General features: G+C 31.5%; 10 protein-coding genes and 1 long non-coding RNA gene across 17 annotated transcripts; 6 read left to right on the top strand and 5 right to left on the bottom strand.

The window, feature by feature from the left end:
- Positions 1 to 4,401: 4,401 nt before the first annotated feature.
- On the top strand, positions 4,402 to 5,149 carry LOC116772986 (protein UXT homolog). Its single transcript, XM_032665328.2, has one exon. The coding sequence runs from the start codon at positions 4,603 to 4,605 to the stop codon at positions 5,050 to 5,052; it is 450 nt and encodes a 149-aa protein (XP_032521219.2). The 5' UTR covers positions 4,402 to 4,602; the 3' UTR covers positions 5,053 to 5,149.
- A 1,727-nt stretch (positions 5,150 to 6,876) lies between these two features.
- LOC116773217 (kelch-like protein 25) lies at positions 6,877 to 9,965 on the top strand. Its single transcript, XM_032665637.2, has 4 exons — positions 6,877 to 7,559; positions 7,636 to 8,648; positions 8,745 to 9,091; positions 9,163 to 9,965. Exons 1-4 carry the CDS (start codon positions 7,422 to 7,424, stop codon positions 9,402 to 9,404), a joined length of 1,740 nt encoding a protein of 579 aa, XP_032521528.2. The 5' UTR covers positions 6,877 to 7,421; the 3' UTR covers positions 9,405 to 9,965.
- Positions 9,475 to 35,059, bottom strand: LOC116773329 (unc-112-related protein-like). Of its 4 annotated transcripts, none has more exons than XM_032665765.2 (12): positions 34,780 to 35,059; positions 15,326 to 15,561; positions 15,006 to 15,241; positions 14,423 to 14,646; positions 14,025 to 14,238; positions 13,389 to 13,582; positions 13,138 to 13,167; positions 12,301 to 12,439; positions 12,123 to 12,221; positions 11,198 to 11,422; positions 10,729 to 10,965; positions 9,475 to 10,563 (listed from the first exon to the last, which is right to left on the bottom strand). In XM_032665765.2, the coding sequence occupies exons 1-12, from the start codon at positions 34,923 to 34,925 to the stop codon at positions 10,363 to 10,365; spliced, it is 2,181 nt and encodes a 726-aa protein (XP_032521656.1). In that variant the 5' UTR covers positions 34,926 to 35,059; the 3' UTR covers positions 9,475 to 10,362. The 4 variants fall into 4 exon arrangements, with proteins under 4 accessions (XP_032521656.1, XP_061384404.1, XP_032521657.1 ...); XM_061528420.1 differs by having other exon boundaries at positions 15,326 to 15,559; positions 34,784 to 35,059; XM_032665766.2 differs by lacking the exon at positions 13,138 to 13,167 and having other exon boundaries at positions 34,780 to 35,058.
- Positions 35,060 to 35,363: 304 nt separating this feature from the next.
- Positions 35,364 to 37,521, top strand: LOC116773183 (uncharacterized). The gene is made up of 3 exons (XM_032665588.2): positions 35,364 to 35,581; positions 35,695 to 36,681; positions 37,042 to 37,521. The coding sequence occupies exons 1-3, from the start codon at positions 35,521 to 35,523 to the stop codon at positions 37,365 to 37,367; spliced, it is 1,374 nt and encodes a 457-aa protein (XP_032521479.2). The 5' UTR covers positions 35,364 to 35,520; the 3' UTR covers positions 37,368 to 37,521.
- Positions 37,522 to 38,679: 1,158 nt separating this feature from the next.
- LOC133320349 (uncharacterized) lies at positions 38,680 to 39,851 on the bottom strand. Its single transcript, XR_009753735.1, has 3 exons — positions 39,698 to 39,851; positions 39,270 to 39,463; positions 38,680 to 38,813 (listed from the first exon to the last, which is right to left on the bottom strand). It is a non-coding gene; the product is annotated as an uncharacterized LOC133320349 (long non-coding RNA).
- A 581-nt stretch (positions 39,852 to 40,432) lies between these two features.
- LOC116773142 (ATP-dependent Clp protease proteolytic subunit) lies at positions 40,433 to 41,479 on the top strand. The gene has a single exon (XM_032665538.2). It carries the CDS (start codon positions 40,627 to 40,629, stop codon positions 41,362 to 41,364), a length of 738 nt encoding a protein of 245 aa, XP_032521429.2. The 5' UTR covers positions 40,433 to 40,626; the 3' UTR covers positions 41,365 to 41,479.
- A 26-nt stretch (positions 41,480 to 41,505) lies between these two features.
- LOC116773141 (transmembrane protease serine 11F-like) lies at positions 41,506 to 45,671 on the bottom strand. The gene is made up of 4 exons (XM_061528423.1): positions 44,889 to 45,671; positions 43,929 to 44,120; positions 42,331 to 42,470; positions 41,506 to 41,668 (listed from the first exon to the last, which is right to left on the bottom strand). Exons 1-4 carry the CDS (start codon positions 45,165 to 45,167, stop codon positions 41,506 to 41,508), a joined length of 774 nt encoding a protein of 257 aa, XP_061384407.1. The 5' UTR covers positions 45,168 to 45,671.
- LOC116773143 (neuroendocrine convertase 2) lies at positions 45,604 to 79,821 on the top strand. The gene is made up of 14 exons (XM_061528424.1): positions 45,604 to 45,795; positions 60,471 to 60,575; positions 62,998 to 63,235; positions 63,459 to 63,496; positions 64,886 to 64,962; positions 66,991 to 67,079; positions 69,688 to 69,863; positions 74,235 to 74,347; positions 74,584 to 74,784; positions 75,378 to 75,453; positions 76,594 to 76,751; positions 77,144 to 77,308; positions 77,623 to 77,740; positions 78,349 to 79,821. The coding sequence occupies exons 1-14, from the start codon at positions 45,640 to 45,642 to the stop codon at positions 78,508 to 78,510; spliced, it is 1,872 nt and encodes a 623-aa protein (XP_061384408.1). The 5' UTR covers positions 45,604 to 45,639; the 3' UTR covers positions 78,511 to 79,821.
- Positions 79,822 to 79,891: 70 nt separating this feature from the next.
- LOC116773136 (putative epidermal cell surface receptor) lies at positions 79,892 to 100,733 on the bottom strand. Of its 2 annotated transcripts, none has more exons than XM_032665531.2 (18): positions 100,580 to 100,733; positions 93,386 to 93,537; positions 87,063 to 87,544; positions 86,806 to 86,992; positions 86,518 to 86,647; positions 86,083 to 86,227; positions 85,562 to 85,946; positions 85,253 to 85,469; positions 84,962 to 85,170; positions 83,109 to 83,415; positions 82,829 to 83,027; positions 82,612 to 82,748; positions 82,065 to 82,255; positions 81,678 to 81,897; positions 81,471 to 81,574; positions 81,236 to 81,394; positions 80,876 to 80,959; positions 79,892 to 80,601 (listed from the first exon to the last, which is right to left on the bottom strand). In XM_032665531.2, exons 2-18 carry the CDS (start codon positions 93,495 to 93,497, stop codon positions 80,594 to 80,596), a joined length of 3,276 nt encoding a protein of 1,091 aa, XP_032521422.2. In that variant the 5' UTR covers positions 93,498 to 93,537; positions 100,580 to 100,733; the 3' UTR covers positions 79,892 to 80,593. The 2 variants fall into 2 exon arrangements, with proteins under 2 accessions (XP_032521422.2, XP_032521424.2); XM_032665533.2 differs by having other exon boundaries at positions 80,876 to 80,947.
- A 3,388-nt stretch (positions 100,734 to 104,121) lies between these two features.
- LOC116773138 (chromosome-associated kinesin KIF4) lies at positions 104,122 to 117,085 on the bottom strand. Of its 3 annotated transcripts, none has more exons than XM_061528501.1 (20): positions 116,506 to 117,085; positions 116,158 to 116,259; positions 115,472 to 115,663; positions 114,885 to 115,044; positions 114,029 to 114,240; positions 113,402 to 113,564; positions 112,221 to 112,746; positions 111,812 to 112,000; positions 111,135 to 111,308; positions 110,538 to 110,741; positions 109,598 to 109,752; positions 108,893 to 109,041; positions 108,177 to 108,421; positions 107,854 to 107,979; positions 106,778 to 106,972; positions 106,282 to 106,503; positions 105,867 to 105,925; positions 105,706 to 105,804; positions 104,406 to 104,500; positions 104,122 to 104,300 (listed from the first exon to the last, which is right to left on the bottom strand). In XM_061528501.1, the coding sequence occupies exons 1-20, from the start codon at positions 116,747 to 116,749 to the stop codon at positions 104,296 to 104,298; spliced, it is 3,516 nt and encodes a 1,171-aa protein (XP_061384485.1). In that variant the 5' UTR covers positions 116,750 to 117,085; the 3' UTR covers positions 104,122 to 104,295. The 3 variants fall into 3 exon arrangements, with proteins under 3 accessions (XP_061384485.1, XP_032521425.2, XP_061384486.1); XM_061528502.1 differs by lacking the exon at positions 104,122 to 104,300 and adding an exon at positions 105,335 to 105,414 and having other exon boundaries at positions 104,410 to 104,500; XM_032665534.2 differs by lacking the exon at positions 105,706 to 105,804.
- A 429-nt stretch (positions 117,086 to 117,514) lies between these two features.
- Positions 117,515 to 121,708, top strand: LOC116773038 (probable myosin light chain kinase DDB_G0279831). The gene is made up of 3 exons (XM_032665407.2): positions 117,515 to 120,064; positions 120,600 to 120,797; positions 121,118 to 121,708. The coding sequence occupies exons 1-3, from the start codon at positions 117,725 to 117,727 to the stop codon at positions 121,196 to 121,198; spliced, it is 2,619 nt and encodes an 872-aa protein (XP_032521298.2). The 5' UTR covers positions 117,515 to 117,724; the 3' UTR covers positions 121,199 to 121,708.
- Positions 121,709 to 123,180: the final 1,472 nt, after the last annotated feature.

Here is a 123,180-nt window from a genome sequence, read left to right as displayed (position 1 = left end):
TGGATACAGTGACGTTATGACACGCTTATTCACAGACACTACACAAACGCAATTTGTGAATATTGCAACGTGCAGCAATTTTACGAGTTACATTTGTTCATTTATTTTACAAATATTGAATATAAATATCTAAAAAAATTGTTAGCTCAAGAAAGTCATTAAAAAAATCCATTCTGTTTTACTCTGATTATTATTTTTATAATAATAATTTATATTCTTACTATAAGATTCCACCGTCATGCCACATACGAAGTATTACGAAGTATTAAGAGTTTTTTATTCATAAATCTTCGCACGTTTTATTTATTAACCTAAATATTAAAAGAGTTAACGGATACTTTTTAAAATATCGTAAACTTTCATAATATTTATCAATAATCCTATAAATTATTAAGTGTCAGTCTTAGATATAAATAAATAAATATAGCTACAATATTTTATCTGTGGTAGAGAAAGAAATGTGAGATGTTTATATTTACATATACATACGTTATTACAAAAAAAAATTCACAAAAAACTTTAGATAATATATTTTTTTATTACTATCAACTACAATGAATATTAATTATGTCGACTCAGGATATTGTAGATTTAATGAATCATTAAAATAATAATAATAATTCAAAATTTCGAGTATTTTTTTTATTCTTAGGGTTCTGACAGACAAATCGCGGCCCTACTGGTCATGATTACTATAACAAAATATCACTAATGTTCATTTTAAATCCCAAATGTACATGACAGAGCGAAACCGGGGTTTTCATGTTGTATAAATAAATAGTCTTAGTTTTTTATGATATCAATTACTACGAACCCTTACAATTGTCCATAAATTTCTTTGATCTTTAAAACATTGCCAAACGAATTGATCTTTGTGTGCAACCACTGATGACATGAGACAACTTCTCTTAATTGGCAACACTGTTAAATCTTAGGAACGTTCTAATAGGACTTTATATTAAATAACCTACGCCTTATTAGCACCGGCTTACGTTGACCCTTCCCTACATAATATTAATATAACATAACTTGTCTCTTTCCATATTATACACATGTAAAAAATCTTAAACAGCATATTAATTTTGAACGCAGCCTAACGTGTCAATATAGAAAATATTAAAACAAATGCAATTTGGCATAATTATAACTAAACGAAATCTAAAATTGGAAAAACTTTTTAAAGTTGTTTAAATACAATAAATATATAAATACAAAATATTTTTTTAATATTAAATATTAAAATAAAGTTCTCGAATAATAAATGAAAATGGAAAAATTATTTTGTTATAAGTAATCTTAATATTCAGAGTTTGTATCGAAACATCTCACATATTATAATACCTCACCTACCTTGACATCATTACTTTAATGATTGAAATAATGGTTTATTTTTGACATCCATAAAAAACTTATCGTGTCAATAAACAAAGAAGCCAGTTCCACCGATATGTGTTGCCAGAACAAAATATGGATATGGTGTCGCCAACGTTTTTTATCCTTTGATCATTAACTTTCAACCTGATCGACATACCGTTCGTTATATTTAAATAATTTTAATACTTTTAAAGTAATGCTTAATCCAAAAAGAAAGGGATATTAATTTTAAGTATGGAATATTATTATACTTATTTGTTAAACAAAATAAGTTATTTAAGTTAAAATATCTTCAACAACAAATAAACAAGATGAAGTCCCCCTATTATATATATATATAACTATTGAGTTTTGTAATACCTGTTTAATACAAAACCTATGAGTCGTATAGAAATCAAACATTCTTGCAAAATATGAAGATGTTATACAATTGGTTGTATAACATCATATTGTTAAGAGACAAGACGTAACTTCTCAGCATTCCATGGATGCCGGGGCCATCGCGTTGGAGAGACAGGAGCTTCAATAGTGCCTGGAACTTGCGACCCAGGTGTAGGTTTAAGGGGCCCCTATCTAAAGCGCGTCAAACGCTTACCTCCACCATCCAATCTCCTGTCCCTAACTGAACCAAATTTGAAACTTATTTGTTTATTAATAGTAATTAAACGAAGAGGGAGCTACTTCGTTCATCATTTGGATAAATTCAGCTCTGTGACAGTCAACAGTTTAAAGGCTTCTGTAAATTTTATATAATGATTACACTAAGAAGATATTTGACCAGCTGTTTCCAATACCCATTCCTCCATAAATTTATCGATTACCGAGTATTTTCCGCCAATTTAAAATAAGTAGGTACATTAAAATATTTTATGTCGCTTTAAGTTCCCATAATTGACAATCGAAATTAAATATTATGTGAATATAAAATTATTTTAATTGCTAATATATTTATTTAGGTGTATAAAACAATATGACACGGGGTTTATGTTTAAAATTAATTCAGGATCGTAAACGTTCTGATGATGTAAACATTTTAGAGTTAAGTTATAAAATAAAAATAAAAAATATCAGAGTAAGCGATTTGCTATAGTGTTTTGCTTATAAACTGGCTAAATATATATGTAGCATTTTCTTTTGCTTTCTGAAATCTAAAACTGCTTATAAAAAACTCAATAAAGAAAAGCATTTTTTTAATCCAGTTTTTAAAGGATAATAAAAAAATATATATTTCTCTGTTTCACTTACATATCGTGTGAATTCTTTGTATCGTAACTATTTATTAAATACAGTTATTTAATCCAATTAAATAGGGTTGGTTCTGTTTGTAAAATAAATATATCAATTAGGAACAAGCCTTGTTAACCGGAAAATATTTTTTTTTTTGTATTTTTGCAAAACATTGCTATTAAAATATAACGAGATACGGAAGTGCTTTAAAGGACCGCATTGTCTGAGAACTACAAAAATTAAAGGCGAACTAAAACTCGTGGGTACAAAGTGCGGTTACCCGGTTAGGAAAACATGCCCGGGCAGAGCAACTAGTTTAAAACACTACTAACTTTTATATTTGGCAACAGAATGTAATAAAAGTATTTTATTATAAAATCAATGTATCAATGAAAAATGTTCTATATTCGTTAATACTTATGGATTTTTAGACCATAACAAATAAAACTCCAATATACTAAATGAACAAGTTTTTGAAAACGAATTCTCATAAAAACAAAGAGCATTGTGGTGCTTTCAAAATGTAGGCTAATACACTCTTACATAATTAGATAAGTATATTACAATTATTATATTTTTTATTGGACACCATTATACAGAAAGAAAAACAATATAAAAAGAGATGAAACCAAGGAGGTCTCGCAACCTACTGGACGTTTCCATTAATGACCCATAGACTATAGAACTTATGTTGTTCTAGTATATAGATGTAGTCGATGAAACAATAATGACAGAAATAAAAACAAACAAGTTAAACTCTTATATTTTATGCATTACATACATACTTTCCTTACATATAGAATATTATAAATTTTATAAGAAGAAATAAACCATAACTACATCTAATTATTATAACTATAGACAATACAGTAAAATTATATAAAGTTGATTTAGTTATCTGTTGATAGTAAATAATGTTTCACGGTCCTCTTTAAATTATTTCTACAATAGTCCAGCTTGATATATGGACACTGTTTATGTTTAGTTTATAAATATGAAGAGTATAATTATATTCTAGAGACGATAAAGTTTGTTAAGATTGTCCTCGATCAAATTACAAAAGCTTGTGTCAGAATAGTCAAGTAATTAAAAATAAATGAATACCTATACTAACATAAATTTAATGGGAATGGCAAGAAAATGTCGCAGATGCCTTATTGGCTCAACGATTTATGAAAATATAGAGACTGATAAGAAATTCTTGTTTTGTTTCTTGCTATGTCGTCGAACACAGAATAAATTTTGTAATTCCGTATAATTTTATCAGGCGTATACAGATATTCAAACTTTAAATCCCGTCTTTTAAATAACGCCTACAAATGGTGCATCACTGATCACATATAGGATGGAATTTCATATATTTCACATATTCCTTTTCGAATAGAAAATCAGATTCTCCCCTAAACTGACTTCGAGCAGCCCCCACTTACAACTTTGTACCATAAGTAAAATGGTCCTAGCTTCTACGTCGTACAATCTTGAAACAATCTACTCCGTGGGTGGGACAATAATATTTTACACTAAAAAATAGGCACGGTGCTTAACTTTAACTCTATGATTAACGCCATCTTCGTTTACTGTGCGTTTGTTTTGGCATTTTATTTAGTTTAAATTTACGTCAATAGATAGAGTTGATTTCATCTCCAACAACTAGGTAACCTATTTTAGTTTATCATAGATATATTATTTATCGTGTATTGTGATATAATTTAAACATGTATTATGACATTGAAATTATTATAGTATAAATTATACATTTAATGAATTCAAAATTTCTTGTTTGTCAATTGCAATTTGAATGTCAGTGTCAGTGAGATGTTCAAGACCATTACTGAAAGTCAGTAAATGCATAATATTCTATTATTCTAATTGTCAAACATCGATATGTGTTCGGTTATTAAAATTTCTATGAGAATTCGATATATTGATATTAGTTACAATTTCCTCTAGTGTCTATAGTGCTGCGGTCCATGTTCCTAGCAGTTTAGTTATAATTCGAATATGGCTCAGACAAATATAGATGAAACTGTTGCCAAATATGATCGTTTTATCAACGATGTGTTGAAAGAAGATTTGCGAATATTGCACCTGAAGTTACAACATGTGAACGCTGAAGTTTCTGATTTGATACAGCAAAAACATACATTAAGAGTGCTATTGGACAAAAATGTGCACCCAAACGGATTTAAATCTCAAGTCAATATCGGATGCAATTTTTTTATGGAAGCCACGGTGACGGACACTTCAAGATTACTTATGAATATCGGACTAAACCATTACTTAGAATTGTCAGTTGAAGAAGCCTTAAAATACTTGGATGCTAGAATTAAAGCCTATGAATTAAAATCAGAAGAACTGTGTAATAAGGCTGCTGAAACTAAGGCACACATTAAGTTGATGTTGTTTAATGTTGGTGAACTAGAAAATCAAAAATACAAGAAGAAAAGTTGATATTTGTGAAAATTATAATTATTTGTTTGTTTTCTTTGTAAATTATGTCAACATATCCAATAAGCAAAATATGAAAATACATTTTATAAATTTATTATTTGTTGCTTTTTCTACTATCCATCTTAATAAGAGTGCAATCTTTATCCTAAATATATTGATGATGCTTCACTTCCAATTGCTAGGGTGCGATTTGGTAAATATATTATTTCTAGCAGAATTAAAACACATTTGCAAGCTTCCTTTTTACCTACAGAAAAACCTTTTAAAAGTTATGAATATGGTGAATTGAAATGAGTATTTTATCATTGCTTGAGAGACTGTTTCTTGAATGGGCAACGCGAAATTCTATTTTATGAACACCATGTGTAAATAAAGCACTGCAATCTATCACACCTCATAAACCATTAACTTTGTGGTAACTTTAAACAAAAGAAAACTCGCTACTGCCTAAGCCAATACAATTACTTATGGGTACTTTTATTATATATTTATAATAATGGACCTGGATTTTGTTGATTCAATACTTCATATACTGCTACTCTGATGGCACCTTATCCTCTATGAAATAAATATGTAATTAAAGACAATAAAAATACATAATGTATGTATTAAAAATGTCTGAAGAAAAAATTATTTACAATGTACTTATAATTATGATTCTTATTAAGATATTATGTTTTATTATTCCATAAAATTATTTTTAACTAAACTGAATAATTAAAATTGCTGTAAAACATTTAGAAATAAATATGCCTGAAAATGTAACTAAATCATTTCGAGCGTAACACAATATTTTGGAAATAAGGTAAAGTTCTGACGCATTGTAATCAGTGTAACAATGAAATAGCGCAAGTTGATTTGATTAAATGATGTTTGTTGTATTAATTCCTCTCACATTTAAAGACTTTTTGTTACAAACTGAGTCATTTGAAATGTTAACACCAATCACTCCGGCATACCTCTTGAACTAAAAAAGAATCGCCCAGAAAGTTGGAGAAACATGCAACAGGTAACATTAATTGTAAAATACAAATTAAAATATTTAGATATTATAATAATTCACAAGATTACAGTTATCCAACACAGAAAACCGTTTCAGTACAGTTGCAGCATCTGATATAAACTTCAATTTAGTCTCATTCACTTCTCCTCCACTAGCTTGTGCTAATAGTTCCATTGACTTGACAGAGTCAATTATTCTTGAAATTCGGACCCGAAAGTTATTTTCGTCTTAAAGTCCTCATTGTCGAAAAGTTAGGATAATCTAAAGACAACCTCGGAGATACTAAACTTCTGCTTAAGATATAGTTATCGTGAGGAGACAGTGAGAGTATAGGCCAATGTCCAGCAGCAGAATGAATAAAAAATGAGGGCATCGTCTTCAATGGTGAAAAGTGTTAGTTCGTTTAATATCAGTGATTACTGATTATGTTATTATTCTTTTTTGTTGTTAGGATCAAAGTGCATGACTTCGTCTCAAATAAAACAAACAATGCCGTAAAGTAATTAACGCGTAGATTCGGTTCAATTCCGCGGGTTCGAAATATATCTAATCGGGCATGGATAGTTGGAACATGAAATCTCTATGGAGATTGGAGTTTTTGATGAATCAAGTTGCACCTATATCTATGAAAATCTATTTCTACTGGAGCACCAGAATGGTAATGAGGATTGAGGGTGAGTATTTGAAACGCACACACTTGCCTAAGGAGAACAAATATGAAGAAAACAATTTTAAACAGACTATTGGAGCAAGCAGATAATTTTATTTTTATTCCAGGGAATAGATTTTGTATTATAATCGTTACAACATTAATAGCGTAAGTACTTTCAGATGTATAATTTGTAGTTACTATGGATTACAAAATTTTAAATCCAAATTTCAGATACCAATACTTAATTCTATATTTAGTTAATCAAAATAATAACGTGAAGGTTCCCATAACCGTTATCTTCAAATTAATGAACCTAATTACATTGTAATCAACATCATAAAGAGCACATTATAGGGTGTAGACACGTCCGCGCTGTTTTGCTTTTAATATTTAGCAACCTTGTTTTTTTTAAAGTAAATTTATATATTTTAAACTTTAATAATTCAGAATAAAATAACTTATCATTGTGTTTATATGGAGGAAAACACATTTTCAATATTTTAGAACATAAAAAACTAAAGGATATCTGTTTGTGCCGGGTGCACTTGTGCAATATATGGATTTTAGTTTGACAGTTAGTTTGACTGAAGAAATTGTAACTGACGAGAAAGGCAGTAGTTCAAAGAGCAGTTTATTTCGAAATATTAATGTATTGATTTGAATGGGGGTATAATGCATTTTAAAAACTGAATATATTTAGTTTAAATTAAAAATATGGCGGAAATAACTTTAAAAATTCAAGATCAAGTTTTTAATGTTAATAAAGAAACATTGTGCGAATACAGTGATTATTTTCGGGCTATGTTTAGTGGAAATTATGCTGAAAATGAACAACAAGTAATTTCAATTGATGTAAGTAAAATAATCTATTTCTTTTTATAAATAATAGTTATTATATTTTTTTATTATTTGTTATGCTATCTTACAGGTGTTAGATCCTAATATAATGAACATTATAGTGCAGTATATGCAAATCGGTTTAATAGATCTTTCAGAATTAGATCTGCCTACTATTGGGGATATAGCGATAGCAGCAAATTTTTTACAAATAACCGAATTGCTTAAACAGATAGAGTATACTTTAGATTCACAAACCTGTGAATCTAATTTCATGGAAACAATGGCCATAGCCGAAACCTCTACATTTAGGAAATTGGAACAGTATTCTGCAGCTTATGGACTCTATGCATTTAGATCAATGAAGCCAGAATATATACCCACTATTCACAAACTGGCTTGGTATTTATCACATCCATATCTGGACTGTCAGTCAGAATTGGATGTCTTTAAATTTGGATTTCAATGGGTGTTGAAAAATGAAACTGGTGCTGATGCTATACTTATTATACTTGGCTGTTTGGATATGAAAACTATGAGTAGTAACGACTTTGAAGAAATGAAAGTGCTGATGAAGGATTTTGAAAACAGTTTAGCAGCAAAAGTAATTGAGTGTATCTGTGAATTATTGAAAATGGAACAAGAAATATCCTTAGAGGTATTAGATATGCATAAATTGGATGTATTAGAGAAGTTCAATGAAAGAGTGTTGACTGAAATCAAAAATATTGTTAAAGAGAGTAAGACTCGCCTTTTAAAATATACTCCGTTGATTCCAATGTGGTTACTGAAAGATTCAAAGCCGGAACTGCTGCCACATTGTATGTACACTTATACTAAAGACAATGGATTTGAAAAATGGTTAGAGGTAGCTGAGAAGAATTTATGGGGTTGGAATGTAGTGGCATGGGGATTGACAAAACTTGTTATTGTTTGTGGTGAATACGGAAGGGGCACTGGAACATTCATGAAAGATGTCAAAGTTTATGATGTATTGAGGAAAGAGTGGACGAGGCATGGTGTTGATTTACCTCCTAGAAGACACAGCGGTGTCGCTGTTGTTGGAGATTCTCTCTATATTGTTGGTGGAGTAGGTGGGTTTAGGTTAGTTAATTCAATATAATAAAAGATATATGGACACTTAGATACATACAGTACTTCATTCGATTCAGTATTCATGATGAATTTCCTTTGTTTCAGGGTTGTGATGGACACAGTTATTATGTATGACTTAAAACAGCGTTCATACAGGAAAATTGCAAAACTCCCAGATGCTATACAAAACCCAGCTGTTTGTTCACATGAGAACAGAGTTTATGCCGCTGGACAGAAGAACATTTATCGCTACGAGGATCTGGGCTCTACGGATACTTGGAAAAATATTGTGGGGACCGAAATCAGAATGAGTTGTTTGAGATCTTTCAAACAATATATATATTGCATGCAAGGATACTTTAGTCACCTATACAGATTTCGGCCAGATTTTGACCAAAGATTGGAGCTCATTACATACTTCTCTAATCTACCAGCTACTATGTGTAATTTAGGTGAGATTAAATAATCAATCGTTATATCAAAATATACTTTGCAAAGTTTTTTTAATGTAAAAAAATTTCAGGGGACAGTCTTATAGTATTCACTAGGACTGTTTGTGGTCAATGCGATATTCTGGCTGTGGAAGAATACAGAGGACAGTCTAAGGCGGAGAAGCCGAGGGTTCTGGCAACACTATCGAAGACTTCCATGAGAGTCAATGATGTCGCCGGGTCTTGTGCATTAGTTATGACAGTACCGCCATTAAAGTCGCCGTTGTCTCAGTACCAGGAAAGATATTTAACGAGATACATCGAACCAGTATGAATTCTTATATATGTATGACTGTATAATATTCTCTAGTCTTAAGTTCAATGGTTTATAAATAAAAAACATGTTTGTTATTTATTAATTTACATCTATTTAGACGTTCATTTACAAACATACTAATTGTTTGTGTACATACATTTGTACATTATTATTAAAGTATGTTCTGTTAATATTTAAATTAACTTGTTACGTTATGATAGCATTATATGCGATTTCAATGAGACTAGCGGTCAACAATCAATAAAATAAATCTTTGCATATGATAAGATACACATTTTCATGTAATTATTCAAATTATGTCGTCTAAAAACGAAGTTAACCGACGTTGATGTTAAGCTAGGTTATGTTATTTACAATGAGTAAAACTTAATAGAAGCGATTATTAATATGTATTAACATTAAGGCCACTCGCATTGATTACTCTATATATTATATGAAGCACCATGTTATATTGTAATGGCACTGTATTTATCTCTTACAGGACTAAAGTCATGTGGCAGTCGTACTAAATCATGAGGAGCTCGTTCAGTTCAACTGTCTGTTGTATTTGTATAAGCATTCCATTTTTAAAAAATATATTTCATAATGTAAAAATACATTTGTCATATACATATTGCTGTTAGAGACATTCATTTTTATAGTTAATAAGGCGTTTTACCAGTCTTTCCACAGTATAGCGGACTTGTTTTGCTCACACACGATATCCTACACGACATAAACGCATTGGTAATAATAAAACAATTGAAATCATGTAATAGAAATAGTACTGCATTAAATCTAATAAAATCTATAAATAAAAAAATATTTGTATTCAATAAACAAAGAAGAAATACCATATCTCATAATCTGTCACCGTCTGTGACGACCTTCAATATTATTGTGCTCTGTGTAAAGCAGTGGTATAAAGTATGTATACAGAGTTATTATTAAAATGTTGATTTTTTTCATTATATTTTTATGTCCAACCGCCGGTGAGTTTGTGGAAGAGTTCCTCGTCGAGGGTCTGATTCGCGTCCTTTGACCTCATGGAAAGGAAGATGTAACCACCTATGAACTCGTGCACGACCTTGCAATCAGCTGACTGTACGGAGAATATAATGTTGCCCTCCTCAAATTGCACCATCATGTGCTTTATCTCCCAATTAACGTTCCAAGCCTGAAATAGTTATATTAACATTACGAGTACCCTGGACTATTAAATATATATTGTTTTTATAAGGTAGAGTAATATTATAGTATTTGTTTGCCATAACAAAATATACTATACATATCCAAAAATTGTTTTTTTTAAGGTTTTTGATATATTAAATAGATATATTACCTTCATGGTGCTATATCTCCATGTCTTAATATGATCTCCGGTGCTCGGGTCTAGACGCATGATGCGATTGTTCGCGATGGAAATTATCTCGTCTTTACGGTGGCCCATGAATCTAACCACGAACAGCGTCTGGCCGTAGTCCGGGAGATTCTGCCAGGTCTTGATGTACTGCAGTTTAGCTTCCAGAAGTGACAGGTCTTTCACATTCGCATGACTCTCCAGCACTCGTTGGGTGAACTTCGGTTAATATTTATTATATAATTAGTTTATCATAATATGGTATATAAATGTATTATAGGTTCTCATAATAAATTTACTTAGGAAAAAATATTATATAACGTTAAGAAGAATGACTAGGATAAAACAGAATATGACAGTATAATTTTTTTTATTATATTTACATCAGAAGCACATGTATTTAGTAAAATTGGGGACGTAAAAGCAGAACAGATATTCGTCAATTTCTCACCTTTCCTTTGAGTTTCTTAAGGAACCTGCCGGCCAGGTAGTTCTCTGGTTGCAAGTGGTCCAGATGCGGCAGGCTGTGTTGGTTGAGGGCGGCGGCCGGCTGGGGTCTTTGGAGGGCCAACAGAGACCTTACAGCGGCAGCCTCGCTGGCGAAAGAAGAATCAGCCAGCGACCTGCCGCGAGAACCGAGACGACACGCCGCCACCCACTCGGCGTATTGATCCTCCTTGGGTGTTAAAATTTATATCACATTGATCTCATGTTACAAGTGGCGCCCTCCGAGCCGTACTAATTATAATACACTATAATATTTAACCATTGTAATTTTGTAATGGCAACATTTAAGTTCCGACATGGATTTGAAAACTGGAAATACTGGATTCAGATGTTTTGTAGGACATTACTGGAAGTAACGCTGAACGTAGAAAAACAAATATGAGACTGTACCTCGAACGCTTGTTAGTAACGTGTTTAAGAACGAAAATAATGAACTAGCATTTGTAGTTAGTCATGTCAATGAGGACGACTCGAGTTCTCTTGAGAATAGTTTGCGAGGTGCTTTAAAGTTAAAAATAGTTTAAATACATTGGAATGGTCGTGATAAGGCTGAATGAGTGGTGTCGTATTTTATTGGGGAGCGTCTTATGCTTTCATATATATTGTAATGTATATGAAATGCGAGTAAAGATTTTCTTTCTTTGACTAATGACATTATCAGTCTCTCGTTGGCCCAAAGGAGAAGTTTTGTTTCTATGATGGAGTTACTTACTTTAAAGGTCGGTTGATTATTTTTTACCGTTATGGCATTTTATTATTTAGTCATTTTTTAATATTACATAGTAGTATATAAATTTCCACATCATTGCTCATGTATATGAGACGTATAGGTATTTCCAAATACATATGTACATAATATATATGCTTACAGTTTCGCATTTAAGCCACATCTCGTGCATAGTGTCTTCAGATGGTATCTCGAGTTTGATTCCGTAGCGGCCGGATGCGGGGTGCGCGTCCGGTGTTACCTGTGATAAAAAATTCAATTTATATAACAATAATAACTAGAAAAACTCTTTGCTATTCAACTATTTTATAATATACTACCTCAGCGCCCCGGAGCTCCACGGCGTAGGAGGGCGGGTCCCCTCTACCGGCGGCCTCCTGCGACGAATGTACCCTCAACACGCCGTCTCTGCACGACACCCAGCCGCGTTTGTACGCCCGTAGTGTGAAACGCTGACGGCTGATGATATAAAACAAAATAGATAGATGCGCGCTCAGAATTTATCCATTTCTGATGAAGCAGGTCGTAGCTCAGTAATAATAAAGGGTAGTTATAATTACTACATGTGGCAGAATATAATTCAACAAATTAGTTTTATTTGCTTCTATACTGTTGTAAATATATTTTGTCTAGTAGCGGTTTAAGAATATCGAGACTTGTTCCAATATTTAATTTGGGCTGATATCGTGATACTAATATATTTTATAAGAGATGGATGTTTCTCAAATGTTTTCTTTTAAGAGTAAGCATTTATTCTATTTTGACATAACACAAAGAGATACAGTATTTTAAATGTTAGAGATGATTTAAGAATTAAAAATTGAAACTTTTTTTATGAACATCGTTTATCATAAATTTTATTTACAAAATCTTATTTCTTTTCTAAAATTGAACTGACTATATATGAAATATTATATTTGTGAGATTCAGTGTGTTTTAGCAATATTCACATGTGTGTTGTGTGTTGTACTACAGTTATATACACATACATAAACCTACTATTCATATATACATAATGTTAAATAATTAATTCACACTTTACAATAGTAATGTTAATTACACGTTATCAATGTTTCGTGTTAATGCCATCGAAGTAAACAGTTTACTCTGTGGGGTCCTCTACATGCAATTTGTTCGGGGTAAATAAAAATTCTTACGAGACCATACAGCTATCGCTGTGACACGCCCTATTACGCGGAAGAAGAAACATCAAATTAATATAAAATATATAAATAAATACAACAATAAACAATATTTTACTAGAACAAGCCTAAGAAAATATTCCAATTTTAAATTCTGTTTACTGGCTATTGCCAATGTGTTTACATAATTTATCGTGTTTCGTTGGCAGCAACATAATGAATTGGATGCGTATAATCTAAAAGGATCAAATGCTTTGTACACCTACCCTCTGTATTTCAAGTAACCCGCCAGTTCAGGTACGTGTGTGATATCTGGTCGAGCTGGTGGGCCACCCTCTAATTGCACTTGGAGTTCACTGAGAGCGGCGTCTATGTCGTCTTCGGGGGCGTTTGATACATCTTGGGAACCATCGTTAGCGTTCACTCCACCACCGGCTAAAGTCTGCAGCTCGATTTGAAGCTGGGGAATGTAAATGTATGGTAATATTATAAAACTAGAATTAAAGAGTTTAAAAACCTTTTTGACTGCCTGTTACTTTATTTAGCTCTAAAGTCGTCAAATTATAAAAATATATTGCTATTTGAAAACATTGCAGATGCATTATTAATTCATTTCATATGGTACGTGTGTTTTTTCGAGAAATTATTGAGGTTTTTATTTAAACTAGCTATGTTTATAGCAAAGCTTTTAGTCAATCCATATTAATTTCTAAGACATCTATGCAGTTGACCAGAAACACTAACAGTCACTGTATTGATGCTATAAATATCTGATAAACATGAATTTTATTGATTTCCTGTGGTCTTTATAGAAAAAAAATTCAACTCAATAGATTTGACCCGTCTTTGAAAAAAAAAACTGTAACTATATTCCTATGGAGATTGATTATTTAGATAAGAACCTGAAGGGCTGCAAATAGAAGCATCTCCTCTTCAGTGCAGTGGACCTCCTGGTTGAGGATCTGCCAGCGAGCTTGTTGGTAGAGCTGGTTGAGGCGAGCGGCGTCTTGAGCCCGGGCTGACAGCTCGAAGAAAGAATAGAACTTGAAACGAAGCTGAAGAGTGTCCCATTCCCGGACGTATTGCTCCATTATAGACAGAGACGAATCCAACCACCTATAAATAAAATATTTTTTAGGTCGCAGTAAAAAACGTTTTTGCAGGAAAACTGCAGAAAAGATATTTATATTTATTCAATAATTTATCGTTTAATCAAACGGAAGCTGTTCCCGGTAGCGACCTTTGTAATCACTGGGACATACGTCGGTTATAACGTGTATATTGTATGTGGTATAGTTACCCAACATTCATTCGGGCACGTTCCATGAGGGATTTGGGTGTGATGAGGGATTCCTTTGACTGGCTGTCAGGTTCCAAGGGTGAATCTGCCAGGGAGAGTTCCGAGAGGGAATCTAGGGCGTCCATGGAGGCAGCGCGGGGTGGAGTCCCGCAGTATCCACCATCACTTGAGCCATCGCTCTGTGTGCTGTATATATGACCACCGTAGCGACGCAATGTGCCATTCTATAATTTTTTGACAGTATTAGAATATTTGCAGCTCAATATTATATAACTACAAGTGTCCAAAATACTTATTCCAAATTATTGAAAGATAATATCCGTACGTTTTCATCATCCATCCATTCATCCATTCATCATCATTGATGGATAGGTTCCATCAAAATGGATGAGTTTATTTAAAAATGGAATGAGAGAAATGAGCATTCGCTAGCAATTTGTTGTGATTTGAAGAGCTTTACTGTCTAAATATTATCTTTGGTGACTTAAGGGTCTATATCAAAATCTTGAGATCTACGTATGAAAAAAAAACTATTTTATTGTGTATTTCTATCGATCTGTATGCATAGAATTCATTATATTACCTGTTGGGAGGCAACAGGTGTAGCTGACAAAGATCGCGGCGGAGGCGGAGTGGCCGGACAAGCCAATGATCTGTCTAAGCTGTTTGAAGAGCCTCTCGTAGCCGCTATAAAAGTATTAGTGTCTGGCGGCTGAGTGCCCTTAATTCTCTTAGCTTCCTTCAAGTTCTGATAATTCTGTTTCAAGTGGGACTGTTCGAGGGGATAACATAGAGACAGTTCTTCCGGATGACGTATACCTATAATTATAAACGTCTATATCAATATCTATGGAATGAATAGATAGTAAATAGATGCATAATACTACGCCGAAGTTTACTTACCAAGACTTTTGCAAAGTTGTATAACAGCACTGAACGTGTCTATGGAGAAATCTATTTTGCAATCGATGTATCTCAGGTCTGGTAGTTGGATCCTGAGTGGTTTGTGCATGGGCGTGAAGTGGAGTGCGGCATCAGCATGGACACCGTACTGGTCCAATGTATGTTTCGGTCTTGATAGCCATTTGTTGCGAGTCGGCCACCACAGAGCGTGGTCTGACCAGTCTTTCTTGAATTCTGAAATTATGATAATACAATCATGATCCGCGGTCTTTTAGCAGTGAGTTAAATATAAGAGAGAGATCATTTCGCTTTGATTCCAGTTTATAAAACAAAATTTTTGTTTCACGTCGGAAACTCTTCTAATCAATACCTTTTCGATTTATACTTTTATTATAGTTGCTACATAGATATCACAATTTTGTATTATATCACCAAGTATCAGATATGAATCCTCTGATTGTGTGTCATAATAACGAAAAATAATAAAACTGTTTAATTTGAAACTTATTTGTTGTACGCTCTAAACTAATTAATTTCAAATTTGTTTGTACGCTCTAAGGTTTAGAGTTTTTAACCCCATATTGGTGATTTAAATGAAACCTCCAAAGATCAGTATGAAGACATTGAAGTATTAAAAAGAGATATTGTATTAAAAAATCATGATACACGCAGAACGGTATGACGCTGGAACGACGAACAAAAAGTAACATCATCCGGTTATAGCAAACAAAAAAACTTGAGCCCTTTGTGACGCAGCGGACACTTGAAGGGATAAAAATTAATACAAACGCATATGTTCTACAAGATTCCCTTGTACGACATAAATTTTAGTATATCTTTGCAGATCAAAATAATAGTTATTAGTAAAAACTACGACATTTTACAAGTACGGTCATAATTATAGCACATTCTGGTATTTTTATTACATAAACTATATACTTACAACAGCTTTATGCACGTGTCTTTCATGAGTAATTGCTCATTAAGGTTCTCGTCACCGACGACTAACAATGTACAGTTACAAAAACACAGTTACTGTTAAAAATTACACGTTTCAAACATACCAAGCGTACTTTGTAAAGCGTCTCGTTGTATCTTATGTATTGAAAATCTAGATTTTAGCAACAGCATCTATTGATATAGATTTTTCAGTATCAGAACTGCATTATTCGCCATTGACTTGCCTAGAAAAATATATATATCTGCTGGGAAAAGCTAGTATTAATGTGAGTATTTGCTGAGTGTAGGTACTAGGTACATTAGCGGCATGAGTCATAGATCGTTCAAATAAAATCTATGAAGTGTAAGTTGTAATCAGTTTTTTCCTTAATTATTAATAGATGACTAATATTTTTGATGCCATCCATCCATATATATCTATATATATACATTTAAAATATTCTAAACCTAACATAACAGGATCATAATGAAATCGTAAAACCAGTTGTGAATTTTAAAGTGTTTCAAATCCAATTAGTGACGATCGTAGAAAAGTACACGTCACAGTTTTTAGCCAGATTTGGTAAGGTTTTGACGTCAAAAGACAATACATATTTGGTTTTAAATGATACACATACAGCGAAATCGTAATATTTGTTTACTTATGATATATATAACTATATACTTTATATTATATAAATACATCATATCATCTATTATGTATAAGAAGTAAGTACTAAAAGAAATCAATACTAAGATTCTGCGAACAGACAACAGCGTGGCCTCGAGAGTGAGAAACGTTAGTGAGTCATCACACTGAAATATTTTGGTATTTAAGGATTACAAGTTAAGCAAACTACACAAAGGAGGGTAACAATAAAAAATCTACTCAATGCATGAGAGTTCGATACAAACACATTTCCATGTATGTTTGTAACACAGTACTTGCGAAGTTATATAATACTGATTTATCTTTCATCCAAATTGTAAAATGGAGCAATATTTCATCGTCTTAATGAGACGCAAATTTTTCATATTCCATTCGTAAATCATCAGATAAGTTCGTCTTGAAGACAATACATGCATGAAAATGTTCGAAATGTATTTAAAATTTTCTTTATCAATCAGAAAGTACTTTGAGATGAAATCTTCACATCATTATTAAGAAGAAATCTTAGTACTTTAATATAATGCGCACAATAATTATATTTTCTTATGTTAATTATCTTCACTAACGCTAAATATGGCAAAGAGTAGCAATGTTGTAAATAATATATACAGAGGACTGTTGTGTGATCTTGAACAGCCATATTTGTACCTTAAATTGATACCCACAATACTTGTATACAGCTCTCGTAATTCGTGATTTTCACTTTATAAATATATATAAATTAATCATAATTCATTGTTATTCATATAAAATACATAGTTGGTACATTTGCGGTCAAAATATGAATCACTGATGAATTTCGTTATTAAATCACGCACCATTGGCGTCATGGTCTTACCATTTTCCTCTCGTCTTCTATGGTTGAATGACGGCTATGGTTTTGCCCTACGTTCATATTTACAGATTAAAGTTTTCTATAAAAAATACACACTTATAATAAGAATCTTCATTGCACATAGAAGTTGTTAGAAATGTTATTTTAAAACATGTTTTTTGGGTTTATATTAAGGAAACAAAACATCATTAATAATTTTACATTTTGTGTACTAAATATATAAATATATCTTTGTTAATAATTTATATTTTTCAATTAAACTCAATCATCGTTATATCTTGTTTAAAATTAAATTAAACAACCTACTGTGTCCACAAATGCGAGATTTCTTTTGCGAGACAAGTCCAAGCCGTGACCAAAGTATTTAAAAGAAAAAGTTTTTTTTTTATTTTATCAGTTTGCTGTCGTCATGGCTTAAGTTTAGTTTCTATAATCGCAAAAAGATATTGCAGAGGAAAAAAACAAATAAAAACTTCTAAAGAATTGAAGGTCGATTTAACGATTCTTGCGAATTTTAGTGGAATTATTTCCAATAGAATAGACTATAATTTATTTTCCTTTAATAATATTTTATTCCAAAGATATTTAGCTACCAGGTCCCACATAAATAATCATACTATATACTCCACTTAGTATATCAACTTTGAAGTTTATTTTATTCAATTGAAGCGATTTTTTTTTTATTCTAAATCAAATTTTGTCCAACGTTATAAATTCATCAAGCATTAATATTTACAACGTAAATTACATCCATATTTCCTGTTGAAAACTAAATGAAGATGCGTTTCTGTTGCCCAGTTACTTTACAAAGCAATCTTTAAGATATCGATCGGAGTATTTTAATTAGTTCCTATGTAATTGATGTTGTGGTTGGTATTAATTAATTATTCCAATAGACGCTCAACTGTTCCTTAAATGGTGGCGCCGATGTCGAGGTGCAAAACAGACTTAGGAACTCCTTGCATGAACCGAGCTGTATTGTGTACCATACGTCTATAACTTGAGGGTTTAAATTGCAACGGTGTTAATGAATGTTGCCAGTGTAACACGCACTATACAATCTGTTAGGATTTGATTATTTTTACATATGTTATCTCTCGTGATACTCGATACTCGGCGAGTTCTCAGAATACGTCAATCATTCAATTCATAAACAATTTAGTATTAAATAATTTTTAAATGCATTTCATATATAATTTCATGTTTTATTTTCTACAGATCGAGTATATTTCGGTTAAAGAGCGATTAACTATTGCATGTGACTTAAAAAACTAATTATATCTCCATTTCTGCTGTACTGGTCGTAATATTGATAGATATTAGTACGTGTTAATTATTGGCTATTGCATTATAACAATATATATCTTTATATTCTATTATATGTCGTCGTATGTGGGACGTGTATTTATATGTCGTTTCCTGTGTCTCGTCGGAATACTTTAATGATATCGCAGACATAATTCATAATGATATACCAGCAATCACATGTCGGTGCATAATTTAGTATTTTTGATTATTCTAATGATATTAACACACTGTAGTTATCCCGCGTCTTCGCCTGCCACGATTTTTCTATAACAGCTATTGTATGTTACAATTTTAATATACATATTTGGATTTAATTAACGTTATTAGGTCAATCTAAACGTTCGTTTAGACAAGTAAGAGAAACGATTAAATACCCAATACATATTGTTTTATTATCTAGTCTAAAATCTATGAAATAATATTATTGTAATTAAATAAAAATTAATTCAGCATAATATGTAAGATCTATACTTTCAGACAACCGTTTATTTTACAAAATATTTGTAATTTGAAACAATGTTCCATAAATAACATGTCTTCATCACTTCATCGTATAAACAATGGTATTAATAGATATATCGGATATAATGTATAAGATAAATTTTAGTTTGTTCCTTAATGACTATGTGAATACATTTGATAAGTACCAAATAATCATTTTACTATTAAAATATCTTTTAAAAACCATCGAAAAGATATTTTTTTTTATCAAACAAAATGAATATAAGACGACAGTTTAGAACTAAATACGGTATATTTTGAAGATGAAAATTTATAGAGATGAAGTTAACGAAATATAAATCTTTTGGTATCTCATTAGTTATACTTGTAGCAGACACACGTCAAGTGCACACTAAATATAAACAAAACATACAAAGCAATTAAAATGGCGCCGTTATCTGTCAGTGTAAATAAGTTATCGAGCTCAGACTCGTAAAACAAACGGAGTCGAGACATTTATTATGTATTGCGTTTTTGTTTACACGATTTTTTTTTAAATTCTTGAACATGAATGGTTTGAAATATTCTTCCTAATGAATATAACAAATGAATTATTTAATTTAGCAACTGCAGAACATGCCAATGTTTTTTTCGCCGTTGTTCAAATATCATCTTTATTTATTATTCGATGTATAATTACTAAAGAGATTTTGTCGCCTAAAATTCTCGCTGGTAAAGTCTAATGAGTTATTTCTAAACATCGTTTATTTTTTTATGTGTTTAATTTAAAATATTTTGCAGATTTAAGATAGTCATAGTAAAATAAACAGTTTAAAAGAGTTTTTTTATTCATATTTAACAGCATACAATGATCTTGTGAATGGCAACATTATATAATTACTTAACTTTTTTTTTTTAAAAAGAAGGTTGACGTTTAAAAGAGTTTATTTTTTAATTCAAAAGTCATGAATACATTGAAATAACTGCATTAAGTGTGTTAATAACATAAAAAACGTTGTTTTTTTCCAAGGGAATTTCCTTAATAGTACTGAATGTTACAAAGTATGGCTTGGTATCCGATCAGTTGTCTCTGTATCAAGGTATCGGTGACATAAGCTTCAAGTGGGTGCGAGATACCCGCCTACAGAGTCCACGGCTGCGGTGGCGGTAGACCGCTTCGTGTTTGAGGTGATAAATATGCGTGTTTGTTTGTGTCATGTGTCTCATTCTTACTTTCAGGATTTGCAATACTTAACTAGGTTGAATTGTTATGAAGATTTGAATTTTACCCTCACGCCCAAAAAGTCGCATGTCTTATGTATTTTAAATTCTATTTAACTTATAAGAAATGTCTAACTGATTGTTCTGGATATTTCTAAGTTTCTGGACGGATGTCACATATATTTTAGTGGGATAACTTATATTGTAAGGAAAAGCTTTATTAATAGTTTCCATTAGACGTCACCGATAATTGATATATCTTTTCAAAAATCATATAATTGCAAAATTTACAATATTCGTAAATTGTCTAACTTGTACTGCCGATTTACTTTTATAATCTATATTCTATAATAAGAAAAAAATATATTCTATTGCCTTATTTCTAAACAAAATATACTATGAGTTCTGTCTTAAGTTAAAAGAAAAAAAAATTGTTGTTTTAACTCCAAGCCTGTGAAGCAATAAAGTGCCATAGATTTTTTTTTACATATTATAAGAATCGCTGCATTGTTTATAGATTACATTCTCATTATAAACGTTAGCGTTAGTCACTGTTTTATTAAGATAACGCGACCTTTAACCGGCCTCGGCTATTATCTAACATATTTATGCACCAGGATGAACTATTTACATGTCCATATATGGACACGAATATTATGCCGATGACGTCACCGATAGAAAATAATGGATGTCGGCTGTATAATGTAGACAAAATACTGTCACAGCATGTAATGCTTAAAAACAATAATCAAGCTCAACATTAATTGACATTTATATTTTTTTATTCGTACGCATGATAAGGAAAAGGTTTTATTAAACCAGCACATACATAATTACGTTTATAAGAGTTTGGCAGAATAAAGTTTTGTAGAACATAGATACATTTACGTGGGATTATTTTGAGATGCGGCTCTATGAGTGATTTGATGAATGAAACTAAAACGAAATAAAGGCGACACTATTTAAACTTCAAAACGCAAACCGTTAGCCAACTTCTAAATCCGTATATTTTCTAATCTATTCATAATAAATGTCATAATCATTACTCAAAATAATTATTTTTAAGTAACATTGTCTTTTTATGGAAATGTAAATATTTAAGTTAATAAAATTGTTTTAAATAAGCGAAGTACATTTCATACGAAAATAGATACAGGAATAAGTATACTGATATCTACGAATAGAATATACGCTAAATTTTTAACCTTGTAATGTATGCCGATGACTTAATCACAAGTCTAAACAGTCGTGTCAAATTATATATAAAGTATTATTTTTTTTTTTTATTTTCATAACAGTTTATCTTTTAAAAATGTAACATAACGAACAGGTATAATAATAAAATAATAATGACAAAAAACGCTTAACATATTTATAATTCCCTTACAAAGTCACGTGTAAAGAATAGTTTTGAATATATAATAAAAAGTATATATTTCTGACACGTTCCCATAACAAATAAAAACATCTAGTAACAATAAAACACGTGTACATTTTTTGTAAACTTTGTAAGTGATTATCTAGCTTCAGTCCAAATCACAGGAAACTCATTAGAAACAGGATGGATGCCATTAAGAAAATATATATATATATATAACACGTTAATGTCGTCTGTGCGTTCTCTGTTATTATGATTGTCCTATCACGTGTCCAGATTCATTATATAAAAGAGGTCACAGAAAATTGTCATTTTTTTGTTTAGTTAAATATCTTTCGTGTGATTCTTAGAATTTAATAAGGTATGAGATGAACGTGATTTTTATTACAGTCCTAATTCATCAAGTGCATGATGAATGTTGATATTAAGTGAGCAGATGGCCGTAATTTGATGCCATCTTTGATATCTCTCATGATTAAATAATGTCGTAATGATAATAAAGCATTAAAATATGTGTTACTCAATTGGCGATATGCGCTTAGTGCGAATTTTTTCTATGTTTAATTTATAATCAACGTTTAAGAACGTTAAAACTTTAGGTGTGTAGGTAGAACATAAACTTACTACAAACTCATACTTAGCTTATGAGTTATAAGCGAACAGAGCGTGAATTTTTTCATACATTACCTGATTTAAGTAAATTCAAAGAATTTTGAAATGATAATCACCTTTACCTGAAAACAAAACGTATTTATTAGAACAATATATAATTAAATAGTGATTTTATGGTAAAATTGTACATCTGGCTACTAGACACCCACTTCCATGAATTCGGTGGGCGAATAGTGAAAGTTGTACGGGGGATCAAAGTAAATAATAGTGACCTAGTGATATATTAACGTTACAAAATATATGACACTTTAAATGAAGCTTATATGCGTGATTAACTTCCAAAATGTTAATATAGATTCATCTCTTAAAACAGGTATACTATATTCTAAATACCTTACTAAGTGTTTGTATCGTTAGAACTAATGTCGAGAGTTGCAATTTTTGTATTTATATAACCCCACTATTTTGTTTCGGTTTTCTGTAGCTGGTAGCCCTAATGGCTTTGACAGCGTCACCGGGAGGGGATATAGCCCACGTTGACATCATTATGTTCTTAGATTTATAAATTAAAAACTGATTATGGCCGCTTTCAGTTTTAATACACTAACGTATGGTAATTATAAAGAACCATAGATGATATTACATTTTAATAAACAATAAGATTACTTAAATTTACAATGGTATATTTTGTAATACTTTTTTTATAAGCATTGGACCATAAGTATGAAATTATCATAAAAACAATTTATAATATTATTTAAAAATTAAAGAATATCGACTGCTTTTTCTATTAAACTAACGATATAAGTGCAAGTAATAATTTGTAATATTTTTTCCTTCTATTTATACGTACATATATAAAAACAAAAATATGGCGCGCATTCAGAGAACAAAATCTTGTATTATTAACCTGATACATCACGCTTTAAATTTGAGTTGCACTTAATGAATGTCAATTAACGCCCAATTAACAAATTCGGTAAGATATTTCGAAGCCATCAGTTAGCATGGCCCAGTTAAACATCAAAGGCGAAAACAAAAAGAACGAGTATAGTATATAGCAGATACAGATAATATTCAACGGGGTCGATGACCTGACATTATTATAAATTCGCTCATCATATCACGTCAGTAGACGTGTACGGTGTAACGAAAATCTCGGTCAGGTAAATATTTGAGAGATAAAACTCTTAAGAAACTGTGAGAAAGGTAGTGCAGATATCTCGACAAAAAATACACCTTATCAATTTCTTTCGCAAATACTAAGATGACGTCAAGCGAGGTGTTGGAGGTATTTGAAAAGATATAAAACCTCCTTTATATAAAAAAAAAACCTAGTTCGCAACAGCAAGAGCACTCTCATTATTCACTTATCACGTTCGCCGTTCGCCATCTTGGTCAATCAAGTCGTTAACCTATGACTGACAATCGTAACAGACTCCTTAACAACGACGTATTGAGGGCGAAGAGAGATAAAAGTGTGCATTTCCTTTGGCACTGCGTCAATAGAAATTTTTACATATGTTAGCTATACGACTTCCTTCGTGCATAATATTAATTAAACGCTGACGTCACAAGACCATTTACATACGTGGTAAGCAGCTGTTCAAATGTCATTGTCGTAATACAAATGTTCTAATCGCAGCACCATTCTGAATATGCATAGTTATAAATATTATTGAAGAGGTTGTACATCCTACATTTTCACGAGTACTTATTCACAATTTATACGACATCATTTCGTTTTTCGCTCGTTAATTTGTTTCAACTCAACAATAGTTCTCCCTCGCCTCTGTGAGATTCACATGGAATTTTAAAATAATTATAGTCAATAATTATTTTTCTATCTCAACTGCAGTGCTGTAAAATTTCATCGATATAGGTTCGGTAGCTTTTACGTAAAAGAACGACGAACATCCACACCCCTCACAAGCATATACATTCACAATACTGTTTGTCCGTACGATTCGTATACGTCGTCTAGCTTCAAGTAAATGGTAACAATGTCATTTATTCCCTACCAAATTCAGCATTTTATTGCACACGCTACCATATTAACAGCTTAATTTAATACTGGCCAATTAGAAAGATAACGTTACATACTGTTAAGAAAGTTGGTTAACGACTCTCAAGTCTTAGCACCCATAACTTGTGCCTCGACTGCTGAGTAAGGCACAGCTTTCTCCACCCTTTTGAGAGGTGATGGTTTAAAAAGCGTGAACGTTCGTGGAATTTATGTGGGAGTTTTCAGTATGTTTATAACTAAATTCATCGTAAAAAGTCTATGTGATGAATATTGTATATGCATTCATGAAAAATTCACTGTAAATGTAACCAGCAAAGGCATTATTCGAAGTGTGTCATTTATTCTTGAGTTTTGTGACAGATGATACAATTCGCTGTAAATACAAATGACACAGAATTGAGGTAAGCGTTTATGGAGACGTAAAGCTAACCATGACCTAGTAAATAAGTCCTAGTTAATTTACTCTACTCACATTTAAGTTTATAAAAAAGAATTTTAAGATAATAGTGTAGTTTTATTTCTTTAGGTACATATATAACCCCAATATCTAACTTATTAATAACTATCTGTTGTCTGCGTTGCCCGCATTTTAAACATCCTTTGTGATACGCGTTATCATCATTATGAGATATCTTTTTATTTCTCGACACCCCCTTCATCAGACCGTGACTTAGTGATAATAGTACTACATCAGGAGAATGCATGGTCGATTTAAAAAATAATTATTAAAATCGGTCTTTAATTTAAATTTGAACGAGTAGTAGCGTGATAAGCATTAAGTCGAATCGAGAACTTGTTTTATAAATAAATTATTCGTAACAAAAAGTGTTTAAACCGAAATTGTCCAAAACAGGGTCTTTTCTAATAGAATATTTCATTTGCATGGTCATTATATGGTAAATTATTACTCTGGCAAGTATCATCATCATCATCATCATCATCATCATCATCAGCCTATCGAAGCCCACTGCTGAGCAAAGGCCTCTTCTCACATGGAGAAGGTTAGAGTATTAATCACCACGCTTGCTCAAGACGGGTTGGCGATTTCAATCTTATAATTTGAAATTATAAGACCAGGTTTCCTCACGATGTTTTCCTTCACCGTCCGTCAGTGGTGTCTAAATACTCTTAGACAGTAGATATGATTCGGAAAAGATCACATTGTTACTTGTGAGGTTTCGAACCCGCGCCCTCACGTATGAGAGGCGGGCCTTTAACCTCCAGACCACCACGACTTATAACTTAAGTATATTAGATAACAATTGCCATAAACATGAAAGAAATATAATTTTCAGTTCACTGAAATTACTTTACTGTAATAAAATATACTACCTACAACTAGGTATATATAAAATGAGAGCGATTGTTGAATTATTGTATTATTTCCAGACGATGACATTCGACTCATTTTTTTTTTTACGATTTGATTTTATTCGCTTATTTCTTTGTGTCTGTTTAACCTTCGCAAGTATATTGCTACGTCAAAATAGCAGGGACATCACAACGATGGCTCAACAAATAGACACACCCTAGTTTAAGACTAGATTTTTAAGTAAAATATGTCATATTTTTTCTAAGTCTTTAGTAATATCAATCAGCAAATTCTTGCTGAATGACTCATAGATTGATTAAAACTATAATATATGTGTTGTGGTATTTAGGTTGAACACATTTAAAGCCAATATGCATTTAACTATTCCTAAGATTTAAGAGCCGTGTTAAATCTAGTTTTATGGAGGATGAACTTGATGGTTTCGAGAAAACCATTGTTTCGATTTGAGATCTAAGATTATCGCGTGCACTCATTTAAGAAAACAGAGTTGTTCGTATACTCGATTTTTATTTTATCTGCCCGTGATCACGGTTGCTGTAGCCTGTAAAGGAACCGAAACGTCGGGATTATGTAGTTATAAAAACTTAAGTTTCATTTTTTTGTTTGTTAAAAGAAACAAAACGGTTGGATTTAAACATTGTTGGTACTTCATTGATGTGAAGCCACCTTCTTAACACCAATATGGTTTAAGTTTGAATTATATATGAAAAGTATATATAAATTTTTCCAAAAATATTGCAAGTCCATGTTTTAAACAAGACATGTGTTAGTATACCAAAAATCTTTAAGCTTAAAACATTGTTTAGAGCCACATAACTTTTATGGTACCCAACGCGACTGACTCATATATGTACATAGGATGATACTAAAATCGATACTTATACATAGTAGGCGAAGCTGCGAGAATCAGCTATACGTGAAACATTAACAATATCTGTGAAATCATTCGATATTTTCATGGAAATCACGAGAACATGATAACTGGTACTAAGTGTGCTCACGATTAAATAATGCGTGCCTTAAAAATAGAAACGGTACAGCGTTTTCTTTAATAAACGTGAAGATTTCTTGTATATGTACAGTGAAAGAGGAATGGTGACAATTAAACAATTCAGTTTTAGGTACGAATTAAAATAAACAATTAAAAACGTTTATGAAATTCGTTCAACCCAAGAAATTCAATTTCGGTGATAAATGTTTATATTTTAAACTCACGATTAGTTTCGCCGTGGGCAACACAGATTCTAAGACCACAGTGTGGGTGTTGACACGTTTCGTAAGATTCCTATCGCTTTTATTGCGCTAACAGTGATTGATGACATCTATCCGGTCTGGCTGAAAACGTTTTATATTATAGGTCATGATTTGCAAAACGTCGACCTAAAAACTAGCAAACGTTTTAGGGTGATTGCAAAATCGGGTCACATCAGACATATTTCTAATAAATATGGTCATTTAACAAAGTTTTATTCTACCTTTACCCTATAACCTTATGGCAAAACAAATTTAAATCATCTATTGAGGTCTAAGACTTTCGCGAGTTTTATTCATTTAAATGAAACTAATATATTTCGGATATGCTATGTGTCTCATCACGTCTCGTCTGCCCGTGATCACGGTTGCTGAAAAGTAACCGAAACGTCGGGATTATGTAGATTTTTAAATAATAAATTTAGCGTAGTGTATCCGAAATATATTAGTTTCATTTAAATTAAATGATGTAAGATTTAAATCAGCGTAATTTTTAAAGGGGCGCCACCAGAATACTGCGCGTGCGCAGAGCGGATGCGTGATATATTATTAGCTGTTCGGCTATTTTCGTCATGACACCGCGCCCAGAATCGGCCATGTGCTACTAGAGACGTCTGAGAACACTTGTCAATAATGTATACTGATTAAATTAATATATTCAGGAAATACGATAAAAAATATTACATCTAGTTTATTGTTGAAATAACCATTATACCCAATATGTTATCTTTCGTTTAATATCTGTGAAATAATACGAGGTCGGATTCTGTTTAAATATTTATCTGTCCACTTACTGCTGACCCAAACATTTCGCGTGGGAACCAACTTATCTCGTTATACAAATGTTATCTCGATACTCTTATTGCAAGCGCCGTAAAGATCATAAAATGAATTTATCTCTCGAATATCTCGTGTTGTGAGTTCTGATCATGAATCTTAGCACTTCACATGCTTCAGTGTTTTTTCCCACAATGTTTGTTAATTTACTAAACGCCTTAAAACGAAAAAATATGTTGGTATTCTACTAAACTAAGTTTAGTCTGTCTCTATAATTATACCAATTACAATTTCTACAAGAACATTCTAAATAACGTCTAAAATAATACTTTTTGTTGACAAGTCGTGACATAAAAAAAAATATTAAATATATGGATAATAAAAACAATATCAATAAACAATAATTTCAGGAGATATAATTAAAAAAAATTCGCAACACAACAATTTTATATCTTTATATATTAAATTAAAGTGACGTCGAAAATGTTTGATATCATGCGGGTAGTTTAACAAAGAGCATTCAATGAGAGCTAACCCTTTTACGATCAATAGTCGGAATGACTTGAAGTTAAACGCATCATGAATTAAATTCGTTAATGATTGCCTCATGCTCACGATTGTATATGTAATATCATTAGAACCAACAATCGCTTTGTCATTTTTGAGATTGAATCAGTGATGTTCTCATTATAACATTATAATAACCTATTATAATGCTTCTTGGACAGAATGAAACTTGTTTTTTAAGGTCTGTATAGTTATAGTATGGTATACGGGATCGCCAGAAGCAATGTTCGAATATTTACAGTACATTGACCTATCAAGACCCCCGACTCGAGACGGCTTCTTTGCGGATTACGAAAAACCGGAGCGAAGGCTAAATTTGGAAAAAGGTTATTTTGGGACACAGCCCTCTTTGTACTTGGGCGTTAGATGCTTCGAAGGTATTTTGTAGAGTTTAGGAATTTATTTAAATTATGAAATAAAACAAACTAACATAAAATACATCAGCAAGCTGTAGAAATAATATCAACATATTAAAATTATATTTCCAACAACACATGCAACAAAAATAAACATTAGCTGCATGGCACGCCATCGACAGAAATAACTCATTTTTCGACTGACTAACCTCAAGTACATACGTAAAATTATATTAACCTTAACCCACAAACAGGCAAATGACGTCAAAAATAACAAACCTTCTACATTTATTAAAAATTTCCCGTCGAAATTTCAGTTACATTGCGTCATGTTTCACAGACATCATTGCTGTGATACCAAAGTTAAAACAAATATAAGCATGTTTAAAACTATGAAATGCCAGAGAAGAATTCAGAACTATGCATATATTTGTCATTAATACGTCAAAAGAGATGTATATCAATAATAAAATTAAAAAAAAATAATGTCAAAAGAAACATGCACAAGTATCATGACATCAGATAAGGTAATGGCGGTGATAAAAACATTAAAAGGGAAGTATTAAAGAAGACGACTTGTTAAATAAATAAATTACAAAGGAATTGTGAGTTAAACAATTGTACTTAATGGATCGGTAAATAAAAGGAGCGGTTATGAAGACCTTGACCCGATGGCCATTGGTCACACGAAAGTGTTAACAGACACATTTCGCAAAATTATTTGTTTAAAAGCCTTATATATATATAGTGTACAAAAAAGTCTACAAACTACTGAGTCATATCAATTCCGGGTATTCAATCAAATAATTTCAATTTACATTTGGCGAACCTTTTCTTTTGATGATGAATGACGAATGATAAATTCGTCTTTATTTCTGTTTTTTTAATTAAATAATTAAGATTTTTCATCTACATACATATATGAGATTTCGTTTAAATTTTATAACAAGGAATACATGATGGTTTTATTAAAACAAAAGGAGAAATACAACAATTCTATACTTCATGTATTTTTTTTCTGATACCAACATTGCGAATGCATTTCTGTTAAAACTCAGTTTAATTATTTAAAAAAATATATACCCATGTTAGACATTTTAAATACAAAACCTTGTTACACAATCGCTAAATAGATTCGACCTTCGTCAATCAGTGCTGCAATAGAATAAACTTTTAATTCAATGTCTCTGACAACTATAAGGCAGTCTCCTTTCCATATACATTATTATAATAAATAAACTTTGATACATGGATGTTTTTTACAGCGCCATCTATTGGCAATAAATCAGGATCATATCTATATAAGGTCAGATATTGAGATGTTAAAGCGAGTTTGGTGCAAAGTCGATGTAGAATGATATATTAATATGTTACCAACGAATGTTGGTAAAGAAAGCATAAAGCCCGTATAGCTGAAACAGTCTCTTATGGCACATGACGTAAGCGATCGAAGCCGAACCGGTCCAAGCCATGCATGACCGCTAGTCATTCTAGATTCTGAATCATCAAGCGTAAGAGTTGATGGTAAAGGCTTATAATTTTAACTATCATTAAGTATAATATATAAAACAAGCTATTATCTGTTATTTCGTTGATAACGATTACGCATTTTCCATTAAGGTACAAAATACGAATTTCACGCAATGCTACCTTCACACATTTACAGAATTTTGAAAAAAAAAATATATGTATATGTATATTATTCTGGTGTCTAAACAAAAATAACTGTAAAAATTCATTAAAATCTATGAGAAACAAAATTACCACACAAATTTTCGATCGTATAATATCAGTATAATCTTGCACATATTTAGCAAACATACCGTTTGTTTGAACGGAAATCGAATTCTGCTTCTATAATAGTAAGTTGTTCGTCCCGTCCGATTTATAAATAACGTATCGTAGCCCGTGTCGTATTATCATAACAAAAAAAAAACATGAAATACGTTCCACGTATTGTTATACAAACAAGAATTGCATTTATTTAATAATACTCTCCGTATTGTCGGTTAACAGAAATAGCCTCTTCGACCGCAAAATAGCTTGTAATAATGTATACATTCTATATTAAAATATACATACAAAGATAAGTTTCTTAGAGCATCAAAACAATGCTATTCGCTATCTTAGTATTCAGAGGACAGTGTATTTATGCATCTATATTAAATCGTCTCGGTGATAATTTATGTGCATCCTAACGAGCTATAAATCTAAACATTAATAAAGTTGATGTATCCGTCTGTGATTATAACTGTTTTCTCGAGTGCTTGTTTTAAGCGATACGTTGTTTCGCTAACGACAATCTATTTTAGGACCGTTTGTTTTTCTGTCCATCACTGTCTCAGAATGATGTAAATAGACAGATCCCAAATGGTTTTTCATTTTAATATAGATAGAGATATCTATTTCTGTAACAAAGTTACGCGTAGTATAAAAAATTATGAAATAATCATTCTTAATTTTTAATCTTAGAATCGGATGAACAAAGCCGTGGTCAAGAGCTAGCTAGCTAGTGTCTATCAGATAAAGATGGAGTCATAGTTGTACATTAAAACTACTAAATATTATGCACACGTTAAGTTTAATTCTATATTATGTGGTGTCCGCGTGCCTGTGTGTGTGCCTCTTGCATGTGTGAGTTATCCTTTTGGTCTTTGTGTGCCAAACCTAGGGAAACATCGGCGCATAAGAAGCAATTAGCTGGTATATTGGAAGGAAAGGAGATGGAATGCGCGCAACCGTTAGCATCCGATCCGGCAATCAGCCCTACATGCTGACACTCCAGATAAACAACAGGTTAGACCAATTAATCAGATCATATAGCACCAGAACTTAACTACACACATTGTTCACAACGAACTATCAATCAGCGACTAGGAATTGCAGATTAATAATTATAGGGAAATAAAAACTAGATTACCTTGCATATGATTGTATATTAAATTATAGTATCAGACTCACGTATGGGACAGTAAAAATATCATTTAAAATTCTTTTCGTATGCTAAATGTATATGAAACATAAAAGCAGACTGTTTGTTAACCGTCTTAAACGCTAGCACTCAAGCTATCTCAACATCGAAAGGCCTGACAAGTGTGGCTTAAATACGGGTGTTATCTCAGAGTGCTCTGACAGGGCTTTTAATGTTAGTGCGTTATTAAAATATATATATCGATATATTATTTATCGACATTCCTGACACTAAAGCTTTTCAGTGCTATTCAAATCATATTACACTGTCATATTCCTAAGTGTTTAAGCGCACATTCCATATATATATCGTATAACGAATTATACGTAGTTATATATTTTTTATTCGATGATGTGTTTAAATATCTATATTTTAATATGTTAACCACTATAAAAAAAAAAATTCTTGTAAAGTTATCACACTTTTTGCATGCAACTTCGACTGTCTCGAAATTTTTATTGTGAAAATTATTGCCATGTCTCTTCGATGTTTAAGCCAAAATTTTATCATTCAAAAAGGCGATGGAAGTTAGCATTAAAAGACAAGTTTACATTAAATGTAATTAACAAATGCATAAGTTATATATGCTTAATTTGAGGAGCAATAAAATTATGATTACATCTTATCTATAACGGTTGGTAGGGGGGGGGGGGGGGCGGATACACATCACGAGCTGGTATTGTTACATGCGCTTGAGTAGTACGCTTAACACGAGTTTGCAACGTCACACCACACGAAGCGTATCTAGTTATTTATTCATTAATATTAGCACGACATCAACTTAGCTGAATGTATCAGCAACGAAAGTTTTCGTATCTATGTAGTGTGACGTTGTAAGACTTTTGGTAAGTGTTCAGAAATCCTGATTATAATAATGAGATTCGAAAAACTAGACGAAGATAAGTTTTATCTAATCTAAATGGGACTTCAGAATAACAAATGATTTCTATTATGTAAAAGATAAAATTCACTCCATTACATCGATAAATCACAGTTATTTAATGACACTTTAATATACATCTGTGTAATGACTTTCTAAAAGTCACCTCCAACTTGTACTCACCAGTCCTGATACCGTCTGTTATAACTTAAGTAATTTTAAACGCGTTGTTTAATTCTATACCTTTTAAGTCATAAAGAGCGGTATTTATGTAGAATATCCATTTAAACAGCACAAGTACTATACTATTAAGGCAGTTCAGGCGAGATTTTACACCATAGTTGCATAGATCACTCAATTTCCTTTCTCCTTAACTATGTTCATGGTTCTAGCTCTTCATTGACTCATATAAAACTTATATACTTATATATAATATATTATTCGAGTATATTTAATGGTAATATCAACGAACGTATGTTCATGTAACTTATGACGAAGGAAATTTGAATTTTAAAATACGATTATGAAAAAAATTAAATTATTCATTGGGATGAAGTGGGCGAATGGAGACCACCATTTTGAAAGTATAGTACTATTTGCGTAGGATACGATAATATAATAATACCAACCAATGGTAATACCAACGACACCATAAATAATAATTTATGGTGTCGTATAGACCAGAACTGTTCCTGTTCAGTAATAATACATAAAAACAATCTTCTTCTGCCTGTCGATATTCTGGCAAAATCAAATCTTTTTGTAAAAAAATATATATGTGAATCAAGGTACATATTTTAATCGCATGGTATTTCATCTTGATTATATTAGCGATCGGTAGCTCACCCGGGCCTTACTAAAAACTGGACTGGCATTACGTCCGCGAAGGACGCGTGCCTGCGTACGCGCATCGCCCATCCCGCTCTAGCATCACACCTCTCGCTCACACAAATTATCAACATTCTCCCCTCCCAGCAAATCAAGTACTGCTTTTATTACTGTCAAACCAGTTGGTATCCTAAACGCTATGCAGTAATGAATGTCGATAAATGCAAATTAAAAAATTCTTTACTCTAACTTACATACTGCAACATTGATTTGTTTTTGTTTTTTAATTGTCCAAACACTGACTAATTGGCTTGATGTCAAAAATTATAATTTTTGACAAAAAGACATTGACATATTAAACCTAATCTTAAAAACAAGTACTTAAAAAAATATTATCAGATTATAAAATATAAGGCTATCGACACACTGTCTATTTGTTAATGCAAATATATTTATAATTGGCCATAATTAAAAAAGAAAAAATTAATTATAACAAAAATATTTTTTACCTAAACTGTTCATAAACAGTTTGAAATATTAATGTTATGAAATATCATGTGATAATTAGGTACGAGATATGACATAATAACGCAGTGTTAAGGAAATTGTGGAGATCAATTTATGTATTGCTTAATTAATTTCATTTGTCCTGTTAGTTTCTATATTATTTGAGATAAAAAGTCACTTTGTGGTCAGCTTTATCATAACTGAAATATACGCAACACTTTATTTTAATAAATTATTAATAAGAACCAAATGAGCGTTTAAACAACTCTGCTTAGTGACACAAGTCAACAAAGCTACTTGTGTATTTGTAAATGTTAACACTGTTTACTCTATCTCACGATATGAATAGAGATTAAATTGGTATTCATATCAGCCGTTTATTTTATGCATTTCTGTATTTTAGTGTTAAAGAAAGTACATTCGGTTTAATTTAAGCATTTTTAAATATGAGTAATTCACTACAAAGTTAATTTACCACAGATAGAAGTCGAATAAGGAACAATTCATCATGTATTACTGCACTTGTCAGTCTGAATACATCGCCCAAAGATAACTTACCAAAGCTTTCGGTCAGTTTTAGCATAACCCCGCCGATATGCATATCTCCTTTTACAACCATCGTGCGTTTCTCGTTCAAGTCCGTCACGTAAATCGTGAGGTTCCATGATCCGTCACCAACTATTTCACCGTCCGCAAGCATTTTCAATAAATTTAAGGTCACTTCAAACTAATATTGTCACTTCCGAAGGAACATTGCGGTTAACAAGTACAGTTGTATAGGACGCGAGTAATCTACCCAATGACTGATATGCGACTGCTAACTGGACGTAGGTCGTAGACTCAAGACTGTAATTTGTAGACCATGGACTACAAAATTGAGCATGGAGATCGAGACAGAAACAGTAAATTCTAACTTTTCACAAACCCACTTAAGAGTTTTAATTTATATTATCAATAATAAACTATAAATCATTAATATTTATATATTTCTAGAAACACCAATGCAAAGTATTTTGATAAGTTGTCTCTGGTTGTTACTAAACCAAGAATACTATAATCTACAGTAATGTCACAATCAGCATTCTATTCTATCTGTGTAAGTATGTTGTCATAAACTCACAACTGAGTGATAGTAAATAACAGCTGTCATGTGTCAAGAAATTCAGATGTAATAGCTGGGCATGCAGTTTATTTTACCTTCAAAGTTTCTCAAACTTATTCATTTGAAATGGTTGTTTATTATGGTGAACATTGTTAATTCAAAATTAAAAGTGCTAAGATAAAAACAACGAGAAATGCATATGAATAACAAAAAGTTATCATCCCTGGATACGAGAACAAATACGAAAACTAAAGGTTTTAATTTAATTAAACGAAACATATTCATCGTAATTTTTATATTACGATAATATTATTTTTTTATTATCTCTATGTTGGTTTATCTTTGTAAATTTCATCATATTTTTCAGTATGTTCCACTCCAGAGCGTCGAGTAGATTCTCCTACAATAGATACCGACTCTATTTGTGACTCAGAAACTGCTAGTCCTATACCGTTTATGTGTACACAAGATGATGCAGATGTTGTGTATAATTTTTCCACGCCAAAATCACAAACTGCGAAAGCACAGTTCAAAGGTACCACACCAGTTAGTAAAAAGGTTAGGAAACCTGTGAGATTACAAGTAAAAAAACGTTTACCAAAACGTAAGATTATTAAACTTTCAAATCAGGGAAAGAAATGGCTACAAGATTTGCGTGAATTAAATCAAAATGTACACGAACTTGTTAATAAATCATCAAAAGATTCAGTAGAGAAGCCGCAATCTGAGGAAGACATGTTTAGTGACACTAGTGACAGTTCACCCAGAGCAGGTATGGGCATTAAAAAGGGATATCTAAGAAAAAATGTTTTAAGCTTTAAACTCACAAAAGCTGAACCTGAAACTGGTCTAGATTCAGATGATTCCGTCAATGAATATTTAATACAAGTAAGTCAAGCCGTTGAAGAGAAATTTAACACTGAAACAAATGTAATAAGGGAGCAAAGTTTTGACACTTTTGATAATATCAGCTTCAAAGAAACTACCGAAAATGACTTTAATCCGGATTCAATGCAGGTTATACAGAGAAATAATCATTTGGGATCATCAAATATACAGAACATGAAAAAAAGTGAATCTAGCATTTATCACAATGAATCATTTGACAGCTTATTAGGAAACTTAAATGACAGTGTCTTTGACAACCTCACTCAAATACCTATAAATGGAGTAACAAAAACTAAAGGGCCCGTGTTAGAAATTAATAACGAAACTTGCCATAATAAAAGTTTTGTCCGGCACAACTCCATGCCCGTGTCTCCCAGTGTTGCCAACAACAGACCATCTACCAGTGGAATGTCATTGGGACGATTTAAATCTATGCCATTCAATCAGAGCAGTGACAATATTTTAGGTAAATTATGCAACAAAATTATAGCATTAGAAATATATGAAATACTTTATAAAACAAATCATATTTAACTTTTAAAAAACAGATTTAAAACATCCCAACAATAGAATTAATAGTGAATGTCTGTTTTATTAGTTAGAAACTACTAAAGTTTGTTAAGTAGGTTTAAACTTAAGATGTATTGGAACTTGGAACTATTATTTTGTTGCTTAATAGAGAAAGTGAATGAACTGAGTATCAAGGGCACTTTATATTCATATAGGTTATATGTTTTCTGTGTGTCCGCTGCATTAGGTTGTTTTTCTTCATTTAGTATCTCGTTTAATTATGTTAATGGTATTTATTTTTTTCATTTCCTTCCAGATGGCTGTTCAATAAAGTATACTCAAGATGAAATAAAAAAGAAACATCAACAAGCAAGAGAAAAACTTCTCGCTAAAGGAATGTTGCCATTATTATCTCAAAAACAAACTCCGCAAATGTTGCCAGCTCAAAAAGATCAACCAAGAAACAATATCCATAATAAAGCCGACAGCAGACAAAATAAAGTCACAGATAAAAACAAGAACGTTATGAACAAGAACCCTAGTTCAGAATCAGACTTAAAACCTGACATAAAAACACTGATTGAAAAAAAAAGACAGGAAGCATTGATGAAATTAAGGAAAAGACAGGCCCAGTGTAGGTGATACATAATGTTTTTGTGTTATAAATATTATGTCAGAACTGTTTTATAATTGTGTACATTGAATAAGATATATTTATCGAGAATTTTTGTATTTTAAATGATTTGTATAATAACTTCCTAGCTGCATGTAATAAAAACAATGTTTAATTATTAAATTGTATTTTGTTACGTTGGGTGTATAATAATGATTAAAAAAATTATGAGTTCAGTCTTTTTTCCCTTGTTTTTTTCAACTTTTGGTGATAAAATCACTATGGATAAAGAAACTTGAATGTATTTTACATTGCTTTGTTGTTTATGCTAAAATGTTGTTGATTTTAAAATTTCAATAACATTAAAATATGAGCATTGTCTCTGTTTTAAATACTTTGATTGCCAAGGAGAATGTTTTTTATTTCGTAATTATTATTTTTTTATTACTGCATGTGGTTGGGATTTATTTCAGCCAGAGATAGACAGAAAGCAGTGTTGCTATATTGTACACTTGTCATATAAAGGTTAAAAAAAAGACGTAGTCATGTCCAATGTATAATAGTCAAATCTACGACATTTCCTAATATTTTCAATCCATTATCGATATGGTAGAAAATTATCATTTTATTTTTCGAAACGAAGTTAAATTAAAATTATTTACTTGTTTATTATCTACAGTTTTTTAGATTTACATTATCATTATTTATTTTATTCCTAATAATATTAAAATTATGTTAGATTTTCATTATCATTATTTATTTTATTCCTAATAATATTAAAATTATGTTAAAAGCATAATTCTTTTGAATATAAACAACTTTTATTTAAAAATAGGTTCAACGAAATGTTAAATATTTTTTAATTATTTATATATGTGAAATACCTTCTCTTGAAACATATTTCACATATGAGTATTATGCTTTCCTTTCCATATGTTACTACTCACCAGTGTCAACCATAGACAATACATTTATTAGATACGAAAATTCGTGACTGTTTTTAGACACAATGACTCTTCGCCCGCTAGGTGGCAGTAGGTACAAAAATATTTGTCTTTATTTTCATAGGACATTGGCCAAATCTATTAGGATAAGGCAATAACTCACAGAATAGAATATCATAATTTTATCTTTAAAAATCGGTAACCTATAAATATTTAATTTAAGTTCCACTAGACGTGATTGTGTTATTATTAGTTATATTAATCTTTATATTTCGAATGGATCCGAATTTTTAGAAATTAAATTAATATTTTCTGCATATTCAAGAGTTAATAAAGTCATAATTTAACATTGTTCGTTCATTTTCCGTATTAGCATTTATGAATTCTAGACAAAGAAATATATATATTTATTTATTTTAACAAAACATCTCATCAAATAAAAACATTAAACATTACACTTCACATTTGTGCACCACTGGCTGGTTTCCCAGGAAGTTTCTTTTCTTGCTTCTTCTAATGTGTTCATTTTTTCTGAAAATTATTATTATTAATTTAAAAAAAACAGCCTCACTGGTTGATTTCCTCGTAACTTAAAAATACCATTATCACAGAGTTCATTTGGTATAATATTTAAGACCGGAATCGTATTTTTAGTACAAAGTCAACTCTGCAGGTAATAATTATTACTATTCTTCCAAATGTCCCTAGCAAAATTCAATAGAATGAGAAATATACTCAATGTCGTTATTTTTAGACACAGGAAACTGATATAAGGGAGCAAAAATGATAGATAATTTATAAATTTGTGTATTAGTAATAATAAATATAGGTACACTTAAATGTGTCGTTTGTAATGATTACTCGTTTTAACATTGACGTATATTAGGCACTTTTAAAATACAATATACAATTTATTTAATCATTTGGTTTTAATACAAAAGAGATGATGGCTGAGTGACCTTTAATTATTTTTTTCTTGGAACGTACTTTGAAGACGGCCCTATTAGATTCGTTTCAATTTTGGTTAGGTAGAAAGAGGAGCGTGGACGGCGGAGGTGAGCGTTTAACGCGCGTTAAATAGGGGCTCCTTAAACCTACGCCTGGGTCGCAAGTCCCAGGCACTGTTGAAGCTCCTCTCTCTGTAACGCGATGGACCCGGCACCTGGTGAATCCATGGAATGCTGAGAAGTTTCGTCTCATCAGTCATCGTCTCAAAACTCAAACCCAAAAGGTCAAATCAATAATTAATTCAGTTTTTGTTGAATTTTAATTTATGGTATAAAATAATTTAATTATTGACAATAGACAAATTTCGTTAATTAAAACTCACAGTCGAACCCTAAGGAAACGAAAATTTAAGTTTAAAAATAAAAATTTAAAAAAGCAACTACTATTTATTGTTCACACAGATATACCTTCGTTAATGCTCAAATATCAATATTATGAGTTCCGTGTACGTTCCTTCTTTGAGAGGTGGCACTAGATTTAAAGAGAACTTAAACATCTGTACAAGTTGAGTGAGCATTGTGTCAACTCTTATTAATGTGAACACTTTATGATAATGAGTATATTATTTGAGCATTATGTTGAATAGTAGTATTGAAGTTTTAACATTTACAAAATATTGATAAAAAAAACTCGGAGTTTTTATGTTTATTCCTTTTACATATTTTACTTAATTTTCAAATTTGTTTTTGTTCAGGTTTAACCTGAAACTATAACTTAGCAAAATATTTTTTTATTTTTATATAAAAACTTGCAGTAAAAAATGTTGTTATAATTTAATAAAAAAAATAGGCTCTTTAAACCATATATATAAATATAGTTTATTAATTTGCCAATTAAGTGATCACCACAACTAAAGCTTTTTTATTGTTTTTTTTTGTATCATGGCTTCGATTCGCATTTAATCCGAAGTTTGGATAAAATTTCAATTCATACTTTATATTTTAAATTTCAATAATATCTTTTTCATCTAGATAACGGTGGTGGTGGTGGTTTCAAGTCACCTAGATAACGGTGGTAACACATTCAAGTATAAAGCAAATAGGTGAGTGTTTTATGGCATGTAGTACCTTTTTTTCTATGTTACAACTTTATTCACACAACGCGTAGTACCTGCCTACTATTCAACTTGAACTTGTCAATTGTCACTGTCATTTGTCACTGATTAATGTCAAATGTGTAATCATAAAATTACAAGCGAGATTTTCTTAAAATAAATTCAATTTCTATCCAACAAGTAATGAAATTGAAGAAAACTAAAAATTGCTTTTATATGATTACCTGTTAAAAGTACTTTGAGTCCAAGTGCTAATAATCTGACGAAATAAGCACTTTAATTATGGCTCTCAATTATATTCGCCAAGTCACAAGAACCGTTAGAGGCATAAATGTAAATACAATACATAGAAAAATAAGTACGAGTTCACCAACAAGACTTGGTATGATACCGATAGTAGTTGAACAAACTGGCAGAGGCGAAAGGGCATACGATATTTATTCCAGGTTACTTCGAGAACGTATTATTTGCCTGATGGGACCAATTAACGATGAAATCAGTTCCCTCGTTGTTGCTCAGCTGTTGTTCCTTCAATCTGAATCGAGTAAAAAGCCTGTGCATCTTTATATAAATTCTCCTGGTGGAAATGTTACGGCCGGTCTCGGTATTTACGATACGATGCAATATATCACTCCGCCCGTAGCCACTTGGTGTGTTGGTCAAGCCTGCAGTATGGCGTCCCTCCTGCTAGCAGCTGGGGCTCCTGGTATGCGTCATGCACTTCCAAATTCGCGCATCATGATTCACCAACCTTCCGGAGGAGTCAGAGGTCAAGCAACAGATATTCAAATTCAGGCGGAGGAAATTTTAAAACTGAAGTCTCAAATAAACAATCTATATGTCCGTCACACCGGTCTTCCAATAGAACGTATTCAAACATCCATGGAACGTGACTGTTTCATGTCACCAATAGAAGCAAAGAGTTTTGGCTTGATTGATAATGTGTTGGAACATCCACCGTCTCATGTGGTGGAAGGTGATAATGTTTCATCAACCCCAGTGAACACCACAACTACTTAGTGATTATTCAAACATGCCGATAACTGTTATGACTTAATAAATATACACAAGTTACATTACTAAATTTTATTATTTACTGATGCAGTCTATTAACAAATAAATTATATTTTTATCATTATTCTATATTAATTACAATACTTATTATTTAATGGTACAATGTTTTTTAATTGTGAGATTTTTTATCCAATTATAATAGTAGGTGACATTTGTATAAACAGGTAAAGCCGGAAGAGAATTGAGTTTGTATGATAGTATTCCTATAATCTGATATCTTTTTGTTATCAAACCACTGCCAGAATCGCCTCTGGAAGAAAAAAATATAGATTAAGAATTAATTTTTACCAAATTTACCAAATTAAATACACGTCCTGGTGTGGAGGTTAAAGACTGAAGGGTGAGGGTTAAACCTGGCAAGTACCAATGTTCTTTTCGGAGTCATATGTACTTTCTAAGAGTATTTAGACACCATGAGGAAAACATCATGAGTAGGCCTGGACTTATAATTTCAAATTATAAGTTTGAAATTGCACATCAGCCTAGAGCAAGCGTGGTGATTAATGCTCTAACCTCCTGCTTGTGAGAAGAGGCCTTTGCTCAGTAGTAAGCTCCAATAGGCTGATGATGATGAAATCTTGTTACTCATCCAAGATTTATGGTAATGAAGACAGTATATAAAGTCATTGGCATCTCAATATTATATATTTCTTTAACAATTCAAGATAGGACATGTATATATACATATATATACATATACATATATATATATATTTATGTATATATTTTATTTCTTATATCTTATAAATTTCATTAGTCAACCTGAAGAAAAATATATAGTGGTATAAATGAAGTATAGAGGTGGACCAAGCATTTAATTTTTAAAAAGTTCAACTAACCTTTGTCCATGAATTTAAAATGTTTACAAAGGCCCTTAACTGGTACAGTAAAAAGGTTTTGTAATAAACTTACTTGGCTGGTCTCGATTCTGTTGGAATCAAACTCCCAGCACATAGCATCCCCGGCCTTAATTTAAGATATCTACAATCTCGTCTTGGTAGTACTGTTTGTTTGACCATTTTCAAAATTTGTGATGGAGGACCATCATCATCCTGTGAAGTGTATATAGATTTTTAACAAAGGTTTCCTCAGCCGGGTAAAAAGGTAAGGTCTATTATCGTTCCTAACGCTGAATCATGTTTTCCATCCATCAAGAACATATCCCAGGAATTAGTGGATGCGGAAGTGAAAGAGTTGAATAAAGAAATTTTCTAAATCAACGCTGTCTTAGAATTCAGTAGTTTACGCTTCGCATATTTTTTATTATGTGACGGTTGGAGTATGATCCAAAAAAACATGGAGAAAGATAAAATATCAGAAGTTAGGTACGCATTGGTACGAAATCTTTGGATTTTATTATAGGTAAGTAAAAATTAAATTTCTAACGAGATAGTCAAGTGATCTTTGTATTAAATTTTCCAATTCCATTTTGAACTACAGATTATAATACTGTAACTTCTTTCTGTGCTATTTAATTGAATTATTAAAAAAATACCTGATTTATGTTCAATACGAAACTTTCTTACGCTTCATTAAATAAAACTTTTCAATTTTTTTGCGTTGCTGAATCCGGATTATTCATTTATAACTAAAAGGCGCTTAAAGCACTAATTTCCCGTTTTACTTTTCTAAGCTAGAGTGATATACATACTTTATGAACTCGTTAAAAGAAAAACGACTAAGTGCTTTCGTTGACTTGTATATATTTATACAGAAATGAGAAAATTTATGAAACTGACTGAGTCATAAGCGTATTTAAATTTAAACATATAATATTTCCTTTCCCACTTTTCTAATCTTTTATCATATGAGAAATTCTTTATTCCTTTTAATAATCGGCTACCTTTTTAAGTTAATTCTAAATATTTTTTTTATAAATTAATCTAAATATCTATTATTTTAATACTCTAATTCTTCTACTCGATGGTAAATATAAAATAAATATTGCTGGGCTTAATAGCAAATCATTTATTACTCTTAATTTTAGATATATATAGTGAGTCTGCCAAATGATAATATAATAATGTACAATTTGTCAAATTCAATTGAATGAGATCTAAGATTTTCGCGAGTATTCATTTAAATAAAACTAGTATTTTTCGGATTTACTACGCGGATACGCAGACACCTCGTCTGCCCGTGATCACGGTTGCTGCAAAGTAACCGAAACGTCGGGATTATGTAGTTTTTAAATAATAAAAATCCGCGTAGTAAATCCGAAAAATACTAGTTTTATTTAAATTCAATTGAACTTTGTTTTACTATCATACATACATTAAGAACGTGTCCTCCTTTTTGTTTCTTATAATGTATAGAAATAACTTGTTTCTTTTATTTAGTTTTAAAAGTTTACGTTGTTTATGAACGTTTATAACACACACACATGCACAATACACACACCGTACAAAAACACACTCATGCTCAGACAAATAATCAAAAATACGAACTTCCAAACACATTAATATTAAAAGTAGGATTATGTTTTGTTGACAAAATAAATTAGTACTTACATTAATATAACCCCAGCCCGCAAGTATGCCCTTTGCCTGTCTTGGAAAACTTTTCTTTAAAACAATACGTTTGATATTTGCACCTAAAGGCAGTGTCCCGTTTAGACTAACTAAGGCTATGTCATTTTCTACAGTTTGCAGTTGAAAGTGCTCGTGTATTGTAACTTTTGATGCAATTCTTGATACGGTAGACTAAAACAAACAAAATATTTTGCAATAAAAATTTGTAGTTCTACGAAAATCAATTCCTCTGTATCTGTACATTTAAGGTAGACACATTTTGGCAAATCAATAAGAATTTGGACAATCGAGTTTTTCTGCTTATAAATACGTAACATTATTTTTATTTAAAATACCTGTAATTGTTATGTTAATTTTAATGTTTAAAAATACTAACTATCTAGTTTTATTTAAAGACTGTACTGAAAGATATTATTATATCTTTTTCTTTTAATAGGTACATACCTATTATTATAATCTATCAAGGGTAAAAATTGTGTAGTTAACAAGCATCTTCATACTTATCACAACTTAAATATTGTTATTCTCGTTACCATATGGAGAGCATAAACTATTTCCTAAAATCTCTCTTTAAACTCCACTTTCCAGGTTTTAAATTTGCAAATTCCTTATTTAATGTGACGTCATAATACTACTATGCCTCTTTTCTTTTCTCTATATAGGGTTAGGCTTACCTCTTCAAATCTTTTATACTTTATACATTTATCGGAAAGACAAAGTATGTTTAAAGTAAACTATAGTTGTATTTCGTCTGCTGCTTTATAAATATATATTTACATAGCTCGTTTTTATGCATTGGTTGTGGGTGTTAACTCCTACACATTCTTAGAACTGAGGGTTGAGGTACAAAAGTTTAATTTATACTGATTCATGTTTTGTCTGAATGTTAAGAGCAGGATCATAGTTTGGGTTGAATAAGTCTTGATACTACTTTCATACCTTTCTCACATCTTCGTGACCGGCTATTGCTATCACTTGAACAATGTCCAACTCGTAAAAACAATGCGCAGCCGACAGTAGGAAGTTTTGGTTCAGGACAGATGATCCACATATGTGAGCCGAATGATCTCTCCTTATTATATGTAGAAGTACAGCGTGAGCGTTATCACGTATCCGAGAGTATTCACCATTCACGATTCTCCCTTCAACAATCTCATGATTTGAACATTTTTTGAACAAAAAATGTAACATTAAAAAAATAAGCTTCAAGTTGCACATCGCATACGCTTATCAGGAACATAAAGAATGATAAACTCCATCAATACTTTTTATTGTTTTAATTATCACCACTTCTGCATTACTCGTAAAAGATTACGATTTGATTGAATTGATTCATGATTAATTAATTTGATGTGTGTACACACATGAGCGATGATGGGCAAGTTTTTATAAAAGACTTAAATACAGGAAGACCGTTTTAGATAGTATGTACAACGCTTGTAGGTACCTTTGCTAGGGAATAACTAAGTTTGTGATGTTAATCTGTACGTTAAGGATGTACGACAGTCATCAAGCATGCAATGTAAATAGGTTGTTATATTCAAGAACTGAGTCCATAAGTGTAGTGTTCTTTCATAATCTGTGAAAGGCTGGAGGGTTTGGGATGTAAGCGCATGCGTGGTCTTCGGGTCGATATATGGTGACGTCAGTGAAAGTTTAGCTTCAGTCGGCCGCCGGTTGCCGCAGAGTTATGATGTGGTTGCAATGCTTGGCTGCGACGCTGCTGGTTGCCGCGGCCGCTGGGGAAGTCTTCACGAACTCGTTCCTCGTCCGTTTCAAGAGATCCGTCGGCCACGAGGAGGCCCACGAGCTCGCTCTGCAGCACGGCTTTGACAACCTTGGCACGGTGAGCGACCACGTGATTATATGTAAACATAAGCATAGCATCATATTTATGACGTTAATATGCTTCGATTTTTCAATTATAAAATATTATGTAGACTATTTCAGTGCGTCTGAATCCATTATATATATAAAAGTTAAATAAGAGAATAACTTTCTCATATAACAAGTCATAAATAAAACAATGAAGGCTCAGACCCGCCAGTACGTCAGTACGTCCGCGTCAGTACCAATTAACATTATTTAAATTGGAATCATTTTTGATTTCCCCGAACATATCTAAATGTTATTTTAATTATTTTACACATTTAATATTAAAAAAGAAAGCATGAAATAACTAAGTCAATATTTAACGAATAGATATATTGAGAATATTTCGGATAAAGAATTCTTTCAGTTATTTCCATCCAAAAGGGAAGTTTAAGGAGGGAAAATAAGTTTTGAATGAAAAATTTAAAATAGAATATTTGTAAAAATGTTTTGCATTGCCACCGTAAAGACGTTTCTTCATGTACTTAATATATTTTGTAATAATTATAAAATATGTTTGAGTATTTTTATTAAAATGAAATTATGTCTTTAGATATGTGAACGAAGTGTCGGTTTTTAGACTAATTTTAAACTAATTATAATGTATTCTTGTTTATATGTAAAGATTTATTAATATTAAGGGTCCTTTCTAGAGACTTAAACAGTTATTTCTCTAGTTTTACAATTTTTGTAATATTTTCATTCAGAAAAATAATTTTGTCTTATGTTATTTATACAACGTTATTAGTGTCGTTTAAAGTCCTGTCAAAATTTGTCCTGTCGCATCGTAAAATAGACACGAAACCACAAAATTGATTACAAACATTTTGATTACCTTTGGTTACTGTGAAACCACACGAAATACATACCACAGCATGGTCCTTCAATATCAGAAAATTAATATTTGTCATTTAACTATTATTATAGTGACAATCGTGAGGCACATTGAGTAAACTCAGTCAAAAAGTGCTGACACTCTTACATTGCTCGACAGATATAAACCTAACATAACGAACTACAGCAAGGAGACTGCTTTATAAATGAAAAAAACCGAATTAAAATCGGTCGATTCGTTCAAGAGCTACAACAGCACAGACGGACACACACCCAGACATCGACGTCAATCTTATAACACCCCTTCTGTTTCGTCACATAAATTTTAGACTGACTGCGAAATATCAGATACAAGCCTCTCAACGTAGACGGCTTAACCGCGCTTAACTTGGCTTTTAATGACTGATATACTAGATAAGTTAAATACCCCTGACATTGATTAAAACACATTGAAAAATACATGCGGGTTGGTTCGATGTACTCCGTACGCAATATATTTCGTCAATAAAGCTAAATGTACACATATGTATAAGCCACTCTGTTCCTAAACAAATAACATTACTCGACGAATTAAATTGAATAAAATTTGTCCAAATACGAAGAATTATTTTTCTCCAAAACTAACTGATCGGCCTTTTAAATACTTAATTTGTAAAACATTAAATTCAACTCGGCCAATGATAGTGGTTATTTTGAAAAAAATCGAAAATTTCCTTATGAAAATAATGTTTATTAACTTAAATAAAGTATCGTGATATTTAAGTAATTATAATCACTTGGTTATATACACGGTCTGGTTAATATATTAAAATACGTTTTGTATGTCACATGGGAAAAGATTTATGGAAAAGTGATTATTAAAACTAGCTGACTTTTTGTAATCCTGTGTTACCCTCTCACTGACCTAAATTAACGCCAATGACGGGGCCGAGGGATATGTTATTTTAGACGATGACGTTTCAGATGATATGATAACTCTCATCTCTGAAAGACTATATATATTTTTGAATATTATTTCGAATATAATTTTTTCTACATCAAATCTTGTAATATTACTTTTTGTGGTTAGGTGATACAAGATATTTATGTCTTTAAAGTATAAATTTATAAAAATATCATTGTCACACTTTTATAGGTTTTCGTTTAAGAGATAAAACCACAGCCACAGGTGTCAGCGAGATAAAGAATCTATTTTCTATGAGAGGAACTATTTTTATTCTATTCTATAAAAAAATTGCAGTTCTTTAATAACGGTCTAATATCTAAAACCACGTCCACATAATAACACATTACCATCAAAGTAATATATGTACTTTATGATAAAATTATAACTTTACAAAATGTAGGTATTTCAATTATCGAACACGTAGCAATTTTAAAATTGTCAGGAGTCACTAAGCATTTTTGTGTTTAAAAAAAAAAAATCTTTTCTTTTTTTCTTATATGCCTGTACCTACAACTTGTATTTAAGTGTACCGGATATGTGGTCAACCAAAAAAATCGCATAACTTGGCAAATACACATACATACTTTCGCATATATAAGACCGTCAGCTTGGGTTTATTTTCTTTCAATATTTTATTTTTCCAATACCTTCTACAAGGTAGACGTGATATCTTGTATGTTGGAAATGTAAATAATAATTTTGTTTTGAAGGCCACCGATCGTTAAGAATGTAACATTACCCTTTTTCAAGTATCCTTAATTCAAAAATCACAAAGAGGGCTACAAATAAATTTCGGATAATATACGAAACTCGACATCTTAGTACTGATATTAACGTGTTGTTATTTTTTATTTCACTACTTATATCCACAGTATATATAAAACTATAGATTTTAGAACGAATGCTGTACTAATTTTAATGATGTTTCAGTGTTTCGGTGACATTCATGAGAGACATATTTGTGAGTTTCGTTACTGAAATCATAGCTCTCTAAATAAATTACTGAAAATTTCGTATCTGGATTAAATCGTTAAAGCAAATTATGAATATGTATATATTTAAATAAAAGTAATATATAATTTTTCGGATTTTAAGCGTATTTTATTATTTTGAAAACTACATACTCCCGACTTTTCGGTTACTTTGCAGCAACCGTGTTCAAGGGCAGACGAGATGTGGGCTTTGTAGTTTTTAAAATTATATAATACTCGTAGTAATCCGTAAAAAAAATAGTTTCATTTAAATGAATACTCGCGAAAGTCTTAGATCTCATTAACTATATATTTTATACTCTAATTCAGAACATAACTAGAATATCAACTTGGAAATGTCTTAGGGTTTTGAAAATACATTACTTAAAAACTAATAGATATTACAAACAATTATTTTCAATAAGAAATTTCGGCGGAGCTATTGAGCAAATGAACATGGGACTATAAAAAAACAACAGTTCCGGCTGAAGTTCGGATTAGAAGGCTTTAATCATATTGTGACTAACGATTTTATTTCACAAAGCAAAGATAGTCATAAAATATTTCTGTATATGAATTTAGACATAACTTTTGTTTTGAAACTTTGAAGTCGATGTGCATCTTGGCAAATGATACCATCAGATTTTAATATGAAGTGTATAACACAGCAACTAGGATTAAAAAAATCTTTTCTAAGAACAAACCGAAACAATGAAAAAAATAATTCAATTACTCCTGTTACAGGATGTTTGCAAATAAATCTATCGAAAGTAGTGTTAATACATCTATAATTATTTGGTAAATTTGTACAGTTCAAATAAAAACGTGCAATTAACGTGAAACATGAAAACGGTAATCAATAATAATTATGATTTTTAAATCACAAAAAATGTACGTCATCTCTTCTACGAAAGGAAAACCAAGTAAAAATACCTACAGATTTTTTTGGAAGGATATGCATATGTCTTTGAGCCCTGGGGTCTTGACAGGGTTTTTGAAAGACCTTTATGTTTTATTCATGAAAGTTATAACTTTCGTTATTTGTGTATATTTAACAAATTCAAGTCGAGGTAACTTCCTAATTTTAATGTTTTATTTACTTCGGAAATACTCTCCTTCTAAGATTTGAACTAAAAAAAGGGGTAAAAAATAACAAGTCAATTAATATGGCATAAATAATAATGGTTATTTCAGTTACACAGATATATGTTCGACTGTTAACTAGATAAAAACTTTCTCTTAATAGTAATAGGGTTTAAAATTATTCAGGAGAGCTTTAATGAGTGTGCTCATCTTTACGAGATGTGCTTAATCTGGCTTCAGATAAAGATATCGGGATCGCATCCTATAAAACTGGATATAAATCTAATGAGGTATTATATATTTTATTTAAACAATTGGTAGCTATTTGAAAGTTTTTAGTTTTTATTTCCTATATAACTTCCATGCAGAACTATGTCTTGTATTAAACGATGAAAATGAATGTAAATGATTTGGATTAAAACCATTTGTTTTGTATGTTCCTTAAATGTTTGTTAGAATTAAAAAAAATATATAGTTATGGTCTCGACATTAAACTTACTGAATCAGAGAAGAAAATTATCTCAACAATTATTATTTTTTACTTTATTTTTTTTTTTATCGTTTTTGTTACTACTACCTACCTACCTCATGATTTCGCCTGCATAATTCAATTCTTATAATGAAATTATTTAGCTCAAATTTTTAATATTTTCCTTCAAACACACATTTCCAACAAAAACAGAATTAGTAGAATATTTTTTTTAAGTACTGGCGCTTGCAAGAATTAGTTTTGCTAATGTTAAAACGTTTTAAAACATTGGACTAAATCCAACTTGTTTCTATATAATTTAAACCAACCCACAACTATTAATTATAAATAATTACAATTTACATATTAACTATTTAACAGACCACCAAGTTCCCACCCACAACTGTATTCAACGAAAATCAATAATATTACCATAAAAAAAATTAACTAAAAATAAGGTATAGCTCAACTTTATTATAAGTGGAAATGAGGTGGAAATATCTACGCATAATAAAATAGATTTAGAATTTTATTCACAAGTTCACAGTTTCAGTGGTTACAATATCATACATTAATTGGATTCGTCTTTTATTTTATTCTATTACGATAAAAGGAAGGATGGAAGTTTCTGAGAGACTTTTAATGGACTGGACTGGACTGGAGAATTTTAATAGGAACAGTCCTTCTGACTTTTTTAATTAACTTGAAGTAAAACAAATATTTTTTTCCTAAAAAGTCACTTTAATGACTGTATATATATAATTTTATTCACATTCTAGCAAACAGCGGTAATACTTTTCGTGAAAATATTTAAATTGTCATATTATAGCATAGGCTTGCTACATCCTATTACCGATCTAGATAGAGATATAGTTCTAGTTTCACTTTGAAATAGAATATCATCTTCTATCTTTTACAAGATAACGAATCAATCGCTTTCGCAAGCATGAAAAGAAAACTTCTATACAATAGTAGATTCCTTTTAATCATATCATATTATTATTATTTAATATATTTTCGTTTGTTTATAAAATTATTGAGATATTTTATAGTTTCGTTGAAAATGGAATATGCTATTCGATAATATATAGATTAGAAGAGCAAACATACAAGTAATTTGCGGTTCTCGAATAATAACAGTGCAAGCACCGCAGTCGGATGAAGATAAGTTGCTTAAAGCTTGTGTAAGACGAAGTAAACAACTCCGAGTTTAATTTTAATAGTCGGACTCTTATCTTCAAACGCCATGTTGTTGGTTAGTGTCAACGTTTTGTTAACGCATTGTTGGTTGTAAACACGAAGTTTAATTGTTAGATTGTTAATAATTGTCTTGTTTTTTTTATTATTCATACGATAATTTTTTTTTCTCCATTTATTTCCATTATAAATAGATTAATAAGTGATTTCAACCCTCCCCTCCTGAGGTATTAAAATTTTATGAAATGAATACTTTGTTACATTATTATTGAACATATTATTCTTGTAGTTGTTTTTATCGCATTTTATTTCGCTTCTTATTTCAGATGAGTTAACAATAATTTTAATTTTTTTTAATGAATTAATGTGAAAAAAAAACTTTAACATAGAGTTAAGTATATGTCTTTATAGTTATAACACGTAGGTAGTTGTTTCACTTGACAATTTGTAAGCTAAAGGACTCTCGACTTAGTGTTGTTAGTTTAATGAAAAAGTTTGTTTTATTTAAGTCCTGTAAGATCTGACATCGAGTGTAAGCTTATCGTGTTGAAACTGTTGCTTGAGACACATGTAACATTTAATGTGACGAACATTTATTTAATGGAACTCGCATGGATTATACAATGTATAATTTCTTATTAATCTGTGGTAGGCTTTAGATATATCTGTTTTATATGTAATATTTCACTTTGTCTATGATTTTTTTGGTTCATGGTGTTACCATAACATAATATCTATAATAAAGGCTCGACCTGTTCCCAGACAACTTGTGTTGCCATATCATTTTGATTCACTCGGGAGTTTACGGCAGTGGTATAATTAATTTGCTATACCAGAAAAAAATCTTTCACCTTCTTCTGATACAGTTTATGAAGATAATTCAAGTTAATTTATTAAATATTTAATGGCTGCATAACATATTTGAAATAATTAAATCATATGTATTTAGTAATTACTAATTATAATAGTAAACTTTATCCTTTTCTTTCAGTTCACTGCACCCTTCTGTCAAATATATAATCTGCGTCCCTGTTATAAATAAACTTATAATATGTAATACTCAGTGCCGGCAATCTTGTCACTAAATATTTATACATTATTATAATACAATGACGTCTTATAGGTTGTTTATCACGCAATTACTGACCTTATTCGCTGTCACTTGTGTGATAGACTTCGCGTGGGTCTCAGATCTAGACATGTTTAAAAACACGTAAAGAAACCCACACAGACATTATTATAATTTATGTCTTGGATGACTTTCTTCTTATATTTGTATTGGCAATTGATATGTTTATCTGAATTGACAATTTATTTTGTCAATAGATGAAATTTGGCTCATCTAATATATTATTTATACATATAATATACGGGCATGTCAGTATTAAAAATTATTGTATTATTGTTATCTGGAAAGGTATATTTCTAAATATATATATATATATTATGTATATGGATTTAAGTTGAAGATTATTTGATTTAAATAGGCATATAAGTTTGTCCGTTGATATAAATTAAAATCAGTCTCTAAATATATCGATAATGAAAAAATTACTAAACGAAAAAGAACGCTGTTTGTGGACTAGGGAACTATTTACGAAAAGTATATTAGTATTATGAAAAAACATGATGTGGAAAAAAAAAATCATGTTGGAAACACTGCTCGCAGCTGTCAGACATTTGACATCAATCAGACACTTCTGTCAACACAAATCTGACAGAACATAATTGACATTAGAGTTTAGACAGATATTATTTCACTAAAGCAAATATGATTAAATATTTTATTTCACCACGTTTGTATATTCCTAGCCCGTGTCCTTGTAAATTACATGAATAATAAAAAGTTTGAAGCGCTCTATGAATTTACTATCAACTGAATAATATGCAAATAAGTTCAAGACGTACTAGTGTTGTTTTTTAAGTTAATCCGTCAGAATATTCTGTCCCCGATGTCATCAAATCTTTAACAGTAGTAGGTTTTGGTATAAAATTTATGAATAACTAAATATATTCAAATATTTGTTATGGAAATGGTAGGGCGGACGCTATACACGAACGTGTCCATCCAACCACAGGGTGATTTAAAGTGTATTATGCAGATGCTCAAATTGTCATGAACACTGTCGATCATGACACGTATATTTGCGTTTATATTTTATAGGCATTGTATGGAAATGTTTAATCGATTGCATTAAATTAATAAAGATATGGAAGTACATTAATACCTGGTTTTACAACGGAGATACGTTATCTGATTATTTCATTTTAGTTAGTTTAGATCCTATTCATTGTATATTCGTGTATAGGAATATATAACCCATGCCATTATGTTGGCACTATAAAAGTTTATTGTTCATCTTGTGTTTTACGCTTTTACTTAAACTTTCGCTCGTGAAATCTAGCGAAGCACTCCGCCTTCATCAACCGAGATTAGCAATCTTTTATATTGAAATATAAAATAATGAAGGAACACTCACTGCACAGAACTTGAACAAAATAACATTATTTTATTTGGTCATTATTTTAGACGAAGAAAGCAAATATTTGCTGTTGACGTTTTATTTAAACAATAAAAGCATTTAGAAAACATTTTAACTTATCTTTTCATGAATTAAAATTTTTATTTCTTTATATAAAACTTGTAAATATGAAGTTATAAAGTCCTTTGAAGTCTCGAAAGTCATTAAAATAGAGTGGAAACAAGTTAAGAAACAACTCGATGCTTATTAAATTTCTTCAAATGATTTAAATAAGAAGTAAAGTTTTTGTCAGCGTAAATCTCAATTCTGTTTTAAACATCCGACGATTTAAATACAAAGTTTTCTTTATCTTCTTAAAGATAAATATCTTATAATATCGAAAATTCCATCAGTCTGCTGTTGATTTTCAATTAAATATTACGTTTGGAAATTTAGTTTATTTTATTTCAAATCAATTATATACATATATTAACTATATAACTCACTAGCTTAATGTGAAAAATACTACTTTAATACTACATAATACTACTGAAAATAAAACTAATATTTATCGGTTTTACTACGCGAATTTTATTCCACTAAACACTACATAATCCCGACGTTTCGGTTACTTTTCAGCAACCGTGATCACGGGCAGACGAGATGTGAATGTAGTTTGTTCAGGAAATTATTAATAGCACTTCAAGTACGTCATTGAACAAAGGGTTCATTCAACAGACAAGTTTGTAAAAAAAATGATTCAAATCTGAATTTATTACATCAACGACGCTCCACAGATTTTCTGTTTAAGTATATAAATATAGGACTCGTTGATAACGTCTCAATATTCGTTCTACTTTTCTATATGATTTATAAATTCACATCGGCAGAGATTGTTAAACATATAATCCTATAAAATAAATTTTGTAGATTCAATGTAACAAGATAAATAAATATGTTTAAATTTAAATAAGTATTCATAATGTTAAAAATAAGATTTTTTTTATTTTACACATCACATTGTGATTGCCGGACAATAGTTATAGAAGCGTTAGAGAGGTTTTTGCTTGACTAAGAATAAAAAAAGTAAACGATTATTTCAAATCTCCTTGAATACGAAAGTATTTTTCAGAAGAAGAAAATGAAGACCAGGATCCAAAACTATAGAAATAGACCGAATTTATTTGTTTTCTATTCTTTTAAATATATTATCTACATCATTTATTATCTGTTGAGTATACTCTCAAAGGAGTGGAAAATGACAAAAAGCTTAAAAGTACATAAGACATACAAATTGGATACATAATTTTGTTATGAAAAAGCCTTTTACGCCGCAAATAGCCTTAATGTTACTTCTATTATCTTTTGATATATGAAATTTAAATATTCATTATTATATACCTACTCTGTATTTGGTTTATACGTAACAGAATTGACTTAAAAAAGAATGTTAACGTCGTGCCTCTATAAATATTTATATATTTTTAGGTAATTATACTAAAATAAAAATGTCTCCTAATTATATTTTCGTGTGCACGTCAAGGGACATGACCTTCGTCTTCGCTTCTGTCACCTCTTGTCATCTGACCCTGAACCTGTCGGATACGGGTACAATTTTATGTAGACATAGGTGTCATCACTGTATTTACTTGCAATTACGTATATACAAATTGTTATTTTTGTTATAAAAGAAACAAAAATTTATATTCTTTCTCTTTCAGATATTTCTATTTAGCTGAAAATTCTAATACTATAAATAGGTTATAATTAATAATGCTTCACATGCTTATGTTCTGAAACTCATCCTACCTGTGATGTTGTTTCCCTCTTTTGTGTATCCCTTCATTCATTAAGTATATAACGTCGAAACTTGAGAGTTATTGTCTGCTTGCTATTCACAAGTTTGTACTGCTATAGAACTGAATGCTAATGAAGTCTCAGGCACCGTTTTCGTATATGGAAATTAATCTTAATTGACTTTTGTAGATGAATGAGTTTATCTATTGTAATATTTCGAGATTTAAATTACAGATAAGAGCAATTATTTCAATTTTATACCGAAATAAGTCCTTACGCTATAACAAGTACATTATATTTGCTATTTACGTTAAGCTGATACAAGACTCCATTAAAGACACTCTATGCAAAACTGATCGAAAATCATTTTAAAATTTCTCAAATATCTTAATTGTATGTTTTAAATAAGTCTCGTGAAACGGAATTCTCAACTTGAGTAAGTGTTGTAGTCATACGTTCTTGAAATACGAATAATTTAGAGAATGACAATTGTCTGTATCCGTTAATTATAAATATGTCAGAAAGTCTGGAACAAACTTATCAGTAGATATATATTGTGAAGTCAAAAAATAGATTATTTAGAGATTTTACATTAAGCCGTAATAAGTAGGGATGAAAGTTGAATTTGGATGTTTCTAAAATTTCAGTAGTTATTCGTTTTGGTGTTTTTACGGCAAAAATTATATAACATATTCATTACAAAAGCTTTCGTTCGTTTGATCTAGACTAATTTATAATAATTATCTACTTGAAATGTACGCTTTGCAAATAATTGTCGAGAATCGAGTGGCCAAGTTAGTTAAGGGTAAAATAATTTGTAATCAGATAACTCATTGTTTTTTTTTATGTGAAAGGTGGCAAACGAGCAGACGGCCTCCTTGATGAGCGGTAGTGACCGTTGCCCATGAACATCCGCAACATATACGTTGCGGATGCGTAGCCAACCTTGATTGTTGAGGAAAAGGGAAGGGGTGGGAATAAGGAAATGGCAGGAAAGGGTGGGAACGGGGAAAGGGCAACCAGGTTTTTCACTCATCGGACGAAGGGCAGCCACAAAAGACTTACTTCATGCATCTTCTGTGAGAGTATGGTACTTTCCTGATCGAGCCAGCCCATGTTCGAGCTGTAGTAAATTGACCGCAGCTAGGCTCTACCACCTGAAATTTAAATGTTAACATTTGTATCATTTGTATAATTCTAACTCTTGTTCTTAGGGACAAATTAAAAGATATTTTTAATGAAAGATTTTGTTCGATCACTGTTTTTAATATCAATTTCCTTTGTCAGTTTGACGGAAGTAGTAATATTTTTATTTCCAATCATCAATGATATGATTTTTGTGTGACTCGTTATTGGGATAATTGATACAGTTTATTCTGTTTACTATTTAAACCAAGCGTATAGAATACGTTAACAAAAAACTCAGTTCATAGACTTAATTTTCAAATACTTAACTCGATTCTCCGACTTGCATTATTGCCTTCATTGAGAACGCTGAATACAATTATACTAACTCCATTTAAAGCGAGAGCAGCCTTATATGTAACGTAACATAAAAAGCAATCAAATGAAACAAATTGGCCGTGAAACGATAAACGAATGCTCTGCTTTCCTGATCCATTTAGATTTCAATTTAATTTCGAAGGTCTGTAAATGCTTGCCTTAGTTATAAAATTCTTCAATTTATAAGTAACTTTATTAAATAAAATTAATGAAATGTTTCATTATATAGAAAGTGTGATTTTTATTTATTGTCTAAAACTTTTGTAGCTTCTGTATAGAGGACAAATATGCTTGTATTTTTTCACAAGTACATTTAGCGGACGTTGGTATCTACGTTTGAAGTCGCGTTTACGCAAATCGTATTTGATATTGATGAATCTTTTCTAACGCGAAAGCCTCGCTTATATTAAGGAATACTGTGAAAATTTATATATTTATTTATTTAATGGGGATTTTTTATGTATGTATATTTAAAACATTAATATTTAATGTATAAACGGTCTGTACATATTCCAAAAGTATCGTTAAAAAAATCTTCTAAAAGCTTAAAAACTGAAAGTTATATTTATCAAAGCTTTTAATGTAGAATACTAATTTCCGAATTCTCCAAGACATCCAAGTTAAGATCCAACCAGTCTAGAGACGATCCGTCTTGTTTTTGTAAGGATCCAGAAAATCCGTACCATTAATACTCGTTTCGTATTCACGTCTTGCAAATAATTCATTAAAATAACATTACCGACAGATTTGATGAAACTTAACTTAACTTGGCCGTAAAAATAAGCAATAAGCATCTAAGTGCTACGTAATAAAGTCCATTTTTATTTAACGGAATAAATGTTTGTTATAAATTCGTGTAACGCGGAAGTGTTTGTATCGGAAACACCGAAAGCTTTCCATCTTATACTTTATGAATACTCAATTTTATGACCTTATATAAAGCTGAAACAAGTGATCTTATCTAAATTGACTCGACAATTACTTTTAAACGTGGAATATGTTAGAAAACTTTCGATTTGTTATCTCCTTTTTTTTTCTCGTGGGCAAATGCTTAATGCATACTCTCTTGCTTGGGGAGGAAGAAAGAGGAGTTATGGCGGACTCTCGTCCTGATAAGGACGCACTACCGACAAAAACACCACGGGTTGTCCCACGCGCCGCTCTTCTGCTAAGCCACAGGGCCCGCAAGGCGTTTCTGCTGTGGTCTAGCATCGGCTGCCCCTCGATTTGTTATCTCCTAATAAAATATTTTCTATAAATATTACCGCAATTAATGTTTTAACTCCTACACTATCCATCTTTAGCCACCTCATTGTCATAATAAACGGCTGTACTACTTCTGAAGTGTTGTAACTTATAAACGAAGATTTTAACGTTTTTTTAATTACTTTATAAAACTAGTTATTTAGCCAGTCTTTACTTATTACATAACAGTCATCGGCAAATCCATTTTGACACTTATGCTCAAAGGGTTAAATTTTCTTGAGGATCATGATATATATAATATACAAATTAAATGTATATATAAGTAATAATACATATGTCTGTTTGTGACGGCATAGTTATATGTATCTGAATCACACAGAGCAATTAATTTGAACGGTTTCTTTCTATTTCACCAAACAAAGGATAAATGAAAAGTTCTAAGAGTGTCACTTCATTTTTACCTTCACATGTTTTATTGTTCTTAGCTTCTTTGACTTATGCAACCTTATTCTATTTATTTGATATAAAAAACTAATAAAAAGAATTTAAAATAATTAATTTGAAATACCAAAATGTATGCTTTTTTATGTTAAATGTGACAAACGAGTAGACGGCCTACTTGGTGGGCAGTAGGTACCGTCGGCCAGAGACATCCGCAACATCTCTGTTGCGGATGCGTTGCCAACCTTGGTTTTTTAAGGAATAGGGAAGGGTGGGAATACGGATAGGGCAACCGGCTCTCTCACTCATCGAACGATACGCAGCCATTAAAGGCTACTTAACGCCAATCTTCTGTGAGAGGGTGGTATTTCCCCGGTCGAGCCAGCCCATGTTCGATCTGTAGTTACAGAACTACAGCTAGGCTCTACCATCTACTGTGTAGTGTTTTATTAACATGTGGCTTATCAGTTCCTTATTGACTGTCAATGCCTTGTATTTACGGTAAATAGGTAATAATCAGAATAAGCGAAGAAATTATAATAAATAATTATCAATAATAAAAAAAATATATAAACAACTAAATCTTTACGATAAATGTAATGCAAAGAGACATTTATATTAGTTTATCAAAGTTTTTAATTTCAGCATTCTTATTTTAAATATGTTTACTCATAGAGAAATAGGTATTCAGAAATAGCCTCGAAGTGAAAATTTCTTGTTAGTGGATATTTTGTTACGAGTTGACAATTGATAGCAATATAGAAAATAGGGTTTGAGTAATTCATAATTGTTTAATTTAGAGATATCACATGTCTTAGTTATTGTTCTCACAATAGAAACAGCATATTAAATATAAAGTTAAGATTTAATTTATATTTGAGGATTTGCTCTCAGTTAATGTGAGTAACTTCAACGCCTAAATTTATTTGTAAATTTTTTCAGTTTATTTTGCTTGTAGAATTTATGTATTATCTCGTAGATGTATTATTCTGTATCTGTTTAACGAAATAGTTACTTGGAAAGACGTACCAATTTCTCACTAACTGTAATATTGTAGAGAAAATTTAGTTTCTTGTTCGTTTGTTGTTGTTCCAAAGTGCCGGGGACAATTTAAACTTTCATTCGTTGTTCTTATTTAATTCAGTAAAGGATACTTGTGAATTGTCATTTTTCTTAAAATGTATTCCTATCAAATAAAACCATAAATAATTTTAAAAACATATTCCTAAATAATCCTTTATTATAATTGCTGATAGTTAGAAAAGTTAAGTAATAACTGATGACATTTATAAGGTATTTTTTTTTATATACATTTCTTTTATTCACAACGTCCTATTGTCTTAATGTTCAATCTAGCCGCCATTGTTAAGTTTTCCAAAGCGAATATCGGAATACATGCCGACATTTCAATGTAGAATGGAATCTACGTTAAAAGAAAAACGCTTTGTTGGTTACAAAATTATAGGATACAGTTTGGAAGTTTGACATCTCAATATCATCTCATCGGGTGCTATTCAAGAAGGAAACATTATTTTAGTAGAGATTTTATGCAAATATTTTTTTTTGTTAAAATAAAAATTAAGAAAGTTTTATATAAAATTTATTTATATGGCATTAAATTGGGAATAGTCTTGTGTCGGACGCTAGGTACTTTCATTAAAATTTAAATAGGATATAAAATGCTATTTAAATTAAAAAGAGAGAATTAAACATGGTTTTACAAACGCTATATGTTTTCAGGTTCTTGGCTCCGAGACCGAATGGCATTTCGCACACCGCGGACTGCCTCAAGCTCGGCCGAGGCGATCCATTGCACACGCCCGACTTCTGAAGAGGCATCCACTGGTGAGATTATGCTAAATTTTTGGATCCCCTAAAGCCTCATCCTAATAAATACGGTATCCCTGTCCATAATCACACTGCAGGGCCATATTTATAGCGACCTTTTTAAATCCTCGGCAGTATTCCAGAGAATTAGGGAATCCTACTTCCTCCTTACAACGACCAGCAATACCGTTACTTGGCCGATAATTTCATTGATCACAACTGCTCCATCGTTTGTACACCCTGTAGTATAAATGGCAGGAAATCTTTATAGTGTAGTTGTATAAATTCTTTTGATAAAAGACAGTTATATAGCAATTAGCAGCGGCAATCCAAAGTAGAGCTATTGTTTCCTTTAATTAGTTTTTAACTGGGGCGCTTTAAAGCACTCTATAATTGGATAAATAAAACTTGGTATTTCCATAGATATAATTCATGTTTATACTCTTAGGTGTTATAATACTTCAATAGAAATGATAGTTTTAAATAAATCTGTTTGTTCTTATTGTTACGATGGCTATTGTAAATAAAGATTGACAACTACTTAGTTTGTAAAATTTACGAGGCATTCACGTTTTTTGGGAACGCTACAATTTATAGTAATCTTTCACGATGGCAAAATCATCTCTTCATTTTTATTTCATCAATAGTAAGTGTTACAGTTTTTTCTCTCACAATCAGTAATTTACGAAAAAAATTCCGATGATTTCTATTGCAAACTAGGAAAGGGTAAAGACAGAAAATTGTTCAGAATAGCACGACAAAGACCTATGGATGTGCGTACCAAATACATAAAAAACCATACTAAGGTATGACAAACTATTAACTTCTGATGTCCACATAAATGAAAGCTGGTGTGAAGTTTTTTTCCAGCATTATTAATGAGACATAGACGTAGCAGACGTTCTGTCTGAAGAACCAACTTCTTTAGTTGTCATTCAAGGGCTAGTACAGGAGTTCAGTCCACAAAGAAATGGCCACTGATAAAGCTACTAGATCAAGTGAGATTACTTCGGAACTATAAAAACGTTTAGGAGAAAGTGGAGTTAAATTTCTAACATTACTGGAATGATGGAATACCTAGCGAATGGAGAAGTTATTTGGTCCCAGTCATTAAAAATAATGCAGCTATCAGACTCTGTCAGAACTTCCTTCTTCTTTATTGACCTGGAAAAGGCGTTCACCCGGATATCACCAATAAAGAGCAAGAATACTATGTTAGCAATATCGTGGATATCTACCGTGACGTCACAACACACATAAAGAACCAGTGGGAAAAACCGCCGAGTTCCTAGTAAGAGTAGGGGTACACCAGGTATCATCGGTACGTCATTGACTCGACAACGACCAGGGAATAAATAAATGTCTCGACAACCAGAACAGGACCAACTGGCAAAGAATACCAACGAGAAGTGAGCCGTCCCAACTGAAATGGGATAAGGCTAAGCAAAGAAAGAAATGTTTTGCAGCAGCTTTGCCCGCTTCTCGAGATTTTATTGTTAAACAATATTGTTAAAATGTAACAAATATTACGTAATTCATTTGATTTTTTGGGCACCAGTGAAATTATCCCTTTGTACTTCATAAGAAAAAAATATTTGAATTATGTACTTAAATAATTTACTTACGACGTGATGTAAAATTTGAAGTAGTTGTCTGTATAATTCAGTTTTACATAATGCTGGACCATTATGTAAAACTGAATTATACAGAATTATATATAAATTAAATTACATATATATAATTATATAAGGGAATCGAAATTGCGTCATTAAATTGGTATCAATTGAAAGTAAAGTCCGATTAGCGACTTATTAAATAATCTTGTTACAAATGTTCCACTCATAGAAAGTTATTTACGAAAATAAAGCAAATGATTAATGATAGAAGTACTTTCCAACTTTCTGGAGTAATTACAATAATTACATTTTTTTTTTTAATTATAGTGAAGTCATATAAATAGTAGAAGAAGTCTTTATGACTATGTTCTTCTCATTTAAGTTCAGTGTTGAAATAATGTTTGAATTAATATTCAAATAGAAAATACAGAATGTAATTCGTCGCCATAACCAGGATTGAAAACAGCAACCTCCGGAATATGGCGTCCCAGTTGTGTTACAAATCAGGCTGTGATGCGATGAGTAATGTCGTTGAATTACGTAATCTATATATTTAAAATTCATAATCGAACTGAAGTGTCATATATTAGGATTACACACGAAACTCTTAAGCGGTAACAAGACAACCTAAATCGTAAAGCAACTGTTGCGATATGTTTCAGAGTTTGCATCGATGATTTTTTGGTTCTGTGTTTTTTTACTTGAATCTTAATTGTTATAGAAAATTTAAAATCATTTAATAAGAATATTTACTAACGTTTTACTACATTTTACAATAGATTAAGTAAAAAAGGTAATCCTTTAAAAGGTGTTTTTAATCTCAGGTTCACACAGCGGTGCAGCAGACTGGGTTCAAGCGAGTCAAACGTGGGTTCCGTCCACTTCGCTTACCAGAGACTGCACCAGCACCAGCCGAGCCGCGTGATCCTTACTTCCCCCTCCAATGGTACTTAAAAAATACCGGTCAAAATGGCGGCAAGCCCAAACTTGATCTGAACGTAGAGGCCGCCTGGGCCCAAGGTTATACCGGGGTAAATGTTACCACTGCCATCATGGACGATGGTAAGTAGTTTTAGTAAAATATTCATATCGTAACGTAGGGTTACAAAATATGTAAATGTATATAACATATATTTGAAATTCAAATAACACATCGTTGTCACTTGGTAAAGGGTGAAAAACACTCATGACAACGCTTCATTTATTAACAATGATTTTCTTGTTGAATAAACCATTATTTAGTCTATGCTGTGGAAAACATAACGACTTCAACTTTTTATTACAGGAGTTGATTACATGCATCCAGATTTAAAATATAATTATGTAAGTATACTTAGATAATATTGTCTAGCGTATTGTATTTAATAAAAAAAAAATACAAACATTTTTTATATTACTTTTTAGCAAAAGCAAATAATAGGTCTACATTAAAATTCTCTGTTTTCGTCTCAATACCCATTTGTAAAACATCTTTCTTCATTATATCCCTTTGTTGAATTTTAATGGACATTTAGTTTATTAAAGGGAGGTTTTGTTATTTGAAGGTGTTGCAAGTTGGTGTTTGAGTGGATATTTTTATCTCGAAACGTTTAAAACGAAGGCTCTATTTTTCGCATAATTAAAAAAAACTCTGTTCAAATGTTAAGAGATTAACATGTAAATTATTATTTAAAATAGCTGATTTATTAGAAGTTCTTTAAGTGTTTAAATCACAGACGTATTCGGTTGTTCCCGATGTTATTTAAACTACAATATTAAAAAAAATATGCAATAATATCTTCGATTCCTATTAATGAATTAAAATATCGATTGAATAGAATAAAATAATCATAAGTTAATAGTAAAAAAGAATTAAAATCCCTTTAGTAAATTTTTATTAAATTATTCAGTTGTTTAGTTATGTATCTACAGATGCTATGCTTAGTATATACATATATTAAATTAGGTTATGCACAATAAATGGTTTTATTAGGTAATGCTTACTTGCATATTAGGTTGTTTACTAAAAGCTTTCGAAAAGCCAGTTAGCACTGCGTGACTTGGAAAGCGTTGACCGGCATCAGTAATGGCTGAATAGTGTATAGTTATTTTTATGTTTTCTCTCATAAGCATTTTATTTTGCATAAAAGTTTTTGTAAGTTTTTTCGTGTCGTAGGCTAAAAATATGATTTACATGTATGGATATTTTTATTACATTTTTTACATTAAATCTACTTTATAGTCATAGTTGTATTTCGCCGACAAATGATTTATATGTTTGTTTTTTCGTCTCTACCTAACGTGACATTTTGAATGACTAATAATAATAGTAAGTTAGTTAACAATCAGTTTTTGATTGTGTATAAATGTTTACCGGTGAGTTTGACAGAATTAATTGAATTTTTTTTTTATACTTCCAACTTTGGTCTCAAGTATTACGTTTAAAATATTTTCTTATTAATATTAGATTACATCATAAATTCCTACATCTAAGAATAACGCAAAATTAACACGTATGTTATAAAAAAAAATTAAATTTCGTCAACATCCCCTTATAACATTTTATCCTTACTCTAGTTCTTTATAACTTATTTAAGTTAATGTTTATACAACAAAATATACCATGATATTCTAAGTAAGAAATACTTGCGTATCAACGTATGTTCTAAAACTTATCCGTCAGCGTTTGTTTTCAAAAGCGTTGTCGAAATATAAACCGTCTTATTGTTTCAGAATGCAGAGGCTTCTTATGACTTCAGTAGTAACGATCCGTTCCCATACCCTCGTTATACAGACGATTGGTTTAACAGGTGAGAATTCTTTAAATCTAATCACTAATGGATGCTTCCTATCTTAAGCTACGCCATGTTTATTTTTATACATGATAAAATTATGAAAGTGATGTTGATATAATGAAATAGTTAGTAGTGATCAATTAAATATTTATATTTTTGATCGGTTTGCTATTATTTAAATGTTAGTCACTTAACACTAAAACATATTATTAATTATTTACATAACATTAATAAACGATTCATTTAATTAAAAAAATAACTATTTTGTCTTTTGTAATAGATGAGAATGTTTATATTTTTCTAAAATACACATACAAATGTACTAGTACTTATTATTTAAATGTATTAGTACTTATTACTTAGTTCTTTTAATAAATTGAATACACTCAATTAGTTCCAGTAACGGTTTAATGTTCTATAACGCTTAGTATAATTACATGAATTCTAGAGAGTATAAATTTTGCCCCAAATTAGACAATTCTATTATAAAAGTAGGTAAATTTCCAATTTAATGAAAATTAAAAAAAATTGTTTCAAATTTAAACACTCGATTTTTATATACAATTTAAAATGCATTTGAACTTTCGCTTTAAGAACTCATCGTGGGTTAATTCGACCAAAATTACTGTTTACTGCGTTAGGTACCGAATGTCACGATGGAGTAGGATAAGCTGTTAAGAAACTTTTCTGAACATTTTCAATAATATTTAATATCGTATAAATGTAACATTCAACCGTTCCGTAATATTCATTGACTTTGTAACATCAGGGTCATCTTCTATCCAATCTCAAAGTTTATCTCAAATTCCGTCCCGACCTAATTGCCATTTGGGAATTCATTTGGAATATCTTAAAATAACTGTGAAAGAACATGAAGCTTTTTGAATTAAACCTAATTTAAAAAGCTGAAATGATACCCATACATAAAAGGTATAAGAGTTAATTTCGTCTGTTAGTAATGTCAAAAAAATATTGATTGTCTCGTATGATAAGCATAAGGCGCATGATAAGACTATTATGGTGGTATTCCTTTGTGTACTTATTTGTTTTTATAATGAATTATCTTCGTAACAGCTGTTCAGAAGCTTATGTCGTAAAAAGAGAGTTAAGGATATTTAAAATGAAGATGCTATCACGCTGTGAAGTGCCGTATGAAAACTAGTGAAGTGAATTCATAGTACAAGCTTCACTAATTAAAATTAAACATGAAGATTTTATACTTTAAAATAACTTTTTTTTTTCATTTACATATCGTGAATAAATTATATATAGAAAAAATATATTATTGCGGAGACATGACGTATAATCAATTAATAAAAATTCTCGAATATTTTATATTCTAAAATGTTTTCAGACAGGACCCAAAAACAATTACTGTCAGGCTAGATGATTACATTAAAATTTTACTTTGCCAACAATTTAAATTTCGTTGAAAACAAATGTTTATTTTATGTTAATTAGTTTTTGTTATTATTATACCCGTATTTAATTTAATAATTCACAAGGACCTAAGCCATGGTTGTTTTTACGAGCTGTGTTATTTACATGTATACAAATATATTAACATGTTTATAAACAACAAGCTTTTCCTACTGTGACCTGAATTCTCTTTAATTATACACAAATAAATCGTTTCAGCAGTCTTTAATAGCTGTAATTTAGCTTAGCTTGTTATGTTTCAACGCTCCCTTGGTCGAAGGGCATGTCAAGGTCATGTTTCATATCCTGTAACGTGAAATTATATAGGCATTGGAATTTATATAATTGAATACTTTACATGAAATGCTTTAAATTTTGATGAGATTCAATGTTTAGTTGTAAAACTTTAAAGAGACACGAATTCCATCTAATATAATTTCAATGCTATTCAGTGTAATTATTAATCGAATACAGCTCTCTAATATATAATATTCATCAAAATTTTTAATCTGTAACATCCCTAAACTGACATATTAAATTTGACAATTCATTTTCATCATGAATGTGGTGATGGTATGCTAAATTGGACTCTACATTATTAATAATAAAGCGTATGTTTGTCAGTCACGGCACGAGGTGCGCTGGTGAGGTGGCGGCAGCTCGTGACAACGGCGTCTGCGGCGTGGGGGTCGCCTACCACTCGAAGGTCGCTGGTAAGTTGATTATAACACGTCGTTTATTATTACATATACCACTTTTACAATGACTTTATGAAAATAATGAAAAAATATTACGAATAATTCCTATCGTAGAGATTTTATTTAAATTTTACCTCTACATTATTATAAAGCAACTCACACATACAATAAAGACGTCACAGATAAAACATAACGATGTCAGTTAAGTTTAAATCGATGTATCGATATGTTCCAATTATAATCGATATAAAATCTGATATCCACATAAGTTCTACGTAATCCCCAGTGGATCCCCGAATTACTTTTGCTCTGCTGGTTCGTGTGATTAATTCGTTTTCATCAACGCCGCATAAATTCACCGCAATTTTCACTTTTATATTTACATCAGATTTATTAAGTTTTTTTCTTGTTTTATTAAATAAAAACATCACAGGTTTATCTCTATTACCGATATTTTTATATCACAACACTGTTAGTTTTTGTTATGATGAAAAAAAAAATTTCTCTTATCATAAATAAATTGTAAGTATTTGGAAAATTTACTAAAACTTCATTGTTATTAGATTTATTTTAAACTTATCTGAATAGTACAACAGATCCTCTCTCCATACAATTAAAACTGGTCTTTCTCTAATCAGATAAATTTAATAGTTTTTTATCTCTTACTTGTGATCTTATTTTCATAAATCATTAAATCGATATAACTGTTACTTATTAATATATTTGTAATTACGTATGTAAGTTATAATATGAGAGAGTGAAGAGAGAAATATAGAGCAAAACAATGAAAGTATTGCAAGTTTTCACCACTCCTATCACAGCTTTAAATAAATTTCTTTAATTTTTTCTCATCTAACATCTGCCAACGAAACAAGATAATTATTGTAAATAAAGCAACGTCTAATGAGTTATGTCAACTTTGTACGCGTAATCTCTTTTACATCCAAGATTCGATCGGAGCTGTCATTATTCGCAATTCGTAATTTAACTTTCGACTTTACTGTATGTTAACAAGGAAAAGTCTTAAAAATTTTCGGCACTTTATTTGAAATAGGCCTTATAAGCTATTCGTATAATGTGTAATTATAGTTAAATGATTGCTTTACATAAAAATACAATAATAACCGATAAAAATATTGAATTATTTTTAGATATTCTAAAATTGTTGTGAAAGTGTATCCATATACATATATATATGGATGTAATTTAATATACCTACAGAGAGTGTACATTGCAAGTTGTATATCTAAGTTGTAAAATGTATTAAAAAGTTTCAAGTATAAAGTAACAACAAAGTAATTTAACTTTTATATCTTATTTTACGAGTAATCTGAAGAAAAACAATATACGCCTGTTTGGTTGGTTCTTCTAAAACATTCTTTGATAGATTTGATTCTGTTGAGTATAAAAGTGAATTTTAACGAGCACTTAGTTACCCTTTTTTTTTCAACTATGACGGGGGATCATACACTGTTATTAAGAAAATATATTATAACATAAAAAGCACTTGTGTAAATAAGTTCGTTTATTCTAAAAATCATAATTATTATAACATTATTTTACTAAGCTGGGATAAAAATGGAATACAAATCAAACATATACTACATCCGTTCGGTAAACAAAGGACGGAATCAAATAGGAATGAGTATTTATTTTTATCGGGAATATAAAAAGGATTTTAAGGTAAATGAGAATGTTTTTTGAAGTAGAATTTATGTATTGTGTTGTTAGTATATGATAAAATATTGTAGTCACTGATATTTTGAAGTAAAAGATTTTTAAATGGAACTGTTTCAGCGATTACAATTCCAGAATTATAAAACTTGAACTTTGTTTATTCAGACTATTAAAAAATATTTTAAATCCCAGCAAATTCACCGAATAGCTTTATATTATCCAATAGCCCAGAACGGTTTGTGGCTTTTACAGCAGAATTGACGAGAAACTAAGTTTGCGGTTGAAATGAACATATAATTTGAATCCATTCGTTGTTTATTTCTCAGTTTGGTGATGACTAAATCAACAGTTGTCATTTGTTAGCCCTCAATTAATATTGAAAATTATATTAATTATTTTGTGGTGTACATCGTTATTTTTATTTTTAGTCAAGTAACTGTTTTTTCTGAGCATTTTAGGTACAATATGGACCGAAATTTTCTAAGCGCTTCAAACCGCTGTTTCGAGGTATATTAGATGAAGCGGAATATTTATTGTATTTGTTAATATAAAATATTCACGGCTTCCGAACACTGAATTTAGGGCAGACCGAATCTTTTTACGGCTTCGTTCAAACGTTTAAGACGTCCCATTGTCTGCTTTAACGAGCAGTTTTCGTTTTCATTTTCATTAGCGAAACGGAAAAATCTAAAAATATAAAAATTACTCAACAATAATTTGTTTGAAAGAGAAATTTCGGCATGGAATCGATTACGTTCTACCTTAATTACATTTATTTTTTTTTCAAAATCTTTCTTTAGCTGTAATTTTGCTTAAGACATAGTGTTTGTTAACAAAATTTACTTAGTACAGAGTTAACGGTATTTATACCGAGTTATACCGATAATGTTTTTTTTTCTATCAGCCACTTATATGACCATGTTTTATGTATCCACTTTTGTCCAAGGTATCAGAATGTTGGATCAGCCGTACATGACGGATCTTATAGAAGCCAATTCCATGGGACACGAGCCCCACAAGATACACATCTACAGCGCTTCATGGGGCCCCACAGATGATGGGAGAACAGTCGATGGGCCCAGAAACGCTACTATGAGAGCTATCGTCAGAGGTGTTAATGAGGTCTGTATTTTCACTACGATTTAATCGAAACTATACCATAATTCATAAAATATTTCATAGCGAATGGAAGTCAAAATATCAAGCCATGGTTTCCTAATCCATAAATAAAAAAACAGCAGACTTTAGATCAAATCATTATGGTCTAATATAAGATGAGGGTATCCAATTTTGTACCAACGAAAAGATAAATTGTATTAAGTAAAAAACTAACCTTTTACGAGTGGGAGTCTGTTTCCATATAAAAAGACATTGCCCACGATCTCTTTACTAACTGCAAATACGTACGTAGTTATTTTATAAATTACAAACAAGTTTACGAATGCGAAGGTATTTGTAATACGTTGTGATTCTTATAGAAAGAGTTTAGGTCAACTCCGTCTCCTAGGTTTTGAATCTCTTGAGAGTGTTGAAATATGTAGCCGGAAAGGATTAAAGGATTCCAACAAGCTGATAACCGTATTATGAAAAAGGGATTTATATAAAACAAACATTATTATAATCGAAATACTATAAGATATAAACTTCTAACAATACATATGGAAAATGTTTATTCAATAATACTAAAACGCGAAAATTAATATAATGTTAATATATCAAAAAATTTAAGACAGGTCAACTTATTTTAATTCATATAACGGACTGATATCACAGTCTCTGCATTGCGGCCTTGGACGTATTAAGCTATTTTCAGATAAAGTAACATGATCTTAGATAAGACCACAAGTTTTCATGTATTAATTTAAATTTTCGCTATTAAAGAAATTATATTTTTTTAGAATTAAATTCGTTTACAAGTAACTGTGAGATTGGTAATTGTATTATAGTAAATACTGAATGATTTTGGTTTTAAATTCCATTCATAACGTGACTTATACAATGACACGTCTGAATTTCTATGAAATCAGATGACAAATAATATAGAATAGTTAATTTTCCATAAGTGTATGTTTATTTACGATGAGGTCGAATATCGTTACAAGCAATAAAATTAATTGCTAGCCGTTTGCTTAACGACATCGCCCATTTAATAACGATTAATAACGTTCGTTGAGTATCATGTGTATGAATAATAATATATTTACAATATACATCCTGAAAACCACATCAAAGTCTTCATGATTTTATATATATAACGAAATAATTTTCAAAGAACATCATTATCTCTATAAGCAATCGAACACATCGTCGTTATATGTATAACAATACCAACGTTTGTAACGATAAAGCATTTTTTGCACGTCTAGGAAACGAAAATTTTCGTTTAAAATTCTATATTTTTATACCAAGTCTATGGCATTATTTTTCTTTAATTACTCTGAAATAAATCTTAAATAAACGCATACAACCACAATTTGTAAAAAAGATTTTAAATGACTATGAGTTTTCGTAAAAGTTTCGAAAGAAAAGGTTCTATTTCTTACGAAGGAGACAATTTCAGAGTCTGAAAAGGAACCACGCTGTATACGCAAAGAAATTACAAATTGATGTTCTAAAACACTATTCTTACGTCAAGCTTGTATCGTAAATACTCACACAACATAAACAGCGTTTCCAGTTTTTCACTCATAAATATCCGCACATAGTATAGGAGTAGATTACTGAACGAAAAACGGGAAACAATTCGTATGTATTGTGACCTTTGTGCTGTGCATACATCTGTGTATTTGCTATTGTAAATCTCCACGCAAGATATATTCAAAGAGCAACTGTCCATAATTCTTCCAAAAGAAGGGATAAATATTTTTCGTTAACTAAAACGTTATTTAAAAAAATGTACTTCTTTTTTAGTTTTCAACGGATTTTCATATCCGTTAAATGTGATTGGACGGAAATTATCCTTTCGAGAGATAGATGGGTTAAATTTGTGTATGCAAGGATAGTACTAACTCTTCTATAAGATTATTAAAATAGAAACAATGGTTACTAGTAGTTATTAATTATCATAAAAGTATATATATTACTTAGGTTTAGAAAACATTTTACTGTAAATGCTGGTCAGATTTAAACTTAAGTCTATTTTATTATTGATTGAGAAGTACGACTATAGTACTCAGTAATACAGGACAACTTTTTTTATGATTTCCATCTTAAAATACAATTTCTTTATTTATAATATTTATTGTCTATTATTTCTTCTTATTTAATTGGACCGTCATTTTGTCAATCTATTCCTTTATTTGAACGGTCTATTTGGTTAGAGCGTATTTGTAAAAAGATTTATTTATTTTGTTTTAAGAAAACCCTTAGGCTAGAAATATTGTATCTTATTTTCCTTTATCACGAAAAAACTATCAAATCAAGGACAAATCGTTTAGTTTGTAAAAATATTTATTAATAGAAATAAAAACAGAAAATAATATAAAAGTAGTCTTCTTTATTCCTTATTACTTGAGCTATCTGTCGGTGAAAGTTCCATTCTAATGGGTCAGCCATTTCAATCCGAACGAACAGAAACATAAAATATGTATATATATATATATATATATATGTTTCCGTTATATATATATATACCATATATATATATAACGGAAACCATATACCATACCCACCAGTATCTTCAATGTTTTACATTTCCGATTGCTATTTAGGAAATGTATAGATTTCCCAGGAAATGTGTAATGTGTAAGTATGGTAAAATTTATTTCACACATTTCCGTTCAATTTTAGGAATTACATACTTTTCCTAGGAATTGTATACAATGACGAATTACGTATGTTTCCGTTAACATATATATATATATATATATTGTTATACCGATCGTGTAACCATTCCTTCGAATGTGAACAAAAATAAAACATTTTAAATATTACAAACAGACACTTTTATTTTATTAACTTGTATAGAGGTAAAAAAAATTAAAATGGTTTTTTTTTTTGCTAGAAATTGCTTCATTCTAAGATCGAGTACCACTGTTTAGTCATATTGTCAAATAATAGCCAGTGTTAAGTTTGATTGCAATCGTTTTAAGATTACAAAACATACTTTGTTTAAAAAGTTTGTATATAAAAAAATAAATGTTAATAACCTCTCAATAATTCAAAACCTTGTAGTCTTTCCCACGGACGACTAATAGAAAAAGTGTTTATTTCTTTTAAGAAGCAGCATATATTGTATTCGGTAACTTAATATGTTTATAAATTAATAAAACTTAAAAAAGCACTTTGAAATAGATAAGACTGAGTATTTTTACAAGAAAATGTAAGTGTAATTTTGGGCGAGAGCAAAGTTTATCATTTCCGAAAGGTCATAAATTTCCCATGGGTCTAACATTTGGAGGCTGTAGCTTGAAGGTCTATTATGAGGAAAACATTTCAATTATGGCTATAATTGAAATAATAAGACTTACACATGAAAGGTAATAGGATTATTATATATCTCAAAGTGCCTCCGCAGAAAAAGAAAATGATGTATATGAATTATCTTTTTTATTTAACAAAACAAAATATTTTTTTGTATAAATGTTTTTTAAAGATCTCTTTAAGCAGTTTGATAGGCTAAAATTTTTTTTTTGATCATATGAGCAAAACATGGTGTGTGATTAAAAAAAAGTCTTTTTTTTATTTTCATATATGTATATAAAATTGCAAAAAGAACAATTCTAAAATCGACTAAATAGCTTTCATATGTTAAATATTTATATACAGACTATGTGTAACGAATTAATTTGGTGTCTTCAATTAATATGTGCTTTATAACATTATCCACTTTAAGTTGAAAATTGGTTAATCTTACTTATAGTAACTTATGATTACCTCCTGACAAATATCAAGTTTATGGTCCGAGGTGTCAAAGTTTAAAACGTGTCAAATACGTATGAGAATTCCGTTATTCGTGACGTCATTACCCACTTTAATAATATATTGACACTTCGATTTGGATTCCTCCATATTATATTCCATTTAGGAAGACAAATAATATAGTTTTTAAACATTTTGCCTCCTATAATTTCATTTAGTGGAGGTAAATATTTTACTTAATATATTTCAATGACCACGTTTCTTCTGTCTGATTATATTATAATGAATATAATTTTAATGTTTAAATAACTTAAATGTAAGTAGATTGGAGTTAAATTATTATTTTTGACTTTAGTTTCGTCGATTTAATCGCAACGAGAATATAAAGTAAAAACTTTTTAAGTTTCCAAAACGCAAGCTTTTTATGCCTAAATGTCATGAATGGTACAGATTCTCGAATGTTAATTTTAACCAACGAATTGGCATTTGGCGTTCATCGTTTTTGGTTATTGTCAACAAGGATTTAAACGAATGGAATCACTTTTGTTTATTTTATAGACTGACAATTCCATGAACCTATTCCTATAGTATATGAAAATGTGTCAATTTTTATAGATTTTCCCTATTTGCTAGGGTCGGAACGGTCTTGGCAACATCTACGTTTGGGCGAGCGGTGACGGTGGTGAAGATGATGACTGCAACTGTGACGGATACGCAGCATCCATGTGGACTGTGTCCATTAATAGGTGATTCTCAAACACAAACACTATTAGTGAAATAATTCTAACTTATTTATTATACGTATATGAAGAAACATGTTTGCTTTATGTTGATATATAATCATTGCAATTAAATAAATAATATATTTAATATATCATACCAGATTAGCTAGTGATTAAATAGAAGCTGTTTAAATAGAAGCTGTTTATTATTTCTATATTATTAATATATAGTCTCGTTTAATATATAAAAATAAAACCAGCGCAATAAACGACGGTCAGAATGCGCACTACGACGAGTCGTGTTCCTCGACGTTAGCGAGTACGTTCAGTAACGGGGCTAGAGATCCCAGTACTGGAGTAGCTACAACCGACCTGTATGGGAAGTGTACGGCGACACACTCCGGAACCTCTGCAGCCGCGCCAGAAGCAGCAGGTGTCTTCGCCTTGGCTTTACACGCGAAGTATGTATTATTCTTTAAAATATTTATGCATAGACATACTCAAAAGAGCATGATTCTATGTGCCACACTTGTATATTTATTTATGTGTGTAAAAAAACAAGTAAAAAAAAAATATAAGTACACAAATAAGTTATCCCTTTAAAGAGATCTCTTAGTTACCCTTTAGGGAGAAAATAAATTATAAAGAAAGGAAAACAAGTATTATATTGAAAGGATGTTTGGTTTTTACTTTTTCTAATAAAGTTGTTTATTTCATTCTAATATATTTCTATTCATAAGGGCATGTTTAGTTTTCTCGTAATACGTATCATAGAAATTTTATTAGGAATTTCATTTTATTAGGAAAACTTAGGCTTTTCGACAAATAATATCGAATTGAAATCATGTTAAAGGTTTTTTTATGCTATGGCTTTATCCTTTCTGGAATCGATTAATATTCTGCCAATGTCAACGTTTTTATTTGTTGGACGAATCATAATCTTGAGTACACAGTAATCAGGAAATACGAAGGTATTTGTCGAATGGAATAAAGGAGTTTTTTTTTTCAGAAGACTAGTTATATTTTGAATAAAGAACATTAAAATTAATTTCAGTCCTAACCTGACATGGCGTGACATTCAACATCTCACTGTTTTGACATCAAAGAGGAACTCATTGTATGACGCGAAGGTAAGTTAGTTAGATTAGAAATCTTAATACTTGTACTTTTAAAACGTATTGATGATAAAAAATCATTGTGAATTGTTTTTAACATTTGTTTTTTACGTAGTAGGAAAATATCGGAAACTTTTTTTTATGCTACAATATATATATTTTTTTAACTTTTACTGCCTTCAAATAATAAGGATTGCTCATTGGCAATAGTTACTACTTGCGGTGAAGTAGATGTCAAGGTTTTTCGTTGTTATAACCTATAAAGGTTTAAGTGTTAAATAAATTTAACTTTCATAGGGACCATTAGCGTCATAACTCTATAAAAACAACTATGAGTATTGTTTGACGTTATCGCCGGTAAATTACTGACGTGCGAGCGACCTACACCTACATGACTGCTATTTCTAACATTCCTTATCACAAACAAATCATGATAATAAAACGGTACACCTAGAGAAATAGACGGTGGAAGTATTGAAGTTGACACTATAGAGAAATTTCAAATTTTTTTTATTTCTTTGAATGAAAAGTACCATACATGCAGTAGGATGTTAATATTAAATAGCTTATAATAAAAAAATTATAACGGATCAGCGTCCTTAACATAAGTTTGCACCGTCAAACTACACACGGAGAGTTTCCTGTTATTTATAAAACTATCTTTGTACTTCCATGTGCGAAGATATATGAATAAAAATGAAAATACAGATACAAAATTTTTTATTTAAAATTTTATTAACCTTAGTTTGATGAGATTTTTTTCGTTATACACATACGTACATTTCTATTAATATAATGACAAAATTTTGCATTTTATTTACAATAGTTTAGAACAAAATTTATTAAATCATAAACTTATACATCATGATATAAAAAAAAAGCTCGTTTTATTTTCACTTCAAAGTATTATATGAAAGCTTTAAGTGTTCTTTTATAAAGAGTGAACTGGAATAAGCTTCGTTAAATAGAATATTTATAATAGTTAGAATTAAAATAATTAATATTTGTATGATTTAATATTGTTTCATACATTGCACTTTGTATCATAAACTGATATAGTATATACATATAAATATATATGTATGTGACGCTTACTTCACTATACTGAGACTGAAGTTACCCAAGGTTTCATCTGATATTCTTGGCCAAATGTAGGGCCGTTTCCATTGGACTATGAACGGAGTGGGTCTGGAATTCAATCACCTGTTTGGTTTCGGTGTCCTTGACGCCGGAGCTATGACAGCACTCGCCGCAAATTGGCGATCTGTGCCGCCGAGATACCATTGCGAAGCCGGCTCAGTCGACACTCACACGTAAGATATCTTTATGTGCATCCTCTTTAGCTATATATTATAGACGAGCTACCATTAAAAACTAAACTATGATATGACGAGATGAACATGTCCGTCTGCCCGTGATCATGGTTGATGTTAAGTAATCGAAACGTGAAGAAAATTTAAAAATATCATAAAAAAATTACCAAATCATATCCGGAGACAGCATTTCATTTTATAAAATATCTTCATTTATTTATTACGGTTTAAAATGTACTTAAGTTATACAGATTATTACCTACATTTAGATTGCAATACTGACATTTGATTGCTTCAAAAGTATTAAGATTACATGGTTTATTTAAATGTTATCTGTACTGTATGTATATGTGGTATTTATTCTCAATGAGATATATATAATATATTTTTAGCGAGCTCCCATCGGAAGGCAGTATCACACTCCAGATAGACACGTCAGCATGCGCAGGCACCCCTAGCGAGGTTCGGTATTTGGAGCATGTGCAAGCTGTTGTCAGTGCCAACGCTACCAGACGAGGGGACTTGGAACTCTTCCTCACCAGCCCTATGGGAACCAAGTAAGTCACCAATTCAGTCACCTTCTATTCCGACTATTTTTGATTTCTTTCCAAGTCTATTTTTGTATTTTTCTCTATAATTCTTATAAAAATTGTTAATATTTACATGAATGGAGAGTATTTAGTTTGTTGGCTATTCCAATTTATTCTTATCTAGTCTAATCGCACCCGAGTGGTATGATAATCAATCAAATCTCTTCTTTTTAAGAGTCAATATGAAGGACAGTCACACAATTTGTTGTAACAAAAAGCTGGACTAAACGATAGAGATGTCGTTTAGTTGGTAAAATTTTATATAATATACATCCTTTTAGATCGATGATCCTGAGCAGGCGTGCAAATGATGACGACAGCCGTGACGGTTTTACAAAGTGGCCGTTCATGACTACGCACACTTGGGGAGAGTATCCGCAAGGAGTTTGGTCTTTGGAGGTCTGTTGAACATATTAAAGAGATTTTATAGATCTTACTCATAACGGCCTCCAAAACTAATGTATCTTTTGGGGTGATCATCATAATTACACATCCAAAAATTTAGTTACCTCGTCTGTATCAGTTATGTGATGAATGGGTAGAAAATAGTGCAGTATTGATTTCTGATATACGCCTAAAAGGATTTCGTTACTTTGCTATCACCTCACGAAGACGCAAATCTTCATAGAAGCTTGTGCCTAACGATTTGAACTAACATTCTAAACCCGTTGCTTTTTGGAATTGTCATTTTTTACGTATTTCTTCTTGATGTGCAACCGTCAGCAACAATATTATAGCAATATATAACAACAATGACTTAGTCAGTAATAAAAAATTATTACCGATACAACTTCTATATTTAGTCCATCCTGATGGAAGTTTAACTGGCAGACAAAATATATAAACAATAAGTCTTTAAGTATCTTCTTACATCGAAGGCTATTTTTCTTATTACAACTCTTCTATAAGATATCTCTTCTTCGCGGTAACATTTGAAACTGTTCCAAAGAAGATACAGAAGATACTTAACACTGAACTAGTTCCAAAACCAACAATCTCTTTTCCAGGCTAGATTCAGCAGCCCAGGTCGATCTGGTTGGTTGCGAGGCTGGTCACTGGTGCTCCATGGCACACGAGCGCCGCCATACGCTCAGCTCCAGCCGCAAGACCCTCGCTCCAAGCTAGCAGTCGTCAAGAAGGCACACGAAGACAACGCTATCAACGACTAGATCACACACCGAGGGGGTTTTTATTGATGTAATTGTTCTCATGCTTTATTTTTGTTCATCAAAACGTTATTTATTGCTATTTTAATAAACTCTGTCAGTGTTGTCTTCGTTAACAGCAGCTTGAGGTTAAGTTCGAACTTGTAACGAGCATGTACCTTGAGCTATCTGGAACGAACTCTTATTTTTTATATTTATTAGGAAAATCTATTATCTTTTTATTTGATGTTATTAATTCCAACAGCTTTTATGTTGAAACTGTTAATTTGTTTTTATAATTAAATTTTATATTAATTTAATAAAAACCCTCTCATTAAACTTCAAATGCATCAAGTAATCACCACTTTACTTCCAAAGAAAGATAACTTATTCGAATTCTTTCAAATTATTTCGAATTTATAAAACCTATTTATCTCCTAGTACCTAAATGTTATCTTATTGTCTATTTAATATAACCTGTTCGTAAAAAAAAACTGTTACTTAATTTGATTTATAAATTTCTATTTCAAATTTAAAAAAAAAAATTATATAAAAATCTATTAATAATTCCAATGAATAAAACACACGCAGGGGCCATTTGATTCTTGTTTATGAAAAAGTTTTTGTTAACTGATGCAAATTATTTTTACTAACCGCTTATAATACGTTCTTAGTCAATACGGGTCAATGCCAATACTAGTCTTAATTTACTTCTAGTCACTTAACACAAAACCTTTGCCTCTATTTAAATAATAGTAATTATATAATGAAAGATTGTTCAGCTTCTTAGAATGCAGACGTTTTATATGAGATTCGAAACATATCAAGAAGAGAATTAAACAATTTTTTCTTTAAAAATACATATACCTTATAAATGAATGGAAGTTGAGCAAGATTCAAATAAAAAAATATTCCTTTCGCATTTATGTGATTGTTTTTGTTGTAATACCTACTTATATAATTTTATTGTAAACTTCAAATGACCTTGGTTATCCCAGCTAATTAAAGGACATTTGAACTTCCTATTTAGGCCTTTTGTAAGATTTCGATAAGAGAAAATATAATAAAAATATCCTCTAAGCTTAAGATATGAAGTAAATTGTAACCCTCTAAGAAATTAAAAAAAGGGCTATTTATATTTTCTTAACATAATAAAAAGGAAAACATGTAATTTCGTTTTTTGTTGACCGTACTTATAAATTTGTAACGGACGTCGACGTAGTTTTATTACAAATAATGGTTAAGCGAAATCATTTAAAGAGAAATTATGTATTACTATTATAGAAAATATAATGTGATTTGGTGTTGTATTTGAATTAAACGATGTTTTTGTAATGACCATCCTTTCCCTTCCGTGACTATTCATATATTCGTCTAACTCGCAATGAAAATGAAAATAAAAAAATGTAATAAAAAAATTTATTTCGTTAAAAAAAAAATCATCGTAACAAATATGAATTAATACTAATATTAACAACTTAGAAATATCCTATGTTTATTTTCATTTAGATAACTTATATTACATACGAATGTGTCGCACTAAAATGCTTGAAACATAATTTGTACATATGCTTATTTGATTGTATTAGGTATGAAATAAAAGACACACTCACACGCTTAATGTTGAAGATATTTTATCTCAACACTATAAACAAACGGACGCACGGACAGTCTTATTCATTAATATTATATTAAACTATAAACACTATTTACAAATAATATGCGTAAGGCACAATACGACGATAACAGATACAATATGAAAAAAAAAATGTTCTTTATTTAAAAATATTCGTAAAAATTTTATTGCTGAGATTTGAAAATTAATGAGTCTAACGTTTCCGAGTCAAATTAAGCTCACAGTTACAGCAAGACAGACGATTTAGAATAATCAATTCTAAATCTAATTATACATAGAAATAGATTAAAGACGTAACAATTATTGTTATGTCAAAATTAAATATAATGAACATAACTATGATTTAGCAATAGTATATTCCATGTAACTTTTGTATTAGACGCCTCTTTCGTTGTAGGGTCCTCTTGTTTGGTCAACATTTCTTTCAGAATTCCCGTTAACGCCATTTGTTTGGCCACGGGAATTTAACTGTCAGAGATCTGGAAACATACGTATAATTTATAGTCATCAAGGAAACACATTAAATGACACTTCTCACTCAACACTCGTGTGTTTTTTGTTTGACATGTAATTTTTTTTTTTAATTATTAATCAAATTAATTATCAATGAACGAGTTGTTTAGAAAAGCATGATTTTAATTAACAACAAAATATTTTTATAAAAACTGCCTAATAACATTCGATTCTATTGAGGAACTAATGACAAAGATGTAACGAAGTAGAAACACAAGTTGAACAACATAATATTCATACCCATAGTTTCCTGTTGCAGTTCCAGTTTGTAGGCCGGATTGTCATATGGAGGCAGCGATGACTCGCGGGGAGCTGATGGCACCGCTGGAATGATACCATCTAGTGAATGAACCTCCAAAAATAAAATGCTGCCACATATAGCAGCCTATAGTTATATCACGACGAAATAAGTCAATTTACGCCGTATTGTTGGCATGACATTGTGTATACATATTAAAACTTAAGTTAAACGCCTATACTTCTTTGGAAGACGAATTCTAGATAGATATTCTAACATAACATAGGATAAACAAAGAAAACTCAGTATAATAAATATACAATTAAAACTCAAATCCTTAAGAAGTACCAAATACCACTCACACGTGATGGGAACAGATCGCGGTCGATGTCTCCTCACCAGTACTAGTAACAGCAGCGTGGTGGCGAGAGCTCCTAACGCAGCTAGAACTCCCACAACCACCAGCGCGCCGTAGTAGTCGCCTTTGTGACGACCAGCTATCGTTGAGGCTTCTACAATATCTAATGATAAACGTCAATTAATAACAATATTATGTAAATAAGAATATAACTTTGTTGTTCCTGCAAGTAAACTCACTATCAATGGGTTCCGGTGAATCCACCGATTTTGTGTGTATGTCCAAAACATTGCTAGTCTTAACCTTCCCGTTAGTGAGGAACAGCTCCAACCAGACACGACATCTAAAACAAAAACAGACAATACAGGATAATGTAAATTTATACTAAACGGCTTTGAAAGATAAGAAATTTAATACTTTAAGTGGTAATGCAAAGTCAAATTTACCTGGAGTCGGGTTCTAGCCCGGATAGTGTTATAGTAGGCGGGGAATCCCTGGCGGCTAGTTTCAAAGCATCATGTTCTTTGCCGACGTCACCGCATGCGTGTGCCGCTCGGTACACCCTCACCCAGCGCTCAGCAGGGTCCGGTACACCTCGCCACGTTAACTCAACAGCCTCCGAGCCGATAGCACGAGACTCTATCACGATCGACCAGTTGTAGGGATCTGGAAGTCATTGATATTATTATATTTGAAATCATCCGAAGATTAGTGTAGAATTAAAATTAATGGAAACCAAAAAATAAAAAAATGTCCTTAAATCAAAGTCACAGTACAAGTGAAAATCTGTTCGTAAACTTTATTCGATGTTTGTTTGATATCCGTTGACTAACCAATGAATGGTGCGGTAGTGAATTCCACCATCCCTGGATCTATAAGCTCGGTGGTACTCCTGGGCGGTGGTATCAACACTAATGAAGCCTCGTACCGGCTGCCGGGTCTCAACTCGCGTAGTTCAGCGTGAGACCGGCTGTGGTGAAGAAGCTCCGTCATACTATAGATGGGAGTGCCTGTTGGACGATATCTGAAACGGGAATTAAGATTGACTACCCAGATCAATTATAGAAAAAACTACAAAAAATATAAGAGCTTTTTTGCCTGACGGTTATTATCAGCAAGTCCTTTATGACGGTGGCAGCTTTCAAAAAGACACATATTTAAATTGATACAAAACAAATTCGGAACAAGTAACGAATTGCACAATATTTTTTTATTTGCTTGTGAGTAGTTTTTAAAGAGGTTTATGATATTACATTATAACAAACAGTTGTCCGGGTACAGAAAATTGTAATTAAAAGTATTCTGACGAATACCTTATTATATTTTATTTATATTAATATTTCGCGAACCAATGTAAGGAATATGTTATTTGACGCCTACCTCACTTGAATGCCATCAATTAGTTGCAACTCGTCCTCAGTGAAATGTCTCCAGCTAACTTGAGCGGTAGTATCGTTCACATCCAGTACCGTCAGCTTCGCGTCTATTTCTCTCCGTTTTTCTTCGAGTGGCAATACCTGTGAATAATTTTTGAAATTCCCGCGTTTTTAAAACTGACATCGTAATCTAAGTTAATGGTCATACAAACAATACTTACCGGTGTCAAATCCTGTGTCCGAACAGTGTAAATTTCGCTTTCTGGCTCCATCTTCAGATTGTGTAGATACAATTTCCCTCTTATTTTGTATGTGGTGGATGGTTTTAAGCCAGTGAGGCGGAATTCCAATCGCGGTGTTGTCAAAATCTCGTCAGCTGGTGCGAACACTTGAGATTGCCACTGGGTTATGTCTTCATTTCTATTAAAAGAAATAGTTAATTAATATAATTAAATATAACGGGTTTGCTTACATTTTTTTCTGATAAATCAATTAACTTACGCTGTATCGGTATATCTTAAATCAACACTACCACGCAGACCGACCAATACTGACGCCAGTCCGAACAGCATTTTTATGCTCGTTGGTGAATCTGATTGTATTGATAGGACTGACAGTTTTTTATTTTCATTGTCAAATCCTTGCGGCACGGGGAATCCTATGGGCAGGCCGGATGAGCCAAACTGTATTGGATAATCTGGACGGTGGATATTATTTTGATCATAATCAGGTATTTCGTCTTGTGGATATTGATTATCAGGAGGAATTGTCGGTAGGAAGGAAGTTGGTGATCCTTTTGGACTCTGACCTGTAAAAATATATAAAACTATAGTCACTTAGTACAAAATGAGCTGAATACGATTAGAATTAGTAAATAAAATGATGGTTAGTATGAAAAGCGGAGCATGAAAAATTGTGTTGTTAATTCGTCACTCCAATTACAACGTCTAATAGTCGATCACTAAGAAAAGTCAGTAGGTCAGAAATATTAAGGTATTTAGGCCATATAACAAGATTAATTCCAGGGCAAGGTCACTGACCTACCGCGGCTGTGCCGTGGCTTTTATCCGCCGAACGTCCAAGATTTCTATTTACTTCTGATTGTATTTCCATTTGATTAAGAAGATGTTCTAAGTCTAGAGATGAATATGATTTGTTGGGGATTTTCGGAATATTCTTTGTATTTGGAACGTATGTGGACTTCATACCAATTTTAGGATTGGGGACAGCTTTAAGCAAAACAGTTTCGTAAGGATTTGGTTCTTTTAACAAAACATGATTGGAGGGCAGTTTTCGCCAGACATCAGTATTTAATTCTTTTGGACGAGTATTTTTCATTATAGTTACTGCAGTCCTATCTATGTAAGATTTTTGTTTATCTTTCAAGTTTTTGAAAGACTCATGAATCTGGTAAGGAGCAGAAAATGTATAATTTTTTTGAGACGGCGCTTGAATATTTGTTGTGGTTGGATTTTTAAGTTCATTCATTTCTACATATTTATTTGCAGTCTGCGGTATTTTCTTGCTTTCATCATTAGGTGTAAACAATCGGATACTACCTGATTGCGAAGTTGGATTATTCCTCATAAAAGGGTTGTCGAAGATTTGATTAATCAAAGCATCGTGACCGTTTAAAGAATTTTTTTTAAGCGTATCCATATGTTTTTCTTGTTCAATAATGTTATGTAACTTGCCGTCTGATATTATAACATTAACGGAATTGTGAGTATTGTGGTCGTGGGTCATTGATGCGTAAGGATTTTTGAAAGAATTAGAAAGATGCGGCGTTCCAGTGTAAGTATGCGTGACTAAAGGAGGTTCGGGTTGGATAGTCTTAAAAGGACTATTGAAGTCTTCTGGCGTAAACACTGTTATGTTGTTTCCTAATATATGTTTGGTCGGTTGATCCAAGATCAATTTATAAGTTTCATTGTTTTTTATATTCGGAACTACGCTTTTTAGGATTTTGGGAAAGGAAGATTTGACTGAAGTAATGGGTTTGAAAAAATCTTTTTCTGTATTTAATGAGGGCGTGGGAAGAAAAGACGAGGTAGATGGTGGTTCAAATGTCATTGGTGTCACATAATTCATTATGTTTGGTTCGTGAGTTAGGATGCCATGAGTCTGAAAAGTCGATGAATTGGTTTTTCCAACTGTAAGCAATAATGTATAATGAAATTATTAGTACCTAATCTTGCATTACTTAATTAACGTTATGAGAAAAATAAATTGTTACAAACTTCGATTTGCCAAACCATGCTTTGAGTTATGAAAGCTGAACAAAAATTTTCAAGACTTTTAATTCACGTGCAAATTGTAAACTGGCTTGTAATTTTTCAATGTTTTAGACTTACCGTGAGGAACGCAACCCCACTGTTTACAGCAGTCTTCGTCAGATATATTGACTGGAGCCGGTCGATGCATAGGCGGGCATCGTAATGATTGCGGCGGTAGAGAAGGAAGTGGGTTGCAAGCTTCCTGACAGTCTACTATACCGTTTTCGCAAAAACATCGCTGTTCACAACCCGATACTGAAAGTGGTACTTCGCTCCAGTTAGGAACACTGTAAATATATCAATGTTAAGTATAAAAACTAGTGGTAATATTTTTGGCTAAGTATTGTTATTTGTTTTTATCAAACTTACAAATGGCCTTTGTAATGGCATGTACCGTCACTCAAACAGCGTGCGGTTCTAGGACAGCAGTTGGGTGGTTGAGGTGGCGGGCTCGGCTCCCACTCAACGCAGCTCCTCGACACAAGTTCTAGCCCCACGTGAGATGGGCATATCATGGGAGCACACTCTCGCGTCTCGTCTCCTGTACACTCGCATACTTCTGCGCAGTGTATCTTGAATTCTTCTCCTGGAATAATAATATCATTGAATTTATCAGCAAAACAGCTTTTTCATTGAAAAATAGTGATGAATTAAAAATATTCCAAATTTAGAACTTACCGACAGCGTAAAATTGTCCCTCATGATAGCACCCAATCTTGGTCTCATTATATCTTTCTTCGACTGGTACTTCGTTACCATCATCTAAAGCTGTTATCGTAAAATTAAATTTGGTCCCCGTTTCTTTAGTTTTTAATATGTAATCTTTGCCTCCGTCTAGATTTAATATTAAATTGGAATACACTAACTCAATATCACTATAGGTTTTCCCTCCGTCACTGCTTAGTAGCAGATGAATAGGATCTTCGCTGTTATTCATATGCATGAGGTTAACTTGTACGCTATTGTTTTGCAACACTTTTATAGATCCAATGGGTTCTGCCAGAACTAATGGCCTTATTGTTGGTAGATGCGAATTGATCAAATCGTGCAATTCCTTCGGTATCTAAAAGCAAACAATCGCTGCATTGTTATTTTTATCTGATGTGCTCTCCGTCATTAAACGCAAATATTAAAAATAGTTTGCATAATTTGCATGAATGGAATGGAATAGTTGATTCTGCAGATTACTATGGACATACCTCTGTAGTGCTCGACGTAGTGCTGGTCATATTGTCATGTTCTTCGTGAACATCCTGTGAGACGTCACAGACTTGAACCTCGCAGCACTCGTCTTTGGGATCCTGTACGTTGATGCATTTATCCGAATGCGGTAATTTTTTACATCTATATTAAGACAAAGAAAACAGTGTCACGGTAAAAGGACTTTATACAAGAATAATGTATTAAATACTGTTATGACTATTTTCTGTGTAATGAGATCTAAGATTTTCGCGAGTATTCATTGAAATAAAACTAATGTTTTTCGGAATTACTAAACACATCTCGTCTGCCCGAGGTCACGGTTGCTGCAAAGTTACCGAAACGTCGGGAATATTTTGTTAAAAATAATTATAAACGCCTAGCAAATGGGGATAATATTAGTTTTATTTTCTGTGTTAGTTATATGATTGTACCTTGGTTTACAAGTGACAATGGAGTTAGGTTCACAGGCACATGTCTGTTCGCAGCCTATATTCCACGTTGAACCGACTGGATGACTATTATTGCCGTATTTACAAATTTCCACGCTGGTTGGCTTTGATTCTGCAAAAAAGAAAACTTAAATAATGACATACAGTTGCAAATTCTTGTTTTTTTCTACATTTAACATGCCTTTAACAGAATAAATATTTCAATGAACATTTCATTGATAGTCCTGTACCTTCTTAAGTGCGTATTATTTTTGTTTTACATCGGCTTACCTCTGTTACCAGTTGCACAGGTGACTATGGAACAACATATGTCAACCGGCGACTCAAAACAAAGAGGATCATCGAGTCTTCTGCCTCGTCTTATGTAAGGATGCTTACATCGCGGCGAGCATTCAAAGTGACCACCCGGTGTACAGACACAGGTCTCTTCACAACCACGGTCTATACGTTCACCGACCTATAAACATAATTTATTTAATATCCTACCATCCGCATATGAATATGTGTATTGAGAATATTATAATTACCTTATACATTACTTCATTCTCTTTACAAGTTTCAATTTCTTCAGATCTGTCCACGGCTAGCAATGGATTGAATGGTGCTTGTAAATTTGTATAAAACTTATCAGATATTTGTTTATTTTTCGCATCATTGCTTGTTATCCTGGGTTCATCATCGTCATCTCCGTCTAAATTGACGTCACTTAGATCACCTAATACCTTCTTAGTTCCCATGGTCTGATTGTGCAAGGCATTGGCGAAATTTTGTAATTCATCCACGCTAAGATTCAACAATCTCGGCTTTGGTTTCAACGCTTCTTTGATTTCATTAGCCTCTGTAGTGGTAATTTCAGCTGTTATATTTTCTATAGCAATTTCTTCAATTGTCGGCGTAGATCGTGTAGGTGTAACCGTGGAAGATGTTGAAGTTGTTGTTACTTCTACAATAGGAGACGCTATCGAAGGTAAGAGAGCTGGTGAGTCGTCATCTTCACTGGTTAGTTTACCTACATAGAGTGGTAAGGATATAATAAGTTTATCGTATATTTAGGACCGCAAATTTATTTAATGTTTGCCATCAAATTCTTCAGAAAAATGCAATTAACATTAGAAGACGAAATAAAGATAAAAAAGTATTCAAACACATGGTCAAAGGGGGGAATCGGAATAATTTATATAGAGTTGCATACTATCTATTAATTAGTTTTCCTTTTCGCATTTCTTTTTTTGAAATACGATTATTTAATAGCAAAAATTTTATCTTGCTCTCCAAAGAGCAAAAAGTTTATCAGTTCATCTTACGGTTCTAAGGCGGCGTATTAACGGATAAAAATTCAAATATATTGGAAATAAGGTCCCTGCCAATTCTTTACTGCACCTATTCATGGCCTTTTCAATGAGATTATTATAATAAACAAGCATATGTCTCTTATATTGAGACTGCGGTCAGTAAGAATGTATCTGGGTGTGCTCGAGGAAAAGCGGTCTTATGGCTTTTGTTTTAGCGTTAACAATCGAATAATGTAACGTAATATCGAATCTTGGTCAATCGGATTGGCCCGTTATCGAAATTGTCATAACTAACTGTCGATTTAATCGGATCGAGGCGTTAATAAAAAATACAAAAAAAGTTATAATTAAGATTATTCTTACTAGAATCGTGTATGATATCCATTGTGACCTTGCCCTTTAAAAAATACCTCACAACAATGATTTGCCTGTCTTCATCACGATTCGAAAAAAAATTAAAATGTTGGCCCATTCATATAAGAATGAATGGCATTTATGATATTTCTTATACTTAATGCTTATGACATAGACGATGTTGGTGTTCATAAGTGATAGCTGATGCTGAAGAGGAATTTCACTAATTAATTTTGAGCATCAAGCATCACAAAAGGCAAATAAATTAGCAAGAAGTCACAGGTTCAGAAACAAATGTTTTTAAAATGACGTGACGTAAAAACTGAAAGGTCGTGTTATAAAAGTTTATCAAAGTTTTATTAAGTTTGTATTTGGTTTAAAAATTCTTGAGATTTATAATTTTAAAATAATAGTAAAATTTTATTCCAAGCTAACATGACAGTAACTAACATCTAGCCTCTATTTAACTGCGAGATAAATATCTCCCACAACATTACAATCTGGACAAGCTTAATGTTTATTAAAATGTAATTCAATACCTCTTATCTTAAGTTTACAACGTCACATTACCTTTAATAAAAGTTACAGTATCTTTGTAAAAGTATGGTTTGCTATATAGGTTTATTTGGTTGGGTAGAGAGAGGAGCTTGGATGGTGGAAGTGAGCGTTTAACGAACGTTAGATAGGGGCCCTTAAACCTACACCTGGTCGCAAGTCCCACTGGTGAAGCTCCTCGTCCTGCAACGCGATGGACCCAGCGCCCATACGGTCAATCCATGGCATACTAAGAAGTTTTTGTGTTACTATATCGGTACTGTATTGATAAATGATTTAACCAACGATGTTAATTTTTACATCATGCGAATAGGTCCTAATCTTGCGACATACTCATACTTAAGACTAATCATAGTGTTTTGTGCACTCAAACGATTCAAACGCAGCTAATCTGTTAGCAATGGCCTTAATTGTCAAAATGTAGGTCACAAAGGACGTAGAAGCTCGAAGTGCACCGACCGGTTAATGTATATATATATGTGTGTATATTATAGACATTCACAACACAATATTGACCGACATACAAACAAAATAGTAAAACCGGCTTTTATATTACATCTTATAGTTTCATATTTTTATTTTTATTTTTAATACTGCAATATCAGATATAACATGGAACATGTAATTTATATTGTTAGGCACACTTACACTTAGCTTAAATGCACTGCTCAAAATATATTACAAATGAGTAAAATAATACATTGGATTTAATTTATAACAACCTTAATTGTGATATGATATTTTTTTTTATTATAGTTACGTCAAACTTAGGTGCTTTGAATTTAAAGGACACTCTCGTAATAAGTCATTCGGTAGTAACGACTTGGGATAAACGTCAATTTCGGGTATAATGACTTTGTTTTTATGGACCATTTATGTCAGATTCCTAGAAATCCTTTCCGGTTACTGCGACTGATTCGGCAAAGGCACAAAGATGTTAGATTCGATATATTTTCAACTTTAAATGCAACTGATGAATTTTTGTGATGAATTGGGAAATTTACCACGGTCGAGATTCTTATCATCGGGAACAACTGTTACGTATTGAGGTACTCATATGACTGTCGATGATCAAATCACCACTGATAAATTTACTGATATTAATGAGTTTGCGCTTCAAACGCGAGAAGAGGATGATGAAGAAGAGGAAGAAGAATACAACTGTGTGAGATTCTAACAAGTAGAGATGTATTATGTGATAAAATAACACTCAAAATCTGTCTATTTGGTGAAGGCTAAAATAATTTTGATATGGAAGGAATTAGGATAATTGAAAAAATATATAGATAATAGGTATGCACATGGTTTTTGGTTATTTCGGATACAGACACCGCCGGATATAGCGACGACATTAAAGTGATCTCTCAGACGTTGTCACGATCGAAATTCACTATTTGGCTAGAATTTCGTAATCGCTATCTCTTCGCATTTATTAGATAAATTTGTATTTATCACTTATAATAATAATAATAATAAATTAGAGAATAATAAATTCTAAATCGTAATAAATACGATTTAAAATATATATTGCAAAAAAGATATTTATATGTCAAACGACAATGTTATTATGTGTCAAACAAAGATTACCTTTATTTTATCAATAAACTTAAAATTAGTAGATGGTGCCCTAAATTATTTTGCAAGACTTAAGGTTTAAGTGACTTAATCAACCATCGTAAAAAAATAATGCGAATACAAATTAGCATGAGAATTTCACGAAAGTATAAATCCTAGTGCACACCGATGAGTAATTCGTCGATCGAGTAAATCTTGCGTAAACTTAGGTCCGGTTCGCTCGCGTGACTACCACGAGGCTACAAGGAAATCCGCGCATCTGATGTTCAGATATCAGGTGCTTGAATCCATACAAATGGCGGATGTCCCTTCGAACTAATAGGACGAAGAATTTAAGAGGATTTCCATTGAGTAAGCCGTGCGGAAATATCTTCTTCTAGGTTAACGTAAACGCAATTATAATCCTGATATATCACGTGTTAAATATTATGTAAAATTAAATGTATTTTCTGATTAACAAGACGTTTTTTAAATGTTTTTGTCTTTGACATAAGATAAAATAGTAGATACTTTCACTTGACTCCAAACATTAATGCGACTAAATGGAACAAGGTTTAAACACAATGGGGTCATGACGTTGACGTATGATGCTTTTGCAAATGTCAAATTCAGTTTAATAATTACAAAGATATAAAATGTCACAAAAGGGGACAAATAAATCATTTTTAACAAGTCTTTCCTTACGAAACTTTGGATTTTTTTTTATGTTATTGAGTATTCATGGTGAACTAAAATATTTATAGTCTTAAATTCAGTATTACATTTATAGTTTTTAACAATATATTTTCAACAATCTTAGATAGTTTTCAACAATATCTACTGTTTAGATATTGTCATTATTCATTCAAGGAAATTATTTCATATATTTTCCGTTATTCCTGGGATGAAATTTAATTTAAAAAAAAACTAAAAAACACGCTTTTTATAGAAATCCGAACTAAAAAGTAGAAAATAAATTTTAATAAATTTAAATTAAGAAAATAGTGTTAAAAATTTCAATAAATATAAATTAATAATAGTGTGAATAAAAAAAATGTATTTTATTTAAAAAAAAGCGTGGGGTACTTTTTAAGATATTATCGAAATGATAATCACTCTACTCATATCTGTCAATAATATATTTATAACTATTGACACCATGCACCATGCACCTGGAAATCTTAAAGTGGGTCAAAATCGCGCCCAAAGAAGTCGGTTACAAACAAACATACAAACATACATGTGAAGCTAATAATAAAACAAAAAAATATTATAGCACATATTATCTTTTCATTAAGTCTTTACATTTTCATTAAAAATTAAAAAAATCATTTTTTTTTGCTCGCCACTTCCGATATTTAATATGAAGGTATACTTATTATTAATTCAGTGCTAAAATGCTTCAATAACAAAATTAAGTTAAACTCAGCAAGCCGTCACGCAAGACAGGCTGTTATGTGAACGACTGTTACATTATACGTACTCTGTTACCGACTGACTGTTTGTTTGAATCAATTGTTTTAGACCACAGTTATTCAGCCTTTCTTTAAATTTTGGGTATTATTTCTGACATACTCGGATATTCACTCTCATAAGAATTAATCACAAGTACCTTTCAAACAAATTAATACTTACAAATCTATATTTATGTACATTACGGTTAAAATAAGTTTGAATAAAACTGTTTTAATAAACATTTTTTTGACATAAATTACAATACGAATGTTTTTTTTTTTTAATATTCCTATCTTCTGGTCCATATAAAGGCAAACATTAACTACTCATTCATGCTGTCAAGGGTATTTCAACCGATTAGGCACTGACTACAACGTGGGTTGAGCTTTGAATAAAAATAAAATATTATTAAGTTTTATACACAACAGATAATAATATTAAATGAAATTTAACATCGCATCAGAAATGTAACGAATGATACATATAAGATTTAAGTTATCTGTTATCACCGACAGAAACCGCTTTTTATTATCTGTACTCATACCTGTCTTCCTTAAAACTAATAAAGCGTTTAAACAAGAACAAAAAAAAACCTCACGGAATGTTATTTTTAAAGAACGGCGATGAACTCACGATCCCTCGGCGGATCCGACGAATTAGTTTCTTTTTTTTGTAACTCAAATGACATTCGCATTACTGTGGATAACCCATTATAATAAAGTTATCATTGAAACAGAATACATATTATAAACGGAATATAAAAGAACTAAATAATATTATATTTAATTCTAGAACAAAATATTATTGGCATTAATTCTAGAATTTTTTGAAATATATTCTGGTTAAATTAATGTTTAATTTTTCCAATGAATGAAATCATCATGGGTATCAACTAGCCTATATATTTGGACGAATTCCAACAAGTTTTTAGCTATATTGCTACAGTTTTTGAGTTAACTATATTTTATTATAACAAATATAATTTTCTGCGATAATAGCTAAAGCAGACTTTATTATAATAGGTATATAGATTGATATTTAATAGCAAGTTCACATGAGTCATCCACAGCAAAAATGTTTATAGCCTTGTGTAGCGTTGGAAATATATTTATTATTATATATAACATTAAAATGAGTTAATCTTTGACGTCCTTAACATTCTTAACATTAAAAATAAACGAGTAATATTTTTTTAAATGTCGTGACATTATCGAGACATCGATTAATCCACCATTACATATAATATTTTAAATCAATTAAATGTCTACAGATAAATTACTGTAAAATAACTAATAAGTTGTAATAATTCATATTAATATAATATAATATTGTCTTATCCATGTTAATACAAACAAGTGTTCTCGCGCTTACACGAGTTTCCTACGCTCTATTCGGAATCACAGGGCGAAACTGTTATGGAGGTAAAAAATAAACAACATCCTCTAAAATGCGAATAAATTGATGATAATTTGAAATATTTTTTTTGGATTAGTTTATTGGAATTTTTTTATAATTGCTACTTAACAACAAACACAAAAATGTATACTGAGTATACAGCATTTATTATCTGTGTTAATTGCATTATGTTGGCATAATAAAGACATAAATATACATTTATTTGATTTTTTTTCTCAACTTACTGAGTTCGTTATCACAATCTGTGTACTCGTGGTTGCAGTCTACGGTGTAAGGGGCTGCGCTGGCGCATACGATCGCGCACAGCAGCGCCACCGAGAAAACACCGACACCCATCACCGACCCATTGGATCACAGCTGATGATGAACTGGTTACCTGGTGAATAACGAGATTATTATAATGATATCCAAGATATAGCGACTATATATGATTTCATATCGTCTGCCCGTGATCACGGTAGCTACAAAGTAACCGGACGTCGCGTCGGGAGTATGTTAGTAAAAATAATTATAAACTCGTAGTAAATCCGTAAAATATTAGTTTTATTTCAATTATATATATTTTCGCGTGTATTCATTAAAATTAAATGAAGCTTTTCGGAAATAACTAAGCGTTTTTTGTCATTTAACAACCGTGATCACGACAGCTGCAAAGGAACCGAAACGTCGGGATTGTGTAGTTGTAAAATTATTAAAACGCGTAGTAACACCGGAAAGCTTAGTTTCATTTCAATGACATTTTTAATTACGTATAGGAGAATTATTGTTCGATAAATTTTCTCAATGAAAATTCTCATGTGAACGACTTCGCCAAAACCCACATATTGTTGGTTAAACTGTTTAGCCTAAACTATTAATTATTATTATTTCTATAATTTTTTTTTTAATATCTACGAAATATATATCTATAAAATGAATTTGACTTTTTAGTGGGTGATTTTTTATCCTGGCAAAACGATCATTTAAAATTTGTATTTTTATATTCATTATGTACTGATATGTCCTATTTTCCCTGCATATTGCATCTTAGTCCTCAAATAGATCGATTTCGATGTTGTTTTAATCAATTGAAAGACAGTTCCCTTGCGGTTTATCTTAGCTTTGTTTGCTTAACATCGGCCTAGTAGTATAAGCAGCAGCTCTTCCTAAACGATGTAATAATTTTTAGCCTTTGACTATTCTATTAAAAACTCCCTGCTTTTTAGTAAAGTCGTAAGATGAATGTGTTGTTTTTTTTATTATTAAAATATAGTAATTCATTCTGTTGTCATGAATTCAACATGTTTTGCTTAGCTCATGCTCTTTCATTTCTCCGAGGCGTGAAAGTTAGGAACAGTTACTCTATGTAGGACACCTGTATCACTCGCGATCGTCGTGAGTGTTGATGTTCGAGATTTTAAATTATACTTTTATAAAGTACCGGGAAACATGACACTTTAATACTTATCCTTTATTTTTAGTTGAACTGCGACATATTAAATTTTTTTAGTACAATTTAAGCGTTCTTGTGTAATAGCTATTGAAATGTTAAAAAATGTAGAAAAAATATATATTGCTTCCATATATTTGTCTTAACAATTTAAAATTTAAACAAGCCCTTTTATCGTCGTCATAAATAACAAGTTTCTTATTTATTTTACATACATTTTATATTGTTATTTATTTATTTAATCTGTATGTATTTAAATTGATATATATTTATATTATATTTAAAAAAAACCTATCTATTTAAAACCATTTTATCTCGGTTGTTATTAATAAGTTTCTAACAAACACACAAAGTCAACATAAAAATATGACTTAATAGCTTTAAAACGATATAAACTACACAAAATAGATATTCTATCAAAAGCTGATTAATAATATGAAGCCAAAGAGTGAATTTTTATTATCGGTAATGGCTTCAATAAACACGACATCCGTAACAATGTCTCTGACAACTATTACTTAACAATTAGTTTGATTATCACAATGTCGTTTTTGTATCACAATAGCTTCGTGAATTGAATGGAGTGAAATCGAAATTATGAATTGAATTTAAACTATGACGTCATTTAAAAGGATCTGTAAATAACATAACCAGTATAAGTAGATCCGTCAGTTAGTAATGACAATGTTCAATTATTAATTAATTAAAATCAGGTTTGCATGAATGTTACTTATATAATATTAAAAAAATTACATCATATAAGAGTGTGCGTTTGTTATTTTGTCTATATCCACACAGATAGTCGAAAAATAACTTTGATATTTTTAAATAATAATTACCGCTCTCACAGGCGTCACACAACACTCTCTTTACGCTATCTGTGCAAAATTCGTGTTACGCTTCACCGTTTTAAGAATACATTTTTCTTTTTAAGTCATTGTTCACATACTTGACTCATTTGATTACGTTATTGTCTCAGAATAGTTTCTATTTCCACTATGATGTGTATTGCAGAAATAATAGCGATATTTATCATGAATATTTAAAGATATATTTACATTGGTTTTAAAGTTTTTGCAAAAAAAAAAAATATACAAAAACAATGGCAGATCGTGAAAGTCTTTCCATAAATGAATAGTAATATTATTATGTTCCTTTTACTTTTACGTATAACTGTCAGTAAACACGTCAAGCGAGAGAGCCATTCAGGCATCATACTTACAAGAAAATATCACAAATTCTTCACGTAGATGTGATTAATATTGAGAAAATTGTCGCCAAGCCGGATGCTCAGCACAATTTTACATCGGTACACTACATACGAAACGTTAACCATTTATCATTTAATGACTTATATCAATACTATAATGTGCGAAGGTTTGTGAATGAAAAACTATTAACTCTCCGTTCGTAGCGTAAAAATCAAACTCGTGGTAAGCCCACTGGTTGGGCCATACGTTATGCCAATTTAGGTCGATTTCTTTGACTAAATCTTCCCACCGTATGCCGTGCCGTGACACGTTCTATTGTTTTAGGTTATTCGAAAGGCGCCGTTCGTGTATTGATATTGCTTTAAGCAAAATGTTTAAAATGTAACATAAATATAATTGCATGTTATATGTAATGTAACCAGTTTGTATAAAGCTACCGTTTTAATAATATGAACTGTTAAAATACATACCTTGCTAGCGATAGTCATACTGTATTTAATAATAGTAACATAACCGTTATTTTAACCGTGTGACCATGTGGTTTAAATAACTCTGTGTAAAAATATTTTAAGATAAACTGTTGATAGTTTTATTAAAAACACTTAAAATTTTATTCAGAAAACAGGTTTTCAATTGTATAGCCTTATAATTGTGATGTGGGGAAGGAATCATGCCAATAAATATAAGAAGCAGATATAGTAATTATGTGTTTATCCCGTAGGCGTGATCTTTATAACACAATCATGATGGATGTTTAATGTTTTCAGATAATTTCATCGAAATCGATTCATCTATATCGGCTCTGATGAGTTATACACAGGAGTCATGGACAGACAAACCGAGTATATATTATAACTTTAAAGTTTAACAACACCTGGTTTTAATCCAAAACCTACTGGAGCGATTTTAGTGAAACTTACAAAATATTTATCATCTGGTTAATACGTAGGCTTTAATATATCCGTCAATTGTTTAGATTCTAGGTTATAGATCTACACTATATATCAGTTTTATTTAACGTAAGTCATGTAACACACTAATAATATCTCATTAACGTTTATTTTGTAGTCATATAACCCATATCATAGTCAAAAAACCTTAAGTCGCCGAAAAATGGTCTTCGTATCTACTCTGAAAGAGCTTTGAATTGAAAACCTTGATAAATGTTAATCAAAATGAAGCTGAGAACTAGCAAAATATTTATCGATACAAAACTATCATACAAAACGAACAAAGACAAATTTAACCGGCATTCAAAGACAATCATTGTGCATCACATTATGTCAGTGAAGAAATCGAAACGATTAACCTAACATTAAAATATACGCAATAGTTTTATTTGCCAATATTTCCACAGTACAGTTTCCCACGTAAACAGCACCGTGGATTTTCTGAATCGGTCACCAGGTGTCGTAAGCTATTGTGATTTGATCATTCTAATGAGCGAATATCATGTCTTATGGCGGCCACTCAAATAACAGACGTCTCAGACGACATTTTTGACCAAATTCATAGTTAAATTCATTTTTAATTACACTTATAATTGCTTAAATAGTTACAAGTTTGTCTTTTATAGTTGCAATGTGGAAGTAAAGGAATGAAGCGAAAAACATTGTCTTCGGTTGCTTAGATATTGATAAATAAAGTGTGAATGTATTCGGTCTCAACCAAATTCAACTTGAAGTCGGTTTGAAAATGTTCGTTTTGTGTCATTAAAACACCGGTCACGCCTAAGCATTAATTTTATTTGGTAAATCTCTATTCCATAACAAAAACCCGTTTCGTTATTCGAGCTAAATATAGATTCTTATTACTTCGAAGCTGTCTTGATTTTTGATTGTTATAGTGACATTATTTGTTTCCGCTGAGCATTATTTTTTGGTAAGCATGCATACATGTGTTTTGATTTAAATAATAAGATGCATATATCGGCCATTTCACGACATGAATACAGTGTAAGCAAGGCAGTAATATTGAGTGCCTAGTAACTAAACGTATTTTTTATAGATAGTGTTAAATTTTTTTACTGTTTAAAAAAATATTTTTTAATCTGTTTGCGGTTTATTAAAAACGAGATTGAGTTTTTAATCCCATTAGTATTAAATTTTATGTATATTTTTAACATTTAAAAAAAAATAAACATCAGAGACTCCGTGACTTAAAATCGCTAGTGCTAGTATCCGATAAAAATATATTTAAATATTATTTAAAGAAAAAAAAACACTTCCGTTCTATGCTCTTATTCAAACAACAATGGTTCCTATAAATAAAACATTATTAAGCTCATTCAGAAATTTAACCGTTAAATTTAAACGAGTTCACAATTCCAAAGCTATTTCAATGGCCCCCAAGTTATAACAGAGTACGCCATATGGCATTCCTTTAGGGATATACACAATTAATGCACCATAATATATGAAGGACGATAAATAAATATATACATTTTGTTTTATTTAAATATAATAAATAAAAAATAAATTATATATAAATCATCTACGAAGAATGAGATATTTTTTTCCTAATCTTATCCAACCCAAGCAACTCTAAAAGCATTAATGTTAACCTATTGGTTGTTGGAAGACACAAAGATATATGTTGCAAAATATTTAACCTTAGTATGAGTTTACACCGTATAACTACCATTTACTTATTACAATTTAACGCTCTTTCTCTTTGGTAAACATCCAGACAAAATATTGTCTATGCCAAAATAGTAAAACAGTAAGTATTGTCATACAGCCAATGTACACATATATATTCTATATGTTGCTACATTGCCTGTGTAATTTTCATTTCTATAACTCATTGCAACGACTTGTAAATTGTAATTCACAGCCATTCATCCATTCAAGTTGGAAGTGAATATTTTATGCAAAAAGATATAACCGTCGGGTCTAAAGTTACAACTCGTAAAGGCGATAAATAACAGTTCTATTTTCAAAGATTGTACTTCCAATTTTTTTGTTAAAATGCAATTTAGGTAAAATATTTAAAACAATAGAAAATTTTGCGGTTTAAATAAAAAGAATAATAGTAGTATAAATACTTTCACAACAAAATATATATTTTTTATCTATACCATTGTCAGAAAACGCTGAGAAAAAATCTGACAATACGTCATATTAAATGAAACCACTACAATGTAAGTCGTCAACCTTGTCAACCTATATTCATATTTAATCTGACAGTTGTTTGAAATTGGAACAAGAAAAATATTTGAGAATATAATTTACATATATTTTATGGTTTCATTATCTACGCTATAATACTGAAATTCTTTAATAATACGGAATAGTTTTAACAATTTAATTTCTATGACAATAATGAACAAATTTAATATCAATCACACAAACAGACTGTTATAAACGTCCAGTATTAATATTATAAAACTGTAAATTAGTATGCCAATTCGACGGCCGCTTCACTTCAACTAATAATGGCGGCCGTATATTGATGTACCATATACTTAGGGTTGGCGGGTTTTTAAATTGTTATTTAATCTGTGGTTTTGTAATAACTGCCAAATCCGGAATACATTTTAACTAACTATCTATGCGTCATTCAAATATCAGGTTATATGTTCAGAAATATTTTTTTTAATATTTGTGTTTTAGCTTGTTTTTATTATTATTTAATATTAATAAAACCATATGATATCTTCAATATTGATGATTTATAATATGATCAATTTAAAAGATCATAAAAAACTCATTAGTATTGAGAAAATAAACAGATTAAAAAATATAAGGAATTAAAGACACATAAATTAGGATAATTATAAAACAAATTATCGTTTTTATAGTTAAAAAAAATATATTTATTTAAGATTTTAAATCAAATTCGTTACAATAGTTTGAAATTAATATTAATAACAAAGTGACAACTAAATGTTGTTATGTCATTGAACAAATTATTCAGATAATATGATTTTAAACCAAAGCTCGGCGTTACGACCTTAAGATAATTGTATTTCACAAACGCAAGGAACGCATACAAAGTCTACTCTAACAGTTTTCAAAATGTAAACACAGTTGAATCGAAACAGTTATATGAATGTAGCTCTTGTATGCATAGGTATAGGGTTCATTATGTTAATTTAATGTATCCCCAAGGCATGCATTCCGCACAACATAGTGTTGGTACAGTTACTTGGGTGTATTTTACACTTAATATATTCACTTATAAATTTTATAATGTGTAAGAGTTTACCAAAGAGATTTTTCTTCAATAAATTCTTATTATTATAATATCTAATTTTATTTGCGTAAAATAGAAATCAGTCTCGTACATATCATTTTTCTTTTGAGGCAAATCTGCGGTTTTTGTGTTATTTCGTCTAATCGATACCTTGAATGTAAGTAATTTAATATTTTTATACATAAAAGATATATTATTTTATAAGTTTGTCATTTTGTTTATTTTGATTCCGTGACAGCTTTCGTTGAACTCTATATAAGCGTGTGACCGTGATGTTAAGAATTCTCTTGCCCACATTATTTTGTTTAAAAACTATATATGTATTAGTTAGAATATTATTGAATTAACTTAAAAATATACAAATATCTCTATGTTTATAATGAAAATTTTAAAATTTTCGCATATTTTGTATATTAATAAAGAAAAATTAATTAAAAAGATTTATTGTTTGTAATAAAGCCGACATAAAATCGGCGTACATGCCAACCTTTTATATTTGTAATAAGTAAAAAAGCGTGAAACCGTCTGAACGCGTGTACGGCTTCCTTATTATGAGCCCCAATAAAATAAAAACAGCATACCGGTATTGTTGTTTAAATCCACAGATTTTTAAAATGAACCAAACACAAAACACATGCACTATAACACAATTTGTTTGAAATACAGGCTGGTGTGGTGTACGTGGCGTCGCTATAACGTGATGCGCGCTACTGGGACCGGTCCGTGATTTCTCCGAGCAACGAAAGCAAGCCTTCGCGCCTTTCTTGATTCGTGACGAAACTCATCATCCCCTACCACGGTTTATAGATTTTATTTAGTTCATTAGATTCAATCTTTGATCATTTCGAGTTTAACTTACTCATAGTTGTATTTGAAACGTAAGATTTCTTTAACTTGCTTTTAGATAAATGGAATGATTGACGAACAATGAATTGAAATGTTTGATGGTTATTTAAATTATTTTCGAACAAACATAAATTATTTAATATTGAACTGAAGAATGTTTTTAAATTATATCAAAACGATTTTAATGAAATCTTGAGGATGTCGTTGCGAGTCTACGATGAGTGTTTACGTGGTAGGGGAGTCGAAGGCTTTCTTTCGACTCATAAAACGTTTGATGACGTCTGCCGGTCAGGATACAACGAAATCGGTCAAGGTACCCAAATTTAAATAACCCACCAGCTTTAGAATGTGACTCAAACAAGACCTCGCACCAAAAGGATCTACTCTATTAAAAAATTCTAATGCATGTATGCTCAAATCTTAAATTTTATACAAAACGTATTATAACGATTTTAATATATCTTTTGTTATACTGTTTATATCCAAACTTCCTACTGCAATGTTAACGAGAAGTTTTTTTTCTTATTTTGAATTAATTGTACATTGATTTTAAGTTTCTCTTTAATATGTGACTATGTGACTTTTATTTATAATACTGGACACGACTTTATTAAAGATTCGATTTCTTTACTGTATTAAGATAGTTTAAACCATTCTTCGTCCTCTTTAGGGAAATAAATAAATATACGTATGTATATATTAAAAATTCAACTTCAGCATATTTTTAAAGTAATTATAATAACCAATTATGTGGTCTCATGTTAAGATTTATTTATATGACGCTATTTGGTCTTTCTTTTAATATTATTTAGTAATATTCTTTTATACGTGCCATACTTCAAACAATGCTTGGGTTTTTTTTTGTCTCCGTATTGCATGCTTTGAGCAAAAACTCAGTAAGGTGTGCGTATTACAAAACAACACGCTGTTATAAATATGAACGGGTATTACAATGCTTGTTACTCAATAGCTGGAGGGATTTAATTAGATTTTTTAATCGTTTCATTTCACTTGTAGGCTATTTATTTAAATAACCTTTTTAAGGCAGTCACAAATATTACCTACGACATGAGGGTAATTAGTTATTTTTTTCTCCCTTTTTAAACACGAAATTCCCAAAACATATTAAGATTTTCGTACTATTTTTACATCTAACAACTCAGTACTACTCTCAGTCCGAGAATGATATTAGATTGATTTTATTAGTACATTCAGCGCCTGCATGAAGTCAGTGAGCATTTACGCAAGTTATTGCTATATTTTAAAATAATTCCGACCCCAAGTTCTTATGAAATACAAACACATGTAATTAAAGAGAATCCTGAAAGACAAAGCTTCTAAAGGGCGAATATAGAATTATATTGATCTCAGGTCTACAACAATCTGAAGTTGTTAAGGAGAGTTTACCAAATGAAATCGATTTTTTTACCATATTTTTGGCCGTAGCTCAAAGGAGGTTGTATATTATGTAAATTGTTTTAGACTCCGAATGACAGGTGACAGATGCGAAGTAAATAAGAGGTGTCAAGGAAATTCAATTAGAGTCTAAAGAGGTCCTAGTTATGCAAGATGTTCATAACTAATAATAATTTATTATCATTATAAATAAATATAGCTAAAAGAATTAATTACACTTAATTTTGATTAATAAGAAATAATTAGTTAATTAGGAAGTGTGTTGTAGTTATACGAAAATACGAGGGAAGTGTCGTTATATCTTTGAAAAATATTTCAATGTTGGGTAGTAATTTTCTGCTGGTAGTACTAATGCTGACTTTTTAATTTTAATCTCCGTATTACAGATTATAGACGCCTTTAAAAACTAAGCATATTTACTTAAAGCATTGATGAAAAGGCACACGAATATAATGTAGTAATTTTTTGCTTTCATATTAGCATTATCTGTTCTGTTGAATGCCTTTTACTTCACCCCTACTCCAATGCTGGCTGTAATGCGACATGCGGTAGACGGAAGCTAATTGTAACGATGTAACAATTTTCACTTTAAAATAACACAGTATTTATTTTATCTATCCTCATAGATTTGAAGATTGCCTTAAATTGTAGGATACTGTTGTGTTTCAAAGTTAAGACTCTTAAGGTCACAGTCGTTTCAAAAGCCGTATAAAAATCTTTTTATACTATTCAAATATTAATGGACTTGTCGTATCTTTAGGGAGGTGCGACAGTAAACAGCGGACCCATTAACACCATCAAACACAAACACACAAAACGTATCACGCACACTGTTAGCTATTTGTTCAAATGGTTTATAGTTTAGAATTCTTTTCAACACAATCACGGGATGTATGCAAATGTCTCTTCGAATTGTGCTACAAAGGCACGCTATAAACGCTTGTTAATTTTTAATAAACATAACAAAACTTTTTTGATTATTGAAAAAATAACTTTGAGATGTGTACTTTGTGTACTCCAGTCCTGAAAAAGTGCAGACATGTAGCATGAATGTTGTTCATTTGTTAAGGATTTTCATATTACGAATAAAATTAAAATGAGATGTGAGATGAAATTAATTTCTAATACTTAACTTCATCATTGGTTTAATAAAAATCTTATACATCTAGATAATCTTATATTAGAAAAGGTAACCGGATAGCCGTTATTTCCCCAGTCAAGTTTTGCTAGAATCGAATCTATACACCATTAATTAAGCTACAACATAAAACGTTTTTCTTCATATCGCTCAATAATATATTTTTTTTTTCATTAATTACGCCTTTAAAACTATTCATTACTTAACTTCTCATTAAGTTGATTTAGTAGTTCAGACTTTTTGTGTTCCTGGATTGCACATTAAGGCAAAAAGTATGTAAATATAAAATAATTAAATGAGTCATTAGTAATAATTTAAACAATCTTGAGCTTCTCAATCAGAAATGTGTAGGAATGCGATGTGTACTATTAATGTACATTTCAAAGTTACACAGATACAAAATATACATAATTCAATGAAAATATTAATTGTAAAACAAATTTAGAGTTTTTTAATAAATAAAAAAAGTACTTTTATCATTATTCGACTTCAATGAGCTGAATGTAATTTAATTTATTTCATTGATTTAAATGTTTATTCCAAAGTTTATACTTAACCTGACCTAGACCAACGATAGAAAAACAGATTTAAAATAACTATGGGATTTGATACTATCATTTTAACTCTCACCCTCAAACCGAAAGCCCATTATAATATATATTTATATATAAATTACGCCACGTCTCATCACATTGGTATAAGGCATAAATTAATAACAAAAACACTATTATATGTACTTTTATTAAGAGGTCCACTCTAAAAATTTTAAATTATCAACGACAGTTACCACACAATTTCATACACAATTTAACAACAAAGGCACCTTTTTAATTACATACATTTTTCACTCACAAAACAATTTATTAATATTCCAATGTGTTCTAATCCTCTAGTTTTTCACTCTGAAATATAAATACCGACATATAAATTATTGCCATATGAAAAAAAATTATAAATGTATATTATTAAAATATTATGTTATTATTAAACTTGTTCTGTCTTCACACCTTCAGTTATTTTCTTTTTAACCTCGCCGTTGGTAGCGTCTTGTGGGAAAAAATAACTTTTCTTTTTTTTTATATACGTAGCGTCAAGGTGATCTCTGAAAAAAACAAGATAGACAAATTTTCAAATCAAGTTACTTCAAATAGTGATGTGAAATTATCGATGCAATTAATTATGAAACTAGTTGAGTACTTAACTAATATACAGCGTGCTCATCACTAGTTTTCATAGTCACACTGCACACTAGGCGTTTTAAGTCACTACTCAATAGCCAACGTTAATAATAAATGGAAAACTGTCAACGCTTCGTATACAGTGTGACGATTCAAACTTGTGGTAACAGTTTGGTCAATATAGACATTTGAAATAACAAAAATACTCCGAAAGCCAAATATTGGCCGACAGCTTGGGATTGCGAGTATAAAAAAGTTTTAAAAGTCCCCATTGATCCTAGGTATCCTTCGAAATTTATTCGCGGTCAAAGGTCAAAATTTAAAACGGTAGGTTTAAACAACAAAAACTCCTCAAGCTAAAATTGTAAATGTTTAAAACTCTACAAAAATTTGAATCGCGATATCTCACGAACGTAGCCCACAGGAAAAAAAATATAGGGACAATTTTTGACCACCAATAATTGACTTTCTGGGAAAATTTTGTTATTTGTTCACTATTTTTATGTCTAAACAGACCGCACTATGAGCATATCGTTATCGACGTTATACAAAAACATTTCTAAATATTAAAAACTAGTCTAACCAAGCATCCTTAATACATAGTTCTGCAATATGTACATATACATATATACATATAAAAATATTCTAAACCAATTATATTAATACAGAGACAATTCAACTATATTACATAATGTGTATTATCATTCAAACTGCAAAAAAAAATTTAATCAGCTAGTTTTGCAGAACTATGCACTTACAATGTTACATAGAGTCCCTTCTTTTAAATATATGCCATATTCCGGATATGTTTTTATAAAACATGTACTTCTCATTGTGCCTAGAACGACAGATTATATATATAGCACACACACATATATATCCATATAAAAAATATATATGTATGCATCATAATATTATAAGAGTAAGGGCATAGTCCGCAAACCGATATCACATCAGAATAACCTCTCGCGTCATATATTTCATTATACTAGACAGGACGTTGTCTTTGGCCACGTCTAGCCCGTATTGAATGAGACTCTTAGCGCAGTACTCGGACACCGGCGCGACACACGTGTTGTATATTAGTAAAGCCAGTAGCCATTTCTGTGTACGGCCGCTAGTTATCAACCTTCTCTCGGACTGGGGGCGCAGCCTCGCTATCTGCTGCGGACTCGGCGCTGGTTTTTCATCACAATTCGTTTGATTCAACTCGTCGGATGATTCGAATCTGTTGCATATATAATTTATATTGGTTTGTCGGCCTCGCGCTGTGTGAGGCGCTCAACGTACCGTTTGTCAAAGTATGAAGACGGCGGTGTCGTGTCTAGCGAGTACTCGGTGCTGGACGGCTGTGGATGAGGAATTATATTTTAAAATATTAATACGATAATTGAATTATGACTACTATAGGAAATACAGAATAAAATATGAACACTAGCAGGATTCGAACCTGTGGGCTCCGCATTATAATTATATTATAATACACACTGCCTGGAATCGGGTTGGTGAACAAAGCTCGCTATCCTTATAGTGTTGGAGCATAGACAAACCATAGCCATAGAACAACAAAACACAGTCTATGGAAGAGATTTTTACCCCAAAATGGAAATTACTGGCAATATATATATACTACTATTAATAATAATTAAATATCAATAAATTTATTACTATTATATTCTATTTAATTTAAAACTCATGTACTAACATTATTCTCCTTATCCTCGCTGTCGGAGGACACTCTCCTGTTCTTGCACAGTTCCGCCTGACACCTGCATCCGGTTCCGCATCCGCGTTCCGATTTAACACATCCGCACATCTTAGTGGAGCAACTGCCGCGGCACGTGCAGTGCGTCGCGCCGTCGTTGGAACGCTTGATGGCTCTGTTCTCGTCCATAGTGAAATTCATCGTGAGACGAGATCGCTGCGCCTGAAATAAATACAATACAGATTTATTATACGAAGATTTATAATGGAAAAAAAAATAAAATATTCTTACAATTTTTTTTTGTAATCACTCACACTTAGCATCTATTTTACTTTCATATATCATTTTAATTCGCAATTCTTCAATACGACAGAAGACTACTAAGTTAAACAATGACATCATGAAAAAAAATAATACTCAAAATCCTTAGATTATAATGTATGAGATGGACAAGCAACAATTTTCAGATACATCCTTCTACACTGATAGTGTATACCTGTATTCTCTTGAACAGAGGCGTCGCTCTCCAGTCAGGATCCTTGTCAGGATCCTCGACCTCGTCGTCCTCTTCGTCGGTGGGCTCTACATATTCCACCTTCTTTGTAGCTTCCATCGAACTATCCTTCTTGCTGCGTTTCTTCGCCTTCTTGCTCGCCGTCCTCAGCTCTTCTAATTCATCGGCCAACTTTTTCTGTCCGAAATAAATTAAAAGTGAGATTGAAAACTTTGTGAAACAATCATTTTATGAGCTGTCGTGCGTTTAAAACATCTCGTCTGCCGTGATCACGGTTACTGCAAAGTAACCGAGACGTCGGGAGCAAGTTGTTAATAAAAATTATAAACTGGTAGTAAATCCGAAAAATATTAGTTTTATTTCAAAGAACACTCTCGAAAGTCTTAGATCTTATTATTGTGGGTTTTTTTTTTATTATTATTATATTTGTAAATAAAAACCGGATAACCCTTCTGTGGCTTCCTATCTTCTATTCACCTGAGCTATGACCAACATTTCAAACAGGAAGTTAGTAGTTATTTAGTTTTTCAAATTGTTCGGAACTAACTCACCACATAATGTGGCGTATTAAACCAAAAAAATGTTATTTTGGACGTTAGTGACGTTAGAGTATATTAATTAAATACTGCACACTAATTCAATCCTCCCCCGCCATATCACAAACTTATACATTTCCATATCCCCCCCTTCAAGTGACGTCACATATTTTTATTATTTAATTTGTGGTCGCATTTGAGATGGCACCCAAGGTCTCGCACACAGCAGGAAATCACTAGCCGAGGATTTAAACCTACTCAGAACCTTACTATTGAAACTAAAGAATTTCAGTATCTCATTTGAATAGCGCAGCTTCAGAGGATATAATCTCATAACGAGAAGACCATATTTGAGGTTTTTTTTTTTTATTGAAATTGTAATTTATTTTATTGTAATATAGGATAGACGTCACAAAACCTTCAATTCCCTTCCCCTCCAAGGTGTGACGTAATTTATGCATGACGACTCAAAGCAAAGCCATATATACGTATCATATCATGGATATATCTATCTCTACTCACGTTCTCCTGTTCCAGCTGTTCCAGGCGGTCCTGCTGGTATTGTATCACATTCTGCAGATGACGGCATGCTTCGCTTCGCTCACCCCGTCCAACGACGCCGCGCTGCAGCGCCACTAGTGCACTTAGCTATATACAAAAAATATAAGGGTGATTTCATAAATAATATATTAATTTAATCTTTAAACTTAACTGAATGATTTTCGCATTACAAACTATGATAATGGTGCATCTATATACTTTACACTAATTTAATCTTTAAAGTAGTTACAATTAAATTCATTTTGACCAAAATATATATTTTTTTAAACGATTAGTTTATATACCTTCTGCTCGTTCTGTAACTTCACCGAGGCCAGTTGTCGTTCGAACTCAGTCTTAGTAGTCTCGAACTCCACGGCCAGCCTGTCGTAAGTCTCTTTGATCTCCTCGTACCTCGCCTGGTAGCCCTTCTCGCTCTGGTTCTGCAGCTCCCTCTTAGCGTCCACGAGCAGCTCGAAAAGACATTTAAGCGCTACCTTCGCTTCAAGCATCGACTGTATGTTGTCCCATTGAGTGCGCGATTTGTTTTCTACAGATATTCAATCACATATTTTTAGTCACAAGTTTTCATTATAATGATATTGATAGTTAAAATATTAGTATAACTCAATGCAAATAAAAATTCTAGAGCTTTTTGAGTCATTTGTTAGTATATACAAGTGACTCGAATAGTATTTTCGCATAAACTTCAAGATTAAATATAGTAAAATAGTTAATGATATTTTATTAACGAAAACTAATATTTTCGGATCACTACGCGTAATTTTAACTATTTAATAGCTACACCCCCGACGTTTCAGTTGCTTTCCGTCGCAGCAGCCGTGCTCCCGGACAGACGAGATGTGATCACGGTTGCTCATTATTACTATTCTATATTTAATCTCCAAATTGATGCAAAAATTGAATTCAATTCAATGACTTTTAGTTTAATTTAAATGAATACTCGCGGAGGTCTCAGATCTCATTTTATTAAGTACCATTGTAGGCACGCCCGACATACCCTGGTCAGCTGTTAGTATCTTCTGCTGTAGGTCTGATATCTGTGCCTTCCGCAGCGCGAGATCGTCCTCCAGCTCCGTTATTTTCTTTCTATTCGCTTCGTCGTCCGCACTATTACGGAGATTTTCAATCTGTTCCGTTATCCAGGCCCTGATAAACGAAAAATTTGTTGAAAATGTTTTTGGTATCATTCAAACCAAGTATTAAATTCCAAGCTTTGTCATGGTCAGATAGAACCTAAACGTAAATATCGCGATATTAATTAATATATTTTATATTAAACAAAATATACTCTAAACTAAAACACGCAAAAAGTATATATAACTTAATATATAAATACGTATGTTTAAATTATATGTGTGCTGTAGGTATATTTTATCAACTCATCTGTATTTCAGCCTGCTGTCTATTAGCTGAAGACGTACAAATACTAATAAAAATTTCAAGCTAACAAACAAAATATAGCAAAGAAAGACAAAGACAATGGCATCGATCGGACAGATTCTTCACAAAGTTATCCTTAACGTCCGAAATTTGAATATCATTTCCACAGATGTGAACTCACGATACACAAAACTCATGTTTCCTAATATGGACGGCCATAAAACGACTCGTATAACAAAAAATCGTCTTAAATATGGCTCAGCTATCAGAAACTACACCTGTTGCTATACCCGTATATTCACGTCGGTCTGTGTAACTCTACCTATATTCCATGAGTTCCTCGAGCGACCTCTCCGCCTCCACTATACTGAGATGCACCTCCAACTCCTGCTCTATGTACTGCTGTAACGCACCAGCCTTCACACTGCCTTTGGCGTTCCGCTTCATGGCCGTGTGCTTCTGACGATCCAGAGCTTCCTACAATCGCATTATTTTTTATTATTTGAATAAATCCCGTATAAATAACTTATTATTATGACATGTCGATGAAAAAATCAGGCCATTATGTTAGATATATATAAACACACAATTCTTGCAGATTTTATCTTTTAAGTTGTAATTTAATGTATTTTTTTTGTGTTCCAAAAATATGATAAAGACACGAGAGATAAACAGTAACAACCTGTACCGATTTTTGATTATATTATGTTTTAATTAATTTAAATAAATAAAATCTCATTATACAAATAAAATAGAACACGCGTACAGCATGATACCTATATAATATTAGCCTGATTTCATACCATATCCTTAAATAAAGAAAATATTTTAAATTTTTCTTGACTTACGCATAACATTTACAAAATTATGATCAACACAAAAGAAACATTTTAATTACCAAACTGTAAAATATGATAACATTACAAACATAATATATTATATTTGCCGGCATATACCTTGCCAAGATTTTGCCGGAGTGGGGATAAGTTTTGCTCGTGTACACTGAGTGCAACAAAAAGTGGTCACTTTTGGTGATTATTAATGAAAGGAACTGCTTATAGTAACAAAAACAACGGGTCCAACTGAAGTGCTCGCAAGTGTACTCTTGAGCGAACATCCATCAGCGCACGGGTGGTTGCGTCTCGTTCTCGCCGCCCGCATCATATCTATGACACCTAAATCGCAATTCTGCTCATCTATCGTCTCTTGCCGAGTTACGTGCTGGCTCCCGTACCTACGTCAAACCTGTACACGTCTCCCACCTTGAGCCTCCTGTTGACAGCCACGGCCTCCTCCATCTTCCTCTTCAGCACGTTCTGTTGCTTGGCGTGTAGAGACTCCATCTTCGCCATGGCCGTGGCGCGCTTCCGGTCCTCGTTCCTGAGCCGCAGCATGGCGCGCTCGTTGTCAGCCTTCCACTTGCGGAACTTCTCGCTCTCTTCACGCATTTGACGGATTATTTTAACCTTGACGTGGCAACATTAACGAAGCTATGAATTCATTAATCAATCAATATTGATATAAACATCGCATTCGTTGAACTAATCCTAATTAACCCTATTATAGTAATTTAATGCATTTTCTTTTTGGTTCCATAAAGTAAGATCAAAATTAAAAAAATAAACCGTAACTCTGACATCCTTTTAACCGATTTTATTTTATGATATTTCAAAATTATTTCGAATAATAATAAAAAATGTTTTTTTTTTTAATTGAACACGCGTACATTATTATACATACAGTATAATATTAATATATTTTGTATTAGATGTTGTTTACAAAGCTAGCCCATTGTATTGTATATTTTTTTTACATTTATATAATTTAAACCCTCAACTCACACACGTCCTTATTATTACCTTAGTGGCTTTCATGGCTTGCAGCTCAGCATTCAGCGCAGCGATCTTAGCCTCGTTCTTTTCCTTTGTTTTTATAATGTTCGCTTGCTGCTGACACTTCCTCTTCAGGTCTGATATCTCTTGTTCCAGCGTAGAAACTTTCGTACGGCGTTCTTCCATCGAGGGATCTTTGCTCTGAAGAAACGTTTAAATACATTTATTATTGTTATGAACGTACCTTATTCGTTTATAAATACGCTATACTTGTAGTACCTACTTACACACACACACACACACACACAAACATATGTATGAATGTGTGTGTATATCATCATTACGTAGTATAAAACACAGTCGCTGTCTCTATCCCTATGTCCCTAACTACGCAAAGGATTTTGATGCGGTTTATTTTTGATAGATAAAACTGAACTCGCCGAGATATATCAAATAATGCACTAAGTATTGTACTCACTGACGAGGTGTACAGAAAACTCCGCGATGGTGGATGTCTAGCTCCTATGAATATCCCACAATATTTTTTTTTTTGTTATTTTTTTTCGACAAATAATGGCTAGTTTATCCAATACAGCATTAATCCCCACCCCATATAAATCTATCTGGCGCTTTATATCATATGATTTTATACCCGGGCGGAACCGGAGGGGAGCGCTAGTATGTATATATATTATAGGACACACCTTGGACTGCTTCAACTGCTGCATGAGCTCATCCCTTTGTTTTTCTAATTGCGATATCCTTTCTTCGTTTTCTTTCAGATTGTTATGACTGTCCAATATTTCCTTGTTGTTGGCCAGTATAGCTTGAACCACGGATGCCTTGATGGCCATAGCGCGGTTAAGCTCTTGCAGCTCTTGATTGAGTGCGACCTGTAAACAAAAGTGTTATAGTATTGTGTGTGCCATAAAATATTACATGCTGGCCATTTCAAAGTTTTTTAATAAAAAAATAATAGACACGAGCTGGATTCGAACTTGTACACTATATATATACATACATATATATATGAATCGATTATGATTTATTCAAAATTATTGATATTATATTCTTATAGCTTCAGCAAGCCCCTCTATGTCTGTTAACTCTCACCTGTCCCATGGCTCGCTTCTCTTCCTCCAGCACGGCCTGGTCCTCGTTGAGCATCACGTCGTCGTCCGCCTTCTCCCCGTCCACGTCCTCTTTAACGAACGACAGCTTTATCTCGTGATCGATCAGCTCCTCGTTAGTCTTCAGATTGACGGACTGTAAGTCTTCCAGCCTCATCTTGATCTCCTTCAAGTAGTCCACTACCGTCGACCTCTGCGCGTCGTCTTGCGAGGTGTCCGTCACGTTCAGATGCTCTATGGTCTGGTTGCAGTGCTCCGTCATTTCGTTCAGCTTGCGTTCTATTTTATCCTTGGCGGCCTCGGCCAGGAGCGCCTTCTCGCACAGGTTCGTGTTTTCTATCAACATATTGTTCAAGTGTTCGGTGACTTGTTTGTGTTTCTTGAGCAACTCAGAGTACTTTGCTCTCTCTCTGTCTAATTCTTCTTGCAATTGTTCATTGTTCTGCTCGCTTATGGTGGGCAGCTTCCCGAGCAGTTGCAGTCTGAGCTCGTTAACCAAATTGTTCAACCTGTTAAGGCGAATTATTATATCAAACCAAGGAGATGAGTCTAATACAACTCCAACCGTCATAAAGAGAATAATCAAATAATAATCATAGTAAAAAAAATCGTGATATTCTTTAGTTTCTATTAGGTTTTGTTACTTTTTTTAAATTTGAGTATAACTGACAAGTGATATTAACATTAAGTATGTATTTATTTGTTTAGGGAGAAACAAACATTGTGACATGCAGAGGTCTTTTTGCTTAATTTTTTTTTTTACTGAAAAAGAATATGATTACATAATAAACAGCATTACAGAGCTCATATCACATTTGGACTGCCTTATTAAAACTCACGAATTTTCCTGCTAAATAAGCAAAAAAATCCTAAATAACGTCTATCAAATCTACCAAATTTTATCTCTCTAAATATTTTTTTTCCGTAAATACCGATATAAAATTATATTCCGATTTTATTCGCGTATTTTATATTTTAGCTGACGTTTTGATTATGTCATTATGATCAGCAACGACTAGGAACAGACTATTGAAAACAATTTGAAAATGCTAAAAAGTTATAACAAAACATTCTACATCAAACTTCCCTGACAATACCTAACTATCGATCAGGTAACATTTAACTAATGATCAGATAATAATCGCCTATGACGTCGCACATTACCTTACAATCTCAGCAGCCTTAGCGTCCTGGTTAATAACAGGCTTGTTCCGTATACGTCTGGCTCTGTCCGCGTACCGTAGCGTGGACACGGTCTCGTCCAGGTTGTAGTCGGCCGGACTGACGCACGCCACCATCAATGTCAACGAGTTACCGCCCAGGCTGTCTGATATAAAACATCATATAACAATTATACCATACAGCCATACTGCGCTTTGGAAAGTAACTTAAACAATGTTAAGACATCATACATTAAAATATATATATATATGAGATAGAATTTTGAGAGAGAATTAGTTTTCTATACTAAAAATACTTATTAAGGAAAATTTTATTATATATATTATAAATAATTCTATATATGTACTTTGCGATTGTGACGAAATTCTTTATTCATCACACAGCCTGTCACTGCAAGGCTGCGTATACAAAATTAAGCTTCACATTTGATAAGCTATACATATCTAGGACTTACAATAAAATGTTTCTATTAATTATAACAGAATGTCTTTTTGTTAGTACATTACCTACAGATGAAAATGTATTAAGACAGTTTGAGGTTGCATAGAAAGAACCTTTTCAAAAATTCCATATTCTTGTAATGATTCAATCGTGTTATTTATCTTTTACCTTGTAGTAATCTCGTGAGCTTGCTGTCCCTGTAGCTGATGAAGCTCCTATTGGTTCCGTCGCCGAGGGCTGATATAACGTTCCCTAGAGCCAGTAGGCCTTGGTTGATCTTGACACCTTCTCTGAGTCGTTCGCCGCTGGCCTTAGTCTTCTTGATACGCTCTGAGCCAGCCAGATCCACGAGATGGAACTTCGATGTTGTTGCTAAATTCCTGAAGTAAAAGTATTCCATACTATATATATATTTATATTCGTTACGTGCACCGCGCGCGGCCTAAGAATGCAAACTGTGACCACTACTACACTAGCGGCGACCCACATAACACCCGGGCAAGAGAAGGAAAAGTTCATATAAAGCCCTTTGCAAAGCTGTCTAGTTAGTTTGGCAGCAGTAAGCCATTATCCTCTACAAAGAGAAGATCAATGTTATGAATATTAAAATGACATTAATGAGGAGTTTAAATAACTGCTAGTTAATATATATATATGACAAGTAAAATAGTCTATTTGTCTGTTTGTTCCGTTTAAGCCCTGATATGTCTGAAAGGATATTGACGCAAGTTCAGCTAGCAGATAGCTGATCACTGCTAACAACAAAAACTTGGGCGTTTCATATTTGTTTTTAAAACTTTGGATATTAGTACAGAAATATTAATTATTATTTTGAGCTGAAGTTGGGGACAGAGCCCGCACTAAATATATTCACACCCATTAAGTGTATGCACTCACTTAAACCACAATTTAAGGGTATTTTTGGTGTATAAATTTACATACACTTATAAATTTTAGCTATTGACGGTTAATTTGGGATGGTTTGGAGAAAAATTTAACAGTACAGACATAGAGAGATATTTACTTATCACTTCTGCTCTCTTTAGCAATTACTATTGTGAATACTGCATGACTACGACTCGACGCTTGGTTCATCGCTGTGGAACCGGTCACTCGGCCAGATGATCCTCTTTCTAACACTGTCATAGTTTCACGAGTTGATGCAACCGGCAATTCAGTTATACCTTGAACGATACATTTCTATTAAGAAAAAAACCTTAATTTATAAAATTACATAATATTGGTATAAAAGTACTATTATTCTAGTATTACAGTAAGAATGAGTTTTTGCATCATCATTTTGTACTAATCATCACATCAGATAATAATCAAAAGTAACATCCAATCACTTATTCAAAAAATTAAATTTATGCCTTTATTTTCTGTTGTAATATAAAATATATTAAAAAGATCTCATAAATATAAATATAACTATTAAGACCATTATATAAATATCGCACAAAAACATCAAAAACAAATAAATAAATTTAAAATATCTATCATGGTTCATTAGTTACTGCCTAGTAACATACAGACACACAGTCTCAGTAATAGAATCCCTTTTATAATTTGAGTTTAGAACACTATTGAAAACCATAGACAAGTTCTCACCAGGTAAAATGACGCCTTTGTTTATATCTTCCCTAATTTCTATAATACTATGACCCCTCTCCTTGCCGGAGAGCAGGTCGTAACATTGCTCCTGATACAACTCCATGAAGGAGACAGACACTTTGAATATAAACTTGTCTTCATGGGTCTCGATGAAGTCAAATATATCAGCTACAGCTTGGGGAATTACACCTGAAATAAACATTTAGGAAATATAACTATAGAAGAATTGTCATCTGTATGGATAATTTAGCCTTATATAGATCTGTAGCAAAATGATGTTAGCGTAGAACAGCCTTTCCAGAAATGTTTGCTGCTGCGCTGGAGGCCTAAAGTGGGTGGTATGAGACCCTGAATAAAATAGGGACATTGTTAGGCCTGGGGGGTGATTTCCATTTAGCTAGGATAAATTATAGTGGTTTTGCAGTAAATGAAAAAATGGGGGCCCCTATAAAAATAATTTATTCTCAAAGTGGACAGTTGACGAAAAAGTTTGGGAAACCTTGGCTTAAAAGTCCAAAGCAAAATCTCTTTAATATCTCCATTAGAATATATATACATTATTTGCTGGCCTAGTATTGAAGGCTTCAATTAATTTATTTATTCATTAGTATACTCCAAATGATTTTTAGTATCATGAGAAAATTCAGATTATAAATTTTTGTGTAAAATATTGCTTCATTTACCTAGTTTAGTTGAGTCACCGTCAGATCCAGAATAATTTGTTCCCATTGTATAGGTTTTACCTGATCCAGTTTGGCCGTAGGCGAGTATTGTAACATTGTATCCTGAAATATTCATCCTTTTTTTGATATACAGCATATAAATTTTGCTATGTATGCTTTCTGTGTTAAGGTGAAAAGGCATCTGTAGCTTATAAAATCGTTTAAAAGTGTTAGAAATGAATAAATACACGAAAGAGTGTTTATTATGTTCAAGAGTGTCACATTTCAAATTAATCTTATAACTGGTCTTTCTCTTGTGAATCGAATGATTTTTGCAAGAAGCTTTTCTTTAATTAAAATATTTTTTACCTTGAAATAGTTTCCCGATAAGTCCTTTAACTGCTGTGTCGTAAAACTCTTGCTGGTTGATATGTTGAGGGAAAACATAATTGTAAGTAAAGGCCAGGTCTTTTATTTGCACCTGTTGTTCTCCAGATACAACGTCAATACATTCGTCACACCCTCGCTCAATCTCTGTTCTCATCAAAGGCCTTATCCTTAATGCCACCTGCACGGTGTCTATAGTCCCTTTATTGGTTTCACCGTCAACCATTTTGTATCGTTTAGAAAAACCTCAACTATATCCAGGTCCGAGTTCCACCCAAACTGTTTTTCATGTCCTCTTAATCATGACCGTTATTCAATAATTTGACGGATTTTGTTTTGCTTTGTGTGTAGATTTTTTCTTGCCAACCAGTAACTTAAATTTTGTTTAGGTACAAATAGGTTTTAATTACTACCTTAAAGCAGACAAGTTACTTCACTTATATAAAAAAATGATAATCGTTTCTTACAGAACATTAAACACATAACAAAATCTTAAAGCTTTAATAGAAAGACTAAAATGAAAAATACAGCTCTCATTAACTTTCAAAACTACAACGACTGTTATAAGGCAAGATTTAACGATTACAGTTTAAATAATTATTGCCATTGCAATAATTATCTCATTAATTAAATTTCGCTTAAATAACATATGACACTGAGAAATAATAGTAAAAATATATAAATATGAAAGTAAATATGAAAAAGAAATATTATATTTTAGTAGATGTGAGAATATACTTTTTAAAGTTTTAGTTTTACTTGAATTAATATTGGTACTTTATAAATTTTTCCATAGCGTAACATTTAAGGTATGTATTATTTAGAGTATATTTTAAAGAGACGTTTATCTTATATTTTGAAGAAATGGTTATTATTATTCTAATCACTTGTTTATACATATTTGCTATTTAGACTGTATGTTGTCACAGTGACAATTTCGAATATCTATAGTAGGTATTTTCTTTTGTTATCTGTCCATTACTTAGTGTAAAGTTTTCAATGTTTATGTCAAACATCGAAAAAGGAGCGAAAATTATAAACTATGAATGTCATTATTAGCTAAATGGAAGCTTTGTAGCTATATTATAAATTAATAAAACGAATACATCTGTGACTAGTTCTGAAAGTGAATTTCAAGTGACTATTTTATTAATTGCTGGTACTATCCAAATATGTGTTTTGCTTAGTTATCCATTTCGTCATGCCAGTCAAGATTAGAGACACTAAAGCTTTAAAAGCTTCAAAAGAAAATGCGTGTGTTAAACTTAAACAGAAAATAAATACAGACAACAATTTAAGACCTCAACGAAAAGTTTTAGGTGATAAAACCAACTCTGCTTCTGATGATAATACTTCAATACTAACTTGTGAAACAGTACCACCAAAATCAGCACCTATTGAAAAGAAGGGTAAAGTGTGTAAACCTAGTGTTACAGAAACGATTGAGAGGCCAAAAAGGGCAAGACGAGTTCCTACTCGATACATTGAAAATGATGGTGAAAAAGTCATTTCCAAGAAATCTAATTCACCTTCACCTTCTGTTAACACAAATTTTGCATCACCAAAACTGAAAGTACCTATTGTCCTTCTGACTCCAGTTAAAATTCCACATAAAATTCATGATAGCAGTATAATCATAAATCGACCTAAGAGAATATGCCGCTTACCAAGCAAGTTTGACAATAGTTCCACAAGCCCTAGTAAGTTTTTATCAGTGCTACCAATTAATTCAAGTACTCCTTTAGCTCCAAAGACACAGTCTGTGAAGCAAACTAAAAGAGAATTGAGGTCAAAGACAGTGTCAGAAAAGAAGTTACAACCGAAAAAAATTGTTAAAAAGGATAGCAAAAGAAAATTTAATGAAGCTCAGACTACACCTCACAAGTCACCAAAACAATCTCATATAACAAGTTTTTTAAAGAAAAAGTTGCCAGACACAAACAATAATGCTAATAGTAATAAGAATAACTCATTAAAAGCTGTGCAAAAGTCACCAGATAAAAAGAGAGGTATAAATAAATCAAAAGCTGAGAGAAATAAAATCAGAGATATAGACTTCTCTATAAAAATATTAGATGATAAAAAATCACTTAAAAGAAATTCCAATAAAGCTGATGTGTATGAATTTACATTTGACCCTTCTGAAGAACCACCTCCAGCTAAAAAGCAAAAGAAGAAAAATGTCTCCAAAAAACCATCTAAACCTAGAAAAGTCACTTACAAAAGTAATTATGAGAAAAATTTAGCAAAAGCACTTGCTGTGTTAAAGAACACGGTGGCACCAGACAAAGTTTTAGAACAAAATCCTAAGGAAGCTAATGACCAAGCATCAAGTAGTAAAAATCCTGAATCAAATCAAGTAATTTCCGCTGGTCATAAAGTAAATGACAAAAATCAAATGACGAAGCAAAAAAATGACATAAATCAGACTGTCAATAGAGATATTGGAACAAATGCTAACGAAAATGTGGGCAATAATTCTGTTAGAGTTGAGGATACAGCTTTTGACATTCAGGCAGATACTGACAATCTTAACTATTCTCCTGTCAACACTCCAACCAGAACCAAAACTCCTAAACTGAATACCACGAACACAGCCAACATTGATGATCCTTTGAATTTACAAGAGTTGAGCTTCTTTGATGAACAGCCCGCTGCTAGCAGTAGTATGAACCAATCAATAAGACATCCAACGGCAAGTCCGTGGAGGATTGAATTTGGTAATTTGCCCATAAAATGGCAAATCAACACATATGTTAAACCAAATATGACGCCAGCCCTTGAAAGTTCTTTTATTAACTTTAATGACACCAAGAAAAAACATGTCTACACCCCCATAGTACCAGTTAATGAATCATTACCTGAGATCAGCGAAAGCCCTAACTTGAAACAGACAAGCATAATGTCCTTTATAAAGGAAGTTGTTGAGAGAAGTGCTAATAAGAAGAAGAAAAAGTCAAGTCCAGTGAAAAATAATTCACTCTTTGAAGATGTAACACACTCCTTTGTGAATGTAGAAAATACACCAGCTAAAGAAACCTTACCAAGCTCAAAAACAAGCAGGACACCCAACAAAGGCATGCCCGTGGAAAATAATGCAAATGAAACCAACACAAATAATGACTCCTCTGTGGAAGACAAGGAAAATGACTCAGAAAGTGCTGAAAAATCCAATGGAAATGATAAGGATTTGACATTTTTTGGTTTCAATGAATCCGAAGATCAAGAAAACACTTCACCAACTAAAAAGAAACATAGATCTACAAAATCTCAACCTAGACGAGCCCTTCAAGAGCTTAATACTTTTAAAGGTCCGTCCAGACCAGTGTTACCAGTTGCTGCAAAAACTAAAATACTTCAAAACTTTGACAAAGCAAATGAACTTTATGAAAACATGAAATCTGCTACCGAACCTCCTGTCTTCCCTGAAATATCTATTGCTGGCAATACCGAGGTAACTAATGTCAATCCGACTGAGGACAATGAGGATTCACAATCAGTGCATCTGTTTGAAGATATTGAAGTGGTACATCATCATAAGGTATAAACTTTTTATATACTAGTTTTTATCTGCGACTTGGTCTCCATTGTCCATATTGTTATAAGTAAAATAATGAATATGTAATTAATATAATACAATTGTCAATTACAGTCAGGGAAATCTGTTGTCTGCTTCATTTAACTTGTTTTTTTGTTAACTACCATGTTTTATTTAACTATGATGTGTTCTTGCAAACTAACTGGAATCAAATGATAAATTATCGCCTATATATTATTCTGATGTCTAAGGTACATTAACTGAAATTTAAAGAAAAATCTATTCAGTAAATTTTATTTTTAATGTTGACAAAACTTTAGCATTTATAATATTACTAGAATTATTTATATCCTACATGTGACAGTATTTCTATTTAATTTAGTTGATAATTTATTTTCCTTTGGCTATTTGCTTTTTTAACACTACTCATAACACACTACAACACTAACAAATCAGCGGTGATTGTAATACTTAAAAATATTACTCTAAACAGAGATATTTTTCTTAGTTAATTTTATTTATATTTTCACATTTCCAGCCAATTCGCAAAAGCTACAGTAAGCCCAAAAGGGTGATGTTCAGGCAAAGAGCGGTTGAGGACAGTGATGACAGTCGTGACACTGATGATGAATCAAGCGGTGACGAAATGGATGAATCTTTCACACTGCCAACCATCCAAATAAAAAAACCAACCAAGAAAAGAGTAACAAAGAAACAGAAGTTGTCTAAAAAGGAGGTAAGTATTTACAATAATTACTCAAGTGAGAGATGAAATTGTTTATTATATATATTTTTTATATTATCTGACATATTTTTTTTATATAGTCTATTCATGTTTAATTACTTTTAAGCTTGCAGACTTTCCTTATAGTGACTATTTAAACCTAAACTTAAACAATGTTTTCAGCATGGAATTAGGTAATAAAGATTTCTATTATTGTGCCATTGCATGTTTTGTTTAGAGAAATTAATAAAAATTTTTTTTTTTTTTTTGTAATATATAATAACAATGTGTTATAGAAATTTTGTATAATGGCAACATAAAATATTTTTCAGGAAAAAGAAGCGGAAGCATGGGCGGCAGGATTCAACTCGATGTGTGAAAATATTGAAGAATTTGAATTAGTTGTAGAATGATCTGCCTATATCATGAACTAACTAACTAACTTATTATTAATGGTTAAAGGGTAACTGGGTCCATACAAACTATACATGTTTATTCACATTGAAATTTTATATGAAAAACAATTTGGTAGAATCGTCTTCCAATATTCTTGTGCATTGCCATCATTTCTGCCGTTTCATACATTTTGCAAATTTTTATCAATCATGGCTCACATCTACAATATTAAAGAAAATTTCATTATTTTAAAATTAATTATGTCACATAGTATGTTAAAAAAAATATATATAATTTGATAAATAACTTATATGTTTAAATATTACTTTGAATCTATTATAAATAAGTTTTAAACACTCGATTTCAGTTATTGTAACTTAAAAATTATGTGAAGAATTTCTTATAACATGACATTTTTATATTTAAATTTTAATTTTATTTAAGAATATAAAGGGTTGTATGCACATATGCATTACATTAGACTAGATACATAAAATGTAAGTTAATAAATATATTTTATATGAAAATTTGATTTAATTATTTCCTTATCTAATGGTATTTAAAATTCTTATTTTGAATATATTACCAGCCTAATGTTGTCATAGACATGGATAGTTTTGTGTCCATAGACGAAAAAATCCGCAATTTTTAATTTTTCTATATAAAACGTGATCGGGTAGTTTGATAATCAATATAATTTAATCGAAAGAGCATAAAAGACTAACATAAAACTGATATTACGTGTTTTTTTTTAATAAATACAAAATTATTATTATAAGGATTGAAGTAACGGCCTTTTTTGTCGTGAATATTATTTGTCAAAATTAAGTTCTTGAGTACTATTTTATAATAGAGATATGTCTGGGCAAATTGACATAGTTATATATACAGCCATGCAGGGCAAAATTGTACCAGTTACACATAAAGTACAGTTCGGACACTGCGAAATGTATGGTAAATTATTAAGTCAAAAGATTTTGTTTTTTTTTTTCGTTCTTGCTTTTTCTGCTTTCTAATAAGCTGATATTTAATGAAAAAAAACTATTTAATGATTATGGTATGGTAAAAAACGGCTTGGTGCAAAACACGAAAGAGTTCGTCTAATGGAATATGGCGACTTTTTTTAAAGACTAATTATATTTTCACCATCACCTAGTGGCTTAAACAATACAAAAGTTACGTACATAAATAATAATTAAGCAACTTATATAGTAAGTATATAATAAATGATTAAACAGGACTAAGGTTAAGTATAATTTTCACAAATCATTGTATTTTGAATGCCAAAAGATGATCTTGAATGACAGATATTTTTTTTAGATAGAATCTGGATAGAGTTTGATTATCATTCCGCCATTTGATTGTTGGAAATAAATCCGATGGAAATAAACGCACTATTCCGAAATTGTCTATAACTCTTGTTTAAATTAAACACGTATTTTTAGTAGAAGTTAACACAGATTCAGGCGAACAGTTCCAACTCTTTTCTGTGAGCAATAGGAAGGGGGAAGTCTCAATGAAATGATGGAGATGAAAAAAGCTGGTCAAGTAATTATATTGTCTAATTTCTGGGCACACTCCAAACTATATATACACACAACCCTCTATATCCTATAAAATATTATGAGACTGGTCTTGGTGCTTCAGTTTGATAAGATTGGTTATTGCCAAATCGTGGTCACCAATAAGCCTTTTTGCAAGACGTTTCACGAAGCTAAAGTTGTGAGAAGTTTTTGCAGCACCTACTGAAATATGCCTGACACTTCCACACCTGTACCTATTTAGTTGCTTTTTTTTTACATATTCAAGGGTCGAAAACAGGTGTAATTTAATAATGAGAAATGAATTTTAATCCTTTAATATATTTAAATTAGAATTTAAGCAATTTAGTTTTTAACTTGTACAACATAAATAAAAAGAAGTAGAGGCAATAGAACATGACACAGATTACTTTATTTGTCTGGAATTTTTAATCTGGCAATATCAGGCTGCATTTGTT

The sequence above is a fragment of the Danaus plexippus genome (assembly GCF_018135715.1).
Source record: "Danaus plexippus chromosome 18 unlocalized genomic scaffold, MEX_DaPlex mxdp_20, whole genome shotgun sequence".
NCBI classification, from domain to species: Eukaryota; Metazoa; Arthropoda; class Insecta; order Lepidoptera; family Nymphalidae; genus Danaus; species Danaus plexippus.
Note: the sequence above shows the minus strand (reverse complement) of the source record. Positions and strands in the feature narration are given on the sequence as shown.

What these genes read in the sequence shown, in the direction of transcription:
- LOC116772986 (XM_032665328.2), top strand. Translation starts at nt 4,603, where the DNA reads ATGGCTCAGACAAATATAGATGAAACTGTTGCCAAATATGATCGTTTT.
- LOC116773217 (XM_032665637.2), top strand. Translation starts at nt 7,422, where the DNA reads ATGGCGGAAATAACTTTAAAAATTCAAGATCAAGTTTTTAATGTTAAT. An exon ending in AACAAGTAATTTCAATTGAT is followed by an intron (nt 7,560 to 7,635) that starts GTAAGTAAAATA and finishes GCTATCTTACAG; the next exon opens with GTGTTAGATCCTAATATAAT. An exon ending in AGCTACTATGTGTAATTTAG is followed by an intron (nt 9,092 to 9,162) that starts GTGAGATTAAAT and finishes AAAAAATTTCAG; the next exon opens with GGGACAGTCTTATAGTATTC.
- LOC116773329 (XM_032665765.2), bottom strand. Translation starts at nt 34,925, where the DNA reads ATGCTTGCGGACGGTGAAATAGTTGGTGACGGATCATGGAACCTCACG. An exon ending in TTAAGAAACTCAAAGGAAAG is followed by an intron (nt 10,966 to 11,197) that starts GTGAGAAATTGA and finishes TATTAACCGAAG; the next exon opens with TTCACCCAACGAGTGCTGGA. An exon ending in GGAGATATAGCACCATGAAG is followed by an intron (nt 10,564 to 10,728) that starts GTAATATATCTA and finishes TAACTATTTCAG; the next exon opens with GCTTGGAACGTTAATTGGGA.
- LOC116773183 (XM_032665588.2), top strand. Translation starts at nt 35,521, where the DNA reads ATGCATATGAATAACAAAAAGTTATCATCCCTGGATACGAGAACAAAT. An exon ending in AACAAATACGAAAACTAAAG is followed by an intron (nt 35,582 to 35,694) that starts GTTTTAATTTAA and finishes CATATTTTTCAG; the next exon opens with TATGTTCCACTCCAGAGCGT. An exon ending in GAGCAGTGACAATATTTTAG is followed by an intron (nt 36,682 to 37,041) that starts GTAAATTATGCA and finishes ATTTCCTTCCAG; the next exon opens with ATGGCTGTTCAATAAAGTAT.
- LOC116773142 (XM_032665538.2), top strand. Translation starts at nt 40,627, where the DNA reads ATGGCTCTCAATTATATTCGCCAAGTCACAAGAACCGTTAGAGGCATA.
- LOC116773141 (XM_061528423.1), bottom strand. Translation starts at nt 45,167, where the DNA reads ATGTGCAACTTGAAGCTTATTTTTTTAATGTTACATTTTTTGTTCAAA. An exon ending in GTCACGAAGATGTGAGAAAG is followed by an intron (nt 44,121 to 44,888) that starts GTATGAAAGTAG and finishes TGTTTGTTTTAG; the next exon opens with TCTACCGTATCAAGAATTGC. An exon ending in ACAGAATCGAGACCAGCCAA is followed by an intron (nt 41,669 to 42,330) that starts GTAAGTTTATTA and finishes TTTTTCTTCCAG; the next exon opens with AGGCGATTCTGGCAGTGGTT.
- LOC116773143 (XM_061528424.1), top strand. Translation starts at nt 45,640, where the DNA reads ATGATGTGGTTGCAATGCTTGGCTGCGACGCTGCTGGTTGCCGCGGCC. An exon ending in CTACCACTCGAAGGTCGCTG is followed by an intron (nt 67,080 to 69,687) that starts GTAAGTTGATTA and finishes CTTTTGTCCAAG; the next exon opens with GTATCAGAATGTTGGATCAG. An exon ending in AAGGAGTTTGGTCTTTGGAG is followed by an intron (nt 77,741 to 78,348) that starts GTCTGTTGAACA and finishes TCTCTTTTCCAG; the next exon opens with GCTAGATTCAGCAGCCCAGG.
- LOC116773136 (XM_032665531.2), bottom strand. Translation starts at nt 93,497, where the DNA reads ATGGGTGTCGGTGTTTTCTCGGTGGCGCTGCTGTGCGCGATCGTATGC. An exon ending in ATTGATGGCATTCAAGTGAG is followed by an intron (nt 82,256 to 82,611) that starts GTAGGCGTCAAA and finishes TTCCCGTTTCAG; the next exon opens with ATATCGTCCAACAGGCACTC. An exon ending in GCGATCTGTTCCCATCACGT is followed by an intron (nt 80,960 to 81,235) that starts GTGAGTGGTATT and finishes GTATCATTCCAG; the next exon opens with CGGTGCCATCAGCTCCCCGC.
- LOC116773138 (XM_061528501.1), bottom strand. Translation starts at nt 116,749, where the DNA reads ATGGTTGACGGTGAAACCAATAAAGGGACTATAGACACCGTGCAGGTG. An exon ending in GCGAGGATAAGGAGAATAAT is followed by an intron (nt 105,926 to 106,281) that starts GTTAGTACATGA and finishes CCTCATCCACAG; the next exon opens with CCGTCCAGCACCGAGTACTC. An exon ending in CGCCCCCAGTCCGAGAGAAG is followed by an intron (nt 104,501 to 105,705) that starts GTTGATAACTAG and finishes TGTTTTTTTCAG; the next exon opens with AGATCACCTTGACGCTACGT.
- LOC116773038 (XM_032665407.2), top strand. Translation starts at nt 117,725, where the DNA reads ATGCCAGTCAAGATTAGAGACACTAAAGCTTTAAAAGCTTCAAAAGAA. An exon ending in AAGTGGTACATCATCATAAG is followed by an intron (nt 120,065 to 120,599) that starts GTATAAACTTTT and finishes TCACATTTCCAG; the next exon opens with CCAATTCGCAAAAGCTACAG. An exon ending in AGAAGTTGTCTAAAAAGGAG is followed by an intron (nt 120,798 to 121,117) that starts GTAAGTATTTAC and finishes AATATTTTTCAG; the next exon opens with GAAAAAGAAGCGGAAGCATG.